The 119,915-nt window shown below is 31.9% G+C and overlaps 1 protein-coding gene and 5 long non-coding RNA genes across 6 annotated transcripts; 4 read left to right on the top strand and 2 right to left on the bottom strand.

Annotated features, from left to right (window-relative positions):
• Window positions 1–2,944: 2,944 nt before the first annotated feature.
• On the bottom strand, window positions 2,945–36,249 carry LOC143042985 (uncharacterized). Its single transcript, XM_076215485.1, has 10 exons — window positions 35,931–36,249; window positions 16,744–16,921; window positions 15,403–15,509; window positions 14,491–14,628; window positions 13,795–14,049; window positions 12,940–13,117; window positions 8,329–8,435; window positions 5,553–5,690; window positions 4,290–4,820; window positions 2,945–3,531 (listed from the first exon to the last, which is right to left on the bottom strand). Exons 1-10 carry the CDS (start codon window positions 36,055–36,057, stop codon window positions 3,314–3,316), a joined length of 1,977 nt encoding a protein of 658 aa, XP_076071600.1. The 5' UTR covers window positions 36,058–36,249; the 3' UTR covers window positions 2,945–3,313.
• A 17,588-nt stretch (window positions 36,250–53,837) lies between these two features.
• LOC143043170 (uncharacterized) lies at window positions 53,838–75,600 on the top strand. The gene is made up of 10 exons (XR_012968237.1): window positions 53,838–53,952; window positions 55,087–55,273; window positions 60,704–60,820; window positions 61,095–61,304; window positions 62,228–62,370; window positions 62,715–62,862; window positions 65,018–65,148; window positions 65,623–65,818; window positions 69,697–69,813; window positions 75,410–75,600. It is a non-coding gene; the product is annotated as an uncharacterized LOC143043170 (long non-coding RNA).
• Window positions 57,275–59,323, bottom strand: LOC143043169 (uncharacterized). The gene is made up of 3 exons (XR_012968236.1): window positions 59,169–59,323; window positions 58,582–58,650; window positions 57,275–57,817 (listed from the first exon to the last, which is right to left on the bottom strand). It is a non-coding gene; the product is annotated as an uncharacterized LOC143043169 (long non-coding RNA).
• A 589-nt stretch (window positions 75,601–76,189) lies between the features above and the next one.
• Window positions 76,190–80,855, top strand: LOC143043168 (uncharacterized). Its single transcript, XR_012968235.1, has 3 exons — window positions 76,190–76,319; window positions 77,595–77,781; window positions 80,759–80,855. It is a non-coding gene; the product is annotated as an uncharacterized LOC143043168 (long non-coding RNA).
• Window positions 80,856–93,485: 12,630 nt separating this feature from the next.
• On the top strand, window positions 93,486–97,197 carry LOC143085283 (uncharacterized). Its single transcript, XR_012981290.1, has 3 exons — window positions 93,486–93,636; window positions 96,691–96,818; window positions 97,018–97,197. It is a non-coding gene; the product is annotated as an uncharacterized LOC143085283 (long non-coding RNA).
• A 7,522-nt stretch (window positions 97,198–104,719) lies between these two features.
• On the top strand, window positions 104,720–107,787 carry LOC143043167 (uncharacterized). Its single transcript, XR_012968234.1, has 3 exons — window positions 104,720–104,857; window positions 105,664–105,754; window positions 107,260–107,787. It is a non-coding gene; the product is annotated as an uncharacterized LOC143043167 (long non-coding RNA).
• The last annotated feature ends 12,128 nt before the right edge of the window (window positions 107,788–119,915 follow it).

Genomic DNA, 119,915 nt, shown 5'->3' with positions numbered 1-119,915 from the left:
GCTTGTCTCTTTTAAAATTACAAAAAATATATAGAGAAAGCTTTGTTTAAAAACTTTAGGTATTGAGGAAAGAATTAACGAAATTATACCCCGCCACTTCTATAGTCCATAGTTTTTGGAAAAAAATAAACCACCAAAAAAACTAAATTATAGGTGCACAGGGGCATCATTTAATAAAGAATATGAGGAAGTTTTATTAATATAATGGTAAGTTTTTGAAAGTTGTGTATAGTAAATGCATATATGGGTACCACCTAATAAGGTAGTGGAAAAGTCCTTATCATGGAAATAGAAAACTGCTGAATTTTCGAAAAATCAAAATAAGAGGTACACAATTGAATTAAATGATAAGGAATCAATCTGAAAAAGATTCATCAAGTTATGACAAGTGTCTGAAGGAAGTTGTGGATACAAAATAGGTACGCCCAATATAAGGCTATGACAAAGTCCGTATTTTAGATATAGAAACATCAAAAATATGTTTACCAAAAATTCGAAATAGAAGGTCCATAAATACATTAACTGATAAAAAATGGAGCAATTTTAGAAAACTTTAACAATTGGTTTTGGAGGTCACGGTTGGAAATACCTGATGGGTGCCCCCATATAATGCAATGTTCAAGTCCGTATCTTATATAAAGAAACCACATAAAAGATTTTTAATAAAATTTGAAATACATTCCTTTTTTTATATAAATAAGGCCATTAATTTTCTCGTTTGAATTGTTTTACATTGTCATTTCGGGGCCTTTCATAGCTGACTTTGTGGTATTGGCTTTGCTCATTGTTGAAGGCCGTATGGTGACCTATATTTGGTCCGAGTACACAGTTATCGTCCTTTGATTTTCGTTGTCCACGAATATAGTCCTTAGTGTGCACAGTGTGTTACTTGCCAATTTTTGTTATACCCCTTCCAAATTTATTTCTCCATGTTTTATGCGTCATATAGCAAGTTAGGGGGGGGGGGGGGTGAAATGACATTTTAAATAAAATTTGGGACATAAATATTAATGTAAAGTAGTGATTAGGTCCAGCTGAAAAAGGTAAAAAAATTAGCACTTCGGAAGCTGTCAAAAGATTTCAAGACCCCCTTAACATAAAATTGTCCATATTTTGAGTTAGAGCTGATGAAGTTTTCTATAATTTTGATATAATTTGTCCCAAAAGTAGTACAACACACTGTAAAAATATTATTGAGAAAATGCAGGTGGGATTTTTTTAATTTTCATTTATTGTCTAAAAGAAATGCACTATGAAATAACTGTACTCGTACCTAAGAAATGTCTGTGCTCTTTGGTCTCTTGTGGACGGTTGTCTCATTGGCAAGCATACCGCATCTTCTTTTTTATATTATCATTCATGATACGGAATCCGAGAAAAAATAATTAATAGTTATATCAGTGACGGATTCAAGAAAAATGGGATCCGGCTTTTTGAAACCCTTTTTTAACTATCAATGCATTTGTATTGGAACATATATTTGGAATCCTCTTTTCTCCTGGATTGGACCCCCTCTCCATTTAAAAATGTCTGGAAACCCCTATGTATATTAAGTGGTTTATGGGGAGATGCGCTTACAAAACCAGCGAAACATGTTGTACCGGTCCAACGGACGAACGGAAAGACGGACTTCATTATCACTATAAACCACCGCTTTACAAAGTGGTGTACAATTGAGTGTGAAAGAGACAGATATACATCCAAAACAAAGTGAAGGAACTGTGATCAATTATAGGCTACAGTACGGCCTCGAATGTTTGTAAATACATGCATTTTTATATAACAATTAAATCTGAGTGTTTGTACAATTTTAAATATAACGGAGGACATTTCTGAAACTTATATAAACAAAAAACCTTCCTCTTATTTTAGCAACATTCAAATATCCTTATACTTAATGTCATAAGTCGAGTGGGCAGTCGAGTACAACCTATCAAGCTAAAACATGTTTGATAAGTTTTCAGGACGTAAATTTATTGAAATACATTTGTGTTATTTAGAAAAATGCCACCTTCTAATGTATCGTAAATACCTTGAAATCACCACTCGAATACAGTGAAATAAAGACTGATCATACAGTTTCAAAATATACAAGCGAGACTGATCGTACAGTGAGAAATTCAAACAAGTGTAATTTTCTTATTTCTGGCTTCAAAGATCTGGCTGGAACTTTTATCACCATTAGTTAATTAAGTCTGGTTTTTACGTTAATTTGTACAGTAAGGGTGCAAAAAGATTGTGTTTAGGTTCACCGATTGATTTTCCTTAGTGATGCACAAGAAAATCTCTTGATTAAGGCAAAGATACGAATAACGAATGTGCTAAATTTAATTATAAACCATTTGTGAATATCGATGTCAGCTGAATTAATCATTAAGCAATGTACAGATGAACATCTCACCGTTTAATTCAGTATATCCATCAAATTTAAAATGTGATCCAAAAAGTTCTCGCTTCGAAAATCGCGACTTCCGGATAGCGTACAGAATAGTATCTACACTGTGCGTATGCTATGTGATCCATAATGTTTATCAATAACAAAGAATAACAATGATAATTTATTTAATAAACATATTTGGCACAAATGAAATTCTTAAATATTGTTTGTATATAAATAGTCTACACATTTTCGATTTTAATGTCGTTTTTACTCATTCATCATTAATCGTTATGTTTCTTTTATTCCTATTATCATATCTAAATATTATTGAATTAAAGTATCATTTACATTCAAAACGTTAGTTTAGAATTATTTTCCTCGTTACATGTTAATTTGTCAACAGAGGAACAATGCTGTACATTAGATTTGTCATTTATATTGATCACTATATAAGGAATGACTGTAACAATTTTTTCTGTCTATGAATAAATAACATAAAAAATGAAGTGCACACTGAATAACCAGCATAGTGTGTTATTTTTGTTTAAACAATATTTTATTCAAATAAATTGAATTTGATTGGAGTACAGGCATAACCTATGTAAGCCCTCTCCACAACGTGGGTTATTTTAAAGTGTGCACCACATTTTCTATGTTATTTCGAATAGACAGAAAAAATATAATAATCATTTTTTATAATTTAATCCTTAACTCCATTTTAAACAGGACTAAATAGTGAAAAAAAGTTGATGACGTCACGGTCACATGACAAAATAATGTCTATGAGCGGATAAACAAAACGATGTCAGCAAATCAAAAGACGTGTTACATCTAAATAAAATAAAATTATTCATTAATGCCCACATTCCTGGTCTTTTTCAAAAACGCCTTCCATCAGATTGTAAATGCAATGTGTCCTCAACAAGTTCGCACTCAAAGTGGATTGAAATAGTCCCGAGTTCTGTCTCTATGGTGACGATGATGATGCTGTTGGGCCGTATGACCTTTCATTATATTCGTTTTATTGCGAATTAAACATAAAGCTATAGTTATAATAGCTAGACCTAACAAAACACCAGATATACTGCTTGCTGTTATGAGTAAAATGCTGGATTCGGTTAGTCCTTCAGTTTTGTTGTCAACTATCGATCCTGCAATACAAATAAGATTTATACCACCATGAACATTATAACGAAGTTTATGGCAGTTTTCTTTTAAAATGGATTGCATTTTGAATATATATGAGAAACAGACCAAAAGAAACACCAGTTTTTGCCATACTACATGTAACATTTGTTCGTATCTATTATCGCAAATTTTATAAATGATGAATAAGTTCTTTAATACTTGATTTATTTCTGTTTCACGTGACAGAACGTGACAAACTTGACAAGAAAAATGTATATTGCATGAAAGTCTTCCAACAGTAGCAAGATACTTTTGTTATATTAAAAAAATAGTTTGAAATACGACTAGAGAATGTAAATAAAAAGATCGTAGTCGTTTATTTGAACAAAATAGTAAAACTACTTACAACCATATGAAATTGACATATTTTTTATTTCTTTGACATATATCAACAGTTACCTTCTGCATCGTAAATTTATGTACATAATTTGAATGATTCTTTTAAGTTTGACCTATTGAACCAATATGTTATGTTGATCATGTAGTTGATTTGTATACTGATCTTTTTTCATACTTTGTCAAAATTGACCTACATGTATTGAACCAATATGTTATGTTAATCATGTAGTTGATTTGTATACTGATCTTTTTTCATACTTTGTCAAAATTCGTAGTATTTCTCTTATAAAGAACTTGGATATGACACTTTTGGTTCCTTTGATTTCAAAAACGATTAAAAACACAAGTATTAAAACTATAAGTGTCCCCTAACTATTCCTACCTGTTCCAGATGATTTAGCCGTTGTTGTAAGTTTTTCTTGCTGTGTTGTCAAGATAGACTTATCAGTTGTTGTTAAGATATCTTTCGATGCAATTACAACTTTTGATGGTGTTAAGAAAATATCTGATGTAGTTGTAGTTGGTTTATATGTTGAAATCCTGTCTGTTGTTGTAGTGTCTGATATCACAATATTTGTTGTAAATTTTGACGTTGTTTGAGATGTTTTCTGCTCTGTAACTGATGCTGTTTGTGTTGTTTTTATAGTTGTCGATACCTCTGTCTGTCTGTCCGCTGTCGTGCTTGTTTGTAATTTTGATAAATCTATTGATGTCTGTTGTATATCGCTTGATGATGTTTCTCCTGTTGTAGACTGTGTTATTATGTCTGTTGTATGTGAAAATGTTTTTCCAGGAGATGATAGTTCCGTTGTTGTTTGAAGTAATGACGAATGTTTTAAAGTAGAAGTCTCCTCACACGTTGCTTCACATGGTAAACAAAGGACGGGGGTAGATATTATTGTCTCACTTGTTCCTTAAAAAGAATATGATTGTCATTTGAAAGTATTATTCTACTACCAGGCGCGTCTGGAGTACTAAATTATAATCCTAGTACCTTTGATAACAATTTACATCACTGGGTCGATGCCACTGCTGATGGACGTTTCGTCCCCGAGGGTATCACCAGCCCAATAAACAACATTTCGGTGTTGACATGAATATCAATAATGTGGTCATTTTTATAAATTTCCTGTTTACAAAACGTTGAATTTTTCGAAAAACTAAGGATTTTCTCATCCCAGGCATAGATTACCTTAGCTGTATTTGGCCCATTTTTTTGAAATTTTGGATCCTCAATGCTCTTCAACTTTGTACGTGTTTGGCTTTATAAATATTTTGATATGAGCGTCACTGATGAGTCTTATGTAGACGAAACGCGCGTCTGGCGTACTAAATTATAATCCTGGTACCTTTGATAACTAAGCACAGATGTTCGAAAAAATTTATGATATCATGTCCCATATTCAGAGAAACTTCAAAATTAAAACTCAACTCAGCTGGACGGATATTGACTCTCTTTGACAGTATACAAAATTAAATTTTGATAACATGCAATTTTAAACGTATTAGTATTTCAAAATTAGTAAAACAGAATAAGGGATTAAAGCATATAGAACCACTCAGCTAAAAAAGTAATGAATTGATTTGTTTTTTTATAGATCGAAGTTTTTTTTATATATAAAAGTTTAGATATATAACGCCATACCTAATTTTCGTAGTTCCCGAAAATCGCTGTCAGGTATTGGCGAATGAAACTGACAGTAATTACATGTCGGAGAAGTGCTGACATCTGGTGCTGGGTTGGGTGTGTAAATTCTTTCATTATCTGCAACACTGTTTATGTCTAAAAAAATAAAATTGAATAGTAATTTCTAGGATTATTTGTAATGCCTGTAAACAACACATAATGATCAGTCGTGTAACCAGTCATGTAACCAGTCGTGTAACCAGTCATGTAACCAGTCGTGTAACCAGTCATGTAACCAGTCGTGTAACCAGTCATGTAACCAGTCGTGTAACCAGTCATGTAACCAGTCGTGTAACCAGTCGTGTAACCAGTCATGTAACTATAATTTTCAATTTGATTGTTTAAATAGTGGTTTCAACGGTGTGTGACTGGACTGTTATGACTACATTTCATCGAATGAATAATTTGATCCTTCCGAAATCATCTAGATACACTGTACTAGCTATAGCGGCTAGGTCAATATAAATTCTCAAATGAACTTTTTCCCAAATAATTTGTATGTAATTCTATCAAAGTCGATCTTCAGATTTTCTGTGAAAGTGTCTATTCTTGGATAGACATGGATCAATTTGGATACAAGCAGTTGGAGAGACATGTTACATTCCTATAGTAAATTTCTTTATGAGGTACAATCGACACTAAATATTTGAAAACTCAAACATATTAAAGGTGCATAGCATTCGCTGAAAAGGGCTAGAAGTTCATTTTGTATGATGGAGTTTCGCTCATTTTTTACATAAGATATTAGTTAATGGTAACAAACAGGCTGGTCAAAGCATGCTATTTCGATGATACATATAAGTCAAAACAGCAATGGAGTATATAATTGAATAACATTAGATAACATTAAATATGTATGCAACTTAAGGTTAGCAATTTCAATATTTTGTCCTTAAGAAGGAGATTGAAATTTGTTTCTTTTCTAAAACAAGCAAATTCAAATGTTTTAATTAATTCAAACTGTTGATAAGATGAAATCTTTTTAAGACAAACTTATCATTACTTTTAATATTATCCTCGTGAAATTAAATAATGTAATGTCATGAAAATTACAAATTTCAATTCTCATAAAGAAAATGATTTTTTCAGAAGTGACTTCAACAGATGTGTGTTACATTTATCAAACCAATTAATTTTAAAATTTGTAGGGTATTTTCAAAATCTATTTGTTCAGCTTAAAATGAAAAATGTTTGGCGTAAATATACACGGTCTAATAACGATAGGGTAAATCTAAAGTCATTCCTAAATATGGTGTTTAAATCAAATTCAATAACAAAAAAAACAAAAACAAAAATCCACCACATTAAAATTAATTAAAATGACATAATGCATGAATTAGAATTAACAAACAGAATGTATCCATTAAAAAATACAGGCTTCTGGTCGCCATTTTGGTAAAATTAAAGCATATGATAATGATTTCAACGCAAATGACATTTGTTTTTGAAATCCCTAAACGTGTACGCTCAAGACAAAAGTCTTTAGGCACAAAGTTTTTAGCATTTGTTGACAAATAGTATAATTTTTTGTCTCAATATATTTAGATTGAAAAACGTACGACAAACGTTATACAACTTAATAAACAGATCTTGTGGAGAGTTTTTTCATTGGCCAACATTCGACATCTTCTTTTTTAAATATTTAGTGGAGAAGCATCTGTTAACCCTCCCAAAGCACCTTTAAGAAATCATCGATCCGCTGGATTTGATTAAGGTAGATCATAAGTATATACTTTTTGAGACAGAATTTTCTTATAATTTGCCAAAATGAAGATTTTACTATGCTTTTTTTCAAAAATATAATAAAAAGTATGGGTCACCGTGCTTTTTTTTTTCAAGCTATGAGTCATTGAAAATTGCCTAAATTTGGTTAGTTTGTTCATGAAAAAACACTTTTGTGTGCTGAAAACAAATTCTATGAGATAGAATTTTGAAATAAATTGTGAGAAGGAAGGTTTTATGTTTTTAGAAAATAAAAAGAAAAAATGGTGTCACCGAACTGGTTTTCTTGCTACAAGTAAAAGATAAAACATTTCCCTATTAGACCAGTATAATTTTTTACTGAAAGAGTTATCTCCCCTTAAATGGCTCATTTGAATAAATGATTCTAAAAACCCCAAAAAAAAGACATTTGTTTAAATATTTTGGATAATACAATAAATCACCAAATTTTTTTTATATAAATAAACAGTCTTACCATTAAATTGCAAATCTGTCTTCAAATTTGCAGATTTGGCCAAATAACTAGTCAGGGTTTGTACTAAAATTGTACAATCAAAGATGGCGGTATACCATGAATCTACCTTAAGTCTCTAGTGTTCTCTGTCTTTATATGTCCATATGTTTTTGACTTATATCTCCTAGGTATATATCGCCCTTTGTTAACCCACTTCGATGTTATTTGTAGCATTAAGGATAACCTCCATGTACTTGTTAGTTCTTCTTTGTTGGTTTTCGTTTTGTATCTTGTTTAGACTAAGGATGTTTTTGTCCCAGGAATAGATAAACGTAGCCGTATTTGTATTGGGTCCTCAATGCTCTTCAACTTTGTACTTGTTTGGCTTCATAACTATTTTGATCTGAACGTCACAGATGAGTTTTATGAAGAAGAAATGCGCGTCTGGTGTATTGAATTATAATCCTGGTACCTATCTATAATCATACTTTAGGTTCAAATTCTGTTTTAGGTTTTTTCTGGCATGTCATAATTTTACATGTAATAAATCCAACTTACCTGCCAGTAGGTAGTAATATAGAACATCATCAGATACTTTTGTAATCTTCATACACACAAAGTACTTCAATTTATCCGAAAATGGTATATGATAGGTATCGTCTCCCCTACAAATGTATACAATTGTAATATATAAACTCATCATACAGATGTAGTAATATATTGTGGTAATATACCCATATCTTTAAGTCGACCATTGAACATTCTGAACCAAATTATTGGTGTGTAGATACTGTCTTGATCTTAAAATGAGATGAACATGTTTGTTCTTGATGGCATCGTGCATTTGAAATGTAGAAATAAATTAAAGCGCTGATCTTTGTTCCGTATTTTAATACGTTGCAGTAGTGAGTAAGTGTCCTGATTGGAAACAACACAAACGAAATGATATGTTCGAACAAAATATGTAACAGAAGCAACCGTCAGTGAGATAAGTATAATCGACAATCAACCATTGTCAACGGACTCTATGTATAACAACCTTTTGCAGAGAAACAAGGTGGCAGTGAAGTAACATCATTCAAATGAAATATATTGTACATGGTATTAACGATTTCATGATACGACAAAGGGTAAGAAAGGTTTTCAAAACGTTTCAGGAACAGAGGATGATGCGACATAGAGAACAAGTATAATTAAAAGCAATCGTTCAGAGATCAATTGAAGGTCTTTCCACCCATCAAGATCTATTTGGATATGAAATTATTAAAATTTGTTAAAAATAATATCTTATTGTACGCTGATTCCAAATGTATATAGTTTCTATACAATTTTTATTAAATAAGGGAGATAATTTGTTACTTCGGGTATTATTTGAATTTTTAATTTACACTGATTCCAAAAATATATGGTTCTATATACTTTTATATTGAATTAGTACAAACAAATAGTCACTTCTGGTTTACAGAAGGGGACGTCAGATTGGCTTTTCAGAGGTCAAATGGCTTGCAACATAATGCAAAAAGTTTCATGGCTTTATCATGTCTAGAACGTCAAAGTTTCCTATGACTTTGAGCTCAATATCAAGGACATAAAGCAAAACCCTAAATTAAAAAGATCCGAGGTCTTAATTATATATGGTAAGTGATTTAGTAAAAATATGTTGTCGGTATCTTAAACGGTGTTTGCAAAGAAGTGAAACAAATCCAAAATCAAATATGTTAATATGTTGTCGGTATCTTAAACGGCTTTTGAAAAGAAGTGAAAATAATCCAAAATCAAAATTTAAAATATGACTTTAACCTTTGACCTGACTTAATTTCATTTTTCATAGACCAACGATCTCAAATTAAAAGACCCTACTACCAGTTACAATTACATTTCACTTATTTTGAAACAAGAAGGGAAAATAGTTATCAAAGGTACTATAATTATAATTTAGTACGCCAGACGCGCGTTTCGTCTACTTAAGACTCATCAGTGACTCGCATATCAAAATATTTATAAAGTCAAACAAGTACAAAGTTGAAGACCATTGAGCATTCAAAATTCCAAATTGTTGTGCAAAATACGGCTAAGGTAATGTATGCCTGGGATAAGAAAATCCTTAGTTTTTCGAAAAATTCAAAGTTTTGTAAACAGGAAATTTATAAAAATGACCACATTATTGATATTCATGTCAACGCCGAAGTGTTGACTCTGGACGGGTGATACCCTCGAGGAGGAAACGTCCACCAGCAATGGCATCGACCTAGTAGTGTACATAATTATCAAAGGTACCAGAATTATAATTTAGTACGCCAGACGCGCGTTTTGTCTACTTAAGACTCATCAGTGACTCTCATATCAAAATATTTATAAAGTCAAACAAGTCCAAAGTTGACGAGCATTGAGGATCCAAGATTCCAAAAAGTTGTGGCAAATACGGCTGAGGAAATCTATGCCTGGGATAAGAAAAACCTTAGTTTTTCGAAAAATTCAAAGTTTTGTAAACAGGAAATTTATAAAAATGACCACATTATTGATATTCATGTCAACACCGAAGTGTTGACTACTGGGCTGGTGATACCCTCGGGGACGAAACGTCCACCAGCAGTGGCATCAACCCAGTGGTGTAAATAGTTATCAAAGGTACCAGAATTATAATTTAGTACGCCAGAATCGCGTTTTGTCTACTTACAATGTAAGACTCATCAGTGACGCTCATATCAAAATATTTATAAAGCTAAACAAGTACAAAGTTGAAGAGCATTGAGGAGCCAAGATTCCAAAAAGTTGTGGCAAATACGGCTAAGGTAATATATGCCTCGGATAAGAAAATCCTAAGTTTTTCGAAAAATCTTAAGTTTTGTAAACAGGAAATTTATAAAAATCACCACGTTATTGATATTCATGTCAACACCCAAGTGTTGACTACTGTAAATAACTTTCATATGGAGTGTCCAGACCGCTTCGGTCAAAATTTTTCTTAATATCCTAAGGATATAACGCATAAATTGGTGAAATAATTTTGTCGTAATCTTTAACGGTTGCAAAGGAAATGCGCACAAAAGAAAACAGTGTTTGGGGAGATAACCCTTACAGTCAAAAGTGTTCGGCTAAACAGGGTCGATTTCAAAATCACAATTACTGTTCGATATCATAATTATGCAAAAAATCTAAGCGACATCTTGATAAACCACAAAGCACCGTAAGACAAAATGTATAGAATTTTCATTATAAAGGGGAGTATTCTTCAATCCGTGAGTTTCTGAATAGGGGCAATGATGTGTTTTTTGCCGTTAACATGGTTAAGGACTTAAGTGATAAAGTTATTGCTATAAAAAAAGAAGAGCCAATGTGACAACTCTCCACAAGAGACCAAATGACACAGAAATTAATTACTATATGTCACCATACGACCTTCAACAATGAGAACACGTTAGAGGACACCAGTTACCTAACACGAGAAAGTGGTGTAAATATACTACATATGGAAAATTATTAAAATTAAAAAAACAATTCTTCAGAGAACAATTGAAAGTCTTTCCACCTCGATAATAAGAATGAATTTTAAAAAACGATGTTAGAAAATGTCACTCCGTGTTGATGTAATGAGGTAAAGCAAACTTATATAAAAAAATAATATTAATATGTTTATGCAGAAGACTTAATTGTTTTATAATGAACCAGAAAGAATATTTAACAAAGGTCAAAATCTAGAACGTCAAATTGACCTTTGACCTCATAGGTCAGTGATCTCAAATCAAAAGACCCCAGGTCAATCACTTGTATGGTTATGGAGAAAAACTGATTTCAAATACAAAAGGGGAGAAAACTCCTATAAGGTTTAACCAAAACTCTTTTACTTAAATAGGTTGAAGTTGCGCCTTTTTGTAAACAGTTATTTGGCAAACACATCATATCATTTACTGTCACAGTTTCTTTGGAATAACGATATAAACAAGCAACATTCTAAATTTATTACTTGACCTTGACCTTTGACCTTTACCTCAATTTCCTTCAATTCGACCAAGGACTTCATATCAAAAGACTGTAGGCCTCTACGACTTATAACGTATGAATTTATCCAACAAATCGCCTATCTTAAATTTTCAAAGGGAAATAACTCCCATAAGGTGTCTTTCCGATCACTCCAGTCAAAATTAGCCAAATCATTCTTAAGAGCAGACGAACAATCTTTTATAGTTTTAGAGATATAGCGATAACAAGAAAAAGGGGACGCGGGGAGATAACACCTATAAAAATAAATGTTCGGTCACACAGGGTGAGTTTTGAAACTCCAATAACTGTACAACATCATTGTCCAAAAATCTATTCGCTATGTTGTAAGACAAAAAAGCATCTCAGACGGCAGAAGTAAAAAAAAAGAAAAAAAAAATAATCAGAAGAAAAACAAAAGGTCTTTCCACGAAAAGTGGAAAGACCTAATTAGTTGACAAAACACAGGGTAGTAATACACACCTACAACAAAACAACACAGATCTGAGAGAACTCCAACTAGTCAACAGCCATAAGCAACTAATACACAATTCATGCGTCTCAGACTAAAACATCCAACATAAAATAGATCAGTCGATTTCATTGGAATGAGATGGAAAGAAAAGGAACAGAATTCTTTTTCCACAATTATATTTTATCATAAAGATTAAAGGTTGATAATATTGATTAGACCATACGGTAATAGAAATTGCCAGCTCTAAATGTATATGAATTTTTGAGAAAGATCAAGATCAAAACTGTAATCATGTGTTTTATTGATTTTAATGGATAGAAGTTGTACTCACAATTTTATATTCTTGAAGAAAAAGTAATAAAGTAAAAGTAACCTTGTTTAATAATACTTGAAAAGGAAAAAAATCAGGAACGCATTGCTCAACAAAACAATGTATGCTTACATCTTCGTGATTGTATTTATTGTGGATAGTTGTCTTAATGGTAAGCATGCCACATCTTCTCGTTTTTATATAGCAGCCTCCGATACATATTACAAATATGTTGTAACCAGGACTTGTTTTTCTCAATCGATTTATGAATTTCGAACAGCGGTATACTACTGTTGTCTTTGTTTATACACAAAAACACCAAAAAACAACTGTAATGAAAAATCTACTTTTCATCATACTTGTTTTTTAGGAAATTTATTTTAAAATGATTGATAGCTATGCTTACTCAAAAACAAAGACGTTTCCGGTATTGTGGATACATGTTTGACCCTCAAACTTTTCACCCGTAACTAGAGCATTCCATCCTGTCATCTTTGCAGGTGTTGATTGGAATGTTATGTTTACACCTTTGGTCATATCAGTCCATTGACCAATCAAATATGATGGAAATGTGCATGCCCTTTCTATAAAAAATATATATATTACATACAAAGAACGATACCTTTTAATGTAAGAAAAAATGAAAGCAATGAAAAAAACGTTGTTTTTTTATTATTTATTGGAATGAAAATCGGACAAATCAATTTCTGGAATGAAAATCGACCAAATCAATTTCTGAAATGAAAATGACCCTTCATGATATAGAAATGTGTAAAGTAAATTTGCCAACTTATTCATTTAAAAGAAGAAAAACGAAAAAAATATTAACCCAAGTAGAACAAATAACAAAAACGACTACGTGAGATACATTTTGACGGTTGTGCTTTGTTTCACTTGATTTCGAAAGGGAGAAGGTTTGGGATGACCGTACAATTTGTTTCTATATACCAGTCAACCGTTGGGATTTATTCCATGTAAAGTAAACAGGGTCGAAGAATGAAGTTTATTGTAAATATGTCATGATAAAACAAGTGTAAGTATCAAAACCATAGTAACTTGCAGAACTATTAAAAATCTGTAGTATTCATGTACTTAGATAAAAAAAAAAAGCGGAGTAAAATATTTCAGAACTGACAAATAGAAGTACACGCAACTGGCTGGACCAGATTGCTGGTATATGTATATTTTTCTTTTTTTCAATGTAGTTTAATCGCGATTTTCATGACTTTCATCAAACATTTCTTTAAACTTGTTAAATTACCTGCTCCGTTTGTTGTCTGTTTTAACGAGTCATGTGTTACTTTTGTTGTTGTTATAATGTCTGTGGTAAAATGTTGTGATATTGTAGGAGTTGATGCTTCTGGTGTTGTTTGACTAGTTGATGGATTCATTGTCGTCACTTCTTTAAGTGAAGAGGATATTCCTAATACTGAGGCGTTTGAAGTTGTAGTCTCGTCGCACGTTGCTTCACACGGTAGACAAAGAGATGGATCTGATGTCAACTTTTCACTTGTACCTTGAAAAGATTACATAAGACAAAAAATAAATTGCATAACAGCATAGACTCTAAAGTAAATAACATTATCCTGACCTTGTTTTTATAATATAATCTTTACTAAAAACTTTAAAAGTCGCCTTCATTAGCCAACTTAACATCTTCCTTTACGAAGTTGAAAATTGTTAAAAGACAACTTTGATTTCTTCAAACAGTTTCATACATTGCTTTCGTTTTTATAATGTGTCTTATTTTTTGATATTTACTTTTTTTACCATTCGAGTCGATTAAGACCTTGTGATATTGTACGAATATTAAAAACAAATTACCTGAGGCATATCACTATATAACGTTATATTAATTATGATTAAGATTTTTTTTTAGATTTACAAACTGATACACAAAAAGAGTACGAAGTAAAGTAGAAACTTCTGTTATAAACATTTAAAAATATAACTATACCCAATTTTCTTAATTCACGACGATCTGTATCAGGTATCGTCTGTGTAAACTGACAATAATCGCATGTCGGAGTGGAGCTTATATCTGGTGCTTGGTTCGCTGTGTAAATTCTTTCATTATCTGCAACACCGTTTCTGTCTAAAGAAATACAAAAAATGAATAGTGATCTCGAGGATTGTAATGCCTATTAACTACACATTATGATCAGTTGTGTAACTGTTATTATCGACATGTTTGAATTGTGGTTTCAACGGGGTGTGACTGGACTGAAAAGATTTCTTCAAATGAATAATTGGAGCCTTCCGAAATGGTTTTAACCGAGGGTGAGTGAAAAACTTACATTTTATTAAATGAAGATTCAGATCCTATTGCAATTTACGTAATACTAGATGCTTGGTCAATAAAAGTTCTCAAATGAACTTCTTGCAAAATTATTTGCACGTATTCTATTCAAGTTGGTCCTTATATTTAGTGCAAAAGTGCCTACTTCGGCGTTGGCGTCATCAAGTTTGGATACACACATTTGAAAAGAAGTGGTACTGTACAAAAATGTGCATTCCTATAGAAATATCTTCATTAGGTACAATTACGATTTGTTTTATGTACTGCTGTTTGTCTTTTTGGTAGTTTCTCCTTTTTTATTGTCATAGAGTTTACTTTGGACTTCGAGTTATATATCCCTTTTGTATCGTTTTCCTCTCTTTAACCCTCACAGATGTACAATGTATACTTTTGCAGTATACAATAACGTTCATTTTCTTGTTAGTATATCTCCTTTTAATTTAATATTAAAATCTTGTTACGACTGTTAAAAAGATATAGACATTTAAAATAGACCAAATATAATTATTTTGAGTGATATTGTTCTACTGGAATATAAGTGTACATATATGTCATACATAGTATATTTACCTGCCAGTAGGTAGTAATATAGAACATCATCAGTTACTTTAGTAATCTTCATACACATGTAGTACGTTAAGGTTCCTAAAAACGGGTCAAAAACAGTTCGGTCTCCTCTACAAATGTAAAAACTTTTATATAATGTGCCATATACTTCAAATAAATCAACGAAATGAATAACAGTATTCTACTTATAATTTTATTCATACATCTTGTATGTAATTTTGTCCCAAAAGAACTATGCATGTGGCTAGTGGTGTAAATAACAAACTTTTAATACAAATAATACATGTACACGATGGTCTTGAAGTATAGATTCTGGGTACTGACCTTTTTTTTGTCATCTTAATAACGTGTTATAGTATCTTTTATTTATCTTTATGAATATTGCTTTTACTGTTTAGTCTGTTTTTTTGTTGTATCCATTTGATGTGGCTTTGTACTTATACATGCCGTCAATCCCGTGATTTTGTTATTGTTCTATTTTAATTATTGTATTCTTGTCTTCCAATTTTGCTAATATGCTTTGTCTATGTTTCTTGGTCACAATGACGTGGCTCTGTAATAACGAATCCTGTCATTGTTCTATGACATTTTTTTGTTTTCTTGTCCTTCAATTTTGCTAATACTTTTTCTAATGCTTTGTCTATGTTTATTGGTTACATATGACGTGGCTCTGTACTTATACATCCCGTCATTGTGTTATTGTGCTTTTGTTATTTTTTGTTTATATATTTGTGAATAGGTTTATAACATAATGTTGACTTTTGTGACCTTGTTTTTTACACTTATATCTTTTATGTCTGTTTGTTTTTTTATTACACATCGTTGTCAATATAATGGAATTTTATTCAACTGTCATACAAGTAGAGGTTTAAGTAGCTAAATAAAACCAAGGTTTGATGCACTATTTTCTACGTCGAAGTTGCATGTACTTTTGTTATTTTACTTTTACAATTATTGGAAAATATACTGCAGTCTGGAGCTTTACTAAGGCAAGTTTTAATGTTATACCGAAGGAAGTTGATTTTGGTTTGAAATATATATATATAGATGTTTATATATTGAAATTATTATTCCTTGTTGAAACTAGTACCATACATCCCTGTGGTGCCAAAATTATTAAAAGGGACAATTGAAGATAATTCTCTCTAAGTCCAACAATGTATGCTTAACATCTGCGTCATTTAGCCTTTGGTGGATAGTTTTCTCATTTGCAATCATAACACATGCTGTTATATTGGTATAGCAGCTTTAAACACTTATTTCAAATATTTCTATTCAATAATTGCAATAAATACTGAATTTTCGTCTTAGGTATGTTTTAAGTGAACTGGTAAATCTGCTTACTCAAAAACAAAGACGTTTCCGGTGTTGTGGATACATGTTTGACCCTCAAACTTTTCACCTGTAATTAGAGCAGTCCATCCTGTCATCTTTGCAGGTGTTGATTGGAATGTAATGGTTGCACTCTGTGTCACATCAGTCCATTGACCAAGCAAATACGATGGAAACGTACATGCACTTTCTATAAATAAAAAAAAAAAAGATACAGGTAGTCTTGTATGACTTTAAAGTCATAAGAAACCTCAAATTAAAAAAAATATGCATATGTTTTTTTATAACTCAATGGATAGTTTTCATTATAAAACTTATGTACATATACTTTTTTCTAAAGAAAATTCTTTAATATATTCATATTTAGAAAAAGTTTACTTTATTTTCATTGCTTAATTCCGTCGACATGTTTTCCGTATGCAAAGTGACCTCAGTGTGACCCATCTCGTAAAAATCCGGTGATCGCAATACGCATGGATGTCCTTAAAATAAACTATTATCTGAATTTACATGTTGAACACGTGCTCAATTTCCATGCTTTTTTGTTGATTGAACTTTCAATACCTGCCATATTTTCCCAACAACACTGACCGATTGAAAAGAAATTGACGATTATACGAAATTTATGCGAAAAAAATGATAAATTCGTGCACATAAGCTAAGTTTATGATGTTTGTATGCATTGGTTCAAGAATTGGAAGAACATTATTTTTCACCGGTCACTCGTTTCTTATGAGTTCATTTATATATTTCGGAGTTTAGTATGAGACGTCCATTATCGATGCAATGAACAAGTACAAATTTTTGTTTAGGGACCAGCTGAAGTACGTCTCCGGATGCCGGATTTATCGCTGTGTTAAAGACCCATTGTTAGCCTTCGGCTGTTTTCTGATATTTGTTCGAGGTATTGTGGTTGTCAAATTTGAAAGATGCTTTTTGTGCGTCTTTGTTAAATATTTGTTTGTTTTTGTTCTAATTGAGATTGTGACACCGCGGAGATTGCTGTTTCCCTATATTGAAAATTTACCTATTGTATCTGTTTAGTTCACGCATTGTTATAAATATAATGGAATTTGATGCGACTGTCATACAAGTGAGAGATTTAGCGCTACACTTTTCTACATTTGAAAATGCCTGTACCAAGTCAGGAGTATGACAGTTGTTGTCCATTCATCATTTGATTTTGCCGTTTGATTAAGGACTTTCTTTCGGTTTTGAATTTTCCACGGAGTTCAGTTTTTTTGTGATTTTTGAGCTTTTCTCATCACTTGGCGTCCGTCGTCGTCCGTCGTCGTTAACGTTTACAAAAATCTTCTCCTCTGAAACTACTGGGCTAAATTAAACCAAATTTGGCCACAAACATCATTGGGGTATCTAGTTTAACCGGTGTCCGGTAAGTAAACCCAGCCAACCAACCAACATCACCGCCATGGCTGAAAAAAGGGGTTAAATGAAGATTTTGGATTATATCTCTGAAACAAAAGCATTTAGAGCAAATCTGACAAGGGGTAAAAGTGTTTATCAGGTCAAGATCTATCTGCTCTGAAATGTTCAGATGAATAGGAGAACCCGTTGTTGGGTTGCTACCCCTTTATTTGTAATGTTAAGGAAATTTTGTCGTTTTTGGTTATTATCTTGAATATTATATAGATAGAGATAAACTGTTAACAGCATTATCGCTATTTTGTTCATTTTTCCTTTGATCTTTTTATGTGATAATTTTTCATATCATGCTACTCGCTTGTGATGGAAAATTATCGCTAGAAACTAAGCAGCGTGGCGTTGAAATTGACATGAAATTGACAACGTCGTCATAGGTAAAATAGCGATAAACAGATTATCATTGGTCATCGCAACTCTATTGCCTTTCTCGCTTTTGCCGTCCAGGCTCAAACGAGAAAATCAATCTCGTTGAGATGATCAACGATAATCTATAAATAATGTTCAGCAAAGTAAAATCTACAAATATGTCAAATTGATCAAAATGGTCAGTTGACCTCTTCAGGAGTTTTGTGCTGTATAGTCATTTTTTTTCGTAAATTTAGAAATCTTTTACAAAAATCTTCTTTTCTGAAACTACTGGGCCAAACTTAACCAAACTTAGCCACAATCATTATAAGGGTATCTAGTTTAGAAAATGTGTGCGGTGACCCAGCCAACCAACCCCATAGCTAAAAATAGAACATAGGGGGAAAATGTAGATTTTGGCTTATAACTTTGAAACCAAAGCATTTAGAGCAAATTTTTCAAAGGTTAAATTGTTTATCACTCAGTCAATAGCTATCTGCCGTGAAATTTTCAGATGAAGTGGACAACTGGTTGTTGGGTTCCTTCCCCCAATTGGTAATTTTTAAAGAAATTTGCCGTTAGGTTATTATCTCGAATACTATTATAGATGGAGATAAACTGTAAACAGCAATAATGTTCAGCAAAGTAAGATCTACAAATAAGTAAACATGACCAAAATGGTCAGTTGACCCCTTAAAAAGTTATTGTCTTTATAGTCATTTTTTTTAACAACTTTTATTTATTTGGTAAATTTTTGTAAATTTTTACAAAATATTTTCCTCTGTAATTAAATGGCCAAGTTTATTATATACACATGGAAAAAAGTATTGCAACACCTTGATTTTTTTAAATTTGAAAAATCAGCCTCTTTTTTTGGATGAAATACAATAAAATATTTGTATAATATTATTGAAACATAGTTTATGATAACATTGGCATTGAAACGAACAAAAAATGTTTGAAAAAAAAAATGATTTATATAACCACAATTTTAATAACAAAATGAAGTGTTTTTTGTACAAAAAAATGCATTTTACAACTTTTTCTGTAGTCGAACTTTACAATGTCAGACATTTCAAAATTAATCTTCAGATGACTGTTCACATCATGGTTGATCGTTATACGCCAAAGAATTAGTACTTTGTGCGTAGCCTCCATTCAAACGGATAACCGCATCTAAACGTCTTCTGATTCCTGCCAAAAATAATTTGTTGCTAAGGTAGCAGCAACCATTTCTGATGAAGGGCATTGTTTATTTCATGATGTGTTTGAACTGGAGTGTCCTTTCGCGCACGTTCCGCCCAATAGTGTCCCATATATGCTCGATATGGTTCAAATCCGGGCTACATTCCGTCCAAGGAAGATGAACCGAATTCCATTGAAACAATGGATCTTCCTCCACGATGCTAATTTTCAACTTTAGCGAGCTCTGCACTACATTGGATACGGAAAACTGTGTGTCTGTTCGTAAGCAAAGGTCTCCGAAATGGTTTTATCTCACGATAACCAGTAGCGATGAGTCGATCTCAAACAGTTCTTGTTAAAAGGCTCCTGTATGCCCACCACTCTCTTTTTAGGATTGTATTGTATGCAATGGGTTTCCTTCTGACCAACCTTCATTATGCTTGATTTTCCCTAGCAAATGGTATAGAGGGTCTTCTTTATCTCGGAAGGTCTTTAACATCGTTTAGTGCCTTATTTTTATTCTCAAAACGACTTATAGTGGAATGGTGATGACCAAAAATACGTGCAGTTGTTTCAGCGACATCCTTGCTTCTTTCATGCTGATAATCTGCCATCTTGCTGCAGTTTAGAGTTGTCGAGGACCCATTACAAGGTGTCAATCACATAACTTTAAAAACTTGGTTATTTAAAGTGTTGAAAACAATGAGGATGAAAACATCTGTTTTGCTGTTTACGGGTACAGTAGCTGCATGTGCAGATAAAAACTTATCAAGTCGATATTTATTGATTAAACTCATGTGATACTTAAATAATGTTTAATGCGTCTGGCGTATAAAATTATAATCCTGGTACTTTTGATAACTATTTACACCACTGGGTCGATGCCACTGCTGGTGGACGTTTCGTCCCCGAGGGTATCACCAGCCCAGTAGTCAGCACTTCGGTGTTGACATGAATATCAATTATATGGTCATTTTTATAAATTTTCTGTTTACAAAACTTTGAATTATTCGAAAAACTAAGGATTTTCTTACCCCAGGAGTAGATTACCTTAGCCGTATTTGGCACAACTTTTTGGAATTTTGGGTCCTCAATGCTCTTCAACTTTGTATTTGTTTGGCTTTTTAACTATTTTGATCTGAGCGTCACTGATGAGTCTTATGTAGACGAAACGCGCGTCTGGCGTATAAAATTATAATCCTGGTACTTTTGATAACTATTTAATTAGTTCTGTTTTACCAAATTATATCACAAAAAAATAAAAATTGTTATTTTAATTTCAATTTCAATTTGGTGTTGCAATACTTTTTTCCATGTGTATAGATAGAGAAAAATTGTAAGTAGCAAGAATGTTCAGTAAAGAAAGATCTACAAACACATCACCATTACCAAAACACAATTTTGTCATGAATCCATATGTGGCCTTTGTTTAATATGCACATAAACCAAGGTGAGCGACACACTCTCTTAAGAGCCTCTAGTTTTTAACTTTCAAAGCCTGTCAGTGTGTACATAAGCCCCGAATGGCCAAAAATTGATTACAAAATGTAATATGCTAAGTGAAAGAAAAAAAAATAATAAAAACACCCGAAAAAAATCACTTTGATAACTTATGCTTACGACTAGTCTAGTCAAACTAAGATTTCACCCCAACCAAATTGCAACAGAAAATGTTTTAGTTCTAATCTATAGCCTAAAGGCCTAAATATACACAGAAAAAAGTCCAATAAAATCTAACTTGAGAAAAACTCAAAATCAGCATTTTTAATTTCCTATGGAAATTAACATTGGCAGAGGAGATAAATCCGCAAAAATTAGTCTTTTTCTTGGGTCTTTTTTTGGATTATGTCTTGAAAATTTATGTAAAGTATGATACTTTGATGGGGTAATACATTTGTATTTGAATAAATAATATAATCCCATGCTCATGAAAGTGTCAAATCGAAGTGTTATGGGTAGTTTTATTTTTTGTGTGCATTTGTCATTAAAAAAAATTGCAGATTTGAAGCTTTGTGACCATTTTGAAAAAAATAATGTGAAAATTTGGTACTGTATATATCTGTATATTATATTTTTTCAGCATCTTACTTGTCTAAAGAAACTGTAAACAACAAAAAGAAGAATAATTATTTTTCTTAAAATTTGAGATTCTTTATCTTGACATGTTGAAAAATTCAATAAATGGTCAACAAATGAATTAAGAAATCTAGATAATAGCTTGATGAAAGATTTGAAAAACCCTTTAGAGCTGTTTATTATACTCTAAAGATTGCTAAAAAATCAAGAATCTTTACATTCTGATGAATAAAAGCGGTAAAGTTATAATTTTGTACCAATTTTTATTGATATTTCTGCCTTTTTTGCAAGAGTTATCTCCCTTTTCAATGCAAATCTCCATAGGTATTTTAAATGGTGATTTTTTTTAGTCTTCGTGAAGTAAGATTTTATGGGACTTTTTCCTGTGTATAATGCTAAAGATTAAAACTTAAAAATGTCCTGTTGCAATTACTTTCAGGTTAGGGTAAAATTTACGCTAGATTGACTGGAATACGACTAGATTAAATCGATACATGGCTTTTAACATATTTTAAATATTTTATGACAAAAATGTCGGTTATTGATTTGGGGATGTACGGCGGGCGGTCAGGCGGTCGGGCGGTTGGTAGGGCGGCAACCAAATGTTGTCGGTGCATTTACTCATGAACCGTTCATCCAAAGCTTTTAAAATTTTAATATGTTGTTACTGACAACAAAATGAAGGTCAAGTTCAAGAATGACGATTTTGAATTTTACCGTTTAGGAGTTATGGTTCTTGAAAGATTGAAAAATGGCGTTTTCAGTCGTGTCTGTGCATTTACGAATGAACAGTTCAACCAAAGCTTCCCAAATTTTAATATGTTGTTACTGATGACAAAATGGAGGTCAAGTTCAAGAATAACGATTTTGACTTTTACCGTTCAGAAGTTATGGTTCTTAAAAAAAAGAAAAATGGTGTTTCCAGTCGTGTCCGTGCATTTATGCATGAACTGTTCAACCAAAGTTTCCTAAATTTTAATATGTTGTTACTGATGACAAAATGGAGGTCAAGTTCAAGAATGACGATTTTGACTTTTACCGTTCAGGAGTTATGGTTCTTGAAAGATTGAGAAATGGCGTTTCCAGTTGTGTCCGTGCATTTACTCATGAACTGTTTAAACAAAGCTTTTAAAATTTTAATATGTTGTTACTGACAACAAAATGAAGGCCAAGTTCAAGAATGACGATTTTGAATTTTACCGTTTAGGAGTTATGGTTCTTGAAAGATTGAAAAATGGCGTTTTCAGTCGTGTCCGTGCATTTACGAATGAACTGTTCAACCAAAGCTTCCCAAATTTTAATATGTTGTTACTGATGACAAAATAAAGGTCAAGTTCAAGAATGACGATTTTGACTTTTACCGTTCAGGAGTTATGGTTCTTGAAAGATTGAGAAATGGCGTTTCCAGTTGTGTCCGTGAATTTACGAATGAACTGTTCAACCAAAGCTTCCCAAATTTTAATATGTTGTTACTGATGTCAAAATGAAGGTCAAGTTCAAGAATGACGATTTTGACTTTTTTCCGTTCAGGAGTTATGGTTCTTAAAAGATTGAAAAATGGCGTTTCCAGTTGTGTCCGTGCATTTACTCATGAACTGTTCAACCAAAGCTTTAACTGTTCAGGAGTTATGGTTCTTGAAAGATAAACAAATGGCGTTTCCATTCATGTTGTTGCGTTTACTCATGAACCATTCATCCTAAGCTCTTTCAAATTTAAATATGTTGATACTGATGACAAAATGGAGGTCAAATTTGATATTGACAATTTTCACTTTCACCGTTCATCAGTTATGGTTCTAGTGATATTGCCAGGACACAAATAAATGTTAATAAATCCGGTTTGCTGTCGTTGTGACAGCCTCTTGTTAAGGTTGGAATTGTGACAAATAAATACCCGACAGAAAATTCAAACCTTACGAAATCGAATTTCGTGTATCTTTCAGTAAGATTATTGTGTTTTAGTGTAAAAGAGTGTCGCTTTGAGATTGTTTTGAGTCTATTTAGGAGAATTTACTTGTCAATATGTTTCTTAAGATATGATAATAAATGTGACTTTTAGCTTTCCGCCGCATTCAATGAAAACATTAATTTTTGTTTGCCATTTGCTTGTAATGCATGCATTGTCTAAATTACAATACCTTTTCAATCTATGTTTGTTACAGTGTAAAAAATACTAGTAAACGATATATCACGAATATTTTAATTGTCGAACCTTGTGCTCTGTGAATCCCAATTTGCTTAGATGTGGTAAAACTAGCTAGGTAAAACTCCAGTAAAATTTGTCAACTTTCACCAAAATCTCTATTTTTGGTATGTTTGTGGATGTAAATGAAAACTCTTTAATACGTTAAAGCCTATTAGTTACATTTCTCAACTGCATCTTAAAGTATCGGACCATAATGGGGTCCAAAAGAGAATAATCGCACCTACTCCGTTGAAAATTAAGGCCACAGTAGTTTACAAAAAGTTGGATATTCACATGAAGTGCAAATAGAACGAACCCGGTGTCGTCAACTTGATTAGTGTCTGCTGAAATGCATGTATAACAACCATGCAAATTCACACTCGGTCAAAATGCCAATTCTGGGCTAAAGACACAATCGTTAAATTCCTGAATATAGATGACTATTGAGTTATCTAAAGATCCAAGTCTTCGATATATATGAGTTGAGATATAGACCTGTGTTGTGATGTTAATATGCTATTGTTTCAGAAAAAGGGAGAAGGTTTGGTACCATTTAAACGTTTAATCCCGCTGCAAATGTTTGTACCTGTCCTAAGTCAGGTCTGGAATCTGATGTACAGTAGTTGTCGTTTGTTTATGTAATTTATACGTGTTTCTCGTTTTTTTATATAGATTAGACCGTTGGTTTTTCCCGTTTGAGTGGTTTGACACTAGTAATTTTGGGGCCCTTTATAGCTTGTTGTTCGGTTTGAGCCAAGGCTCCGTGTTGAAGGCCGTACATTGACCTATATATATCTATAGTATCGGTCAGTATAATGGCTACGGCAAAACTGATGCAAAATCAATATAAGCATTTCAATGCTATTTTAGTTCGTACATTAAGAGCATACACGACCGTAACGTGTGCATTGAGCTATGTAAGGTTGTGCAAATTATGTCATAATAATAATATAGAAGACGAAAAACATTTTAACTTGCACTGTACAAAATATAAATCACAAAGAAATGTTCTTATATCAATAATTTTAAAAATTGTGACAAACAAGCAAAAACTGAGGATGAATATATCAAACTACTACTTAATAGCAAGTATTAATATCATCTTTTATTAATCAATCTTTTGAATTAAGGAAAAATGTCCTGACAAATGAGTAATATGGACAATTTAAAGCTATAACATACAATATACATATATAAGTAGCCTATTCTAAATTATTTGTAAACACAAAACAATGGAACAGAAGGTATTTTACTGCTGATGATTGGAATTTGACAACTAGACAGTTGAAATCATTAATCCTAGCTATATATATTATAGTTTAAAGCCGTCCATCTGTGTTTTTGGATACTATGATGATACGAACTAAGTTTAACTCTACATGTACGAGTTTTAATACCTTGTACAGTTTTTAACCGCATCAATAATCAAAGATCACACTTTATACTGAAGGTAAAATGTATAAAATTACAAATAATTTAAAATCCACACATCAGAAAAAATAATAATCATATCTTGTTTGATTAAAAGGAGGCAATTTGTTGTTAAAATTGAAATATGATACTATATTTGGAATTCACTGGAAAACACTTGAGATTATTCTTTATAGAGCTATCGATGTGCTTTATCTAAAAATAAAATAATGTACTTAAAAAATTTGCAATGAATAAATAAATATTTTTTCTTTAAACTTGTCATGCCAATAAATCATAAAAGATAAAGAGAAATTCAAATTTATACTATTACGATACGGATAAATTTTGGCTAACGAAATTTATTCATTTTACCAAATGATTGATGTATTCATTTGTACTGATAGCGTATATGAAACTGACATGATTTTATCCAAACACAGTATACAGATAGTCATTAAGGCTCGTCAACTGAACTAAACCAGTTAAAAATATTATAATTGTAGATTGACAAATGATAAAGAATTAGTTCTTCTTTTATTTACATGGCATCAATTGACAAGTGATGCTATGGGACGTTCGCGCAAGCGCAGACGGCATATGACAGACTTTAAATACATGTTATAAAGTTATTTTCTTTCAGTTTCATTAGAATGGAGATAACAATATTGTATTTTAAGATTCGACGGCATCAATTGGGGATTTGATGGTCGCATATACCCGTTTACTGTCTCCGCTAATGCGTCGCCAGTAAATTTAATTTGCAACCATCAAATCTCCAATTGATGCCGTCGGAGCTTAAAATACAATACAGTTATCTCCTAAATGCAATGCCTCGTGCATGGAGAGTGTCACGCTTTCTACAGTTTTACAATTACAATAATTCTCTTTAGTGGTCTGTCAAAATGTGTGTCCCTATACAATCTGACCCTTTTCCCGTGGTAGCCTTTATAACTAGTTCTTTATCTTGACCGAAATATCTGTCAGAACCGACCCCTTGAACACGTAAGTTCAATGATTACCACTGATAAGCAATCAACCAAGGAATTTAATTCTGAGTTGAATACAAAGAAAAATGAAAACTGCAAAATAAAAGTTTTTTTAATGTGAACAAACACATAAGATACAGATTTGAAGTGAAGCAATCCAACAGCAATAATAAACAAGAATGTGTCCACAGTACACGGATGCCCCACTCGCACTATCATTTTCTATGTTTAGTGGACCGTGAAATTGGAATAAATTCTCTAATTTGGTATTAAAATTAGAATGATCTTATCAAAGGGAACATGTATACTAAGTTTCAAGTTGCTTGGACTTCTACTTTATCAAAAACTACCTTGACCAAAAACTTTAACCTGAAATTTGCACTATCATTTTCTATGTTCAGTGAACCGTAAATTTGGGGTCAAAACTATAATTTGGCATTTAAATTAGAAAGATCATATCATAGGGCACATGTATACTAAGTTTCAAGTTGATTGGACTTCAACTTCATCAAAAACTACCTTGACCAAAAACTTTAACCTGAAGCGGGACAGACGGACGAACGAACGGACGAACGAACAGACGGACGGACGAACGGACGCACAGACCAGAAAACATAATGCCCCTCTACTATCGTAGGTGGGGCATAAAAAAAAATAATAGTGAGGTCGAAATATAGTCATGAACGCTGGAAACGCCCGTACCCAATATATATCATTTCTCAATCTCAAGGTTTTAAAACAGGTAATCATGGTAATAGAAAAAAACAAAGCAAAATGACCATGTAACATAAATTAACAAAGGACTACTATGAGTTACTGACATGCCAGCTCCACCCCTGAATGAGACTGATTGAAGAATGATGTCTTCCACAAATGAAAATTTAACACAATTACTCACGTTAGGAGTTTTATTATCATACCATCATAAAATCTATCAGAAGAACATTACCCATATCATGCCATCTACTGTTTTTAGATTATTAAATGTGTTTATTTCCGATTCAAAGACCCTATGAGTTAATTAATAGTAAATCCAATAAAATATTATATTTACCTTCATTTATTGTTTTAAAAGCGTGAAACCAAGCAAATCAACTGATGCATGTAACAAATCATAATATAAACCAGATGCTCGGCAGGGCGCAGCTTCATACGACCGCAGAGGTAGAACTTAAACAAGTGTGGACACAAAATTCAAGCTTGATACAGCTCTAAATTTGGATTGTGATTAAATAGTTGACATAGCATAGGTTTTGGATACAGAATGAATGTGGTCTAATGAACTTAAAATTTTTTTTACCTACTATATATGGTCCAAAATCCAAAATCTAAATACAATCAAACAATTTGAAAGTTTAATTTTGGACCCTTTTAACCTCAATGTGGACCAATTTGATAATAGGGCCCAAAAATAAAAAATCTAAATATATGGTTTGATTTAGCATACCAAAGAACCCCATATGCATACATTCAATTTTTGTTGAAATCAAACAAAGTTAAATTTTGGACCCCTTTTTGTCCAACTTGAAAACTGGGCCCATAATCAAAAATCTAAGTACATGTCTAGATTCAGCATACCAATGAACCCCAAGAATTAATTTTTGTTAAATTCAAACTCAGTTTTATTTTGGACCCTTTGGACCATAATGTAGACCAATTTGAAAACGGGACCCAATGTCAAAAATCTGAATACACGGTTAAATTCGGCATCATTTCAAAGAACCTCAATAACTCAATTTTTGATGAAATCAACCAAAGTATAATTTTGGACCTCATGTGGACCAATTTATAAACAGGGGCCAAATTTCAAAAAAATAATACACGGTTAGATTCCGCAGTTTTAAGAACCCCAAGAATTCAAGAATAAAACCCCATTGAAATTGGTCAAGGAATAAGCAATTTATACAAAGTATTAGAAAAGTATTGTTTTTGGCCCCTAATTCCTAAACAGTTTGGGCCATAACCCCCAAACTCAATCTTAACCTTCCTTTTTTTAAATGAAACCTTGTGGTACAATTTCAGAAAGATCCATACACTTACACACAAGTTGTTGTCTCGAAACTAGAAAAATATTTATTTTGACCACTTTTGGGCTCCTTGTTCCTAAATCTTAAGGACCAAAACCCCCAAAATCGATTCAAACCTTCCTTTAGTGTTAATAAACCTTTTGATTTCTATTTACTTATACTAAAGTTATTATCCGGAAACGATCCGTCTCCGGACGACGCTGACGACCCCGACGTGAAACCAATATACGACCAAAAATATTTTAATTTTTGCGGTCGTATGAAAACTAGAAACGAAATAGTGTGTTACCCATTTGGTGTTGTTATTATTTTGTTAATGTTTTTGTTTATCATTGTCAATTTAAATTAATTCAAAACACAATGTCACAAAAGATAATGTAGATAAAACCACGAACTAGCTAAAACTCACTTGTAAATACAAATTTTCAAAATATCAAATTCAATTTAAATGCCACCTAAACTAAAACGATACTTGTTTTTGACACTTTTCTTTTGTGTTACAATTATAAGCATAAGGACATTGACCTAAGTTATGTATACATACAAACGATGATAACGTTTTTTTAAATTGGTTTAATGTACACTGATCAGTTTAGCTATAACATAAAAAAATCATATTTTAAACAAGTAAATACTTATTTGTCCACGTCATACGTTAACCAGATTAAATGTAATAATTCTCTTTATATGACGTTCATTGCGAAATGAAGACAATAGTGTATAACGAGTGAAGAATTTAAACAAATACATGTCTAAGTGAGGCAAAGGTGCAATAGAACAAAGTACTAACATTCTACAATCATGACGCGCATTAAAAAGAAAAAGAAAACGGTATGGGTTTCGCCTAGTATTGAAAGCCGTATTGTAACCTATAGTTTCTGATTTGCTGGTGGATAATACTATGGTGATGACTTTGAGACTTTAGATAAATGATCAATCTATCAAATCTATTGTCACAAAATTATTGTTAAAATAGTGTACATTTATATGGCAATAAATATTTGAATTGAATTTAATTAAAGGAATGACTAAAATATTTTTCTGTCTATGAAGAAATAGCATACAAATTGTGATGCACACTGGATATCCCGCGTAATATATCAGTAATGGCGTTACTCTGCCTTGCACGCATTGAAAAAAAAATATCACACCAGTGTACATAAACTGTTTAAACATCTTCAAAATTTAACACAATATGCGTCAGATCTGGTATGTAGGATCGTGCAAGGGATGTAAAGCCAGTCAAGGTCGTTAAAAACTTCCATTTGTTTGTAGGACTTTCCGAATTGTCTTTATAGAAGACTCCAGTCGTCTCCTACCTCTTTGATTGTCTCAATATTGGAATCAAATAAATTTTCAAAAGTCATATAATTTTTCGTGTAGTTTTGACTAGATCCTGTCTCGGTTTTTTTCACGACCAGTCACAGACGTATATCGGGACAAAGGATTGACATAATGTACTCAAATTGTCTAGGTTCGCCGGATTTGACCGTTGTAAAAACTTGTGGTGCGTTCTTTCTTTATTTAAAAAGTTGTAGGAAGTTCACTTTGAAATCAATGCACATAGGTGCAGTTTTGTACTTATTTACTAATTGAGAACTGATTAGTGGTTTAACCATATTTTTTTCGTCAAAATTCCTTTAAGTGCAAATCAAACTTGAACAGATGGTGGTGGATGATTAACATGGATACATGTACACGTCTATATTTTTCATTACAGTCATGCAAAGAATTCTGAATGCTGTTCCAGCCTATACTGTCTTGAAATTTTCGGTGCTACCGTAAGGCACCACAGTAAGTCCCAAAGTTATAGTTTGAAGAAACAAAAACCATTGAAAAGAATAAAAGAACAAAAAACTAACTTCAACAAGTTATAACTTTATATCTGGTGAATTAAAAAATCAACATAACCAAAGACAACAACTGTAACATGTGTAAGCATTTAAAAACATGATAAATTTGACTTCCAAAATATCTGCTGTTCTTAGAATTATCAGCATGTATTGTTAGCACGTTATGTGTAAATATGAAAGAAGATGTGGTATGATTGCCAATGAGACAACTCTTCACAAGAGACCAAAATGACACAGAAATTAACAACTATATGTCACCGTCCGGCCTGCAACAACAATGATCAAAGCCCATACCGCATAGTCAGCTATAAGAGGCCCTAAAATGACAATGTAAAACAATTCAAACGAGAAAACTAACGGCCTTCTTTATATATAAAAAAATGAACGAAAAACAAATATGTAACATATAAAGAAACGAAAACCACTGAATTACAGGCTCCTGGCTTGGGACAGGCACATACATACATAATGTGGCGGGGTTGCGACGAACTCAAACGAAACTTCTGACAATCAAACTCAATTTGCAATACAAATGATCAATTGTGCGGAAACTATAATGTTATGTATAGTAACTGTCAATAATGTTAGCACTGAATATATGATCCTGACGTGTGTACCACGTACCACAATTATTCAAAATATTATGAAGTTCTGTTTAGGTAGTAGAAGATACTAGATAATGCGGAGTAAGCACGCAACAATCGCGTGCTTATGAATTATAACTTAATCAGATACAAATGTACTTATAGATCAAGTACACATAATGATGAATATCTCTCTATCAGTCTGAGCAAAGATGAACTAATATGGAGTTAGCTATAATTTGTTGGTCCTTTTTGTTCAAAGCGTTTTGTTTAACTGTTTCGGGTCGTATGTACACCCTTGGCTTTCAAATTCTTGTCTTGGGGCGTTTTTGGTGAAGGCACACATTTGATTTTATTTGTTTGTCGCTGAGGTTTGTCGCTGGTGAAAATTGAAATCTCTATCTTTGTTGCGGTTGACCAATAATTAATAGTGTCATTAGGTACCCACTTTATTGTGTCGTCGTTACCCGTTAGCTCGATCGATGATCGACAGACAATAATTAAGTCCATATTGCTACTAGTGTCCTGATATGAATATAACAATCAACAGGAAGCTAGAAGATTTAGATAACATTCCCGTGTTATACTACCATGCATAACTTAACATTGTTTACACGTGTAACATCCGATACACTTGGACACGGCCGACACTCGGCTAACCGAGAGATTGGTCGGTTAATCTATATTGAGTATGTGGCTATATCGGCAGTGGGTCTGTTAATCGGGTTGGCTATACGTCTGTTAAGAGTAAAACGCACAATTTAATGTTAAACTCGATCAAATATACAGATTTTTGGAATATTATAAGAATTAAATCAAAAAAAGAAAAGTGTCTGACAAAATGATATCTATCAAAGAACATTTTCCACCTTTAAAAACATTTCATAGTCTGCGCAGTTTTCAGTAAAAGTAAAAGGCGTCGCGCAAGTATGTAGTATTTATGATTACATGCATAGCAATTTTTTAATAGAAGGCGAAACAAACAATTTTAGATATCAATTAAAAGACACAAAATACTACTTTGGTTCTTAAATATAAATTGACATTAGTAAATATTTCATAATTGTAATATAACGTGAGTAATACCACGTTTTAGTGAATATTATGTGAATAAAGTCTGTTAATGGGTTGGACAATTGAAATTGTGTCAGTTAAGAGTTATTTAGCCACGAAAATAGTTGTGCTACCTTTATATTTTCCCATTGAAAATGTTAAAAATGAGATGTTCTTGAGTAAAAAAAAATATTGTAAGGGTTCCGCGGAACCCAGTGTCTCGCCTACTTTTGCTGTAAATCGCAGGCTCAACAAAAATGAGGGAAAAAATCAATAAAAAATATTCCTCTTGATACTATCTTATGATTGTAAGAAGCTTCTGCCCAAGTTTAGTAAAAATTTAGGATAGTGAATGAATCTAATAAATGTTTTGAAAACTTTAACTGCAGACTGTATGTAATGTTAACTGGAAGAAAATCTAAGTCCATTTAAAAGTAAAATACAGAATAAATGGAGTTATCTTTTTACAATATTTACTTCTTGATACTACCTTATGATCATAAATAAGCTTCTGTCCAAGTTTGGTACAAACCCAGGATAGTTTAAGAAAGTTAATAATTTTTTTAAAACTTTAACCACAGAGTGAATGTAATGTTTCCCCGCAGAAAAACTAATTCCATTCAAAAGTAAAATACGGAAAAAAATGGATTTACTTCTGGATACTATCTTATGATCATAAACAAACTTCTGTCCATGTTTGGTACAAACTAAGGATAGTTTAAGAAAGTTATTAAAACTTTAAAAACTTTAACCACAGAGTGAATGTAATGTTTCCCCGCAGAACAAACTAAGTCCATGATTTATAAGTAAAATACGGAAAAAATGGAATTTTATTTTTACAAAATTTACTTCTGGATACTATCTTAATATGATTATAAACAAGCTTCTGTCCAAGGTTGTTAGAAATCCAGTATAGTTCAAGAAAGTTATTAAAATTTCAAAAACTTTATCACAGAGTGAATATTTGTGGACGCCGCCGACGACGACGACACCGACGACGACGGAATGTAGGATCGCTTAGTCTCGCTTTTTCGACTAAAGTCGAAGGCTCGACAAAAAATAATAATACGATGCAACACTATCCTTCCAGTAAAAGCATTTTTATTTTGACTTTCTTTGCATTTTACTCAAGAGTGTGTCACTTCAATATAGCGTGATCTGGGTTGGTCGCTTGAATATGCATGAATTTATTATTAACGATTTCAATCAGCCTTAATTTTTGTGTCTGCTCAAAGTAGCATGTTCTCAAATCCGATTGAACGTGTCTTTCTAATACAACACAGGGTACATATATAACGTGTTGTCGTTTTCATATGCACATGACATTTGTCACTGGACGTTTAGGTGGTACCCAACATTACAGGGAGATAACTCTGTAAAGTCAGTGATACGTTTTAACTACGTTGTGTTGTAAAGGGAATAATAAGCTTCTCGAAGATCAAAATTGGTGTTTGTCAAACTGCTATATAACCAGTTTTAAATTTTTCTGACAAAACGGTTGGTTCAAATTTTTTGAAATTTTTATATTTCTGTTAAAGGTTCAAATTAAATACTTTGTCAAAATTTTATCCAAATTAAACGAACCACATTGATTTTAGTAAAAGTGTTCGGTACCACCTTAATCCTAATTCCTCAGCATCATCCAATTGTTTTTTTTCTTGTATTACTTAATCATCTGTTGTTTACAAATCATTCTAAAGAAATAAATGGAAAGGAGCGAATGCAGCTACATTTGGTTGTATTAAAATTTAATTCATTTTATTCCGTTTAGTTCCTTTTCTACATATGTGCAGAGGAGAACTGCAGGTGTCCACATGTAAACGTCAAGCATTTGTCACCAATATGAGTACATCGCAATCCGTTACTGTTTCAACACCCAGGGGGGTTTCATGTCTTTATTCTTAAACAATTTGTTAAATGGTTATGTTACTTTTCTCTACATTTTATTTATCTTACCCATTACTCTTTCTCTATTCTTTATATTTAGGCATCCCAATATACTGATGTTTAGTTACATTACGACGTTAATCTCTGATTTATATACTGGTTACCAATGTAGATGACACATTGGTGTCATTCATGACAATTAAACAGAATCCACATGATATATGCGACCATTCTCGGATAAAATCAATTTTACTTTAATTTAACACTTTTTGAAACCATTTTTATCAATTTTCAATATCCATTGCCTACATTGTTATTGTTCATGTGTTTTGTTCCGTATATTTTATATTCCATTGCTCATGTTTTGTTTCCGTATATATTTTATGTTCCATTGCTCAAGTGTTGTTTCCGTATATTTTAGCCGCTCGTCTTGAGCCTACCAAATGAACACACCATAAAGTAATAAAATTATACTTTTATTGTCATTCATAACTCTTAACAGACTAATTAACAGACCGGGTTTTATACATCCGACCCATTAACAGACCAGGTTTTTAATAAAGATTGATTTATGTCACCAAAATACAGATTTTCGTGTAGATTTTTCACAAAATGATATCAATTTGGTTAACACTCATAATGCCTATCTTTTTTCGATGTTCAAAATAGTGCATGCAAGTAAATTCAACCCAAGTGTCATTTTGTGTACATTTTGTGTGTGTAAAATGTGTATAAATTTACTGATGAGTAATTTGCCTTTTCATTTTATAGATCGTACATAGAAGCTAGAAAAATAATAATTACACCACTGGATTCAGTACATTGAATAGTTTTGTCAGACATAAATATTTTTTATGATAAACATATATTTAAAAGGTTATACAATGAAACATTCTGAGTTTTCAATGATTTTCTCGATAACACCTGATTAACAGACTTTAGCCAACCCGATTAACAGACCCACTGCCGATATAGCCGCATACTCAATATAGATTAACCGACCAATCTCTCGGTTAGCCGAGTGTCGGCCGTGTTGGATTATCAATCTTATATGATGATTTATAAAGCTATTACACAATTTGTCATTCAATCCTTCTTAATTATTTACGTAAGTGTACGAACATGTCCTACCTGCAGATACTGTAAATCCTAAATGTAAATTCTTACAAAATACCACATCTATCAAATATGTAGGTCATGTGAAGCATATAAAATTTGTAATATTACTATACAATTACCTTTGAAAAATATTTATACTCAGTTTTCTGCAATCGTTAAGACTTTTAAAAACACAAAATATTCCAATATGCATTGAGTCATATGGTGTGAATAAATTGAGATTTTGAGTGTAGATAAATAAGATAGCAATCCGAGTGATTAATGCTTGCACCACGGATAACTTTATTAATTCAAGCTGTTATAATAGGTTTACCGTAACAGGATAAAAATATTCAAGTCTTTTGTACACGAAACGTGCGTCTGGGTTGTATTCAAAGTTACCCCTACACCCCCTTCCAGCTAAAGGCATCGTAAAATACAGACATGCTGATTAAAAAACCAATTCATCACTAAGTGAGAAAAAAAACAATGACTTTGATTAATTAATTCCATATTAAAGTATATGAATTATCAACTGTGCATGTTTTACAAGGAAACCGTGATTTTACAACTTACAACGGCAGCACCCACAAACAAAGGAAAATCACAAACATACGTGATAGGTTAATGGAAAGGTATCTTTTAATTTGTGAATACATTTTTTATGTATATTTGCGTGTTATTATGGCATAGATGTTATAAGAAGAAGTGATTTAAACTGTATACTGGTAAAATTAATGATTATTTTAGGATAAATATCAAAATGAGGAAACATTTCTTTCAAATGAACGGTAGAAAGGTGAAAGAACAAAATTGAAAAGAGTGTTTATCTAAAAATCTATTTGATGAATTTATCCTGTGGTATTAATTCATTTTTATTTTATAATAATTGTATTCCCGTCCCATATATCACCCTGAACTAACGAATAGTTTTCCTTTTGCTCATTTGGTGCATGTGTTCTTTTTTAATAGTTTTTCAACAATACTTATTAAAACACAAAAAATAGATATATTATCATGTTATTCAAAATAACAAATCAGTTACTTGTCCATATTAGACTTACCTGCCGTAAAGATAAATGAGGTCCATGTAATGACTAGGAAATAAAATCTTGTAAGATGATAACAATTATATACATCCATTTTACAGGATACTTGTGAATACAAATATTGTCCTGTTATAGTAAACATCCGTCATGGTTCAATGACGATAGTCACTTTCTAAATATTTTGTCTATTATTAATTCTTTCTCTATAGAATAAATCTAACCTAACCAAAAGGGGTTAAACCCTGAATTACACATATTATACGAGTTAGTTTTTTTTTTAAATTTCGATTAAAAATCCATCAATATGAAATGTCGCACACTTTTCGCTCGGGGAATAAATGATTGTGTCAGTTTTATGTAACTGAAAACTGTTCACCGTAATACCGACTATCATTGCATCGAATACTATAAGATTATATGTATTCCTGATTGATATTAAAACAATAGTTTTTATTCAAGTGTACAGCAGAGTTTTGTTTGCGTGTCTGGTTGTCGAGTTGGAAATTGTATACAACATGAATATATGTAACCTTAATTCAGTATACCAACAAACAGTTATTGAACGTAAGCTGCATGTGCTGCATATATACGGTGATATGGGAATAGAATAAAAAACTTAAATTTGATATTTTTTTATTGATTGAGAAAGCCAGAAGATTAAAAATTTAGCTAATTTCATAACTAAGAAGATGAGCATTTATGCAAAAATCTACTTTAAACATTCCACGTAGATTCAGGTCGCTACGAACATACGAATTGGTTGAGTTCGTTACTTACATTTCACATTGGTCAAGGTCGCTACGAACATTACGCCGTTTGATTCAGGTCGCCGTGTTCAAACAATACACTTTGGTGTAGGTGACGCTACGAACATTACACGCATATTCAGGTACATGTAGCTACGTAGACTAACTTTAGAATTGCAATTTGGTTACACGTTGATCAAGGTCGCTTGGAACATAACTCTTTGATTCAGGTCGTTATAACAATAAATTATTGAACGACAGAACTAATTCGATAGTTGACATCCAACTACATCTCCCAAGAGCCTGTGTCGCTCACCTGAATCTACTTGGGTTTTTGAAATCATATGAAAAAAGATAAAAATCATAACAGATACTTATAATAATGTTTGAGGCCACATTTGGTTTAATACTGCTATGTTTGCTTTCATTCCATCCAGTGGTTCTCTAAAAGAAGACATTTGTATGTATTTCTCATAGAATCCTATTTTAAACTAAGTCCTCCGCTGGCGTCTATCTTGGATGATGGATCGGCTACAAAGTAACAACACATGTTAAGCACCTCATAAAAACATTCATGCTATGTTTGTTTTCATTCAATTCAGTGGTTCTCTAAAAGAAGACATTTTTATGTATTTCCCATATGGTCTTTTGTTAAACTAAGTCCCCCGCTGATGGGCATCTTGGATGAAAGATCGGCTAAAAAGTAAAAACACTTGGTCAGCATCTCATAAAGAACATTCATGGTATGTTTGGTGTTATTCCATTCAATGGTTTTCTAAAAGAAGACATTGTATGTATTTCCCATAGGGTCCTATGTTGAACTAAGTCCCCCGTCCCCCACTGGCGGCCATCTAAGATGATGTATTGGCTACAAAGTAACAACACTTGGTCAGCACCTCATAAAGAACATTCAAGGAATGTGTCATTCCATTCAGTGGTTCTCTAAAAGAGGACATTCGTATGTATTTCCCCACATGGTCCTATGTTAAACTAAGTCCCCCGCTGGCGGCTATCTTGGATAATGTATCGTCTACAAAGTAACAACACTTGGTCAGCACCTCACAAAGAACATTCATGTTATGTTTGGTGTCAAATCATTAAGTGATCATTCTTTAAAAGAAGACATGTGTATGTATTTCCCGTAGAGTCCTATGTTAAACTAAGTTCCCCCTGGCGGCCATCTTGGATAATGGATTGGCTACAAAGTAACAACATTTGGTCAGCATCACATAAAGAACATTCATGCTATGATTGGTTTTATTCCATTTCGTGGTTCTTAAAAAGAAGACATTTGTATGTATTTCCCATACTTAGAGTCCTATGTTTAACTAAGTCCCTGCTGACGGCCATCTTGGATAATGAATTGGCTACAAAGTAACAAAACTTGGTCAGCACCTCATAAAAAACATTCATGCTATGATTGGTTTTATTCCATTTAGTGGTTCTCTGAAAGAGGACATTTGTATGTATTTCCCTTATGGTCCTATGTTAAACTAAGTCCCCCGTCGGCGGCCATCTTGGATGATGGATCGGCTACAAAGTAACAACACTTGGACAACACCTGATAAGGAATTTTCATGCCATATATTTGGTTCCATTCCATTCAGTGGTTTACTAGAAGTTCAAAATGTTAAAAGTTAACGACGACGACGACGGACGATGGACACCAAGTGATGAGAACAGCTCACTTGACCCTTCGGGCCAGGTGAGCTAAAAATTAAGAGTCGGCATTTAATTTGTTAACAAATTTACTCTGTACTTTCATATATGTTCTTTTGACGTTGCTGCATAAAATGTAAGTCTTAGTGCAGTGACCAATATTTGAGCGTACCACACCAGCAGATACAGACAGTTGAGCTAGATTTTAGAGGTAAACTCAAACAATTAATATATAATTATTTATATGCAAATGCTTATTACTTTTGTGTGTAAACTATGGTTTTGTTATCTATCATAATTTTTTTCTGTCCTTGTTTGTATTATATTTCCTATGGCCAATTTGTTTTATGTTAAGGCATTAGGAATTACCTTGATAAAATGTTGCATAAAAGTAATAGGTAATTTCAAGGGTGAAAAATCAACAAAGATACCAGGCAGAGGATACCAGCCCACGGTTGCGTTCAATGTCGTAGCAGCTTCATAGATCTACATAGTGCTACGTAGATTTTCGACTATTGAACGTGTAGCTAGCCAACCTGCTACATAGATATTGATAGCAGCTATGCTAGCTACACGTTCAATAGTCATAAATCTACGTAGAACTGCGTAGCATTATTTAATGTATTATTTTAAAAGGTTGTGGCAAAATTAAAATTTATATTAATTTACAAATGAAGGACGGCAAATGGCGACGAAGTTCACAAAGTTAAGGTCAACAGATATAAGATTAATGGGTATGATTTTATCACAACCACTTTAACCTGACGATCATATGCATATGGTCTGTCTGACATATGCTAAAAGGGCTGTCGAGCGATTGGTCAACACAACCCCAACAAAGACTAGGGATCCAACGCAGGTGTTCCGGAAGTGAAGCAGTGAAACACGTTCATTTTCGCATGACTTGAAAAATTCGAAAATAGTTCACGATTTTGTGGCTACGACAAGTTGAAAATATCTCTGGTCGTCTGTTTGAAATTATATAATGGTCAACAAAATCGTAATGGTCATGTTTATCTTTTCGAATCGACGATTTCATGTTTTGCAAATTTTAGTTTTAAAGCTTCATCGTACGCCACAGTCTCACTCTAAAAGACTCCATAAACGATCAAATATGCTATTTTAAAATTTCCAAATTAAAATGAAATTGTGAATTGAAGTTACATTTGTTAAATAATTCAATACTCAAAAAGTAAATTAAATTTTACCAGTATTATTTGTGTATTGTGTTAAACAAGCATGTCAAACGAGAATTACATAGGTGTCAAATTTTCTTAAATCGATTATTACATAAAACGCTTTTTACACGACACAATTTTGCCACTAATAATGCCTCACCAGTGGGTATGGTACCCTGTTGGCATTTTAATTATCATTTTTGAATATAATCACCAACTTGAACGATTGCGAATATTGATGGTTATTCATAATATTTCAATCTCATTTAAGAAAAGTTACACCCATTGCTAGAATTAATTTAATAGTAACGGTCCTGTAAGCTTACACAGGAGTACACAATAAAAATAAAACAAAATTTGATCTAAGGTCATTATTTTTATATGGAACATTATTATAATTCAAAATTTTCTTTTTAGCTTATCAAATTTGTGATTAAGGAATTTTTAAAAAATATTTTTTGTTTTTTTAAATAAAGTATAGAAATAGAAGTATGCATGCATTTTTATAGACTAAACTTGGAATATCCCTTATTCTATGTTTACTTTCTCAATACTTTAGTTTTTTTGTCGTCAAAAGAGGCACTTTTTGTTTATTTTCTTTGGTTACATCTTCTGACATCAGACTCGGACTTCTCTTGAACTGAATTTTAATGTGCGTATTGTTATGCGTTTACTTTTCTGCATTGGCTAGAGGTATAGGGGGAGGGTTGAGATCTCACAAACATGTTTAACCCCGCCGCATTTTTGCGCCTGTCCCAAGTCAGGAGCCTCTAGCCTTTGTTAGTCTTGTATTATTTTATTATTTTAACTTTTAGTTTCTTGTGTACAATTTGGAGTTTGGTATGGCGTTCATTATCAATGAACTAGTATATATTTGTTTGGGGCCAGCTGAAGGACACCTCCGGGTGCGGGAATTTCTCGTTGCATTGAAGACCTGTTGGTGACCTTCTGCTGTTGTCCGCTCTGTGGTCGGCTTGTCTCTTTGGCACATTCCCCATTTCCATTCTCAATTTAACTTATAATGCAGCAGCATGATTTTAATTCCGAGTTGTCTTTTCATCAACCGAATTGTAGCGCTCACCATCAGTATCAACTATTTCAAATAAAACCGGAAAATAATACTTTTAAAAGTAAAAGTAAAAAAAGTAAACAGGCATGGATTAATAGTATTAATCAGAAGGATTTTTAGGTTCAACCTACTACTATCTATGGATAATACTTTGTACACTACAATTACTAATAAAATGTATGATAGCATTTTAAAATTTTAAAATTTCTATTGGATACAGAACCAGTTACTTGCCAATGGGTGATTTGAACAATAAAGCCGTTTGATATATTAAAACAAAGGAAATAGTTTGATCTAAAAACATTAGACCCATTACTATGTGAGCAAATTATTTACCGCTATTTACATTGTAAAGTAATAAGATTTGCAAGGTTTATCGATAATGGGAAGTCTGACTACACAATGGAAACCAGGGTATATTTCGATTTGTTTCTCAACGAGTGACTGTAATATTTCTCGCCATTCTCTTTTTGAAAAAGAAATTAAAAAACATTCAAACTGCAAATGTGCATTTGTCGATTTCGAAAAAAAAAAAAACACCATTCAGACGACACTGTATTAAAGGCTGATTTAGCCCTAAAACTAGTGGTAGCAACAAGTAAATCATAAATTGAGTGTTGGCAACTCTGACTTAGAAATTGCTGGTGAGTTTAATTATCTTGGAATACATGTTTTTCTGAAGATTGTTCATTTAAAGCAAATAAAAATCATATAGCAGAAAAAGCTACGTCAGCAATATTGAACTGATAAACAAAAAGGGAGACAGAATGTTTTATCAATAAGCTGACAATGATATTAAGCAGACAAATCGGTTAATATAAAAAAAGAAGATGTGGTATGATTGCCAATGATACAACTGTCCACAAGAGGCCAAAAATGACACAGACATTAACAACTATAGGTCACCGTACGGCCTTCTACAATGAGCAAAGCCCACACCACATAGTCAGATATAAAAGGCCACGATAAGACAATGTAAAACTAACGGCCTTATTTATATAAAAAAAAAGAAGCCCGTTTTACTCAACGGCTGTAAAATTGGGGTATTTAGAAATAATGTTTATTTGATTTTTTTAACTTTATAATCTTAAATTTTCCATCAGAGGTCTGTTCTTTATATAGAAATTAGAATGTTATCTTATTATTATAGATATAAAAAAAATCGCAGGATTCCTTACTTGGTAAAATTGATTTTTAAGAAATATAGAAAATTATCAGCAATCACACACCGATGAATCTTTAGTTACTTCATGAAACTTATGCTAAAATAAGGTAATGTAGTATAATTACCAATGAGAGGACTATCCACCAAAGTTCAAATGAAGTGAATGTAAGAATTATAGACCATCGTAAATTTTGTACCTCCTTTTAAAATGACAAAAACACCGGATAGTCGGCTTTTAAAAATTCACGACATGACAAAAAGAAAAATCCCCTATAAAAAGGCAAAAATAAAAATCTCAAAAACACCGAACGTATGGAAAACAACTATCATATTCCTGACTATGCACAGACATTGCCTTATGTTGAAAACGGTGGATTAAACCTGGAATTATAGATAGCTAAACCTCTCACTTGTATGACAGTTAGATTCCCGTTCCGTGATTAAAATTTCAGGAACTAAATTTTCGACTCTCCCTTGACACCATTTGTGAGTATGGTCTTGAGGAAACGATGATAGTCCGCCGGGAGGGGACGATAAATGGCTGACCCGTGTTAAGAGAGTGACTCAGAGCCATTATAAGTTAATGGATAGAAATAAAGGTGAATAAATCAGTTTTTAAAGTACATGGTATATCTTGCACGTTGAATAAACCCTTGTAGATTTCGAAAAAAGAGCAGGCTAATGCCGCTACATGGCTGCACTCGCACCCGCAAAGTGGAAAGGGATTAATATAATTTGCACAACAATATATTGGCGGGATGAGTAAGTACCAGGCCACGCCATTAAATATACTAAACATGGACTAAATAGTAATAGTAATAATTTACAAATATAAGAACAATTTAACGCGTTTTAAGGATAACAAACAACGTCAGTACTTAGAATCTGTACATCAAGACCACCCTGTGACCATAGGACAATTTTTATAAAACATGAGCGGGATGTATAAGTACAGATCCACACTAAACAGATATTTCCATATATGAAATAAACAGTAAACTAAATAATTTACGAAGTACGATGTCTTATATGTTAAGAAGTATTAATGAAATGAATAATAATAATAAAAATAAGGGAAAAGTAAAATCACAAACATACTGATAACCGAAGTAAATTAAAACAGGAAAGTCTCTAATCAATTGACAAAACCAAAAGCTCAAACATGGTATCAAACGAATAGACAACAACTGTCATATTCCTGACTTGGTACAGGCATTTTCAAATGTAGAACATGGTGGATCAAATCTGGTTTTAGATTATATTGACAACGATGTGCGAGGAAAAAAACCCAGACATAATAGGTGAAAATGTAAAAAATAGGGGTACAGCAGTCAAACTTATATATAAACTGAATCACAATAAAAACATACAAATATGTAACAAAAAAGCACAAAATAACAATCATATTAGCAAAAATTAAAGACACAAAAACGAGAATTAGCATAGAAGAATCAAACAATGACGGGATGTAGAAGTACCGAGCCACGTCGAATGGATATCAATGAAAACAGAATAAACAGTTAAAGTAATATTCATAAAGGCAAATAAAAGAATAGTATAACACGTTATTAAGATGATTGAAAACGTCAGTACATAGAATCTATAAATCAAGACCATTGTGTATTACATATGAAGTTGATACGGAAAATTAATCAACAAGGTGGTGTTATTTTCCGATGAACGGTTTTTTAGGGAACAAAATAACGGACGTTCTTTGACATACCCCTGGTTCATCAACTTTCTTCTAAGACACTGGTGACGTAGTCTGAATAGGAGCTGCAAGCTCTTAGATACCGAATAAGTTGGGAAATGTATATCCCATATACAAGTGAAGTTGTTACAGAGGTGGGGGAAATTGATAATTTCATAATTAAAATAGTCTCGTTTGTCATAGATTGTGGTACTGAGATGACCGTGTATGTCAAATTGGGGACAAAGTTCTAAAAATGAGACGGAGAAAGTGTCTGTTGTTTCTTTAATTTCAATTTCAAGGAGATATATCAATTGAATCCAATAAGGAAAGTTCGGATTGGTAATGGAAAGAACATCATCTATATATCTGAAAGTGAATTTAATGACCTAGCTTCTTTGATCTTGTTGTTTGTGAAAAGTGTCCGAAGGAACTCCGATTCATATGACTGCAACCTCCATGCTGAATCCGCATTGTATGTATTGAAAAATTGCATTGTGCCATAGACCACATTTAAATTCCTCTATTAGTTCTTTATAACGTTTTATCTCATTAAACTAATGAACCCAGTCTTGTTGTTACATGTTGTGTGTGTGTCTGTGTGTATGTGTGTAATGTACAGTACAAATGTACTAGCTAATAACAGAGATGATTTTTCATTTCCCATTGTAAAATATCAATTTTTAGATGGTGACTTTCGAATTCCTTTGTCACCATCTTATACATATGTATTTATATATCCCAACTTGTTTTAAAAGTTTCGCATGTGTATGTTACAAAATATATAATTTAAAGGAAGAAATCTCTTACATTACTGAAAAATTACTTACACAAGAGTTTTGAATTTCGCTATCACAAACTAGTCAAAACATTTACTAAAATGTATCATCGCTACAAGGACATCAGTCATAAACATAAATGGAAATACAGGCATCTAATAAGTTCAGGTGTTTCACATCCAATCTTTTATGGTAATATTCTTTACAGTTAAGGTTATGTTTACCTATTTGTAGGTCTTACTAATTTGCTGTTACTTTTAGTGAATGAAATTTCTCTCTATCGATCAGTTTCTGAAAAGAAGATAAAAAAGGTTTTCACGGGCAATAAATCCTATAAGGCATCAACGGACGACTACGCTTTTCCAACTTTATGATATATTATACTTTGCTAAACATATTTGTTGTTTAAAATTTCTCTTCATTTATAATATTCTTGAAGATAATAACCCAAAACTAAAAAATACATGATTCGTCTGAAAATTTTGAAATGGTATTCATCTTGATTTAAATTATAACCAACGAATACGTTTGCATTTTTTATATCTAAGTTAGTATAACAATTACCGGTTTATATTGAAAGAATACATTACAAATGAATAGTAACGTACCCTATCATCATACAAGGTAACACGTATATGATTTCTATATACATGGAAGGATATTAAGAGTGCATTTCTTTCTAACGCAAACGATGCAAACGACTAAGCGCACACTTGCTTTGATCATTTCTTTGAAACATACGTTTGCAAAGTTTTCATAAACTTTGACAAACTATGCAAACGATAAAAGTGCGTCAGAAGTTTGTCGTTTGTTAGTACAAAAGCTACATTTGTTTCTTACTTCAACCTAATTAAACGAAGTATTTGTTTCTACGTTTGTAAAAACAGCATTTTCATGCATTATTGAAAGTTTCAAACAGGGTCAATAAGATGTATTAAACGATGTATTTGTTTCTACTTTTGTAGAGTTAAGAAAACAACAACAAACGCGACACAATGTTTACAAAATTTTGGTTAGAAAGAAATGCAGCCTAAGTATTCATTAAAGATAATTATAAATACGGACTTTTAAATCAGTTATATTTCTCTTTTAATGCTTTTACTTTTTACGCAAGAGATTTAAACATACAGAGATATAAGAAGGGCCTTACTCTGTAAATCTATCTTTACATTTAGAACGAGAAATTATTTGATTGATTAACAATGTCTAAATACAAACAAAAAATCTTTTAGATATAGCACTATATTTAGTTTGGTTCTTCTTCTTATTTTTTAAGATTGAAACAAATAATAAATTTCCCTATAGGCGACAATGGTAGCCTTTTTCGAGATACAAACTTTAGAAAGTTGATTTTTTTAACAAAACTTTGGTAGACTCTAAAAAAAAGTTATTAGGACAGTAATGTTTTGTCCAAAAAATATAGGTTCGCGTTGCTTTTCTTCGCATAATTTGTACTTATCTCCCATGCCTATCAATTTTGCCCTGAAAAAAAATACGGGTCTCGTCCTAGCGTTGAAAAGTCATGTCAGTTCCGTAGGGGCTAAGGAACATAATTTATTTTGCCTTTTGTATAAAGCAAAAGTCTTTAATAATAAAAAATAACGGGCGCACATATCGACCAATCAAGATTAGTCATACTCTTAATTCTGAATATCATGTTATGCTCATAAAATGGCTGCGCCCATAAAATCAAATGGTGTACTGTAACCTTAAAAATGTAATAATAATTTGAATGCAAGTGTGGAATATTTCTCTGAAATATATATATATAATTCGGTTAAAGGCACTGCTGAAAGGTTGCAACTGTACATAGCAGTCGAAAGTTCAGGATTTGGGAACATTAAATCATTTCTTTTGTTGTCCACGTTTGTTCCGAACCCACCTACATTTCAATTTATTAATGTAAGCAGAAATGATCCATGTTAACTTGTCGCTCCTTTCAATAAACTTATTCTAAAAGGCTACCTATTCAACACTGTCATAAGATAACTAAATATTACTAGTATGTTATATACATATACATATTCATGGATCTACAATCTGTCGATACCTGTGACTTGGCATTGCACAAGGTCATGTTTTTCTCTGGCTGTTTATGACGTCTTTACACTAAATCCATTGGATGTTGGATGTGTACGGATTGATAGTTTAGTCTTAGATGCATGATTTTTATAGTTGTTAGTGGCTTTGAACTAGCTGTCAGATAACCATGTACTCTCAGATCTGTTTTTGTGTCGGGATGTATAAGTACCCGGCCACGTCCACTTGTATTTTTGTCCATCTGATGAGTTAAGCCTTTTTCAACTGATTTTTATAGTTCGTTCTTATGTTGTACTGTTTTACCACTGTCCCAGGTTAGGGGGAGGGTTGGGATCCCGCTAACATGTTTAACCCCGCCACAATACTTATGTATTTGTCTGTCCCAAGCCAGGAGCCTATAATTCAGTGGTTGTCGTTTGTTTATGTGTTACATATTTTTTTTTATATAAATAAGGTCGTTAGTTTTCTCGTTTGAATTGTTTTACATTGTCTTATTGGGGCCTTTTATAGCTGACTATCCGGTATGGGCTTTGCTCATTGTTGAAGGCCGTACGGTGACCTATAGTTGTTAATGTCTGTGTCAAGTTGGTTTCTTGTGGACAGTTGTCTCATTGGCAACCATACCACATCTTCTTTTTTATATTACCTGTATCTGTTGCATCTTTAATTTATTCAAATTTTGTTGGGATAGATGTATCACCTGTTATTTTAATAAGAAGACAACATCATCATAGTGGGACATGAAGTTAAAGGATAAGGCTAGCTTCTTATCATTATTGCTGATATGCTTCCCTATGAATCTAGCTCATATAAACAAAGGAACAAGCTTAATTGAATTGGAGCAGATTTGGTTCCTCAAGATTACCGATTATTTGCTGAAAAACTCGTCCATCAAACGTATCAAATATGTTGTCATCAAAGAAATATAGATTCCTACACTGCCACAAGCGATTACGATACTTCTCCTCTCGAGACAGTTAAATTTTATTATTTAAAGCGCGAGGCTTGCCGATATATCGTAATACACGAGTTATAGTGTCGGAATCTGTTTCTCTAATGCTTTTTATCCTTCTTTTTCAAAGATTTCAGAAACTTGTGTTCTTTATAAAGGCAACAGTAGTATACCGCTGTTCAAAACTCATAAATCCATGGACAAAAAACAAAATCGGGGTAACAAACTAAAACCGAGGGAAACGCATTAAATATAAGAGGAGAACAACGACATAGCACCGAAACGTAACACACACAGAAACGGACCAAGCATCAGACAAAACACCACGAGAATAACAATTATAACATGAAAACCAAATACATGAATTTGGGATAGACAAGTACCGTGCCACGTCTTATCTCAATTTCTCAAAAATAAGAGAAAACACAAACGACTCAACGTTAAAATGCAACACACACAGAAACGAACAATAATATAACAATGGCCATCTTCCTGACTTGGTACAGGACACTTTTAAATGGGAATAAAAGTGGTGGGTTGAACCTGGTTTTGTGGCATGCCAAACCTCGCACTTTAATGGCAAAGTTAAATATAACATTGAAATGACAACATAATATTACAGGACTACAATACAAATTAATAGGAGAACATATTAGACAAAGAAAAACATGATTAATAGATAACAAAAAGCATCAGGTTTAAAATTCAATACGCCAAAAACGCGCCTTGTCCACACAAGACTTACAAGTGACGCCCAGATATAAAAGATCGAAAGTGAAAAAGTACAAAGTTGTACAACACTGAAGATCAAAAGTTGAAAAGGTTTCGCCAAATACGGCATTGTTTTTATGCCCGGGATAAGAACATTCTTATTATATAGAACAATTCATGCTATTGCAAACAGTAAATTTTATCAAATGAATATGAAAGAGATATACATAAAGAAACTGAAGTATTAACTTATTACAGAAAACTAAACCCGAATACATAACGCCCAGATATAAAAGATCGAAAGTGAAAAAGGTACAAAGTTGTACAGCACTGAAGATAAAAAGTTGAAAAGGTTTTGCCAAATACGGCATTGTTTTTATGCCCGGGATAAGAACATCCTTATATAGAACAATTCATGCTATTGCAAACAGTAAATTTTAACAAATGAATATGAAAGAGATATACATAATGCAACTGAAGTATTAACTAATTACAGAAAACTAAACCCGAACACATTAAAGTTTAACACAGAATAGACACACCCCAATCAGTCCAGGCGTCAACGTAATTAAAAAAAATGTGACGTCACATACGATGGCGAAAAGGCACAAACGTTATGCCACATTTGAATTTATGAAATTTAGAAACAGCATGACGTCACATATGAAAAACTATCAAAGTGAGATAGAATAAGAATTGATTTAAGATTATATTAGAACTAAATACTGATAATTAATTTAAACAAAATGCATATTGCAATACTTATTAATAACAATTAACTGTAATATATATATGTCCAGTTTGTTATGAATCCAACTTCAAACGTAAATAATCGTACAAAATTTAATATAATTAATAAAGGCGGTGATTAATATGCGACGTCATCATCGCCTTTTTCATGACGTCACAATAGGAAAATTCAGAAAAAATCAAAACATTTAGACGTCATAATCAAATTTCGACTAATCATTTGCCGAGAACAGATTTTCACTAGTGAGGAGAAATATTTTTCTCACACCGATCGAGAAATGTGAAAATAGCACAAAAATTAGAGAAATCAGGTGTCAAATTTAGAGAATATTTTGTTTGAATCATAGTTATATGTATCTATGTTAAGATTTCTTTTATAGATCAAGGTTGAAACAATGGTTTCATTTTGTCCTTAATGTTATAAAGGGGAATACCAGTGTAAGTTAAGGGAAATCATTTTTGTATAAATTATTACAAGAGGAAACTAAGGACTTTGAATGTCTGTACTCTGACATATCTTTGGAACTTTTAAGTATACCGAGACAGACCGCCACTAGAGTAGAAATTTTGAGGAAAAAAAGCCATGAAGCCCTGCTTTGATTAATGATTTTTTTCTATAGCTACTAAATAGACATATCAATAATCTAAATAATTTAAACAAAATCAATTCATTCGTATACCATTGAACATATGTCTCCTGATTATTTATGGCACTGGATTGTTCAATATAAATATTTTTATACTGTTTCAAGTATGATATGATATTTTCCTTCTTTAGACAATTAAATTTTCAACTATTATACCGACGCTTGCCGATTCTGGAGTATTAAATACTTAGACAATTTTGCCACCGATGCCCCTGTACAATATAATAACATCTTATAGCTCAAATAATGAAATGAGCATATGTTTTCATTTACACATGCAAAATACATTCTTGTCTAATGTTTCACACTGAACAGTACTCGAAATCAAAGTTTAACATTGCTATAAATGCGCGAGGTTTGGCTAGCCACAATACCAGGACCAACCCACCATGTTTTGTCTTCTAAAAATGTTCTGTAACAAGACAGGAAAGTGGCATTTGTTATCTTCTAGTCCGTTGCTTAGTGTTACATTGTCGTTTGTTTCCGTGTTTCTGTTGTTTCGGCCAAATAAATTAATTGTAGCAAAAGACGGAAAATGCAAATGTTTATTATAAAGATCCATGAAAACACACAGATCGACAGGATAAAAGTCACTACTACTTTAAATAAAAGAAACTCAAATATACATTGGTAGATGGCATGTGCAATTTCAACTTATAAAACTGCGATATCGTTATCAAGTCATGCCATTATTTGCAATAATTATGTAGTACATTTTGTCTATATTAGTATACTATTTTTTTATATCAACTATATTACAAATATTTATAGCATACATTTTTGAAAATACTACTTTAATTAAGGTATCTTCAGGATTAAGGTTGAATGAATACCATTAACGGTTTTCAAGAGCTGTCTTTACAATGTGTCATCTCTGCAATATTTATCATTATCTATTCTAAATTTTGTAGCGAAGTGGAAATCTGCTTGAATCGTTTAACTTAATAGTACAGCGCGAAATGTTTGACATGATATTATAACAGATTATCGAGATTCCAAAATCAACCGGCATGTACAAATGAATGTTCTTGGATTGATGAACAGTTATATATTCCTTGTTAGCTATGTAGAGGAAGTCAAAAAATAAATTGAATTGCTAACCCATATGCTTGCAGTGATCCTTTGAGATATGTGTAAATAACACAGTTTAATTTCAAGATTTGTTTCCCGAATTAACAGGATATTACTTCTATTCTTTATCCAATCATTAAACCAAGGTTCGATATTCGGTAATTAACTTGACTTTAGTATAGCAACTTTATATGATAATTTCCTGATCACCCTTGTATTTAAATAATGAAAAACTTTTATTTGTGAACATCAATGTTAAAATATTGCTCACGACAACGCGATTCAGCTATACATTGCAGTTGTTTTGTATCTAACCATCAAAAGACAAGTACGTTTTTTGTTGGTTCATTGAGACTTCATTAATCCCGGAGGTAAGTACACTGTATGAAATATGTAAAATGTTTTGAACAGCAAAATATGATTCTCAAATTGAGAATGCGTGTACTTCTTACAAAAATGAAATAGTTTGTTGTACAAAAATGTATGCAATGATTCGAAAAAGAGAAAGAAGAAAAGATAAATTTATTGGCGTTTTTGAATAAAAAAAATATAACACCACCAGAACTTCAACGATGGAAAAATAGAACTTGTTCTTTTACTTATACCATAAAAATATAAATGAGATATTCGCGAAATATTTTAGTAAACGTGTGACGTATTTCACAAGATCATTTTAAGATATCTGAATAATGTACAAAAAGTTGAAAGTTTTGCCATCGTCTTTTTGTACGATCCTTGTCGCCAGACGAATGCCAATCATTAAGCCATTATTTGGAGAGATGAGAAGGTCTGGTAATACATATTCACTGATATCTGGCCAAACTGTTATGACCAGATTCATATAGCTGGGCAACAATAGGAATCAGATGATATCAATCAGAGTGATCATTTGTGCCGATATGATAACTATATTATGCAATGATATAAAAATAATTTTCAAGTCCCATTTAACTCAGCATGCAACATTATATTATATTTCGTAACGTTTATAGACGTCGTTTATTGTTGAAGACGGCATTTTCCTGAAGATGTCATTTGATGTTCATGTAGGGTTGATGTCCTGTTACACTTTATTAAAATAAAGAAATAATCAATCGTTCACAAAACTTCACCATCATTTATCAGGTTTAAAAAAAAAATACCTAAAATAATTAATAATATACTTTTTTCAATTTTAATTTAACTTTTCTTCCCCCCGTTTATCCATACAATATTTATTTGTAAATTATGCAAAGTCAGTCCATTGTGCTGAATTAAAAGAAGCAAAATAATTTTCCCTTGGAAATAATTTCTAAGTTTAGATCGAACTGTTATGTTCTATTTCAGCATATGTAGTATGCATATGTTGGTATTATGTTAAAATTTAATAAACACTGTCGGTTTACTTTAACATATTTTTCCTGGTAAAAAATGTGACAACTTAAGTTTATTTGTGAATTATTTGACAATTTCATTCCAGGTTTTCTTAATTTAGTTGCATGATCTGCAATGAAATTGCTCGCAATATGCGTAAATATACTGTTTATCACCGAAAAAGGTGAGCATGCATTTCTATTGGCAAATTAGAAATTTAGTAATATTTGAATGTTAATAAATAAATGATTGATTTTTAATCGTTTGGAAGAATTGAAGTGTATAAATGTAATGTTTGTCAAATTAGTGTCATATATTTTGTATATTTTTTTTTACAAATGTTAATACAAAAATTATTATACGTAAAATTATAGCTGTTAAAATTACATTACTTAGAAGACTTGATGGTAGAGAGTAAGCATCTTCACAATAAACAGTACTTTACATGATCTAGAAGATTGTGAAAATAAACTCATCATAGATACTAGGACTGAAATTTTATATTTGTGCCAGACGCTTGTTTTGTCTACAAGAGACCCATCAGTGACGCTAGAACAAACAAAGTTAAACAAACCAAATAAGTTCGAAGTTGAAGAACATTGAGGACCAAAAATTGCTAAAAGCTAAGTGGGAGATTTAAATTAAATGTTACAGTACAGTAAAAAAGTCTGTAAAACTATCACAAAGCCATGGCGTTGTCAGTTTATTTTCAATCTATGGGTTTGACCGTCCCTCTGGTATCTTTCGTCCCTCTTTTATTAGGGTGGTTATAAGAAGGAAATCATTAAATTAAGAGAATGAAATCATAACTTGTAACCGAAAGACGTTTCCGTGCGAATGTATGTCCTTGGATAACTGCCAATTATTAAAAAAAATACTAACTTAAGGTTGTGTCTTTGTGAAATTTCCATTATATAGTTAAAAAGTCTGTACAAAGTCTAAGGGATAAGTGGATGAATCATACTGAGGCAACATTCACAAGAAACAAATAGTTGAAACAAAAACTTACATGTAAAAGTACTAGACTCGAACATGCTACAGGTTGTCTTCTCATAAGTACTTTTACTACGTTAAACATGGATTTACCAGTCTAAGAAAACGTGATGCATTTTTAGAAAGAAAAAAAACGGCTGTCGAAAGTATTTGAAATTCAAAACTTAATACATGTTTAAGATCTGTACAAAGACAAAAAAAATAACACATTGTTTCAAATAAAAGGCAAGTTACATAAGTTAAACTGCTGAAGGCTTTCTTGATCTTTCATATAATAGGCAAGTTATGAAGGTTGAACAAAATAGATGACTGGACACAAGCCACAAGCACCATAGGATCACTGTATAAATCTTTAGAACAAAGAAAGTTTATGACAAAATTCTTTACTTTTTGGCGGGTCGAAAAACATCATTTTTGATTATGTATTCTTTCTTTTTTAATAACCACCGTTTTTGCAAAACCATCAACAAATTCAGCTTAAAAATGATTTCATCTATCATATACACTTCAATAACGCCTTAAATAAATACCATCAAAAGCAACCAATAAAAAATATCCAACTCATCTGTATTTTACAAAACATAACATATAACATAGCATAATAATACGGATTCCTATGAATGTAACTATCACCTAACAATGCTTGAACATTTTTCGGTGTAGAATATATGGTTTCTTTGATTCAGTTTAGTAACAATGATCAACACATTCTTTTTTTTTAAGTGATTAGTGAATGGACATCAGAGTCTGAGCTCACATGGATGCAAGCTCAGATGTATTGTAGCGATAGAAACAGTTCCCTGATACAAGGCTATTCTCAACATGAACAAGGAAGTTATTGGACAGGCGAATATTTCAGGTTGTCTTCCTGGATGCATATAATAGGTAATGGTAGCAGTTGTCCATATCAATTTAAAAATTATACATACTTGAAGAAACATTTGATAAGAGACCAACGAGACTAACACATTTAAAAAAAAAAATAAACTCTTGATTGAAAAGTCTGTTCGAAATCTGAGTCTATTGAGATAATCATACATGTTTATATAATTAATAGAAACGTAATAAAAGTGACCATTGCTTTTTTTTTTTTTTTATCATTAAAGGATGTTACAGTTTGAACTACTTGAAGAAGAATACAGAAATACGTCGTACACTCTATTTATTGGCGTCTTCTTTAGGGATATGCCAAGAGCGTTGTTTACCAGTCAACGTTTTTGCATTTTCAATAAAGGTAAATTTTATTTTCATTTAGAAACTATTAATTTTCTCTCCTGACAAACGTGATAATGTCAACTTTTCAATTGTCAGTTTCCCGTTTCTCAACAGTGAAAAACTGTTTGGGGAATCGAATGGCCTTTACACTTTTCAGTTGATACAATATGCTCGTGCATTTTTACACTATACGTACTTAATTAACAGGGATGGGCTCCTTTCAAAAGTAATGCTCCAACAGACTTATAAAGGAGAACAACTAGAGTCGACACTGCTTATCAGCAAACCGCCCCATTCGCTATGGATTTCATGGGATTTATGTTGCCTTCATATACATATGAAATAATATATAACAAATCAAAAGTATGATTTTTTTTGTTCAATCATTAATGAAAGTGAAATAATGAAATACTAATTTACTTTTATCAGCTAAAATGGTTCAATTTTGTCAAATTAAGCTAAAAAAAATGACACTGAATAATTCACTTGCAAGTAATTAATAACTCGACCTCATTAAATCCGTATTCATGTGAATCCCTATTTAACTCCGTAGAAAGAGATAGAATAACGCATGCATTGTCCGTGTATGGGTATTTCAAGGAAAAGAATGTCAACATTGAAAGTGAAACTAGGTAAATTATTTGATTAACTAATTCGATCCACACTAAATCATTCTTATAAAGATCGAAACGAAAATAAACATAAATCTACAATAAAAAACTTAACAGACCTATAAAACTCTAATTCCACGAGTTGCTTAATCTATTTATATCTATGTTTATGTTTTCATCGCTTATATAGTCATAAAAGGTCAACTCGATAGTTAATAGATGGCGTCTTGGCTAAAATCAACATGAAACGAAGCTACATTTTATTGAGACCATGACCTGTCAATGGTTTATTTTATACTTTTGATAGTTTGGAAACATGTTTTATATTGTTATAAATAAAATATGAGAATTTGAGTCAAATCGGTGAATATGAATTTGGCAGCTAGTGCTTCTTTTACTTACCTTATAAATTACGCACAAACTATACAAACCTTTTAAATTTAATTTGGTATGCCAGTAACTAAAAAACCTTTAAAAAAAAATTAAAAAAAATATAAAATAAATCAGTACATATCTATGCAGATCATCTTGTGTTATTGTAGAATAATACGTGCTTGTGTTTGGGAAGCATCCCACACAAAAATGGTCTGTCACCAAAGATGTGTGATGGTAAATGTCAGGAGTCAATAGATGAAGAAGTTGACTCGTTCCTTAACGACTGTGGAAGTAGTCGTAATCCAACTATTTTCAATGTATATGCCACATCTACGAAGATGACGACATTAAATGGTAGGTATGAACGCTGTAGGTGTTACACCCTTTATGGCTGAGGAGTTTTATCCCATTAACGATTAAGCATAACATGGGACATAATGACGAAAGATCGCGTCATTTTTCTGATTCCTTCTTACTCTTTTACTTCAATATGTGAAAATAGGCATTTGTTAACCTACCCGCTTAAGCTCACCACCATATTTTGTAGCTGTTTTTGCCAACTTTATTCAAATATTCTTATCGCATAGGAAAACGGTAAAATATTACTTTATTCTTAATTTAGAACAAAACAACACTGTACGTCAATTAACGTATGTTTTGTTATTTTATTCTTTACAGAAAGTGAATCAAATTGGTCGAAAAAAATAGGGGGTCACGGACCATCTAAGCTCAAAATTTGACTGGTATATAAAAGGGACCACTTTTCAAAGAAATGATAGGGGTGTTGACATATTTTTATCGGATTATCAAAAAACGTTCAATGACACTTGGTCCAAAACTTTAATATAAAAAGCTGAAATAAAGCTTCAAAGAATGAGGAAATAAAAAGCATAAGTCACCGAAAAGGAAAAAAAAGTATTTTGCCTTAAAACCCAAATTTTGGCGGGAAAATAGTGAAAAACGGGTGAAATGTCATTTGGAGCCTTCAGCAAATACAAATAATAACGAAAATATTCTTTTAGTGACATAACCACAATGATTTAACATTTCTCATCAATAAAAATATTTAAAAAAATACTCTTCGTGTGCATTGTAATTCATGCGTGAAATTATGCGCACTCGAATAGTCCCGATCCACCTTAAATATAAGTGCAGTTAAATGAAACATATAACATAGTTGTATTATTTGAACTAATCTTCTTGATTTCAAACATTCGTTATTTCTATGGGAATTAATAGCCACTCTCTTCATGCATCAACTTCCATGATTTAGGTTAAAACTTGCACGAAAATTTTACTTCGTGTTGCGCTATATACTTGTAGATAATGAAGTATACAGATATAATTAGCAATATGAAATTGACATAAAAGTATGAATCTTTTTTTGTATGAACTGAAATTAAGCATGAAGAAAAAGTATACACAATTATAATGTTTGTACCACTACATTGTGGACGCATAACTATTTAAACACGTAGATCATCTTTTTTGAACCATATTAAAACAAAGAATATAAAACACGGATGTCAAAAGATTTAAAATTTAATACTAGAGTACCTGGTCATGATACTCGCGAGTTGCTCCAACAAACTTACGTTGGAGAACAACATATATGATGGCATCGCTTGAAATCATTAATTAAACTCACATTGGTTTTTTGTTTATTCTTATTAATCCGTTGTTTTAGAGTTCAAGCATACATTCAATTAATTTTACATGGACATGTATATAAGGCAATTACTATTTTAAGCAGCCGGCACTTATAATAGGACTATGCCACTTTCCACAACTTTCAACTTTTCCTGGAGATTTGTTACGATTGATGACGTTTTTACCCTATTTTGATTTTATTTTTTATTATAGGTTGCACTTTGTAAATACAGCTGTTTCTCAAACCAAGCTTCTTTTAAGGAGATACATAATGTTTATATATATTTAATTCTGTTTACGTACTGGGTCCCAGATATGATCTCTATGGTTCATCTCGTAGAAACATAACTTGGGAATGTTACCAGTTTTTATGCATATGCATTTTGGTCAATTGAAATATGTGGGATCCCTAAAGTCAAGATAAGAGTAGAAAATAATTCTTGTAAACGTTAAACTTAGAAGTTGAGGCATATAATTTTTGAAAATATGCTCCACAGTCCTATATTTTGACCTTTGAAAAAAAATTGTAGTGCCTGCATATGAACATTCCATTCTAGGATATAATTTTGTTCAAAACTTGATAGTAAAAGTAGTACTATTTTAGCCGTTGAAAGAGTTATAAATTGATTGTACGTTTGGTCCATGGTATGTTTTTTTTTCTCGGTTGGACCTCGAGCGTCGCAGGCTGAGCAAATGGCTCAATATCTTTAATTGTTTTTACATTGGCGGTAATGGTAACGGTTTTTCCTGTAGCTCAGTCCATATCGTAAACTTGGATATGTATGATAGCTCGTTTTGAAGCTGTGACATTTTCACATATGTGGTTAAATTTTCGGGGTACGAAGTGAGATTACTTTTTCCGTAAATTAGCAAACCCCGAACATCCTTTTGTGATGCGGCTCCTTGTGGTAAAATATCCCCTTTTTTTTTTAACACAATAAGTTCTTTGAAAATTTAATACTTTGAACACATTCAATAGCTCCATAGTTTTTACACATTTATTCTATGTTCCTCTGCTTTCCTAATCACCACAAATAATTAAGTTCAGTCATTTGTTAAAAATAGAAATATGTCCAATATCACTACACAGAGATTTTTTCTTTACACGTGACTTTTGAGTTCCTCATTTCGAGGCACATTAGGGATGTTGTCCCATATTGCAATCCATAGTTATGATTTTTCCAAATATTTTTATGTGATCTTCATCGGTATGACATTCTGAATAAATCTGTGTATTTTTGTCCATTTCTGAAAAAAAATAAAGTTGATTCAGCACTATAAGGCAATGACACTTTTATCGCTATATTTATTTATTTTGAATACAAAGTGTATGCATAATTAATTTCTTCCAGTATACTTTCACTAGTCAAAAGAAGGACAAAACATCTGAATGTAACCTTAAATTACAACACACAGACCCTCTTAAAGCATTCAATAAAATTTTCTGGTGCCTAAAAGTGCATTTTGACAGAGAAATTATGCAAAAATGAAGATTTCATAAAAAAAACCACCAAAATACTTAATTATTCTAGCCAGTGGAAACCTTGTATTTTATACTGTAGAAACCACTATAAACTACTGTAAAAATCATTTGAATCATATAATTAGAGTGCAATGAAGTGCAAATTTTCAAAACTTGTTCTTTCACATAATTCTATTTGAGAAAAAATGTTTTTTACATGTATTTCAGTGAAAATCTGTTATCAGTGAGATATCGGCATGAGGTTTTAAAGGAAACATTGTGGCATCACACGTAATATGGCGTCATTAACTAACGACATATCAAAATAATGCTAATTATAGTTTGCAGTGTTACATGAAGAACAGTTGCCGCAAGGTTTAACTTGAAATATGGAGTCGAAAAGATCAGTAACCAAGCATTTTCATTTAATGTCAAGACCATAGCAACAGTTTTCATATCAGTATATTTTTAACATACCGACTGTAATTTGAATTGCATAAATACCATAAATTAACAATTTAGAGCTTGCCAAATAAAACAAAATGCTTACCAGTTATTCAGGACTTTTTAAAACCTCTAGTTTGCCATCTCAGGTTAAAAAGTAATGATATGTCTGGAACTGAAATAAGACAAAAAAATTACTCAGGCTGTGTTATTATTTGGTTTAGATACATAAGTATTATTGAGAGAGCAAAAATGAAATTCTTGAAAGTTTTATCGCAAAGAAAGAAAAATGATTCTCCCTTGTGGCTTATCAACCTTCATTTAAATCTTTTATATTAGCAGCAACGAGTGCTAGCTAACTAGCTTAATATTCGAAAAGGTGCAGCAATATTGTTTTCAAAAGTTTTGTTGATCCTCCCTCTTTTTCACTGAGAAAAGACAATATCTTGTGATTTGCTAGTGTGCATTACAAATAATAATTCATGATTTCCTTAATACATGTACATGTTTGACTATTTATTAACTGCATATGATATCTACTGACCATGGGTCAAATTATTGGATAAAAGCACATGTGATGATGTATTTCACTTTACTCGTATGAAGTGTGTTATCTCCCTTGATTATCAGTTATTCCTGTAAACCGGAGTGATAATTACATAACAAAGACTGCATTGTGTCATGTTTACTTACAGCTAAAACTATTATGTTAGTTCATGCCTTTTTCAATTCATAAACAAATTCCTTTCGGATCTCTCGGGGGTGTAAACAAAGTTAGAATTGTGCCTAAAAAAAGTGTTCAGCCCCGTGCCAGTAATGCATTTTTAAAGCGAAAATTTCATTGAGTATTTGCTGGTATTTATCTATAACGGTTATGTAAAATCATCTAGGTATAAATAAAAAAATACTTACCATCATTTTCACAGTTTTTCCGGGTGTACAAGGTGAAATCATCCATAGATCACTCTGAAAACTTCTGATTAATCTTTTTGTAAATTGGCTCAATATCTTTAATTGTTTTTACATAGGCGGTAATGGTAACGTTTTTTCCTGTAGCTCAGTCCATATCGTAAACTTGGATATGTATGATAGCTCGTTTTGAAGCTGTGACATTTTCACATATGTGGTTAAATTTTCGGGGTACGAAGTGAGATTACTTTTTCCGTAAATTAGCAAACCCCGAACATCCTTTTGTGATGCGGCTCCTTGTGGTAAAATATCCCCTTTTTAGCACAATAAGTTCTTTGAAAATTTAATACTTTGAACACATTCAATAGCTCCATAGTTTTTACACATTTATTCTATGTTCCTCTACTTTCCTAATCACCACAAATAATTAAGTTCAGTCATTTGTTAAAAATAGAAATATGTCCAATATCACTACACAGAGATTTTTTCTTTACACGTGACTTTTGAGTTCCTCATTTCGAGGCGCATTAGGGATGTTGTCCCAAATGCCTTTTATATTTGTCATTAACAGGAAATTTATAAAAAGTAAAATAACAAAAGAGCAGAACTCAAATTAAAAGTCAAAAACAAAGTTCTTTATCAAATGGCAAAATCAAAAGACGAAACACATGTAACGAATGGAAAACAACAATCATATTCGTGACTTGGTATAGGCATTTCTTTATCTAAAAAATGATGCTTCAAATTATTTCTTATAGCTTGATTGATCTTTGACTTGCATGACAGTCGCATACATTTCCATTATATTGACAACACTGTGTGAAAAAAACAAAAAAGGCATATAATAGGTAAAAATGTCTAAACAAGTTACTGTGTAATAATAGGAATCGGTAATAAAACAAAAACTAGTTGATTTAAGAAAAACAAAATGATATGTAGACATGCTATCAATAAAAATGATGACATGAATACAAAAAGACCATATTGTAATAACACAATGGCTAGATATATTAATACCGAGTCATGTCAACAGCATATTGCAAAAACAACAAAGGCCAAAAACACACACGAAGAAAAATAAACAGAAAACGTATTTGAGATAAAAAAAAACAAAAAAAAAAACACGCCAATACCTAGCTTTATACTTCATGTATTATTTGTAAAGCTGATATGGAGCATTTAACAACAAGGTCTTTGAATCTTCCGATGACTTTTTAAGTCTTAAAATGAAACAGAGGAAGCATTTCTTTCCAAGTTTGTAACTATTCGACGAAATGTTTTTTTGTGATATAATTCTATTTTTTTGTTTTTTGTTTTAGACAATTACGATATTACTAAGTTATGCTTAATCCTGGATTCCACCAACACTAATGACAGTTACATATTTAGACCTTTTTCATGTTTAACAGAAATGTATCGAATATGCGGAAGCGGTGGTATGTATACTGTGCAATATCTCATCATTTCCTTTGTCATTTGAATTAACTTTTTAACACCAAACTACACGTATATCGGTATAAAATATCTTTTAGTATAAACAGTCCGTCAGTTTTCTCGTTTGACTCTGGTAGTTCGGGGTCTTGTATAGATGACTATGCTGTATAGTTTAGAAATTCAGTTTATATAAGTAGTAAATAATAAAATATAGAACTAAAATTATAAACATGATCTAATTGATATTCATAATGTATTGTCATTCGTATATTTTAGATAACAAAGATGAATTATTTGTAATGAACGTATACAATAATTGGAAAGGTTCACTTGACAGTTGCAAGAATAAGGATTCGTACTTGTTGGGAAACGTTGCAACTGAAGCAGAACTCATAGAGAAGATCAGGAAATCTAAGTTGGGCGTGAAGACAAGGTTTAAGTATTGGCTTGGAATAGCAAGACACATTTATCTTACAACTGACATAGGTAATTCGTTTGTATACACCAATATAGTCATTGTCGTATACGGATGACGATTTAACATTCATAACATTGTTTTTTTAACAGCATGCATATTTCTTTGACAAACTATTTTATAAGTATTGGTGGCATTACAAAATTTAATGTAGTTCATCAGGAATAGTACCTTCGGATTAACCAAAAAACAACAAGTTACCTTAGAGAGAAAGTATGATTATGCCATTTGTCTGGTCCCTTCAACGTCTAGTCGGTGTTACAATCATCACAACTTTTGAGTTGTGATACATGTACACTACACAAATATTATGGTCACTAGCACGAATTGGTTGACAGATGAAGCATATGTACGTCTCATCTCACTAACAACATGTTAAGTACCAAAGTAGAAACTTAAAATTCGTAAATATAAAACAAACAAAAAATAAATACAACACCACGGTATGTTTGCTATGGTTTTGACTTGTATCAGTTTTAATATCGTTAATATAAGACTTAGTATTAAAAAAACTCACAAGGATGACGTCAAACTGATTCTTCACAAGGTGACAAAAAAATGAAGGAACAAAACTTTTCATTTATCATCCAATATAAAATTCAGCATTCATAATTTAGTAGGAAATTAGTACTTAATGCAATAAACCTTTTGAAACTGGTAACATCATAAGAAGGACAATGTCTGACATTTTGGATATACATTCGAGTTAAGATAAGAAACGATTACGTTTAACCATATATATTCGAGAGGTTAACATGAAAGCAATTTGCTACGATGACGGATACCTTGAGTACAAGTGAATTGACTTTGTGAATTTAGACAATATCTAGTGTATGTCAGTATACTTTTGATTCAGAAGGTCATAGGCAATAAATTAAAAGTATATGAATATCGATCTTTTAATAACTAACTTATTTTTTGTTCTCTTTCAAAGGAATGCCTATTGACATGAGGGTGGTAGTTCAGTGTAAGATATGCGATGGTTTAGTATGTTGGTTTACAACTGATTGTAATGTCGAGGATTCGAAACTATTCGCTGTATGTCGTGGCGATATGCCTAAATCAACAAATATTGCGGTATGATGTTTATATTAACAAAGATGCATAAATAAGTTAAATAAATACAATATACTTATAAATTTTAAATTCAAAATTTGTATAATAAACAAAATGTTACCTAACTGTTTACAACTCTTGTCCCATGTCTGTGTAGCTCACCAATGCAGATTAAGTAAACATATGTCATGTCTCTTCAAAAGAAAGAAATTTGAAAACTATGTTCGTCTTATATCAACACATAAATACCAAATTATAAACCAAACATGCCAAATTCAACTTAAGAAAGGTCGCTGTAATAAAATGAACTACAAGTTTAAAATCAAACATCTCCTTGAATAGTTATGCGTTTTTTCTACTTTAAGAAATCTGAATATAAAATGACTTGGATAGAAGCAAATCACTATTGCAAGAGCAAAAACAGCACCATGTTTCAACATAAAATTGACAACGTGACCAGTGACTATTGGAGAGGGAAATACACCAGATTATCGGATTGGATACACACCATAGGTGATAAAACATGTTTTTTAAAACATACATCTTCATTTTATATTTAAAGAATCACTTAGTTTTCGAGAACAATAAAACAGAAAGTACTTTCAAAGGACTTTAGCATGTTCGTACAAGATTAGAGTTACACTGTGTCTTCAGTAAATGTATTATGAGAAATCGTTATTTTCATATAAATATTACATACATTTCGTAGAATATGTTCAATATACACTCACATCTAAATAATTGTTAAGCCCTAAATAACTTCATCTTCGCTAGCCAAGGGTTACGATCCACTCCCGCTCTCTTCACCCTTGGCAGATTGAGCCAACATTTGTTATATCAATGTCGCGCCATCTATCGGAAGATTAAAGTCACGCCCATTCCGAATACATTATTCTTGACCAATGGTAGCACTTGAACTCTTCAATTTGGAGGTAAAAACACGATAGTGTCTAGATTCTACCCACTTGGTAAAGCCGGAAACGAAAATATACGTCAACATCCATGCATTTGTGCATGAAACATACACAGGAACTTCTATTTGTTGATTAAAAACATTCAAGTTGTCACTAAATATAGTCGTATGTTTAGTGATGTAAAGACTTGTTGCACAATAAACACGTGGCAATTGTTTACAAACACTTTCTACATTTACACGTGATAATGTTATAGGCGCTTTTTGATTGGATGCAGCGAGTTTCTACTGCAACCAATAAAAATTCTTACCTTGTGTCTCCGAAATATTATCTCAATCCGCCAAGGGTGAAGAGAGCGGGAGTGGATCGTAACCCTTGGCTAGCGAAGATGAAATAACTTAGGTAATTATTGTTTTTATTTAACCATGAGTTCGGCAATTATATTCGACTATTTTATCCAGAGTGATAGCAAGCGGTAAAATACAAATATGAAAGCCAAACCCGTGGTTAAATCAAAACAAATCAACGCCATGAATTATTTCGATGGCTATAGGACACATAATATAAGTAAAGCCCTATACCTATGATACTGTTTTTGATGTTCTGATATTTCCCGACAAACAGAATATTCTTTATTTTGTGCATGAAGTTTTTATTACGTGTGAATAATTCGTCTGAAATAGACAAATAATAATTATTTATGCTTTATCAACACAAAAATGTTTGCAAAAAATCTGATTTAATTCTAATCAAGGATAAACGTATTGACCTCACTAGATATTGTGTATTGAGGTTACTGTTGGCGTGCAACAAACCCAAATGTTAACTTGTTGGAATATATCCATAGAAATACTCCGTGGAAGTAATGTATCAAACCTTATAATACATGAACTTGTAGTGATAATACATGTACTATACCATCAAATATACATGACGGGTTGAATACATGTCTGAATGAGGTGTATCAATGGCTCCGATTTGGATGATATCAAGCGTACAGACTACTTTAGAGCAGTCTGTAGCTAAGAGAAGCCAACATTTTGATTTGTTTAGTTTGTATTATAATACAGATAACGATTTTAAATTTGAAGCTTTTCCTACGGAAACGTTGGTGTTACTGTAGCGAAATGAGTTATTTTTAACACAGAACAACCAATTTGGGCTTATGTGGTTGCGCAAATAGTACATTTACTGTGATTATATTGTTTGACGCTATATTAGTCGTCAAATTAGAATCAAAACTATACAATAATATAAAAAAAAATCTTGTTTGTATAAATTATATAAACTAGCCACAAGTAAGTACAAGTATTGTTAGGCCAGTACCTCGTCAGGTTTAAATTTTTTTATTTAGATACACATTTCATATAGTACAAGTATTGTTAGGCTAGTACCTCGGTAGGTTTGAAGTGATGTTTTAAATACACATTTTATATTTTTTGTAGTCCCGATTTGTAATAGAACAGCTGTATACTACTGTTGTCTTTATTTATATATAACTTGACGTTGTCATAATGAAATGAAAGGTTTGATCCAGTATGATATTTTTACGATGATTAAATGCGTACAAGGAAATATAATGAAAATGTTATGGCTAACTCCTTTAAGGACTGTAGTATTTATAATCTGTTCAAAATATGTCAATAAAATGATTAAGAACATGAACAGGATTGACTCAACAGTCATAAATAACCATGACTTACGATTCTATATATCATTCCGTTATATATTAGCATTTTATCTTATATATAAAGGCTGTTATAACTGGAGTTACTTGAGCTACCATACTGATCCCAATAATACTTCGATGATTTTACCTTGGCCGTCTCTAGGATTGTGTCAAGAACTTTGTAAGCCTTTATCAACCTTTGCGTTTTCGATAAAGGTAAGTTTTATAGTTCTAAACCAATTAATTATAATATGTTTTTATTGATATTTTGATAGAAAAGTAGGGGTTTGTTGCAAAAAAGACACTTGTTGAACGAGATTAAAGAATAAAAACAGCTGTTTCATTACCAGTATGCATCGAACTGACAAAAAGGCGGCTTCACATCCAAAAAAAAAAAAAAAAGACATAATCTGCTGTTTTATTTTAACTGTTAATTGTTTTTGAATACATATGCATTGAATTGCGAAACAGATAATTATTTGACCCAACAGTGATAAAATTTTACTTCTAAAAACTTTGATATGTATTTTTACACATTTTATTCTTGAAAGTTGTAAACGGTATGTGACCAATTTGTTTTCTCACATTGGTTTTCCGCTAGTGAACAGATAATTGTTTCGGAAATGCGATTAGTCTAAAACGAACAAACACATTTCTTTTATTGTCGTGTCCACAATTGTTTTTTTGTAGAACAATGAATGTGTTTGTCTGAGTAAAATTCCATTAGATGGTGGTATATCGTCACAGTTGTGCAATGGAAGATGTGAATCGCATCAACCAGGAGTACTACAGCATTCTTTGCCAAACGAATGCGGCAGTTTATTTGACTCAAGTATTTTCAATGTATATACATCGTCGCCTAGAGATACAAATGTTTCCGCACAAGGTAAAAATTAAGATAACAATAATACCGAACTTCAAGAAAAATTCAATTCGGAAAGTCCCTTATTAAATGACATCGACAAATGTAATGGATACAATCATAATTATAGTTAATGAAAATGATATTCATTAGACGTGACTTTTGAAAAACAATATGCTGAAACATTAATGTCAGTATCATATTCAAAAGACTATGGTTTTTCCAGTGTTATGACTTTTTTGAGTAAAACAATGTTTTTGTTGTTAGACCCCTATTTATGACATTTTGTTCACGCATCGTTGTCAATATAATGGAATTTTATGTTTAGCTATAAGTCAGGAATATAACAGTTGGTTTCCATTCCTTTTATTTATTTTATCATTTGATTTTGCCATTTGATTAGGGACTTTCCGTTTTGAATTTTCCTAGGAGTTCAGTATTTTTGTGATTTTAATTTTTTTTAAATATCGTCGACAACTGTGAAAATAGAATTATTTTTCATAAATATATCTTTCAGTTCATAATCTTTAAGTTTCTATTGTTTTCCTCAAACTTATTGAGAATGTATGACAAATGTGTATGTTAATAACATGAACGGTAGCATTGTTTTTGCACCAGATGTAAAATGTATCTATAGACCTCGGTTAAGATACAGACACCCATACAGACGCAAGATCAAGGGAATTAGGATGTGCTTTTCATATGTTGCTTTCATAGCAGTGGGCATAGTGAATTTATTGAATGTTGCAAAACCCAGATAGTGTATAAATCTTAAAAAGTGGTACATGATTGACAGGAGCGATTAATTGAAATGAACTGTTACTGTAATCAAAAACTTAATCTTACACATATATTATAGGTATAAAAGCATACATTTCAACTGATATTTGAAGTGATGTAAATATATGAAGATTTCACAAAGATTTCAAAACCATTTGCGCATTTCTTGCATTGTCAAATCAACAAATAAGCTGAAGCTAGCATACAACGCTGCAATGCTATCTACATGTAGATAATTAAAAACAAATATTCTCAAAAGGAATTAATTGATCCATTAAAATATTGTTCTTTGGTTTACCCTTTTACAGACAATGTTGCCGAAATTTCTTTAGCAACCTATTCACGGGTGATACATATGAATGGTATCATGGGGTTTAAAACAATATGAAATATCGAAACTTAAGCCCTACAGAAAAGTAATCTAATGCATCATGTACATTGGAGCATGGAAAATATATAATAAAAATAATATGACTAAAATTTTAATGAACGCATTATCTTTATGACAAAACATGACGTCATACGAATGTAAACTCTAAAGCTGAAGTTTATTTCGTTACTTGTACGCTTCATCTTCGGATAATATGTTTGAAGTACGTGTTCTTTCATTTTAATATTTATTGCATTAATTGAATTTTAATAGACTTCAGACAGTCAATATGGTGGCACACTGCTTAGTTACGGCATGTCAAACTTTCTGGAGGTTATTGGTTCTAAGGTCGCTAAGTAAAAAAACTTTACATAAACGTTCGAAGTTTGTGGGTTAAGTGGGTAGACCTGGTATATGGGAGACAACTCTTACACATGTAGTAAAAGTCATTAGTGCGTTTTAACATAACGCAGTAAATTTAACAGTGATCAAGCATTTATGTTGTTTACATTTGGCTGTGAGATTGATGCAAACAGATTCAGTAAGCTGTACATATTTGACACCACCAAGCATTAAACTAAAGAACATCTTTTTTTAATGACTTTGATGAAAAGGTAAACAATTACCATTCATACATGAGATGCTTTAAAAAAACACTAATGAACTGAGTCTGAGGAGTTCTGGGGCAACTATACTGACTAAAGTATCCCGTGGCATCATTTAGAAAAAAATCTTGGAGGTTTTGGGAAATTCGATTTGAACAAATGGATTAAACAATGAAGTAATAGGGTTTTAGTACTAAGTCATCGATACAGACTTTGTACTTACTGTTTGAGTTTGTTTTTTTCAAATGTAAAAGGCACTATTCTAAAAGATATGCTCTGAACATCAATCCCAGTACAAGCTTTTGCTAATAGATAATCTACATTAACACAAAGATAGTACTTATATAGTGACAGACTGTCAAAACAAGGAATTCTGATAGCGTCTTTTATTGATGACAGGGGCATTTTGAAGTCTGGGGAGAGAAACCAATAAATAGTTGTGATAAACAATTATGTCAACTCGCCCCAAGGAACTCGTCCCATACTGAATATTACTGTTTTTCCTTATATAATTTATTACAATTATTATTGGGACAGTACACCTTTGACAATTACACATAAAAAAGAATGCAAAGACAGCCTGTAGGAGGTTTTGTAAGGGAGAAATGAATTTTTGACCCAAAATTCTACATTTTTCGTGAGCCTTGTTAGCAATTTTAATTAAAGATTTTGAAAATTTCAAACGGTCAAATTCGATAAAAGTTTGTGATTTCCAAGATTAATAACCAATAAATATTTAAACAATTATTTGCAGGAATTAAACGACAAAAATTTTTTGGGGCTAAATTTGAAAAAAAAATGTGTTATCTGAGCTGACCAGACTTTTCGCTGTATCAATTATTAAAAACCGTTTTTCTTACATTCAGGCTATTTGTATTACCATGATGTTACAGATTTACTTTAAAGTATGTTTCTTCTATGCAATTTAACAGTCAGGGGTATTTCTAATGACAAAATGTGCAAAAACACTCAATACTTTTTACCTACTAGTGTTTTCTACCGTTTTTTAGGGTACCCCAAAACTGGTCAATATACCCTAAACATAAAATGAAACGATGAATTTCATTAATACTTTGGCAGATGATGCATGGACCCCTACCTTTTCAATGATGTAAATATAAGAAAAATTAAACGAGAGGAAAATTTTGGTGTTACCCCCTTAATTGCCCCTGTCTACACATCAATCAAATCTGGAGAAAAAAATGTGTCTTATCCAATATTAATTTTTTTTTTTAAGAAAATGTATTTGGTATCTGTTAAATGTGTGTACCGATATCTCTCCTTTAAATCATGAAATATATTAGTAATTTCCACTTATGATGATTTAGAAACATAACACTACCTTGGTAGCAACAAGGGATTTTCTTGCAGTATGCATTAGAAGACTTGTTATATATCCTCGCAATATTTCTAATCTATTTGCTAAACTACTTAATATATATATTCTTCAATATTTGATACAGAAAACGCTTTCAAACCTTCATCTTAAAACTATTTTGAAAATTCGTGATCAATATTTCTACGGAAATGTTAAACTTTGTCCCTTTTATGTCTCTAGCCGCTTCTTTACAAGATGTCTATATTTTATTCAATTAATGCTCTCAAGGACATAAGTCATGTTTGACTATACCTCTTTAAGTTGAAAGTTTATGCAGTTTTTGAAACTATTGACATAAATTGATTTAGCCACAATTTAAAATAAAAAAAATAACTAAATGCCTCTCTCCGATTTTTTTTCGCCACTTTCCATACTTTCTTAGCCTCACATGTTTACTCATTTCAATTCAGTTATAAAGTGTGCAGAATCAAATTCAACATTTTAAACAAGCAAAAACAGCGTACATAGATATAGGAAGATGTGGTATGAGTGCAAATGAGACAATCTCCAGACAAGTCACAATTTATAAAAGTAAACCATTATAGGTCAAGGTACGGTCTTCAACACAGAGCCTAGTATGTCTTATGAAAGTTCTTTTGATTTGGTTGAGAAGTATTTATTCATAACTACATTTCAATTTAGTTATAAACATACTACTTAAAAATTGGCACGTTCATGATTCCTTAACAGAAAACATATTTGATAACTGTTTAATTCTTTTTTGTTATTGTTGTTAAAATCATTGCTTAAAGTTATGGTGTTTTTGTAGATGTATACGACACTAGTGAGTTATGCCTGGCAATATGGTGTTTTGATAAGTGGGATGTTTGCAGTTTAGTTGCATGCGGCTGTGATTTTTTTCTGCACGGATTGTTTAAAACTAAAGGTATACATAATTCATCTTGGAATAGACTTTTTCAACAATTCTTGACACCGGTTAATGACACCTACAGTTAACAGGTAAAATGAAGGGGCTGTCTCAAAGTTGAAAATCATTCATGAAGAAGTTTTATGTTTTTCACGTCCGATTTATCGTTTTACCTTAATTTGTCAAAAGAACATATTTCAAACAAATATGAATTATATATCTCTCTATTGAATAAAATTCTTCTTACATTTATACGACATTTTTCTTTTGATTTTATCAAACAATCAAGTAATGAATTAATTAGTACTTCAATCAATTCACTTCGTAATTTGCCTAATATTCTTCTTCTTAAATTTGATGATTATGGGAGTATTTAGATAACCAAGTAAGTCAACGCCGATTGCTCTACAAGCTAATAGCGAATAATTGGTTTGTGTAATGCTATTTATGAAATTACGGAAGGAATATTGTAACAGGACTGCCGTCGGTCCGATAGAGTTTGTGTTTATCAACCGACCTTCGCATTACTTGTTTTACATATTAACATTTTTGGACCGCTTAAAGCTTTATATTTGTTTAAAGGTCAAAAGAAAAGATCACATCGATAATTTAGTTTACTATGTTTTCCCGCTTGAAGATACCATGTAGAAATTGAGATGTTCCCTAAATGAACCGGACATATTAACGGCCCTTTTGTTCTGCGCCACATGGTCATTTTTAAAATGTATTTTTCTTCAGGGATGCGTATGGTATATCTCATTAGAGCTTGTTATCATACTTTGTCCTTTTGGACAGTGCCGATACTGATTAACCGGTAAAGGTTACCCGTGGCTCAAAATACAACACATTTTCCCCTTTGTCGTAGATTACTTTCCTGTTACTGAAAAATTTACCTTCGTGTGTCGTACAAGAAGGGAGAACTGCTTACCCTTCTCGTCTTAAGGACATAGTTTTGGTTTTCTACCGTTTTCTGTTTTTCCATGCATGCAAAATGGTTTTTAAATTTCATCTCTGACCATACATTGGGTAGGTTTTAGATCTACTGCATGCTCTATGCGCCTTAAACAATTCCTGAACACGTTGGTCATTGCAATTGGTAAGATTTTGTCACCAGATAACTTTTAGTTTACAATTTCATATTTTGACGTTATGCCTTGTTCCTTTATGGATTGAAAATGGTAAATTTATTTCCTTTTTTTAAGGTTTTAACCAAAATGCAGACTTTGCGGTAATTATGAATGGTTGGTTTATTTGATCCATTGTGTGTATTTGTAAGACAAAAGTAAAAAAAACACATTGTAAAACCATTTATCATCCTATATAGTCAACAGATATAAAACATTGATTAATCAAACATCTACTACAAAAACTGGGCTTTTTTTTTCAATTAGTTGTTCATTTTCAACTTGACGTCTGAAAAAAATGAAATATTATGTAGTTCCTTTTCTTCTTTGTCAATTCACACATAAGTTTAATTTTGGTAAACATTATTTAATAAACAAAAGAGATTACGGAACACAACAATTGCTTTTATACATGTGAGTGTTGGTGGATAGAGGTGACATTGGCAATTAAAATAATTATATGCGATCATTACTATTTTTTTAAATTTTATTTTACAGATGAACCCTTACATCTCAGCTGTCGTAGTTGTTCTCAAATGTAGGGTTAGACAATTGTTGACGATGTTTAGTAAGGAAAAAGTGGTTGCCTTATCTTTAAAGAGGTTACATCGTTATTTTTATTTCATGTTGATTCTTCATAAAAGTTTGGGACGAAATATCAATATTGAAAAAAAATTAAACAGCTAAATGTTCATAATTGTATAAGATGTGTTGTTGCAAAGAAACAAAATTCCTTATACTTATATCAACAACTGTTATCTGGTTATATCTAAAGTATTGCCCACATTCACAAGAAATAACGTCAAATGGGCGATCTAGGGTATTCTGTAATCATTAACCAACATTAGATCAAATAATTCTTATGCTTAAATAAAGATATTCATCAATCCCTACTCCCAAGCTAAGTCGCATTACTTTTGCAGTCGGCAACTTAGAATCCAGGATTATTTTATTTCACATGTAGATGCATATAATTAATTTACATGACATGAAAAATATTATAACAAACCTTGAATGTCTTGGTAGGTGTGTTTGATCAAAATTCGTAAAAGTGATCAAGGCTTAGTCGATCTGTAATATCATTTTGATCTCAAAACGTCTGTGGTGACTTAAGCTTGTTCTAACGTACAAGTATAACATTTAATTGTATAAAAACTATATCTGATTTCCGTCTATTATTCTAATTTCAATCTTTTAAAAATTCTTATTAATTTATACTTCTTTTTGTTTTTTAATAAAGGGTATATCCGTTTCAAACGTGACTGAATAAAAAAAGGAGAATTATGACAAATATTCAAATGTCATGTCATTTTGAATTATTTTCACGTTCAATGTCGAGCAATTTACATTCATGAAGCACTTTAATGTTTGAAGAGAAACATTATTGTCTACAAACGGAAAGATATATGGTAATGATCTACAGGTGTTTTGCACTGCTGTGGCAAAAGAGCTGAAACTGTTTTATATTGATATTAAACTCTTTTTTAACCTGTATTATTCTATTGATTGAGATCAGCGAAACGACAGAAATGAATCTTCGCAAAAATTGAAAATCTAGAAATATGTTACAAAAATGTACTTCATATTGATTGTTTATTAGGTTTGTCGTATACTAATGGTGATTCAGTTCCTTGCTAAAAACTAAAACACCTGTCACTTATCAAATACTGTTAGTTGCAATTGACATATTTCACTTCGTTTAACGCTGATCAAACAAATGCAGACGATGAGGCAATCAAATCGAACACACAGTGTTCAACTAAATTCAGACAGAGGATAAATTACACTTTCAAGGAAAGACCAATATATTTTCCCTCTGATATCCTTTGCAGTAAAAGTCATAAATAACTGCACTTTGTCTTAAATACTTGGTATTTTCAAAGTCAAATATTAATAACGCACGATCTTGCCACTGATAAAAGTATATTTACCTTTTAAATAATTATAAATTTTCTGTAGATAATGTTGTTTTTTTTAAAAACATACACTTTTTGAAAATATCATCATTTAAACATAACAAATTAATAATGGTTTAAAGTTATGTGTTTTTCAAATAATTTATAATGGCGTACAATTCATTGCAACAATAATGTATTACAAAAAGTTTTGTGTATGTTGGTATCAATAAATAAAGACAACAGTAGTATACCGCTGTTCGAAATTCATAAATCGATTGAGAAAAAAACAAAATTCGGGTTACAAACTAAAACTGATATCAATAAACATGTTAAAAAAACATTTAACTATTTTGATCTGAGCGCGTCACTGATGAGTCTTATGTAGACGAAACGAGCGTCTGGCGTATTACATTATAATCCTGGTACCTTTGATAACTATTTACACCACTGGGTCGATGCCATTTCTGGTGGACCTTTCGTCCCCGAGGGTATCACCAGCGCAATATTCAGCACTTCGGTGTTGACATGAATATCAATTATATGGTCATGTTTTTAAATTTACTGTTACAAAACGTTTAAATTTTCGAATAACTAAGGATTTTCTTATCCCAGGAATAGATTACTTTGGCCGTCTTTGGTACATTGTTTTTGAGTTTTGGGTCCTCAATGCTCTTCAACTTTGTACTTGTTTGGCCTTATAACTAATTTGATCTGAGCGTCAGTGATGGGTCTTATGGAGCCGAAACGCGCGTCAGGCGTATTAAATTATAATCCTGGTACCTTTGATAACTATTAACTACCATCAGCCAACATATAAACTCCATTGTAAAGTTGAAGTACACATTGAGGTGTTGTTGTGTACATGGAAGAAGTTTCACTATTTTAAAGTGTAAGTTGGTTAGAAAATACAATCGCTTGACAAATTCAGATATTAGACAGATAGGCGCGTACGACTGCCTACTAGAATTTGATAGCATTTTGTTTAAAGTTACCGTACGCCATTCAGCAATTAGAAAATTTCATACTGAAAGAGATGACGAAACAAGAACTTATTTATAAATTAAGAGGCCTTATTTGTTCTTAAACAAGGAATGAAGGCAATCAATACATATTAGACAGCAACCAATGAATTATAGGCTCATGACTTAAATCTAATTTTGATTTCTTTTGTCTTTGATCACATTTCTTTAAAAAAACGTTAATAGACTGTTTCTTCATTGTTATATAAGTCGGAATAGATAAGCCCGAGTTATCTATTACTTAAGGTTAAAGTTTGTGTCTTTATATCTGGCGAATTAAAAAACCAACATAAACAAAGACAACAACTGTAACATGTGTAAGCATTTAAAAACATAATAAATTTGACTTCCAAAATATCTGCCATTCTTAGAATTGTCAGCACGATATGTGAAAATATAAAAAAAAAGATGTGGTATGATTGCCAATGAAAAACTCTCCACCAGAAACCAAATGACACAGAAATTTACAATTATAATTCACCGTACGATCTTCAACAATGAGCAAAGCTCATACCGCATAGTCAGTCAGCTATAAAAGGCCCCGAAATGAAAATGTAAAACAATTCGAACGAGAAAAATAACGGCCTAATTTATGTACAAAAAATGAACGAAAAACAAATATGTAACACACAAACCAACGACAACCACTGAATAACAGGCTCCAGAAAATGTTTTTAACTGGAAGTTAACAGTTTTAAACATGTTTTAACTGTTTTAACTGTATGAAAAAAGACATACGCTACGATCAACTTAGACCGACAGCTAGGAGACCCACAGTTGAGAAAGTAAGAGATATTGCAGTCTTATTGGCTGTAATATATTATCATTTATATTCTGAGTTTCAGGGAACATTTGAAGACACGTGAAAATTGAACGTGTAATTATTTATTAGTGCTTAAATAATTGCCAAGTAAATTGTTAACCTTATGCTTATAAAACGGCTTATAAAACGTAGAAAAATCTTGTTTTGCATTTAGGAGTTTTACCAAACGTTTATTTAAAATCGAAAACTTGCAACAATTTTGTGATTGATTAGAACTCCCAAGTTCGTGTTCATATTGATATATACTTATATAAGTATTGTTCTATACTGATATGAGTGCTAGAAAGGCATACACATGTATTATAATACAAAATGCTGTCATATTTTTTGCTTCAAACTCGTCAACAACCGGGTTTATTTGTATCCGGATTATCCTTGATGTATTTGGTTTGGTTTTTACCGTGTTTGAAATGTCGTTTCATAGTTTACTGTAAAACAAGTATTTTTTTGGGCGATCGACTGATTTTTGTGATTTTTGCGAGAATAAAAACCGCGAATACAAGTCGTTGCGAACTTAAAATACTTGGAACTTTCCTTATAGAACTACATCTAAAAATATGAGAATGGCGAACTTTACTCGCCACGAAAATATGTGGTTTTACTTTTATTGATTTAATTTAAAAGTCGTCATTTTGTTTCAACTAAATGCAAATATAGTCGAGCTCCTCGAAAATGTGTACAGTATTTACTATTAAGTCCAATTAGCTGTATTGTCTTTGTTTCTATAAAAAAAAAAACATTTATCAACAGGAAACATGTATACTTCTCATTGCGAGACTTCCTGGGAAGCCACTGTTGAAATTGGTAGAAACAGAAAAAGTTATCTGTACGGCAATATAACATCCACTAATCAGGCTAAACATATAAGGAAGCGGTATGATGTGATTGATTGGGAAAAAATGAAGTGGTTAGGTGCAGCTCGTCAATTCTATCTGACAGTGGATAGGGGTAACTTTAAAATAACAGAATTTGCAATTTTCATTTGCCTATTAGTTTAAAATTACTATTTCTAACAAAAGAATTCACTGCTAAACGATGATTTCATTAATGTCCAGTTATCGCTGAATTGTTCATGATTAATTTTCAGCATGCGCTATATATATCATGAGTAATCAATGTATTCCGAATTTAGTATTAATCAAAAGTATGATTTCTTTTTTTCTCATTACAAACTTCACGTTTTTTCTGAGAGTCACAGAGTGTAAAAAATAAATAAGAAACGGTCAAAATGTCATTCGAAGTTTTAAATTCCACTTCTGTTGAATTTTTTTCTTTCTTTTACCCCCTTTTAAATGCATTGCAACAAAGTTCATGGTGTTTTGTTCAGTCCTTTGAATATCATAGTTTCATTAATCCTATCACTCGTTTTAAAAAGGCCTGAATGGTACATTTTTATACAATCATGTTGTGTCGAAACATTGTTTTCTGTTACTTCTTGTAATGATGACGATGTTTTATTTATCAGTACACAATTAACAAATAAATTAATATCTCATTATTCATATCTGCTTATTTTTATATAGGCCAAGACGTTAATCCAAGTGAGATTGTGCAATGCAATCTCTGTAGTAAAGATTCTACATGTGATTATACTATTGGATGTGATGATCGGAAAAGTATTGCGTTTGCCGTTTGCAAGGAAAATAAGGATAATTTTCAGGTGATTAAGAAGCTGTTTAAATATTTAACCATTTCTTTAAACTCTATGTATACAATTAAAAGAGGGACGAAAGATACCAAAGGGACAGTCAAACTCATAAATCTAAAACAAACTGACAACAACATGGCTAAAAATGAAAAAGACAAACAAACAACAGCACACACGACACAACATAGAAAACTAAAGAATAAACAACACGAACCCCACCAAAAAACTAGGGGTGATCTCAGGTGCTCCGGAAGGGTGAGCAGATCCTGCTCCACATGCGGCACCCGTCGTGTTGCTTATGTGATAACAAATCCGGTAAATAGTCTAATTCGGTAGGTCACATTCAGGAAAGGGAAGGGGATTGTAGTTACGACGTAAGGAACATATCCGATATCATTTGTGATACGGTTATTCCATAACGGTCAACCAACTCGTGATGGCGTCCGTAAAATTTACGAAGGGATGATTTCAACTTCACCATTTGGAACTCTTGGTTTAATAGCTTCCTTGTGAGCAGCAACCCTCTATCAAGAAAATCATGATAGGAAATGCAAGCACGGGAATATCGTATCAATTGGGAGATATATACCCCGTATGCAAGTGCTGCTGGAATTTGATTTGCGTACTTTTAAAAAGAAATCATATCAGGTAAATTTTAGCGACAAATTAGTTCCTGGGGTAATTAATATTGATGTTGTAAAAATGTGTATATTTATATATTATATTACTATTTAGATTACATTGAAATATTGATTCCAAACGACGTTAACCTAAATAAAAAGTATAGACTAGTCCAACACCGAAACGCCTAAAATGAAATCAATCAAACGTTTAAATCGGCTGCATTTGTATGAACCTCTACTAAGTCATTAGCCTGTTCAGTGGTTTCTCGTTTCATGTTATCCAAAGATTAGACCATTGGTTTTCCTGTTTGAATTTTTTTCTCACTAGTAGCTTTAGGGTCCTGTAAAGCTTGCTGTTTGGTGTGAGACAAGGCTCCATGTTGAAAACCGTACTTTGACCTTTAAGTGAGCACTTTTTACACATTGTGACCTTGATGGACAGGTGTCTCATTGGCATTGTTATCACATTCTCTTTTTTATATAACGCGAACATTTTCACTTTATCATGCATTGAGGGAACGTAACTTTTCATGAAATACAAAAATACTCGTTTATAGACAGATTTTCTGTCGACAAAATTTGAAAGATTAAGCTATTGCTACATATAATGCTTTTTTCAAGATTTACTTTAATTTAAATGTGTACATGCATTTTTTTATTTTAGGTAAAAGAGAACTCGCTATCGACATATCAAACATCAAACGGTTTTCACCAAACCACAAAACTGACAGAACAATATACTCCAGCTTCAATTTCCATAGAAAAACCTAATTCTACAAAGAAAATGACTACCCGTGAGGTTCACAACAAGACTATGTCTAGAAAACAAATACATCAAACACAACCTAAAGGTATAATATGAACAACTTCTATGGCTTTAATATATTGAATTAGATTCAACACATAATATAGACCCTTATAAGAAAACTACCATCAAATTCAAACTTCTTTGAAACATTTATTTTTCTTTTCAGAAATTTTGAATATTATAAAGTAATTAATTTTTGCAAATATTTTTTTATTTTAATGTGTTACTGCAACACAAGTAACTATCAGAGAAGTAATTTATACAGATATTGTTTTAATTTCAGTTTTACCTTTCTATTTGACGAACGTGATGTACAAGTTGACAACACGTCGGTACTAAAATGAAAATACTGATATTGTTTGAATCCTAGTTGAAGTTAAAACAAAGGAGTAGGTTCACTAAGACCCCTTTTTGGCCCCAAAATATAGCAGTTTTAGAAAATTGTGAAAATGTAATCTTTAAGCTATATTTTGGAAAGTAAAATGCTTCTGCTACATAAATATGAGCTGTTCTTGACGATACAATGCACAAATATCGCGTTTTAGCATCATTAAGTCATGCTAAATTACTGAAATCTTCAAAATTTTACCATTTTGGTCATTTTTTAGACGGTTTCCGTCTAAAATGAAAGTGGCCGCATTCGTGTTCATTCATAATATTGAAATGTAAGTTGTATTTGATGATAATACAAAACATATATAAAGGTTGAGGATGAACACGGATGCGGCCACATTCATTTTTGACAAAAACCATCTGAAAAGTGACGTTTTTTGGCATATTTGATAGATTTTTCATATTTAAGCTTGAATCAGAGCGTTTTTATTGACTAAATCAGTTAAAATCTTTCACATAAACTAATCGAATCAATTGAAATAGACACTTAAGTGTTTAAAAAGTGTCCAAAAACTTTCGTTAGATGAACTTGAAATTAGAGGCCAAAATCGGCCCTTACCGGACCTACTTCTTTGAAAATTTAAATATAGTAAGATATGCATCTATCCTTCCAATTGATATTTTATCGTGTGTTTTTCTATGTTGTGATGTTATTCTATTGTTTCAGAAAAAGGGAGAAGGTTTGGTACCATTAAAACGTTTAATCCTGCTGCAAATGTTTGCACCGGTCCTAAGTCAAGAATCTGATGTACAGTAGTTGTCGTTTGTTTATGTAATTTATACGTGTTTTTCGTTTCTCGCATTTTATATAGAATAGACCGTTGGTTTTCCTGTTTGAATGGTTTTACACTAAATATTTTGGGGCCTTTTATAGCTTGTTGTTCGGGTGAGCCAAGGCTCCGTCCATTAACCTATAATGGTATACTTTTATAAATTGTTATTTGGATGGAGAGTTGTCTCATTTGCATTCACACCACATCTTCCTATATCTATCTTTAGCATGCAAAGCTCTAAGTAATTGTTCAGATTCGACTATGCTTTAGGTCCTGTTTGTGTTATTGGCATTGAACGTTTTATTTAAACATATTTTGACTCGAGCATCATCTAAAGTATGTATTAGTTATTGGAATGCCTAATTTATGTATTAATTAATTATAAAACGCTGTTCAGATTGCGGACGTTTCGACCTGTAATGGATGTTTATGAAATACTGTGACATAACAAAATCTTGACGTAAAATTGATTTATTTAATAAAATGATATGAAATACTCAATATTTCAAAGAATATTATTAATATTTGAAGCGCACAAGCTTGCTGGACCTACGAAAACAACTAAAACGTATTACTATGGTATTTTGATATCTGATAAATGCACATTCGACCCTTTTCATATAAGCGACTGTTGATTTCTACTCGGCGATAAGACATTCTGGTACCATATCACGTAAGAGCTATGTAAAAAAGCAAATTCAAGCTTTCAATCGGTACCAACTTTTGGGTAAATTAATCGCTTTCTATTATCTTTACACGACAAATTAAATTAACAGGAAAAAATTAACTTTCCCCTCAAAATACCCTAATAAATATGCTTGGTTTTACTTATTGTAATGGCTCAGTACCAGGATGTCCTACCACATAAAATGTATAATGTCGATAATATAATCCGAAGACAAATTCGGCAATATAAAAAAAGTCTATGGTAATTAAAGGAAAACGCTAAAAAGGGGATATTTTTAATCCTCAATCCTCCTCAACTTCGTACTTAATTAGGCCTTTTTAACATTTTTTAATTCGAGCGTCACTGATGAGTCTTTTGTAGACAAAACGCGTGCCTGGCGTAAATGTATAATTTCAATTCTGGTATCTATGATGAGTTTATATGAATAACTTTTTAAATACAAAACTAAGTTTTCTGTCACATTTTATTGTACTTCTACTTGACTTAAATTGACTTAGCTAAATTTACGAAACTTCTGAACAGTAGGGACTGCAGTTAGCGTGATCGACACGTTGATTTACAAAGAAAATCAAGATACTGTATGTTACAGTAATCCTCGCAAATATTATTGATTTCAAAAAGATTTATTATGCAATCTAGTGAAACTGTATCTATTTTTGTTGTTATATTTTGAAGCAGTATCAAACCAATAACTGTAGCCATCTTTCCGAGCTAAATGTTGTTGCGAGCTGATATGGGCACTGATTTTATAATTATGTGCCGATTTGTGAAGATCGTGCTGAAGTTAGTAGGCATTATGTTGATCGTTATACTGAAGAACTTTGTTATTGCTTGTGTAAGTTTAATGACATCTGGGTAAAAAAAAACAAAAGAGGAAAGGGCTGGAGTACATGTATATCTGGTTTAACCTCAAAACATATTTTACCTCTCAAAGACAGGTTATCGGTACCATATGTTGTTCGATCTTGTTTGTCATTTTCCCCGGAGGATTTGAATGTTAGCTTTAATTTTTTTGTAATACTTTGTATTATTATTGAGGATTTCTGATATCCCTCATGTTTTACTTAACATGAAAGTTTATAAACGTTTTTTGGTTTGAAATGGTATAATTGTAACAAATGAAAGGTTTTAATTAACTAATTGAAAATCTTCAAATGATATTTCAGGAAGTGCAATTGACAATGCATTACTCTTAGAAGTTATTCCCCCTTCTCTCTTCGGATGTGCAATTATTATAATTGTGTTAACAGTCTGGTGTGTCAGGTAATTTGATTATATTGTATACTTTAGACAAATAAACAACAATAAATCTTTGAAAACAGATATTTTAATATGTATTTCTGTTCTAAACATATTTTGATTACACAATACAAATAACAACAAATTATTCTATAGCTTCAAAGTAAACTGTACATTAAAAAACCCCAATTCAAAACATTATAGAGGTGCTAATTTTTTTAACCTCACAGTTACATAGTCTGAAGTTTAACGCATATGAAAGGAATTGTTTACTTATTTTATCTTTGTTTTGTTTATATAAGATTTGTATTGATAAAACATCGCTTATAATGGTTCTTTTTTGTAGTAGAAGAAAAAAGGAAAACAAAGAGACTGGAAGCAGTGTTAATGATTCATCACCATGTTCTAGTAGTCATTTGTAAACATGTGACGATATACCACATATTTCCATATACTCAAAGTAAAGGAATAATTTCTCCGATGTATAATCTCATGTAGCAGTCTTCAAATGCGACAAAATAGATCCGATTTAAGTCAATATTTAGTATGTTAATTATAATTTGATAACACTGGTAACATTCAATGTGAAGTTATTAAGTAACGTCGAAGCATCATGTTGATACAGAATAAACTACTGGAGTATTTTGCATAATAGTATGATGAATACATACACATATTTCACCTCATACAATAACTGAACAATTTTAGTGTAAATTTTTATTAGAAATCTGAATAAACTTTTAAGGTGGTACCCAACACTTTGACTAAAATTAATTTGGATCATTTAGTTTTCTTCAAATTTTGACAAAATATTTACTTTAAAAAAATCAAAGAAAATCAAAAAAACTTGAACCAATCACTTTCTTTGAAAAAATTGGTTTGATACATAACAGTTTGACATACACTGATTTCGATCATTTAGAAGCTTAATATTTCCTTAACAATACATCATTAACAAAACAATCATGTAGCTTATTTCACAGAGTTATCTCACTGTAGTGTTAGGTACATGTACCAACTTAATATGTTTCAAAGTGTGTGTACGTAGATTGCTATTTAAGCGAAGTACATAATTATAATGTTGCATCGTCAAACATCGTCTCCACGGATTTAAATGTTCAAAATATAAAATCTCATATTATATACTCTACAATATGTTCATACTGTCAAACCCACTATTCCGCCCTTTTTTCTTCGACTATGACAGTACCGAATAGACTTATAACCGAGTTAGTACTAGAATGAACAAGATAACGGGTAACACATGTTACCCAGGGTCTGGTTGCTATCTCATGGCACCTGGGACCACCCACTATTTTACGTTGGGTAATAGTTACTTGTGTTAGTATGTCTTTTGATTGAGTTAAGCCATTTCAATAGATATTTTATGTATGTCTTTCTATGTTGTAATGTTACACTATTGTTTAAGGTAAGGGTCAAAGGATGGTACATATTTAAACGTTTAAACCCGCGGCATTTGTTTGCGCCTAATGTAGGACTCTGATGTTCAGTAGTTGTCGTTTGTTGGTGTATTTCATACTACATGTAGTAAGTGTTTTTTTATTTTTCGCTTTTTATAGAGATCAGACTGTTGGTTTTCCCGTTTGAATGATGATACACTAGTCATGTTTGTGGCCCTTTATATGTTGCTGTTGTGAGCTAAGGCTCTATGTTGAAGACCGTACATTGACCTATAAGGGTTAACTTTTACAAATTGTGACTTGGAAGGAGAGTCTCATTGGCACTGATACCACATCTTCTGACATCTATAGTGGTGTTTATTCTTTATTCTTTAGTTTGTGTTTTGTGTTTTACTGGTGTTAATTTTGGGTCGGTTTTTCGTTTTTTGCAACTATGGGATACATGTTATAATTTTGTTATCGACTTATATGTTTGAATATCCTTTGGTATATTTGCCTCTGTTTTACGTGGGATTTTTCTTTTTATCAAGTACAAACAATATGTGCGTCAAAAAATGAAAGCAAACTGATCATCTTGAAAGTTATGACAACAGTTTTGTCAAAACATGTCTCTTGTAAATAATTTAAATTGTACTGAAAATATAATGCATTTTAAAATAAGATCACACACTGTTCTAGAAATAAAACCTTGGCAATGTTAATGTTTGGCAAATAAAGAGAACAGACGAAAATTTAGAGTGAACTTCATTGAGAAAAACAAAAAGGCAGAACAAAGATTTGCAATCAACATTATATATAACATTTTATAATGACTGAATATTTTTACCAACAACTATAGAAATATACGAAAAGCTATCAATGTATTAATTTAAGTTGCAGTATAAAAACAATATTAGGTCAATGTAAGAAAAATATATTTGTTTTTGTATGACGCTGAGAAACTGGGGAAGGGCAAGGTTTTACCGAGCCCTTCACCAGTTTTGCGACGAGTATAAAAAAGTATTTATTTTTATGACATTGACCTAATATTGTTTTTATACTGCAACTTAAATTAATACATTGATAGCTTTTTAAATCGTTATACAAATGTCAAACTTATTTTCATTCCTGAATGGACACCTGATTGTGGAGAAAGTGTTCCATGATGAAATTGACATTATACAAAATATAGCTATGTTACTATATTTAAGAAATAAACACAGCTAGTTGCAGTATAAATCATAGTACCCTGTAGTTGAAGTAACGTTCATGACAATATTGAAGAACCATTAATATAGATTATATTCAACCTTATCATCATGAAACAAAATTATTAAACTCATCATAGATACCTGGATTATAATTTTATAGTACGTCAGACGCGCGTTTCGTCTACAAAAGAATCATCAGTGACACTCGAATAAAAAAATGTTTAAAAAGCCAAATAAAGTACGAAGTTGAAGAGCATTGAGGACAAATTATATAAAAGATAATCTAGATACATCTTTTTATCAAAATGTCTCTTGCTGATATCAATACTTTATAGAAGTCTCAACAGTAGCATTCAGAATAACGTCAACATAATTTATTTTCAATGTAAAGTTGAAGTTTAATCATTTCCCCTCTTTGTATTCATTCCAACGATTACAGTCATGTTGACACTGAAAACTGTTGTGTACTTTATTTGGCGTAGAATAAATTTACTTGAAGAGTTCTATGAAGTTTTTATTCTTTTTTCATCTGCAATTGCATTTGCTGTAATACAAAAATAAAGGCAACAATAGTATACCGCTGTTCGAAATTTATAAATCAATTAAGAAAAAATAAACAAATCCTGGTTACAAACTAAAACTGAGGGAAACGCATCAATCATAAGAGGGGATCTACGACACAACAAAAACACAACATTAAAATGTAACACGTACAGAAACGAACTATAATATAACAATGGCCATTTCCTTGACTTGGTACAGGACATTTAAAGAAAAATTGGTGGGTTGAACCTGGTTTTGTGGCATGCCAAACCTCCCGCTTTTATGGCAATGTAAAATAAAATGACAACATTACTTGACAGGACTACAATACAAATAAATGAGAGAACATATAGGACAGAGAAACGCACTAATAATAGCTAACAAAAGGTAATAGGTTTACTAAAAGTTAATACGCTAGACGTGCGTTTCGTCCACACAAGACTAGCCAGTGACGCTCAGATGAAAAAAAGTTCGAAAGCCAAAACGAGTACAAAGTTGAAGAGCACTGAAGACCAAAAGTTCCAAAAAGTTGTGACCTTTTCTGCCTGGGATAAGAACATCCTTATTATTGAGAATAATTCATACCTTTGCCGACAGTAAAATTTATAAAATTAGTATATAATATGATAAAACTGAAGTGGTGACTAACTACTGAATAAAAACGGTTACATTTCATAAAACAACTTAAACCAGCACATACAAATACACAGCCGAGTTAGCCAAAGCAATCAACGCACTTGTTGACGTCACATAAAAGTCAAGATTAGATTTGTAAGACTGATAAAACATTTATTTATAGCAATGAAAATTACAATACTTATTAATATCAAATTGTGGTAGTGATTAGATAATTAATTACATAATCTAGCTATGTCGGTGTACACCAAGTATGTAGTATAAGTTTCGTTGATCCAAACTAAGTTGTTTTGTGTACAAGACTTAACAAAAGACCGTACTACGACATATAAAGGTTTTTCTTATACAAATTATGACCTGAGTTGAGATTTGTCTCATTGACACTAGTACTCATACCACATCTTTTTGAATTCAAAAACTTGGAACAAAGGTAAAATAAATTATTCTGATATGCTTGATATTTGTATTAGTTGTTAATGGCTTTGAACAAGCTGTCAGTTAACTGTGAGTACTCTCAGATATGTACCTATTGTCTTTTTATTGTTGAGATGTACAAGTACCCGGCCACGTCCTCATGTATCATTGTCCATCTGATGAGTTAAGACTTTTCCAAATGTTTTATATAGATCGTTCTTAAGTTGTACTGTTATAACACTGTCCCTGCTAAGGGGAGAGTTCGGATACCACTAGCATGTTTAACCCCGCCACATTCTGTATGTATGTGCCTGTCCCAAGTCAGGAGCCTGTTATTCAGTGGTTGTCGTTTGTTAATGTGTAACATATTTGTTTTTGTTCGTTTATTGAACGTACATAAGGCCGTTAGTTTTCTCGTTTGAATTGTTTTACATTGTCATTTCGGGGCCTTTTATAGCTGACTATGCAGGGATGGGCTTTGTTCATTTTTGAAGACCATACAGTGACCTATAACTGTTAATTTCTGTGTCATTTTAGTCTCCTGTGGAGAGTTGTTTCATTGACAATCATAAGACATCTTTTTTTTTGGTTATATTAGATACAATTTTCTATTAGAACACTGCAACCATATCGGTTTCACTTTTTTATAAACAACCTTATAGTAATATATCAGTCAAATGCTTCTTGCACTACACAAAAATTCGGACACAAATAGTTCTTGGAACATATTGTATAGTTATGTACAAAAGACTCAAGAATTTGTAAATGTGAGACTTTTGTAAAAAAAAATCTATCGGCTTAATTTATATAAAAATAAACTATAAATTACCTTGGCAGACAGCAGCAAACGACATCGGAAAAATCGTTATAAAAGAGAAGCGAAAGAACCAGAGGGACAGTCAGACTCATATATCGAAAAAAAAAACTGACATCATCATGGCTAAAAATGAAAAGACAACAGACAAATAATAGTACAAAAAACACAACATAGAAAACTAAAGACTAAGCAACACGAACATCAACATGAAGCATCCGTCGTGTTGCTTATGTTATCACAAACCCGGTAAATAGTATAATTCGGTAGGTCACTTTCGTGGTGAAAGGGAAGTGAATTGTTGTTACGACAAAAGGAACATATCAAATATCATCTGTAAAACCGTTATTCCAACGGTCAACAAACTCGTGATGGCATCCGTAAAATTTACGAAGAGATGATTTCAACTTAACATTTGGAACACTTTGTTTAATATCTTCCTTGTGAGTGTCAATAGTTGATCGTCTTCTACTGATTCAATATATATTATTATTGTTTATTACCTAAGATAAAGACGTCAAAGACAGTGTCGGTATTTATATCACAATTGCAAATGTTTTTGCTTTGCGAATATGTAGATATTTTAAAATATGGTCCTGAGGAAGGTGAATATACAAAATAGACAACCTTTAAATTTTGTTTTCTCTGAGGGCAAAGCGCGAACAGAAATTATTCTTGGATTGACCTTTTTTATATTCCCCGCTAAAAGAGTCACAATTGTTTATTTCAGCGAACAAACGGTATTTGCACTTGATGAATATCTGTTTCAGTGTTATTACAAATTGTGTTTTATTTGACACACTCATAGTTAAAGGGAAACTTTTTTGAAAGTAGTATTTATTTAACTAGCTATTATTCAAAATTAATCAAATTCAAACAAACTGCCCAAGACGGAAGTAACTATAATAATGTTTCACTTGAACATGACATTTCCATGCCATGAATGCTTTATTGTATTTGGTGTCATGGGTGTAAATGGTACGTTATCTAGTGGTTTGACCCCATTATCAATGAAGTTATTTGTCGACAGTTTGCACAAGTTTGACATACCGACAGGTTATTCGTAATAGGTATCCCATTCGGACTTGGTGTGTAAATGCCTCCGGCCATCGGGGTGATCTGACACTGACACACCAAGTCCGAATGGGATTACTATTTTACATCCAAGCTGTTTTATATTAGACGAGAAAACATTTATAATTCATAAAATCTAGTATAGAACACAACACAACCATTATAACATACTTTATATATTACTATATAATATATACCCTTTATGACCTCGGAACACGATTTGTATTTATGAAACCATGTCAACTCGCCCAACTGGCTAATCGGCCCACACTTAAACGCCACTTTCTAAAATAATCGCTCCCCTTTTTTTTATCAACCTGCCTCTCTTATAAAAAGGGTAGAGAATACCATTGAACAATCAGTCTTACGACTCGCCTTAATTATGGAAAGTATAAAAATTCCAATTATGAAAATATCTTGCTTCCTTTAAATATATTCAATAACATGAGAGTTGGTACCCAGTCGTCCTCGTGTAGGGGTATGTGTCGTGGGTTGATATGCTAAAGCTCCCAGCATAGACAATGGATTTTTTCTACATAAATTTTGAAAGTGTGTATATTTTGAATAACTAATTTTAATTTTTATTGTAGATTAGGCATTCCCGTTAAAACGTTACAAAACAAAGGAAAGCATGCAAAACAGAGAAACTCAAACTGGGGTGATCTGGTAGGGATTACCCGGCTCAGATCAACCCTGGTAGAACAAAGGAGTTGGTATTAATTCATGATCTGCAAGAACATGAATTTAGACGCTGACAGAAGTTGTTTCTAATGTTCGAACGGTGGCATTGGTTTCACATATCTTCATCAAGTTAGCTTCACTTTGTTACTGTAAGAGGGTAATTTCAACAATATCTTCAGTACATGTATTTATAACAGATATGCATAGCGCACGACTTATTTCTTTTAGTTATGACCTTTCCTGTATAATTGTATTTGAAGTTTCTGATCTGTGTCATGACAACCTTATAATGTCACGATCAGAAAATTAGTTCACATCTTGGACAGTATTAAAAAAGAAGATGTGGTATGATTGGCCTGTTGACTTTATGGAGTGATTTGTAAATTCAGCTTGTTTAAAGATAACTTTCATTAAACTTGCACATACTTTTGCATCGAGCACCTATGATAATTGATTAATTGTCTAAATGGGCGTCTGGTGCAGAAAAACTAGTACCGTTGATGAAAGTACTACTACTGGGTCGATGCTTCTGCTGGTTTACTGATAGTCCTCGAGGGTATCACTACCTCAATAGCCAGCACTGCGGTACTGGTATGAAAATCAAATTTGCTATAACAAAGTGTTTGAAATTATTTCAAATTGAGGAATGTATCTCCCTCGTGCAAATCTTGAATTTCTTTGCCCGACTTTTGCTATATTTTTGTCCTTTTCTTTTTAGACGCTCCACATCTGTTAAAAAAAGTTTAGTATTATAAAAATTTGGGCATCAAGCATCACTGAAGAGACATTGGTTGTCGAGATACGCATCATCTGGTCATCAATTTGTTTCATATACCAAAATAACAAATATTCAGGATCAATTGAAAAGGTTTAAGGATTAATAACGCAGTGGTTGAAAATCAGAGAAACAGTTAAACTGAACTTTAGCTAATTACATAACATGAATCTTACAATTAACGAAAATTCAGTATCACTTCGGAAATAACAAATATAAACAAATGACCAGAAGGTGAAATTGAAATTAGTGGACATCTAATATTGAACATGTTTAATAATTTGTATTGTTTCCTATCATTATTTAAACAACACTAAGCCGTATGCTCATATTAGTTTTAAAATACCACCACAATTTCCTGGGAAAGGATTGAAGAAAAATTTTCGAATTGCAAAGGGTATTTTGGTTACGAATCCATTTCCGACAGCAAATTGCATTCCGGCTATGACATTTTAATTTAATTTAGCGTATATATACTTTTGAACTATTCATCTTTGTTTATTGTAATAATAGCGAGGATTAATTAAAAAAATAACATCAATATTTTAATTCTTGTAATCTAAAAAAACATACAAATTAAAGGAATTTAAATCTTAATCTTAATACAAACGATAATTTTTCTAAAAGATAAGAAAGCGGTACAGTACAAATTTAAAGTTGATGGATTTCAATGTTGTTTTTGTTTAAAAATCGTTTCACTCTGAATAAATTACAATCATAGATTTCTCCCCTTTTCTTTCCTGTAGTTGTTTCAAATAGACTTTGTCAATGGTTTTACCTACACTCTTGTTCTTAAGCAGTTTTAGTTAATATTGATTATGTTTATTCATCCGATATCATTGAAACAAAAGTAAATGTTAACTGCTCCAGACGGCATTCGACTATTATTGTTCCTCCAGTGACGCCTGCGGTCCTGACATTTTCAAACATCAAGCATAATACAAACAATACGGAGCTGATAGAACCAAAAAGTTTTTCAAATATAGCCAAATCTAAGCAAGGAATCAAAGATTTTTAAGATGCAAATTAATTTCTCATTTGAAAGGAATTTACAAAGTTTGTAAGCTATCAATTACTTGCAGCTCCTACTCAGACTTTGTAAAACGTCATCCGTGTCTGAGTAGAAAGTTGATGAACCAGGGGTATGTCAAAGAACGTCTCGTCCTTTTTCTAAAAAAGTTCATCGGAAGGTACCAAGACCTTGTTAATAAATATTCCGTATCAACTTCACAAATAATACACGATGGTCTTGATGTATAGATTCTGCGTACTGATGTTGTTTATCATCTTAACAACGTGTTTTATAGTTCTTTCATTTGTCTTTGTTCTATTATTAATATTACTTTTACTGTTAATGGTTTTATGTGATATTCGGTTGACGTGGCTCGGTACTTATACATCTCGTCAATGTGTTTGTATCGTCTTTCATTTTTTGGTGGTGTGTTTTGTATATGCGACTTTTTGTATTTCTTTGGTTCTTATAACGTGACTCTGTACTTTAAAAGATCCCGTCAGTATAATATTGTTATATTATGAATGACAATATACGTTGAACCACAAACGTCAAAATCGTTCAATCGCGTAGTGGAATTAACTATTTGTGGATTCTTATAAACTCTACATATAACTTTTGGGCTAGTTTAAATCTCGGTCTATTTCTGAAATTTATTCTTACATAATTTTTGTAACCCTGCATGCTAACATTGCCTAGGTAAATTTTAAAATTGTTTGTATGCACATTGAACGACAAATCTATGTGACGTATAAAATTTTCTGACGTCAGACACACAAATGAATGCATGTGTTTGTAGATAGATGTTTTTGTGTTCTGTTAAATTGTTCCTTTTAAAATTGTTATACGATGATGACTGATGTACCCATATTCTGACTATTTTATGTATTGTTAACGCATCAATGTAAATATAACGGAAATTGATGAGACTGTCATCAATGAGGGGGTTAGCGCTATAAAACCAGGTTTAATCTACCATTTTCTACATTTGAAAATACCTGTGCCAAGTCAGGAATATGAAAGCTCTTGTTAATTCGTTTTTGATGCGTTTTGTTATTTGATTTTGCCATGAGATTATGTACTTTCCGAATTGATTTTCCTCTAAGTTCAGTATTTTTGTGATTTTACTTTTTACTAGAGTTTGGGTAAATATTTTTTGTAAATTTACCCTTTTTTGTGCATAATTTTATTTGTATCGCGTAAATAGCACTAAATAGTTAAGACATGTGAACCGCAATTAAATATTAAAACGATTTCGTTTATCGATTAATCGGTTTTAAAATGTAACGTATTCAATATGTTTTAAATAAAGATAAAATGCAACATGTATAAAATTAACGAAGTATTAATAACATTATTCTGTATCTGATCCATATTTTCCAAAATGACTTTAATTAATTGTTGTGAAATGAAAGCAATATCACAAAAATGGTTGGTCAAGGAACAAGAAATATATAGTTTAATATAAAACAACATCCCTTACATGTACCGATTCTATTACATCTATTTTTTTAAAAAAGATGTAGGAAAATAGTGTTAAGATAAATTTAGTATCACTACGGAAAGAACAATTATTAACAAATGACCAGAAGGTGAAAACGAAGTCTGTTAATTTCGAATATTGAACATGTTTAATACTTTGTATTGTTTCCTATCATTATTTAAACAACACTAAGCTGTATGCTCATACTAGTTATTAATTATACAATAATACCATACTTTATAAGTAAATGATTGAACAATTTATTTTTCGATTGGACAGAATTATTGTTCAAAGGGTATTTTATTTCGAATTAATTTCCTGACAGTAAATTGGTTTCCGGTTGTTGCCTTGTACTTTGTTATGCACCATATGGATACCAGGTTAATTGGTGTTACGTTCCATTATTTAGATAAAATGAGAAAACAATTTTGGTTTTGAAGAGAACATTTATCATGAGCACAGTTAATTCTTAAACTTGATATGACATTCATTTGACTATAATAATCCGCACCTTTTCAAAATACAGTTGGAATTTTGCTATATATAAAGACGACATGTATTTCTAAACAATGGGAAGTTTTCAAATATGCATTTGTATACTTTTAACTGCTAAAGAAGGTGAGTACTCACATTGATTAAAACTTTATCATGCTAAAAAACAATTACGTGTGTTGATTATCAGAGAAACCATAAAATTTGTGTTTATGGTAAAATAATCCAGGTTTTTTTTGAAAAAAAAACCATCACTATTTGTCTATTACTTGTCATCTTAAAAACATAGAAATTATAGGAATTTAAGGTTTATGTTTATTGTAAATAATCAATTCGGCTTGTCTCCTAATATCTCCAAGTCTTTTAGAAACGTTAAAAGAAAGACATATATTTAGCAATTTTGTGTGCCCTAACGAGTAATCATTTTGTTACAGTGATTATGAACACAAAGCAAATATCAGTACCGTCACTCACTGGTTTGCTTGCCTCTTTGATTCGCATACGTTAGTCTTTTAAGTCTCAACTTTAAGTCTACGGAATTAAAGGTCATCATAATATTTGCATCTCTAGTGCATTTTTGAAATATGAGTAAATTTATGTACTTTCTGAAAATAGAAAGGGAATACAGGAATAGTAAGATGATGCCATCAGGTGATGGCAATTGTTGGGTACAACTTTATGGTCTTTACAAAAAAGCATATTAAAGTGACTTAACATTTGACTCTCATTTTATATGGTTCGGCAAACAATCGTGTTGTAGAGATACTTAGCTAATTGATGACCGATTATTTAAAAATATGGAATATGTGAGCAATTCAACCTGGTCGAACTCATTATAAAATAGTTATCAAAGGTACCAGGATTATAATTAAAGACGCCAGACGCGCGTTTCGTCTTCACAACTCATCAGCGACATTATATTCAAGTAAGCAAATACATTTAATTCCCATAACATAACATAAAACGTTAAACGTGTTAATATCCACTTTGTAAACCCTCATAAATATCAATGAAAGATTTCTAATTAACTTTTATCACCTTTTTAAGTCCTTGGCGGTAACTGACCATTATATTGTGTTTGGAGATAACACATGATAGAAGCAATATATTTTGCATGTTCTTGGTTAGGGGAGGTATATTCTTCGATTATACATTTTGAACATTTTTGTCCAAATTCTCGAAGATGACTTGAAAAACATTTGATAACACTCACCATAATGTGCATTACCCTGTGGAGATGTGCATTAGAGGTTTGACATTTTCGAGATGGTGGCAATGAAATTTTCAACAAATATAACTAGTCATTAAAATTTTTAAAATAGTCACCGTCACAAAGGAAATAGTCCAATAAGATAAAAAAAATAATAACCCTTCAAACCTCAATTTGTTTAAGGTTAAAAGTGTTTTCTCTTATAGTTGTGGCCTGTTATCTATTTCTTGCATGCAGATATATTTATTAGATCATACTGTACGGAGTATTATACGAAAAAGTGATATGAAAATTTGATTGGCTTAATCATCGTCATGAGACGATATTTCGACATTTCCATTGGATATTCGATAGGTCACTGATAGCTTTCATAGGTTATGACGATTTACATTTCGTCCTTTGAAACGAGCGAATGTGATTTCTTCAATAATATTCACGACCCTTACACTTTTCACCTTAAAGTTATCATTTTGTCAAATTTTATTACACTTTGAAGCCTACGAAATGTTTTAAAATGCCTAATGTTATAGTTTGACGCCGGAAAAAAATATGACGTCATACCGGTATGTTAAAAGACTAGATCAACGATTCGCGGGATTTCTTTTTCAACACAAATGAAATGTTGGCCATTATATAAATAGGTTTAACAAATTGTTAGAATTTGATATCGCTTCATGTCAATTCTCGTAATTAAATTAAACCTTATCGTAACAAATCTACTTAAAATAAATAAAAACTATACCAAGTAACAATTGATACACACGTCTGTCTAATTCATGGATTATTTATGTCTTTGAATAAAATGAATCATTTCTTTCGAAGTCAACACAACATGTCTAAATAGTTAACAATGAATTACAAATGGTTATTAACATTGCTTATTATTTTCTACTATTAGGACTTAGTGAATTTACATCAGAATCTAAGCTGACATGGATGGACGCACAATTGTATTGTAGTAAAAGAAACAGTTTCCTAATACGAGGACAATCACAATATGTTCGCGGGAAGTACTGGACAGGAGAATATGAGAGGTTGTCTCGCTGGATGCATATTATAGGTACATGTTATATTTTTTTAAATACATTAACGATCATAATATTTGAAAAAGTAAAAAAACAAAAATACCGAACTCAAAGGAAAATTCAAAACGAAAAGTCCATCATGTTCCTAACAGACCTGATTTTCTTCCGTTTTTTAGCGGAATTCCGCTTTCCGCTCGACTTCTTTCCGATTTCTTGCTTTGAATTCCGTTTTTTTATTTATCACGGCAAAACCGGATAATTTTCCGCTCTTCTCCGAATCCGATAAAAATTATATAAAAAAAACTTCCAAAAGCGGAAATAAGCTCATTTTTGATTGGCCATAGCTATGTTTTAATAAAAGGACGAACGTGATTGGTCGAGATTTCAAAGTCAAGATGAAAGGTTGTACTTCAGAGGGACTCATACAATTTGGAAGTTGACAAAGGTGTCAAAAACTGTTGGAAATGGGATTGGGTTGAACGTTCGGTTTATGGCAACCCAGTAGGCCAGTTTATTAGGAAAATTAACTCAAGAGGAATTGCCAGATGTGAGTTATGTCAAAAAGACATCAATTACGCTGGAAGAGGCTGGAGACGTTTGGAGCAACACTTAACCAAAAAACTTCACCTGGACAATTTGAAAATGAGAAAAACAAACCACAGCCTGTCTGGTACGTTGAAATTTCTTTATTTATTTGTCTAAATGTTGTGTATCTATCTTTTAAGCAATGGGGTATGTTCTTTTAGGATAAGGAGAACTGTCCTACTCTCTTTGCTTTTCTTTCTTTGACCAAACTTTAAGGCCTGGGAAATTGGGGATAGGGGGGTATAAATTCTTAATTTCTAGGGGCTACTATGCCCAAATTTTTTGTAGGTCTGGACTTAGTTTTTTCTGCAAATATTTCTTCAAATGATGTATAAGTCAAAGGGATAAACACCAACACACAGGTTGGGAACAATCCCTAAAGAGGGATATCCCTTAAATGTCCCAACCTGACAAAAGCAATAATTACCACTTAATCTACAATATAAAAACATTTTAATGCTGTAGTCAGACATTTTGTCAAAATGCATCTCAAGTCTCTTTTAACTAGATTGACTTGTTGTTGTAATACTTAACTTGTTTTATTTTTAGGTGCATTTGGAGCAAAATTAGATACTCACCAAGGTATATATGGATTACATCCAATGTTCAAGTCATCTGCAGAACTAAAACAACCTGCACCAGCTTCACTTACATCATTTCAGGATAGGGTAACAAATATGGAATTTATGGTAGTGGCATTTACTTCCGAAAACTCTCTATCTTTTTCCCTTGTGCCAAAAATGCTTGAATTGGCAAAAACTTTATCTGATGATAAAAAGGCTTTGGACTCCATCACTATGAACAGAACCACTGCTTCATATAAGACCCGTTTTGGCGTTGGAAAAACTTTTGAAGAAGATCTTATAAGATGTTTGAAGACAGGTTGCTTTTCCTTGAATATGGATGAAAGCACAAGTTCTAACTATCAAAAGGTGCTAACTATACTTGCTAGTTATTTCTGTAAAATCTCAAACAAAGTAGTGGTCAGGCATTTATCTTCCCTGACATGTGTTACTGTGAACAGTGAAGCTCTGTATACAAAAGTTGTGGATGTATTTGAAAAAAATGACATACCATGGAAAAACTTGACATCAATCTTAATGGATTCATGCAACGTCATAACATTTCAACATACAATGCTATTCAGAATACAAAATACAGTTTGAAAGCAACTGAGAAAACAGCTGTAGAGTACTACAAGAAAAAAGATGTATTACATGAAAAGATAGATCCTCACCTGTGTAAAAATATGAAAACTGCTTGTAAGCAGTACAAGGAAGAACTGCTCAAAAAGAAATTAATCAATGAGGAAAAAAAGCAAACTTACAAATCAAATCGCAGGAAAAAACAGTTTCCAAGAGAAAAGCAAAAGAATTGATTGAAAAAGCAGCCAAAAGAGCAAGATTCGGACACATTACCTCAGCTTCTCAAAAGACAAAAGGACACTATTGACACTGAAATCAATGAATTATGGAAATGAAATTGCCATTATAAATTATTTATACACCATAAATGTTTACCCTTATTAAATATTAATTATTTCCTTTTCCTATTTATTATCAGAAGTTGTCAGCAATTGAGAAAGTATGTTTTTTCTCTTCTTAAAATCTAAAAATGATAGAAGTTATATCATATTGAACGTTTTTTTGAAAAATGGGGAAAAATCTTATATAAAAACAATGTTTTTTAAAACTAAATTTAAGTGCCAGGAATAGCCCAGATTGCATAATTTTGCACCATTTATCCCAAAATTTTCTGGGGGCCTTAAGCGGCCCCCAGACCCCCGACCGTGAAGGCCACCTCGCTGCGCGAGGTGGTTTGGGTCGCTTCGCGACCCAGTCTGTCTCAATATAATTATATTTCAGCTTTTTTTTTTTTTTACATCAAAATCAGGTCTGTCCTAATCAAATGGCAAAATCAAAATCTAAAACACATCAAACGAATGAAGGAATAACAACTGTCATACTCATGACTAGGTATAGACATTTTGTAATGTAAAAAACGGTGGATAAAACCTGGTTTTTAAGCTAGCTAAACCTCTTAGTTGTATACCAGGCGCATGAAATGTCATTATATGTACAACAATGTGTGAACAAAAACTACAGACATAAAAGGTAAAAATGTAAAAAAATGGGGTACAGTAGTCTACATTGTGTTATAATCTTAATGAAAACAAAACCCAAATATGTCAACAAAGAAACCCCAAAAAGGCACATCACACCAGCAAAAACGAAAGACAAGAATACGAAAATTCACTATAGCAAAACACAAAATATATTAAACACTAAAGTAATATTCATTAAGACAAGGAAAAGAACACTATTGTTCGCACAAATGAGTTTGGTATGCCATTCTTTAGTTTGTTTTCCAAGAATCGTAACAAATTGAATAAGGTTTAATATAGGATTGTGTAGACTTTTCATACGGACATTGCATGAAATCTTTATCTCTTACGACAACAGCAAACAGATATTTTTTTCATTTCATGAATCGTTTTTTCAAAGGATGTTACAGTTTGAACTACTTGGAGGATAATACAGACATACGGCGTAGACTCCCTTTGGCGGCGCCTTGTTTAGGATTATGCCAAGAAAGTTGTTTGCCGGTCAATGTGTTTGCATTTTCCATCCAGGTAATTGTCACTACACGAATGTTTTTCATAATAATAACTATTAAATTATTGCCCATATTTGCAAGTTTAAAAAATAATAAAAGTTTTCTACTTCGTGTCAATGACGACAATAAACAAATTGTTCTATCGAAATGTATAGTCGTAACTTAATAACTAATATAATAATGACACACATTATATTAATCCTCTCTTATTGTAGAATAATATGTGTTTGTGTTTGGGTAAAATCCCGGAAAAAAATGGTTTGTCACCAAAGAAATGTGATGGAAAATGTCGAGAAATAAAACAGCATGATATCGATTCGTTCCCAAATGATTGTGGAAGTACAAAACATACAAATATTTTCAATGTGTATGCCACATCGCCAATTAGAATGAAAAATGACTATGGTACGTACAGATAATTCAGGTGTTATGTTTTATTTTCTAGCAGTTGGCATTAAGCTGTTTAATTTATATATATATATAACATATCATGTATTATTGTGTTACGATGCTAGATTATACCTGACGAGGAAAGGTACCACCCGGGCATTGAAAGCTTTATTATTGTAGAACCTTGGTGGTCGAGCGCGTCGGTCATAGTGCAGAGGATTTGATGCCACGATATCTCATTAGCATCAGTGCGAGTCCCGGCCACGGAAGAACAAAACAATTTGCTTCTGCAAATTTACAGATTAAACATTGTTGGGCTGATGTCAAGTCGAATTATACATGTGTTTTTTTATTGTGATTGGCGAGTCGGCCATAGTGCAAGGCGATTTGGTGCCACGATATATCAGTAACATGAGTTCGATTCCTGGCCAGGGAAGTACAAAATTGTAGAATTTACAGATCTAACACTGTTGCGACGATATCAAGACGAATTATATATAGTTTCTTTTGTAAATGATGGTCTTTATTTAAACCAAAACTCGCATGCATGGTTATGGAAGTGACTACGCATGCAAGCCTGAATCCAAATTATTCGTCAATTGAGATCACCTGGGCAAAAAAACTTACTATCACTATCATAGACCACAATAAGGGTTGGTAAAGGGGTATGTAAGAGATTTGCTCTGTAAAGTTTTGGATAAGAGGGTTAAGGAAAGTTTCCCCTGACAGCTTTTATGAAAAAAAAAATAGAGTTGGTACCTACCATCATTTGCTTCCATTGACTCAGTCTTCAGTACAGGACTTTTACAGTTTTAGGAAATGTATTCCTCCTTCCAAACATCAATATTGAAAAAAGTTACCAGCGCATTGATTCGTGATAATTTGTATAACGAGCAAGATTATAATTTCAGTTTCACTACCACATGTCAAATAAAGATTAATAATTTTGTATCTTACTGATGAACCTTTCATACAATGTTTATTATGAACAAATTTTCAAAACTAGCAGGCCAATTTGCTCATTCCAGCTAGAACACAGAAGTTTATTAAAAAGATTTTTGAAATATGAAAGTCTTTGTCCAATAAAATTGAAGGTCATATGAAACAAGTGACTATTGGAAAATTATGTTTATCCAATTCTTGAACCAATGCATGCATTTATCATAAACTTGGTCCTCTGTGCACGATTTTATAATTTTTTACGCTAATATATCGTATAATCGTCAATTTTATTCTCTCTGTCTGTTATGGTTTAACAAATATGGCAGCTCATTAAATGCCGTGTTTTGATTCTGAGGTTTACCGGTTGTCACCTTATAGTAAACAATCAACAAAAAAGTATGAATAGGAGCACATGTTTAACATGTACAATCAGATAATAGTTTATTAAAATGACAGACCCATGCGTACTGCGATCACCGGACTTTTACGAGAAGGTTCACGCTAAGGTCACTTTGCATACGAAAAATATGTCGACGAATTGCTTCCTGGAAGCAAGCAATTAAAAAAAGTAGACTTCTTCTAAATGTGGACAAATTAAAGAATTTTCTTCAGAAAAAAGTATATGTTCATATGTTTAATAATGACAACTATTCATTTTGTTATAAAAAACCCATATGTATATTGTTTTTTAATTTGATGTTTCATATGACTTTAATTCTTGATAGTTCAAGAGTAATATAGCCTTCCAAGTGAGTTTACATGAACATCAATATTGTTTGTTCGTGTTGATTATGACATTTTTCTATTTGATTGTCCACATGTTCATGTCCGAAGGTCCAGAAATTCTTGTAGTGTTTTTCAAAAAGATTTAGCCCTCGATTTTTTCAATTCAATTTGATGAAAAAAGGGAGCAGCAACGTATGATTCGTTTGGGTCTCTCAATAGATACATGTCTAAGGTGTCAGGAATTTTATCACTCTAATGACTTGAAATTCTCAATTGGACGAAACTGTTTGACATTTTTACCCACTTTATGCACTATCGTGTATTGAATAAATGCAGATTGTTGCCATGTCTACACCAAAAAGAAATTATATTTCACCATTTTATCTATTGGAAATCAAAATGTATGGAAGATGCTTTTTCCATATATATAACACATGCATAACACAAATATAAAGCCTTATCTATTTGCAAGCAAATAGGGTGGTGAAAAGGGTGTGTCAATTTTAGGTACTTTTTCTTAACTGTGTATTGCTACCTAAATACTGTCCCTTATTATCAAATCTACGATAAGTTATTGTTTTCATTATATTGAACATTGACTTTGAAATATAAGGAACGATATATTGTTGCTATGTATTTCCAATATAATCGACACTGTCTTGGAAATACTCATTACATTGTATGACTTCAGATTAGAAGAGAACTTATTGGTTTTAATGTAAAAGGTGATTTACATGTTAAACTTAATTTTTAAAGTTAAATTTAACGAATAGCATACATCAACGCTTCTTATCTTGTTATATTGTGTTACAAACTGAAAATTTGAGCAGTGTGTCAGCCTTGAATTTATTAACGACGAACACCTTACTGTTTTAGGTAACTACATAAAAAGTAAATTATGTGTTTTCCTATGGACTACCGACTCTCCTGACAAATACGAGTTTATTCCTATGAATTGTGATAACGTTTTACATGGAGGAATTTGTCAAGAGAAAAGTATGTATTCTATGATATGTTTCCCTCGGTTTTGGTTTTCTTATTATACTCGGATTCGTTTTCGCCTAATCGATTGTGAATGTATCTTCACAAGGATAGATCATTAACTACTGTTGCCTTAATTTCTTTATCGATAACATATATTCCTATCATATCATTATACAAGCTTACACATCGTCGCCAAAAAATGTTTATGAATAATTCATTCCATGAAGATTGTTCATTTTGAACACAACACTTTGTATTTAATTTAATTTTATCTTTATTCGGGAGTATATTGGAGTGTGTGTACTAAGTGTAAATAGTAAAACTCTTTTTCAATTTCGATAACATTGCTGGTCGATAAATTGTTGATCAGTTTACAAATAATATGTTTAACATGTTTCACAATTTATTAGTGGTAGTACAATTCAGATCACCTGGATTGCGTGCATCGCAGACCGAGGAAGTCATGGTACAGTAACTGATTATGAGAAATGAAATACATTGTACAGACAAGTCAGCAGTTGTTCATAAGGTTCATTGCAGTTCTTAGGACTGACAAATATCTTTTTATCAAATGGAAAGTACTAACATTCAATGAAAATAATCAACACAGAAAATACGCCATACATGTCACGTGCACTAAGTCATTTTATAATTAAACTATAATCCTGGTACCTTTGACTATTTACATTACTGGGTCGATGCCACTGCTGATGGACGTTTCGTCCCCGAGGATATTACCAGCCAAGTATTCAACACTCCATGGATATTAATACTGTGGTCATTTTTATAAATATCCTGTTTACAAAAACTTTGAATTTTTCGAAAAACTCAGGATTTTCTTATCACAGGCATAGATAAGCTTAGCCGTATCTGGAACAATTTTTTGGAATTTTGGATCCTCAATGCTCTTCAACTTTGTTATTGTATTGCTTGAAACGCGCGCCTGGCGTACTGAATTATAATCCGGGTACCTTTGATAACTAACTAGATACCGTACAGAAGCTGTACTATTGACGATAATTTCTAACGACATTTGTTTTTTAAGAACTCAAAATAATAAAATTTTATTATATTACAAACGACTACTCCAATTTGTATTTACAAATTCTTAATTTTGAAATATAAAAGATCCAACAGATTCATGCACGTACTCGATAGGATTGCACGCAGTCCACATACATTCCTGCTTTGATTGCGACTTTTTTCCAATGCAACATTTGGACAAAACGTGAGTGTTTTGTTTTTATTTAAAAATATTGGGGAAATTTTAAATAGGTGAAACACTTTTGACATTATACTGAACTATGATTACATTTATACTAATTAGAATTTTAGTAAGCAAGAACGCTAAAACTTATAATTAGTATAATGATAAAAAATGTTTATCTTTTTTAAGAAGACAAGAATGAATTCGTCAAATTAAAAGAATATGGCACATGGAGCGATTCACTTGATAGATGCAAAAGAGATATGGACTCTTACCTGTATGGAAACATTTCTACTATAATAGAAGCCGAGAAAATGATCAATAGATCTACATTTAAAGGGAAAACCAGCCTCTGGCATTGGATTGGTGTAGCAAGACAAATTTATCTATCATCAGACACAGGTATTAATTTATTTACAATCAGTTACAGGTACCTTAAAATACCGATGAAAATTTGCTTTACTTCGAGTTTACTTATTTGCGTGGTTGCACACATTTAAATCTTTGGTTTTTCAATAACATATCAAACAATTAAAACGAATAACAATAAAACAAAATAGCAATTGATAGGATTATTAAATGCAGAAGAATAGCTATCTGACAAATGTAAAAAAAGAAAATGTGGTATGATTGCCTATGAGACAACTCTCCACAAGAGACCAAATGACACAGAAATAAACAACTATAGGTTACCGTACGACTTGATTTACTGAGACGGATGGTTGCTTACCACAACTGGAGCTTTAGTTTTAGGTAGATGCCATAACATGCCCCCTATATAAACCAATAATTTACAAACTACAATTTCCATCCACCATTGTCTTCATAAGGAATTGCTAGTACAAAGTCAGAAATATGACTGTTATTTTCCATCTGTCAAATGTGTGTGAGATTTTGAATTTGCCATCTGTCAGTTTTGGAATTTCCGTTGTTTAATTTACTTTTTTTTATATGGCACTTAAATCGGCCTTTCCGCTACAAATTCTGTTTTGCTAATTACCGCCTCTATTATTGTTAATATTTGCATTGAATACCAGTTAATGGTTTTTGAATTGCATGATGGACCATTGGAATTGTTTTTTGAATTATTTGTATGATGGTACGTCTAGTGAGGAATATTTCATACAAATTCAAGAAGAGAACAAAATAATGTCTAAAATAAGCTTTTTCATACCAAATGTGGCATGCTGAAAACTTATTTTGTAGACAACATGCCTGTCCAATTAAGGATATGATTGATAGTATTACTAAACAGTACATTAAGAAGTTAAATGCTTCACCTTAATGGGTTAGGTATTGATATCATTTCAAATAGTCGTATTTTTTAGGCCTATTTTTGAGTTGCAAAACAAAAAGTAAGACTATCATCTTACAATCTTATCGGAATATATTGACACGATTTAAAAAAAAACAATTATGTAAACGAACTGGAGTCGGTTTCACAAAAAAACTTACTAAGTATACTGAATTGTTCATGACTTACGACCAATCCTAGTTCTATTTTTTTTTTGTGTGATATCAACTCTTTAGTTTAATTATACTAGAACACACCCGCGAAATCGCGGGCATTCAGAGCGGAGTTAAAAAGTATGTAAAGTGTTGTTAGAAGTTGTATACCTTCTCCTTCATTTCCAAAATTCCCAATTTTTGGTTTTCTATCAATTTCAATATGAACATACATTTAGTATGTTATGAACATTTAAGTAAGGAGCCTGTAGTTCAGTGGTTGTCGTTTGTTTGTGTGTTACATATTTGTTTTTCGTTCCTTTTTTGTACATAAATAAGGCCGCTAGTTTTCTCGTTTGAATTTTTTTACATCGTCATTTCGGGGCCTTTTAAAGCTGAGTATGCGGTATGGGCTTTGCTCGTTGTAGAAGGCCGTACGGTGACCTATAGTCGTAAATGTCTGTGTCATTTTGGTCTCTTGTGGAGAGTTGTCTCAACATGGCAATCATACCACATCATTTTTTTGTAATCAATGAATTTTGTAAAATATTTAATGAAAGGAGAATTTCAGAAAAGGTATCAAAAGTTCACATGAATGATTTTAGCGCTTATCTGTATATTACTATATAAATAAAGTGTATTCACTTTCAATTCTTAGTTTAGTAATCGATCCATGGTGGTCAATTGACATAGTATACAGACCCTCTCCATTTAATAAACTCTGAACAGAATTAAAATACACTTTATTCGTACTATTTGTTTGTTCAAAGTATACAGAAAAACGCAAACCGGAAGTATAATCTGACTTAAAATTTCGTCCAATGACGAGACAATATCCGGATGCCTTTTTTCTCGTTTTTCTCCCAAAATAACTCAATCTGAATATTCATATGAATGGATGACAAATGCGACTATGCACTGTATATATAGGACACAGAGTCGTGTTGATTAATTTATTGTGGAAATAAGAAAAGCGACACCAAAAATGAGGTCTTCTCGTTTAATAGTATAGATGATTTGACATTTAGTACGACGTCCATTTTCAAATTATTCAATACAGAACTAATAGTGGCGTATATCCAACATAAGAGTATAGAAGATACTAGAATGCTTAATAGATCAAAATTAAAGACTTTAACATAAAATTGACGGTTGCACCCCTGATGATGGCACTTCTGTCATAATAACTAGATCTATTGAAGAACAATTGAAATATAAATATTTATGCAATCTTCCTACAACCGTAACAAACCATCTGATATGTTGTAAGTGTCAGAATCCGACTAGTAGTTTTTTTTTATATCGTATGTGCAATGTATATATGAACGGAGAACCTAGAAAGTAAATTTCAGAATTTTTACTTATTTGTTACAAAATCTTTCATATCAAAATACAAAATATATATTATACATCTGTACAACACGATAATAATGAATGAAATACATAGACACTATAATAACATATTACATAATATATAACATAATACAATAGCTTGGCCTAGAAAAGGGGTCAACTAAGCTAAGCACAAAATAGCCTTGTTAGTCAAAACAAATCACCCAGTATATTAAAAAAAAACACAATAAAATTACTTATTTAAGAAAATATTTGAAAAACGGGATGGACAATGGGAAAATCGATCAAATTCCAAATAAAAACTTATGTTGTACTGTTATACCACTGTCCCAGGTTAGGGGGTGAGTTGGGATTCCGCTAACATGTTTAACCAAACGCCAAATTATTTATGTATGTGTCTGTCCCAAGTCAGTCAGGAGCCTGTACAATATGTAGTTCAGTGGTTGTCTTTTGTTTATGTATTACATATTTGTTTTTCGTTCATTTTTTTCATATAAATAAGGCCGTTAGTTTTCTCGTTTGAATTGTTTTATATTGTCTTATCGGGGCCTTTTATGGATGACTATGCGGTATGGGCTTTGCTCTTTGTCAAATGATTGTAGACATATTATCTAATCATATTCAAGGTGAGTGGTATTAAGGTGGTTGAAGCATAAAATAATAGTAATAAAAAAAAAAAAAAAAAAAACAAGTAAGTTTAACTCATCATTTCATAAGGCTAACCTTTAGTCGTATAATGATATATAATTTGGATGATTCAAATTTTTGATACAAATATGCATGTACCTTTTGTTCATTTTCACAATATTGAATAAAAAACCCAGACGAATAACATGATTATTCTTTTCAATCTGTGACAGGAATATCTGTTGACACCAAGTCGGTAATTCAGTGTAAGAAGTGTCACGGGTCACGTTGTTATTTGACGTCTGATTGTGATAATCAGAATGAACAACTATTGGCTGTATGTAGCAGTGATCAGCGTCAACCAAAACCCACCAAAGATGGTAGGAGTGTTTATAAACCCTTGTTGTATATAAACGTATGCTACTGTAAGGAAGGTTGCTAGAACTAGATGCATAAATAAAGTATACCGCTGTTCAAAAGTCATTAATCGATTTGGGAGTAAACAAATCCGGGTCACAAACTGAAACCCAGAGAAACACATCAATTTAAAGACGAAAACAAAGGAATAACAGGAAGACTAAGCTGCCACAAAAACAAACGCCAACATACATATAATCGATCTTTTTGGTAACAACTGCTATATTCCTGACTTGAAAAAGGACATTTTTAGAAAAAAAAAATGATGAGTTGAAACTGGTTTTATATAGTCAAACCTCCATCTTTTATGACAATGTTAAAAACATTCGCTTATATGATTACACTACATGAGAGCAATACAACAAAAACACAAATGGAACGCACAAACAAATAATATAAAAGTCGACAAAACATGCAAACCGAAGAACAACAACAATGAAAACAGCAGGTATTTTACAGATTAATACACGTCTGTGTCTTAAAATTTAGCTTTGGCTATGAGTTAACTTCTGAATTCAAGTCACTATACACGTTTTCAAACAACATTTTGATATCCTATCGAACCTAAGTTTGTATGTCGAACGACAAGCTAAAACAATAATTTATGAATTTGAATATAAATTGCTTTTTAAACTGGTAGTAACTGAAATTCTAGTATGTGTTTATCATTTACATTTAAGGACAACGATTAACGAATAATTGTGTATTAATATAGATTTCTACTGCACAATATATTCTTTTTTATTTACAATTTCTATATTATTTTCAGATACCAAGACTAACACCATAGTAATTATCCTTCCTCTAATCGGATGTTTTATTGTCATAAGCTTGGTAACGTTAGCAGTATGCTACACCAGGTATTATGTGTATCCTTCTAGCAATTCATTAATTTACGTCAATGATAAAACTCGTGATGAATTTGTTTCAACTATTCTATACACATTTTGGTCAGTCACATACCCCCCCCCCCTCTCCAAAAAAACCCCAACCAATTAACATTAGGAAAATGTAAAATAAAACAAATCAATTTTAATAGAGGAACGAAGAATATTATTAGCTACATAGTGTGCTAGTGACCTAATACGGTGTATATGGGATCATATGGAATTTACTGATCCCATATATACCGTAGTAGGTCACTAGCACACTATGTAACGAATTTATCTTACCGACTATCTTAGCGTGCAAAATTTAGACCTATCTAAATGAGCAAGTCTTCAATACTGTTAGCATTAAGAAACTACTTCCACTGATCTTACAAAATCAGATACCAACAAACAATAGCAACTTGTTAGGTTTAAATGTTTTTAATTGATTTATTTCAATCTTAATCATCAGTAGTTTTGTTTTAATAAAGGGACGTAACACCACTACTAACCGTGAATGAAATAAGCCCCGCCTGCTTACTACCTTATATGGAATATAAAGGGACGTAACACCACTACTAACCGTGTATGAGATAAGCCCCGCCTCCCTACTAACCTAATATCAAATATACACGGTCTCCACAAGGACGCTTTTAACTAATCACATTCCGAGAAATGTATAGGATATAAAATAAATACTTATACATCTCGGCATTGTGTTATTGTTCTATGGTAAGTTTGTATTCTTGTCTTTATTTTTTTCTAATGTAAGTGCTTTGTCTCTATGCATTTTAGTGCATTTTTGTAACATATTTGTTTGTTTTACAGTGGTTAAGATTATTACACGATCCTGACCACTATTTTTGACATTTTTACGTATTACATGTGTTTGTTTTGTTCACACATCGTTGTCAATATAGTGTAATTGGATGCGACTGTCATACACGTGAAAGGTTTAGCTAGCTATAAAACCAGGTTTAATCCGTCATTTTTAACATATGCCTGTACCATGTCAGGTATGCGAAAGTTGTTATCCATTCCTTTGATGTGTTTGATCTTTTGATAAAGGGCTTTCCGTTTTGAATTTTCCTTAAAGTTCAGTATCTTTATAATTTTACTTTTTATATGTTGTTTCGATTCATAGCTATTAAAATGATAGTCAACATGATATTGACAATTGATTAAATTATTCATTAATTGACTGTTGTTCAAAGCCACGGTCGGCACTAATCTCGTTTCAATTAGTTTTTATTGGCGAAGAACCCGAAACGTACCTTTTAAATTCGGCCATACAACTACGGTTTGAGGTGCAGCACAGCTATCAAACTCTGTGTTGACATACTAACGATACTGTAGTTGAACTACTTAGATCAATCGTCCAACGAAACCACCTTTGGTATTGACAATGGCCCATTTATCATATTTGCCAATACTTCCGTAACTAAAATATTTGTTACGCATGAATATAATGAGTAATTCATCACACTAATTTTCAGGCGACGAAAAGGGATGAAAACAGATAAAGACAGCGCCAGTACCAGCCATGCCTCACAATATACAAATAGTCCTAGAAGCATTCACAGTCTAAAGGCAATTATCACCAGCAAACTAAGCTTTTGGAATGACACACCAAACAGTCAAGATAATTTCTCAGATGTATCGTCTGTTGTAACAGTCGTAAATTTGTTCAAAAATAGATCTTATTGAAAAGGAATGTAAATACAGTGTAACCTGTCTTATCCGACACACTGGGGGACCAGAAACAAAATGTCGTATTAAGCAGGTTGTTGGATAAACAGTTTTTTTTCTGTAATGATATACAGATTTTGGTACCAAGAAAATGTGTCGGTTAAAGCAGGATGTTGGAATACTCAGGTGTCGTATAAGCCAGGTTGCACTGTAATCGTAAATATGATTCGATTATAACATTTACCAATGATTTCTTGCTTATGGATTGACTTTGAAAATTTTTTTCTTGTTGTAAACTGATAATATCAATCATATTCAGTCAATTGATAATTAAATAGTTTGAGTGCGTCATTATAAATATATATCTATCAGATCTAAACATATACAATGGTGCAAAGTGTGATAATAAACATTGACAAATAACTATATTAAAAATTTCAATTATTTCCTTTGGTGCCGCATACTTGTCATTATAGTTGTTTGCTTTGTAAGTTTAAATAAAATAATTTTAAAATGACAAATTTAAGTGTTTTCAAACGTTAGTAATTCGTTAATGTACCTGTATAGGCCAACATTATTGTCTTCGTTGAGTTTGATTCAATTGACGACATATGTTATGAAAATGATTTTTACAAATAGGTAGAAAAAAAAAGAAGCATAGATTACCTAAGGACCATTCGAAGCTTAAAGTAGAAACTAACCATATCACTATGACTAATTACGGTAAACAACAAAAAAACAAACCAAACAAGTTAAAGAGCTCATTGTAACCTTTGTGGTAACACAATAGCAATGTCTAAAACAGTTTATCAAATTGCAGTTAGATTTTTTCTCCAACTAACTGATCAACTGGTAAATTATTTTAGCAGATTGCTCAATTGAAAGGGTGTTAGTATGAAATAAGAATTAATACTTAGCATCCAGATCTAGTTAGATGATGTTTTTGTCATGAATTTCAAACCAAATGATGACTTATCATAATATAAGTCGCTGATTTAGAAGGTCATACTGTGACATGTAAACTTATCACAAATAGATCAAAAAGATAATAAGGAATGTATCTCCCTCATGCAAAGCTCTGATTCCTTTCACGAATTTGGCTATACTTTTTGGACCTTTTGGATTATAGCTCTTCATCTTTTATATAAGCTTTGGATTTCAAATATTTTGGCCACGAGCATCACTGAAGAGACATGTATTGTCGAAATGCGCATCTGGTGCTAGAAAATTGGTACCGGTAATTTTATTAGTTCAAACGTTGTTTTGTAAGTCTATAATTTATAGCTCCGTTTTCCTACACCAAGTTGTGCGTAATTGCAATTGTTTTAATCTGCTACTAATATTGATTACCATCAAATCAGCAAAATATTGTTCTATCTAACAAATATCAACTATTGTCATTTTATAAGTAATTTGTTTGTTACATTATTTCCCTGATTATTAAACTAGCTATTATCCTTTGTTCTTAAAAGAACACTATAATTTATTGTTTATATGGTTAAAATTTGGAAAACAAAACTGATTAAATGATTATGTGGAACACATTCAAAGTTCTATGAATATTTCAAATTACATTATTTCCCTGATTATTAAACTACATGTAGCTATTATCCTTTCTTCTTAAAAGAACACTGTAATTTATTGTTTATATGATTAAAATTGCTTAAGGTAGATCATAAGTAAATGTTTTTTGAGACAGAATTTTCTTATAATTTGACAAAATGAAGATTTTCCTATGCTGTTTTCAAAAATATAATAAAAAGTATGGGTCACCGTGCTATTTTTCAAGCTATGAGTCGTTGAAAATTGCCTAAATTTGGTTAGTTTGTTCATTAAAAAACACATAACACTGAATAAAAAAATTCTATGAGATAGAATTTTGAAAAAAATTGTGAGAAGATAGGTTTTATAATATGTTTTAAGAAAATAAAAAGAAAACATGGTGTCACCGAACTTGTTTTCTTGCCACAAGTAAAAATAAAAAATTTCCCTATTAGCCCAGTATAAATTTTGTGCTAAAAGAGTTATCTCCCCTTAAATGGCTCATTTGAAAAAAAATGATTTTAAAAACCAAAAAGGTTGATATTTGTTAAAATATTTTGAATTATACAATAAATTAGCAAGTTTTCTTTATATAAATAAACAGTCTAACCATTAAATTGCAAATCTGTTTCCAAATTTGCTGATTTGGGCAAATAACTAGACCGATTTTGTACTGTGATTGTACAATCCAAGATTGCGGCATACCATGAATCTACCTTAAATAATTTTGTGGAACACATTCAAAGTTCTATGAATATTTCAAATTCCTTTATAAAGTAAGTAGGTATTGTCCTGCCTAAAGTCACCAAATCTTTATTGACATGTATTTTATTGGTATGGTAGTATTATAGATTAACTGTTTTGTAAAACTTTAAATTATTCAATTTACTCCTTATGAGTTTTTACTACCCAGAATTATATAACAAGTATAAGCATTATTTGTCAAAACCTTTCTTATTTTTTTTTGTTCTCAATGCTGTAAAACTGTACTAATTTGCAGTTCATTTTTTTTTATTCAAGTCGTCTTGATGAATCTTTTGTAAGCAAACTCATAAGCCTGGTGTTATTCTATATTTTTTTAATATATAAGGACTCAATAAAAAGTATTCCCCCTTAATTCCAGCAGATCAGTAAGTCTTAACGAAAATTTTATCCAAATCACAAATACTTTAATACGTCATCTTAGAAAACAAAGCTATAAAATATTGACCTACAAAACAAGTTTTGAACTATTATTCTATCAAATCTATTTATGATGAATGTTTTCTTGTAAAAGCTAGACCTTCTGAATTAGTGACACATTTTATGATAAGTCATTATTTTGTTTGAAATTCATGACAGACATCATCTAACTGGAACTGAATTGTTAGTATTAATTTTCATTTCACAGCACTCACTTCATACTTACAACCTTTCACTTGAGCAATCTGCTAAACTATGTTACTAATCGATCAGTTAGTTAGAGAATAAATCTAACTGCAATTTGTTATAATGTTCAAGCAACTGCTGTTGTGATACCTCAAAGGTTACTGGATAAGCACAGTAACATATTACTAAATAGAAAAATTACGCATGTGCAACATTAACTTCACACAAATGGAAAAGATATCAGTTGCTCTTTAAGATCCTCCTGATCAAGAAGTGGCGTCTGCCATTTTGCTAACTGGAAGTACATGTTGTGTGAATGTCTCAAAATGAACTTTAGTTACTAGAATGTGAAAAAAAGGTTAATTTAAAGTAGGTAAACTATGTGATTTTTTTTCTCACATTACTCGGAAGGAAAACATTAGCATATCATACTGTGTAACAAGATTCCAGAGTTATGTCGATTTTGTGTATGCAAAATGCAGAGATGTAAGCACGGTTGTTTTGTCTGATTTGTGTATAGTATATGAACGGGATGAAATTGCGAACACGTCGGCATTATTACAGCGAATTCGAAATAAAACCGTTGATTGAGTAAATGTTAATGTTATTTTATATACTTTATTTAAATTAAACTACATAAATTGTATAAAATATAATTTCAAAGATTTAAGAAATCCTTTATAAAAACAGCTATTACTTCATTTATTTCACTTGACAGTAGTATACCGCTGTTCGAAATTCATAAATTGATAAAGAAAAAACAAATCCGAGTTACAAATTAAAACTGAGGGTGACGCATCAAATAGAACAGAACTGCGACACAAAAGAAAAACATCATTAAAATGTAACACACACATATACGATAATATAGCTATGACCATTTCCCTAACTTGGTACAGGGCATTTAAAGATAAAAATGGTGGGTTGAATCTGGTTTTATGGCATGCCAAACCTCCCGCATTAATGACAATGTTAATCATAACATTAAAATGACAACATTACATGACAGGACTACAATACAAATAAATGGGAGAAAATATAGGACAGAGGAACAAATGATTAATAGCCAACAAAAGAGGACTTTTTTATCAATTTAATACGTCAGACGTGCGCCACGTCCACATAATACTAACCAGCGACGCCCAGATGAAAAAAGTTTAAGAGCCAAAACAAGTACAAAGCTAAAAAGCATCGAGGACCAAAAGTTTAAAAAGTCTCGACCAACACGGCCAGGGTTATCCACCTGGGACAACAACATCCTTAATATAATTTAGAATATAGAATAAAACATACCTTTGCAAACTGTAAATTTTATAAAATGACTATACAATAGATATACATGATAAAACTGAAGTGGTGACTAGCTACAGAACAAAAACAGATAAAACACAAAAATTCCAAATTAAAGTTATGACCCCAATTTCATGGGCCACAGAACATGGAAAATGATAGTGCGAGTGGAGCATCCGTGTACTATAAAATTGAGAATGGAAATGGGGAATATGCCAAAGAGACAACAACCCGACCATAGAAAAAACAACAGCAGAAGGTCACCAACTATGAACACATTCATGTGTTTCTATTGATAAAAGTCAGAGTGTTCACAAATAGAGGTAGTTGATGTCAAAGGAACAGCTTATCAGCATTGCAGTTGAATGAAGTTAAAATCAAAGTTTAGAAAGTCATTAGATTGAATTGTAATAAAACAAAATATGTATAGCCGACTTTATAAGAGGCATATAGTTTTACCGACATCAAAAACTTTTAAATCAATTCTGAAATCAAAGATAACTATTCGGATATGTATCAAAATGTTTTAAAATCCGCCGAATAAATTATAACAAATAACGTTAACGCTTGTACTGAATCATTAAGTGAAGATTTATTTATGTTTATAAAATACAATAAAACTGTTTGAGTTCAGTTGAATAAATTAATACAATTAAGCCATTATTAAACAGTGTGCATTCACAAACAAAGTATTATTAACAAGGGAACATGTACTTTTAAATTGTAGATAAAGGGGAACTCGCTTTCGACATACCAGACGTCAACTAGTTTCTACACAACTACAATCCGGACAGGACAATACACTCAGGCTTTCATTTCCCCATAAAAACCAATTTCTACAAAGACAATGACTACCAATAAGATTCACAACAACATTTGATCTAGCAAACCAGTACCTCAAATACATTCTAATGGTATGATATAAACAAAGCCAATGACATTTATAATTTAAAACATTATTCTGCAAACATGAAATATAGAAACATGATTTTGACATAACATTAAAAAAAAAAAGATAATCAGAATTTTAAACTCTTTTATAAACACCAGATATTTTTCTTTTCAGAGATTTTGAATATTATAATGAGCATGATGAGAAAAATATGTTTTAATAAAATATTCAATGTAAATAACACAAAATGGACTTTAGGTATAGTCGAATCTGGACAATAACTTAAAGAATGTTATTAATATTTGAATCGCTTAAAGGGAAATCACACTATTTAAACTACTAATAATAATTCATTAAAATTTTGCATGTAGACAGATCATACTTATTTCAATATTTTAGGCGAAAAAAAAATTGGGGTTACCGATGTTGTTTTCGAGATATGACGTCATCAATAAGTAAAGAATTGCGTTATACCGTAATATGGAAATAGCGCTCAAAAATGCTAAAAGAAGGCAAAATTATTGAAAAATGATGTTTAACTGGTTTAACCGAAACAGTCAATTGTAACTTATATCTTATACACATTTATTTTTCTCAGTTTCCTTATTTTTTAAAGCCTTTTTACATTTCCCGCCATTTTTAATTACCGTTTATTATAGATTTTTCTTGAAATAAAAAAAATCTACTAATGTTTTTTCCTTCAAACTTCTGCATTAGTTGCAGCTTCAGGGGAGATTTTAAAAGCATAAATAAAAACGGGGGGTCACCAATGTTTTAAATCCGCTACAGTGGAAATAATCTTATATCAATTTTTGGCGGGAATTATAACTTTTTACTCTTAACGTTATCTATATATAGAACGACGTTGCTAGCATAGCAGCATTTCTTGCAATGCTTGGAACTATTGGGTTAAACCTTTTTTTTATATAATAATATTTTTTTAAGGTATTTTGATTATTCATTATTAAACATACAGTAACAGTTTATTAAAAAGTAATTGTCAAAGTTGGAGTCATCTAAATTTTTTAATTGCATTTGTTGTATATGAAAAACTAATGTGTGCCTCATTCCGTATTAAAGAATTAATTTACGGCTTGCAGATTTAGAATCTTCTACTTCGGAAGATTGAGGGTATCTGGGCTGAAAAGTAACACGTTCCATTTAGACTACAAACAGAATAAATTCACTAACTTGTCCATTGCACCGGGAAGATAAAACCCGAAATGCCGTGTTTAAAAAGCCACAAACTCGGCACTTTAAAAAAAAGCCCCCAATGACACCGTTTTCGGAAGAAATTTAAAATTGGCTAACATTTCTGTTATTACACAACGCTCCGGGATCCATAATCGACACAAATTAAGTTCGAGTTCCAGTTAAATTTTGAGTGAAAGTTCAAGTTTTATTTTGATTTCGAATATTTTTTCCAGTAAGATTTCTAGTTTAAGCTCAAGTTACACTTAGAAACTTCTTGAGTTATACTGTTAGATAGAGTAAAAAATTCTGGTAAGAGTTTAAATTTTGAGATCCGATGAAATTAAGAGTAAGAATGTGGTTTCTATTTTCTGTTGGTGCACCTCTTTTTGTTTGAATGTATATTCTTTTATCACATTTATCTTTCATTGTGGTAAATGCACCTATTTTTGCCAATACTGATTAATGAGGGGGGGGGGGGGGGGGGGGCAGGACCTTTTTCGGGACGTCGGGATCAAGTGTTTTTAAGCTCAGGATCCGGGATTTCTTTTTTCGATGTTCGGGATGTCAGGATTTTTTTTTTTTAAATTCTGGACCTCGGGATTTTATGTTTTTATTCTAATATAACGTCCTTATTACGCTTTGTGAACAAAGCCGTGTTCTAATGAGCACAAAATATGTTTGACACATGCTCACGAATTTACTGTGTATATTAACGTTATTTCCATCGTTATCCTTTAAAATATATACATTTAAGCAGCTAACATAAACTTTTATTATATATTTTTTTATAAAACAACATATATTTACCTTGCTTGTAATTTTTAAACTTATCAAATATGAAATGTAATGCACAGACTCCTCGGGGAGGAAATGGGAAAAGCCAAACATTTTTATGGTATTTTCGTACGCTTCGACCTATGAAAATACTGTATTTGTCCTATTAGAATCGAAATAATTCCTTCATGTCATGCTCTATGCTCATTTCAACATGGGTAGGCATTATATTTGACCACATTTCACACCTCGCTAACGCTCAGTGTAAAATATCGACAAATATAATGCCTACCCATGTTAAAATGAGCATAGAGCATGACATGAAGGAATAATTTCTTAATTTTAAGCCCGGGATTTCGGGATCAGGACTCTTCTGACCTCCCCCCCCCCACCCCACCCCTCATTAATGATAGTTAATTTGAAAATAATTAATTGAATTTGTGTGCCAATATTTAAGCACTCTCTGCTATACCATGTTGGCTATTTTTGTTTAAAGAACCAAAGAATAAAGAGTAAAAAAATTGGATGTCCTTTTCAGTCACGGTCTCCGACAATATCCCTTAATCACTGTCGACAGTGATCACATTGAGTGATCTAAACTCGAACCTACATCTGAACTTTTATTACTATTTTTTATTTTTTTTTACCATTGTTTTCTTGTTTTTGCAAAACTTTCAGTGGCAAATATTACATGAACATCAGCACAAAACATTTGTCTATATGAGTGGAATATTCTTTCACCAGACGGACCATTAATGTGTTTGTTAGTTTAGCAGTACTCTGTGAGACATGTATATATCTCTACATAAATACATGTGTGTGTGTGTGTGTGTGTGTGTGTGTTAGATATTTCTCTTGTTGGAGACTGGTAAAGCCAAATGTATAGTACGTGTTGAATTAGTATACGCCCGGTTACGGGACGTATTATGGTATACATCTGTCCGTCCGTCCGTCGTCAACATGTCGGACATTGTTTATATCTATTGACGTGAGCTCCCTTTCTTTTTTTTTTTTATAAATTTTGATTTTACGTTTTCGAGTTATAGGGTTTTATCCATTAAAAAGGGGGGATTTTCAAGTTTTCGGACAATTATAACTCAATATCGCTTTCATCAATTTTCATACAACTTTGATAAATTGTTTATATCTGTTGATGTAAATACCCTTTTGATTTTCATAAATTTCTAATATGACATTGAGAAGTAATGAATCTTTCTGAAATTGTACCACAAGGTTCCATATCACAAATGAAAGGCTGAAATTGATTTAAAGGGTACATGTAATTGCTCAAAACGTTCAGGAATTAGGAGCCACAAACAAGCATTTTACTAAAATTACTATTTTACAATAACTTGTGTTTAAGTGTATGGATCTATCTAAAATTGTACTACAAGGTTCCATACCACACAGGGAAGGCTGGGATTGAGTTTGGTGGTCGGCCAGTAATTACCCCAAGAGGGGAGGGGGTGGCGTTTTATTCTATTTTTTTGCAAATTATTCGAAATATCTCAAAAAGAAATCTCCAATTGCACAGTATTGCACAATAGATTTTTAATACCTTTGACCACATTTATTTTGTGTCAGAAACCTATATTATGTCAAAAATTTTATCACAATCCAAATTTAGACCGTATCAAGCTTCAATATTGTATCCAAACTTGCCCAAACTGTTCAGGGTTCAGAGGCGTTAGATATCAAAGGAACATTTGGGAAAGATGGACGACACTTAGATCATTTCTGTCGTCACATGTGAAATAAATAACGATTTAAAATAGGACTTCACACATTTACGTCCATTGGCAAGTTTAATGCATATTCAAAACTAGATTAGAACATATGAATTTGACTCTGCTTTGTAAAAATCCAACAGGCTGAGCCGGATAAATACTTATATGAAATGAGATGTTTAATGAATTATTTATACATGTAGTATAGAAGACTATAATAGTTATGACGTTGCATGCATGTGATATGAGAAAACTGTAAGTTGAAACTCATTGTTCTTATTTACAACCCTCTTTTGAACAGAAAACTACAGATTCCGATAGCTATACGCTAACCTGCTGGTACTCTTGGTCTATTTGTACCCCCCCCCCAAAAAAAAAAAATAAAAAAAAATTATACGCTGAACCCTACATACGCTGCCAAAGTTGTGCCATTTCATCATGACCACTTTGGGCTATTTTTTTTGCCATACATTTTGTCCATTTCGAGTAGCATTTTCATTTTTGCACTTAAGGTCAAGATGAGTCCATAATATTTTTGGAAATTTAGAATTCAATTAGATATTGAACATATACATTAGAAAATTAAAAAAAAATTATATGTCACCGACTTCGTTATCGAGAAAATGGTCGGAGGGGGTACTAAGTTACATTGAATATGCTATGAAATTCCAACGTTCTTAGTGTTGATTATGCATGATGATTATGTGTTTTGTATTGGTAGATCCTTTTTATCATAATGGTCTGGATAGTGGGTCATTCATTTATTAATGTATATTTTGTGTTTCCAATATTTTTTATTCTCTATATTTTAGCACCTCATCATTCAATCTTTTTTTTTTGCCTTTTATTCTGCAGTATTTGCCCATTATTTTGTATTCCGCAGGTAAACCCCAATACAATCTAGAAACTCGCTAGTACAACATATCAGTTGTAAAAAATATGATATGTCCATTATCATTTCTCCTGCTTTAGTGGAACATCCCTTCGAGCGTTCGCTTTTTCATAAGTTAGCAACCTTTACGGCGGAATCGAAAACGGCGACGTCATAATACAGTTACGACACTATGGCGGCGCCGAGAGCGATGCGTATAAACAATAGTGTGATTTCCCTTTAAGCTTGCTGGACCTACGAAAACAATTAAAAAGTATTACTATGGCATTTTGATATCTGATAAATTCACATTATACTTTTTTCATATAAGCGACTTTTGACTTCGACAAGTTACCTACTCTGCAATAAGACATTCTAGTACCATGTCACGTACGAGCAACGTAAAGAAGTAAATTGAAGCTTTAAATCGGTACAATTTTTTGGGAAAAATAATTGCGTATTATAATCTTTACACGACAAATTCACAGGAAAAAATCACTTTCCCCTTAAAATACACTGATTATATGCTTGGGTTTACTTATTTTAATGGCTCTTACTGGACTGAGTACCAAGATGTTCTACCACATAAAATGTAGCCTGTCGATTATATAATCGGAAGTCAAAAGTCGGCAATATAAAAAAGTCTATTGGTAATTAAAAGAAAACTCTAAAAGGGTTAATTTTGGTCCTCGATCCTACTCGACCTTCGTACTTTATTTGGCCTTTTCAACCTTTTTTTATTCGAGCATCACTGATGAGTCTTTTAAATACAAAAAGCGCGTCCGGCATAAATATAAAATGTTAATCCTGATATCTATGATAAATTTATTTGAATAATTTTTTAGATAAAAAACTATGTTTTTGTCAACTTTCATAGTATCTGCTACTTAACTTTAATTGGTTTAGGGAAACTATGAAACTATTTGAACGGCAGGGACTGCAGCTAGCGTTATGGACTCGTTGATTTTGTATCTATTTTTTCAAATCATTAACTGTAGCTATCTTTCCAAGCTAAAATTGTTGTTGCGAGCTGATATGGGCACCGATTTTAGAATTTTGTGCTGAATAGTGATAATCGTGCTGAAGTTAGTAGGCATTAATTTGATCGTTATACTGAAGTGCTTTGTTATTGCTTGTGTTACTTTTATGACATACGCGGCCATAAAATCAAAAGAGGAAAGGAATGGAGTACACATATATCTGGTTAAACCTCATAAAATATTCTACCTCTCAAAGACAGGCTATAGGTACCATATGTTGTTCGTTCTTGTTTATTTGTTATTTTTCCCACAGGATTTGAATGATGGTTTTAAATGTGTTTTGTCATACGTTGCATTATTATTGACGATTTCTGATATACCTCATTTTTTACTTAACATAAATGTTTATCAATGTTTTTTGCTTTGAAATTGTAGAAACAAATGAAAGGCTTTTATGAACTAATTAAAAACCTACAAATGATATTTCAAGAAGTGCAATTGACAATGCATTGACCGTAGGCGTCCTTCAGCTGGCCCCATAAAAAATATGTATACTAGTGCAGTGATAATGGACGTCATACCAAACTCCGAATTATACATAAAAAACTATAATTAAAAATCATACAAGACTAACAAAGGCCATGTGCTCCTTACTTGGGACAGGCGCAAAATTGCAGCGGGGTTAAACATGTTTACGAGATCTCAACCCTCCACGATACCATTAGCTAATGTAGAAAAGTAAACGCATAACAATACGCACATTAAAATTCAGTTCAAGAGAAGTCCGAGTCCGATGTCAGAAGATGTAACAAAAGAAAATAAATGAAATGACAATAATACATTAATAACAACAGACTACAACAGTTTACTGACATGCCAGCTCCAGACCTCAATTAAACTGATATATATATTAGACAAAAAACATCAATAATATTTTGAAAAAAAATATTTTAATATTTATTTCTGTTCTATACATATTTTGATTACGACTTAAGTACAACTTAAAATACACATTACAAATAACAACAATATTAATCTATTGCTACATTTTGTACAAAGTAAACTGTACATTAAAAAAACGTTCAAAACATAATAGAGTTGTTAATTTGTTCAACCTCAAAGTGACATTGTATGAACGGATATGAAAGGAATTGTTTACTTACTTTATCTTTGTTTCGTTTATATAACCTTTTTATGGATAAAACATCGCTGCTTATATTGGTTCTTTTTTTGTAGAAGAACAAAGAAAAACACAGAGACAGGAAGCAGTGTCAAAGATTCCTCACCATGTTCTAGTATTCATTGGTAGAAAATGTGACGATAAACCACATACTTCCATATCCTAACAGTAAAGGAATAGTTTCTCCGATGTATAATCTCATGTAGCAGTCTTCAAATGCGACCAACATCCGATTTAAGTTAATATTTTGTATCTTAATTATAACTCTATTATCATGATTATACGGGTAACATTTAATGTGAAGTTATTAAGGATGTACTTAGGTGATCTAAGGTAGAATTAAATAAATCAAGAAATCAAAATTTATACTTAAAGCTGGAAGAGTATTAGTTAAGGATCAAAATAAGCTAAAAATATTGATAGGTCATTAAGCTCCTTATAGAGATATTTGGCTGACTCGGACTTTTACCTTATATTTGCATTGTTATTATTTTGGTCTCAAATCAAAAGAAAGAAAATCAAGATTCTCCTTAAATTTTGTCAAATGACCTTTTATGTGCTATTAAGTCTTATGTTAAAAGATAGATAGGTGTTATGGGGCAAAATATTTTACCTTGTATCGTATGGAAAAACACCAAGGAGTCC

This window comes from Mytilus galloprovincialis, chromosome 8 (genome assembly GCF_965363235.1).
Source record: "Mytilus galloprovincialis chromosome 8, xbMytGall1.hap1.1, whole genome shotgun sequence".
In the NCBI taxonomy this organism is placed as follows: domain Eukaryota; kingdom Metazoa; phylum Mollusca; class Bivalvia; order Mytilida; family Mytilidae; genus Mytilus; species Mytilus galloprovincialis.
Note: the sequence above shows the minus strand (reverse complement) of the source record. Positions and strands in the feature narration are given on the sequence as shown.

Coding starts and splice junctions, on each gene's coding strand:
- LOC143042985 (XM_076215485.1), bottom strand. CDS start 36,057: ATGTTTACTATAACAGGACAATATTTGTATTCACAAGTATCCTGTAAA. Junction 15,510..16,743: donor GGAAACGTCTTTGTTTTTGA/GTAAGCAGATTT, acceptor TTACATTTGTAG/AGGAGACCGAACTGTTTTTG. Junction 5,691..8,328: donor ATATTACTACCTACTGGCAG/GTAAGTTGGATT, acceptor TTATTTTTTTAG/ACATAAACAGTGTTGCAGAT.